Genomic DNA, 139430 nt, shown 5'->3' on the forward strand with positions numbered 1-139430 from the left:
CTCTCTCTCTCTCTCTCTCTCTCTCTCTCTCTCTCTCTCTCTCTCTCTCTCTCTCTCTCTCTCTCTCTCATACTTCTGTCAGGTGTTATTTATGAGCGCTGTAGTGAGTTCCTACATGCCTGCAGCACCTGCTCATGTTGGAGTGGGAGAACCCTGGCAGCTGCCAGAGAGATAGAAAGAAAGAGAAAGCGAGAGAGAGAAAGAAGGACAGAGAGAGAAAGAAGAGCGAGAGACACAGACAGACAGAGAGAGAGAGAGAGAGAGAGGGGTAGCGCACCACCAGTGCCAGGCTACAAAATAATGTGATGTTAGCTCAGTGGCGCGCGGCTAACAGATGAGACGCCTAATGATGCCTGGTCCTCTGTTTAGAACACACCACGAGCCGGCAGCAGGAAACAACAAACAAACACACAAACAACTACAAGCACTAATTAATGGTGTCATATGACTCTAAACATGATCAATTAAAACCCACGGTTCATTGGCTCTCCCTCTGTGTGAGCGGGACAGGAAGCTCGGTGCCTGAGTAATGAGCGGGCAAGGATGACGTCATTACGGCTAAGAGGAGGACAGATGTGGGACTGTCTGGCTATAGCGACCACGTTTGTACTCCTTCTCTCCCTTCCACCCCGACTCTGTGGATGAAGCGTGTGTAGCGAGGCTGAGGCCAAACACCTGAGCGATAACAGAGAGGCGGACAGGTCAAAAGGGTAGTCAGTGGTTCGATCAGGGTTCTCTGCTCCCAGAGTTGACAGAGAGCCCGAGGGGTGGAGCTTGGAGAGGTAGCTACAGTAGGTAGGTGTACTTTGCTCTAGTCTAGAGTCAATGACATCAGGTGAGTATTGGTAGGTAGCTAGACACACAGAAACCTGATCAAATGAGGACAGTAAGCAATGAAGAGCAAAAAAACACCAAAGAGATGTGCTTACAGCTCACCAACTCCCCAGAGACGTGTACTTAACACACAGAACAATGACATCAGGGGAAGCAGCATATGGGGTGGCGGTGTAACGGCTAGGGGAATAAACCGTTTATAAAGCTGTTTAACAGGCCAAACTCATTCATCACCCAGGGATGTGTCCCAAATGGCACCCTATTCCATATTAGGCCTAAGTACACCACTTTTGACCAGGGCCAGTAGGGGCTCATACCAGTGCACGTTATAGGGAAAATCTTGCCATTTGGGCGGAAGCCTCGATGACTAAATGTGAGAGCGCTCCTGTCTCAGACTGAGCTCTGCTGAAACAATACGATTCACTCACTGTATCTCTGTTGCACTAGCAGGGCCAGGCCAGCTCAGCTGCATATGCTCAGTGACGCTGGGTCCAGGGACGATGCTGTGGACAATACGCTTGTCTCAAGCCTCCAGCCTGTCCCATTCCCCTCCCTACCACGCTCTGTTTTCAGGCTACTACCTCTCTCGTTCTCTCTCTGTCTCGCTCTCTCATTACTCCTGTGTGTTGTGATGTCTACAGACTCTGACATTCAACGTTGCCTCCCTCCTCTCCTCTCTGCCTGACTAATAAACAAGGCGACTAGGGTTTCTGTTAAAGCAGTGTGCTAGCTAGCTACTTGACTGCGTGGCCCCTGTGTAAGTCACTAACTGTGGCCCGGGGATAGGGACATCACAGGAGCCGTTTTAGTCTCTGTCAACATTTTCAGATCATTAGGATGGCTCTTGGACACACACGTCCCTCTGGGCTGAGTCCCAAATAGCACGGTATTCTCTATACAGTGTACTACTTCTGACCCCGGCCAATGCCTGTCTTGCCTGATATCATCACAGCTATAGTACATGCAGGCCAGGGGGTAATAATGATAAGCAATGATAAGTGACTCAAAAAGACGCACCACAAGAAACGTTACGATCTGTCAGCATAAAGTCACCATATTGCTCCATTGGCTTTGTACTGTCATGCTTTTCAGGGAAACTGAGAATGAATTGTCAGGTTAAAGGTGAGGAACAAAGATTCCACTGATGAGTTTGTGGCCCAAACACAAACTGGCATGATCGGGGCTGGCGGCTCAGCGCCTGCTGCCTGTCTATTGTTAACACAGACCTTTCATTAACCGCTCCACTGAGAAACAGGGGAGGAGAGGAGGAGAGGGAGGAGAGAGGAGGCTGAGGCAATATGAGAGTAGGAGGGGGGGGGCAGGTGAAGGAGAGATGCGATCGCGTGAGAGGGGAGCGAGAAGGAGGGAGAGGGAAGAGAGGATGAAGCAGCAGACACAGAGGAACAGGGGGGATAAGAGGAGAAGACGGAGGAGAGGGGAGGCTGAGGCAACAGACAGTAGGGTCACTGTCAACTCTCAACATGACTAGTCCAGCCTAAAGAGCAGCCACAAAACACATTATTCAAAAAGACATGTCACCAACTGATCCTGGAGCTGCCATCTCCCCCGGCTATAAGCTATACACAACGGGACACTATCATTTCAGCTCCCACATGGCGGGGTCTATGGGACAGGTAGAGAAAGAGAGGGAGGAGTAGAAGCTTTATTTCGTTTCAGACTATCATTTCAACTCCCACCTGTTTCTATGTAATATGGTATCGGTAGGAGGAATGGAATAATGAGAGAGAGAGAGAGAGAGAGAGAGAGGGAGGAGTAGACACTATTTGTTTTTAGACTTATTTTTATCGCACCTGTCTCAATATCCATGTAAGAACAGAGAGCGAGGGAGGAGCGATAAGGAGAGAGCGAGATGAAGAGAGGAAGGCATTTCATTTCTTGCCCTCTCGAATCGACACAGAAATTGTGACGCTGTGGGCTGGGTGAGGTCATCTCACCAACACACCTGTCTGTCTATGACTCACTCTGGGGAGTCAGTAATGGGGAGAGGAAGAGGAGGAGAGTGTAGGTTGGAGGCACTTCCTGTATGGTCACAACAACACACTAAAGTGTTCTCTAGTCCCAGTGCTGGATACGGATACTGTAAGCCCATTGTATTGTAAACAGCTGAGCGCACACACTACATGCAGAAGTTCCATTGGTCAAATCAACAAGTTTTTTCCATTGCTTGAGGGACAATGGCGAAACCGCCACGTCCGTTTGCGATGTTACAACAACAAAGAAGTTACTGCCAACAACGAACACTGTTTTTTTCCCTCTGACATCATTGCACGTGCGATAGAACAGCAGCATATGCACTGCGATTGATTTGTTACCCTGATGTGCGACGCTCCCCCTACGCTCCCCACCTCTGCTACGTCAACGAAACAAAACCAAAACCAATAACAACAGCTGTTGGGCGGACAGAGGCGCTGTTTCCCCTGTACGGCAGATTCCATCTAGAAGTTTGTATACTCAGTCCCCTGGTTGGATCTGAGCCACTGAGGAAGGCTCCTGATCCAGCTAGAACGAGAGCCTATGCTGGGGCCCGCTCTTCCTCTTGCTCTTTCTGAGCGCCCCCACGTCATGATTTTGTTCAGTTCACTTGGGCCTGACGTGTATAGTCTCCCCCTCTACACACCCAACCTCCCCCCTCTTCCCCCGCCAACCCCCCAACTGAACAACTCCAGGATATTTCTGTCCTTTCAACAACATTATTGACACTCCATCCCTCATGCCTCCTCATTCATTATGTCAGCCTTGGCCCCCGCACGCCCCCCCCCCCCCCCCCCCCCCAGCACGTCCAACCCAGGCTGCCCAGTCACGCAGCTCCGTCGTGGGCCCTATCTGTATAGGGAGGAACTCCTGCTGGCTGCTGGAGCACGTTATGGGACGTAGCCTCAGTTTAACACTAAATACAGGGCTTAGACTACACACAGGAAAAACACAACACAAAATGATAGTCAGGAGGCATAGACAAACCTTCAGCAAAAAGTGAGCATGACACGGACAAAACACATTTCCGAAAATAAAAAAAAAAGAAAGGCTGGGGTATCCAACAACAAAAAAACGCAAACGCAAAAACCTGAGTGTCGTGTCGTGAGACTGAGGGAGATTGTGATGAATTCTCAGAGCTTTCCACGGATTCCTCTGTCAGTACTGGGGTCTCTGGGAAGAGAATGGGTCATATGCAAATAGCCATGCCCAGTATGGGGGAGAAGTTTCCCACAAGCAGAGTGTGAAAAGGCCTCTCCTTCCCCACGCCGGCCCCACTCAATGGGCCTTTTCTTCCTCCACTGACAGTGTATGTGGTAGAGCGAGCAGGCTGCAAAGGTAACTAGGCTCTTTCTCCTCAGGCTTTCCTCCAACCAAAGCTTTAACACACAATGGTTCATTTAAGCATTCATCCCACACACAACCCCAATAAAGGACATCCAAGCGTAGTTAAGGGGGTTAGTAAAACTGACTTGGGGTTTAAAACTGCTTTTCTAAGGAAAGAGAAAGCACATTTTTATAGGGTAATGCAATACCTCTATAGGAGCTTGCTAATCATTAAGCTGCCTCAACAACAGTGGGAAAGGGTTTGAGTAGCATCAGATTATGAGCACAAACAGAATTGTCTGCTGGGAAATCATTGAAATGTGTGACATGGTGCATTGAGCGGTGTAGAGATTAGAATTTCATATCAAACATTTTAAAACGTGTGGAGAAACATAAAAATGACAAAAGAAGAAAACACGATTGGGCCTATTCAAACCTCAAGAGGTCTGTAAAGACAGTTCCTCGACTAGAGATTTGTCGTTAACTTGTCATATCTTACTTCTTACTTTGCCTCACTACCCAAAATGAATCCTTTGCACTCCTTTCCATTGGAAACACTCAGACTATTCTCATGTAAAGGGAGCGATCAGTTGTGTTTGACAGAGTGAGTGAGTGTCCACCTTCCTTCCCACTGGCTCTCCTCTCCAGCAGCACCTCACTGTCATCCCTCCCTGCCAGCTCTCACGCCCGCCCCCCCCTTATCCCTCCCTCCTCCCTTTCCCTCCTCCCTCCCCTACCAAACTCAACAGGACAGAGGGGTTGTACTGGTCAGGGGGATGGAGGGAGGGAGGGGTCGAGGGAGCACGGGGAGGAGACTAAAGTCCAGAGCCAACCCCCATGCTTTTATACCCCTCGGGATCCTTTCATTGAAGGGACTTAAACACAAACACAATTGGACATGCTGGAAGGGACCCAACAATGGCACAGGGGGGGGGGAAGTGAAGTCATAGTGGAGGCACACATGGGTGCCTAGGTCAGGGGGTAAGCAAAAGCACCCCTGGATACTGTGTCTTCCCCCGGAATAAAGGACTGGGGGAGGTGAGGAGGGGTGAGGAGACGAGGGGGCGGGGGACGTTCCTCTGACTTGGCACTTTCATATGCAGCAGAGGAAGTTGTTCAAAAGTTAAAGAACTGATAAATGAAAATGTCCTCTTCTGCTAAACTCCACTCACCAGGGGTAGACCTTTTAAATGTTAACAGATGGCTTTTAAAACAGATGGCTTTTAAAACCCCTCTCCCCCTGAAGCCTTTGGAATGGCCAAAACATCTTATTTTCTTAAGAACTGTAGCTCAACCACAGTGTTTCTTTATTGTTCTCACACAACTTTACAGCGTGTGGTTCCATTCAATATTATTTAGGGGCAAAAATTAGTCCAGCGCACTAATTATAGTTTTACCAGCCAAATAAACATCCTGTACTACATCACACAGCTTTACGGAAGCCAAACATAGACCCACAGACCCATTCTTCCTCTTCTGTAGGATGATTAAGTGAGAGAGAGAGAGAGAGAGAGAGAGAGGGAGAGAGAGAGAGAGAGAGAGAGAGAGAGAGAGAGAGAGAGGGAGAGAGAGAGAGAGAGTGAACCCTTTGATCAATTCAAATAAATACCTATATGGAAAGTTCCTTTGAAATGAAGGCCCTATAACCTCCACTTTCACACGTTTACAAAGACAGGCCAAGAGTGACTGTTTATTTTTGCTAAGAATGTTAATACCGGGCCGCATTCCTCTATTCCCAAATTGCGGTGTTAAATGACCATTCCGGGGAATGGTTGCTGCTATTCCTGATGGGATCTGGACTAGTCCTGGTCAGGATAGAAGTGACCAAGGAAGCCAGTGGAGACAGTGTCCCACAGATTGCAAACACCTGTTGTCCTGCCTGCTTGGCCGGCTGTTAGCACCTCCATGTTTACAGCTGTGACGGGGCTCACCTTGATCTCAGCTTGCTCTGCTCTGTCAGGCCCAGCTCCAGGCCCAGTAAGACAAGCACCTTTTGGTTTCAGTAACTGCCAGATCGCCCCCCTGTCCTGTCCTGTCCTGTCCCAAAGCAATCAAATCACTACCCCTCTAAAAGGGGGTTTCTTTTTACCTGGGAACCCATTTTTAGGCTGAACACCCAGCATAACACAGTTGAGGTAAGCAGTGTGTATGCTAAATTAGATAACATAAGGAATAAAACATAGGCTAACTCAGTTTATTTTTTACATGAACATCAAATGGGCAACACTACAGTGACATGTAATTTACACAAAATGGAAAATAAGTGAAGAAATTAAAATAAAGTGTAAAAAGGAAAACAAATTATGCAAAAATGTCAATAAATAATACGTTTGAATTATTTTCTAGAATTGTATATAAATGACTCATATTAAACCGTGTACAAATTGTATCATCTGTCAGCACCTACCAGGTGCGTCTTTATTTCTCTGAGGTGACTCGAATGCAGTAAATATTCACCACGGACCATGAATGAGCCGCAAATACACGCTACAACAACTCCGCTATAAAGTGTGAAAGCACAAATTCACGGTTGTCAACCGAGCACTGGCATGATGGCATGCACGGATCTGTGATCAACACCGTGGCAAAGAGACAAGGCACACAAGAAATATCCTAGGTTTATATTATAAAATGACAAACAATGACAGTAAGCACAACAAGCGAGTCCTCCATGACAAAAAATCACAACAAATTGACACGATGACAGCATGCCGCGCCTACAGACACCCGTTGCCTTTTCTACCTGCACAAGTTGCCATTTGCTGCAGCGCACGGCACAGAGGCCGCTCTCCACTGCTTTGGAAGACAGATTCCAGTGAGACGATTCCTTCTCTAATTCAGCGTATTCAGTCACCAGCAATTAGATTTTAAGTTTGTTTTGACAGAGGGGTGTTTAGAAACACCAAAGCCCCGTTTTCCAGATCAAGTAAACATGTCCTTATATTCCCGCAGGCTCCGCTGGGTGGCTCGAACACTTGCGCTGCTGACTACTTGCATGAGGCTATAGGCTACGCATGTCGTCAGGATAAAATATCTTCTTTTTTTCAGAAAACCTATACTAACAGCCTACAAAACAAACATTATTCCTATGCGTAAAAAACGCCCACCTCTGATGGTGAAACAAAAGTCACTAAGTAATAACGAAATAACACGAGAACACATGATATGGGTTTACAAAAAAAGCATAACGGATTGACAAGCAACCCCGAATAGTATGATCTTTGCAAGTCGGTTTTAATATAATTTACAGATAAAGCACTTCACTATGACATGAATTAAATTACTGACGGAGAAAAAAAACGATTCGGAGAAAACGCACTGGCTACCCAGCCAATCCTACAGTGCAGCCTTTTTAACCGCAAACACAAACACAAACACAAACAAAAACAACAAAAAATGATGTATCTAATAAAAAAACAATGGATGAACAGGTTGGTTCCAACTGCAAGTTTCGCTCCCGCGGCACACAAACCTATAAAATCTGAATTCCCAGCGCGCGACTGTGGATGTAAACGCACATTCCTTATATAGGCTGTGCCTTGTTCACACGCACAGCGCGTGAGCTACCCTTCCCAGTCTCTAAAACATTACCCAACAATGCATGCTACAGAAACAACGTTTTTTTTTTTTAGCTCGACGGTCATTTGCATTTCTGTTGATTAATTATATAACAACCTTATCTTATTCGACATATTGTCTACTTATCGTAGCAATAACTTTTCGAATGTTCTTTTAATGCACACTTGCCATTGTCAATGGTGAGAAAGCGTGCATCTCCACTACACATGATTTACAACGAAAAATAAGACAGAAAGTAGCGTGTAGCCTACCTAACACAACGGCATGCATTTGAATAGATGATCAAGCAGCAGAACAGTACACTTTTCACATTAAAAACATTTCCTAATGCATGGATGGTGGGCCAGAGCCCACGATGTAGCAAGTGTCCTAATCAAGGCTCGCGCAACCTGCTACCGTGCGTGAAACGAATAGAAAAGCGACAGAAACAGTTCAGTTTCTCCAAAGTGCATTGAGGAAATAGAACTTTTACACATATTCACTCATTTCCGATTCAGAACATCAATCTATTTTCTATATTGATAAAGAAGGTGACAAACTACCGTGGTCCGCAAAAAACAACCAGGTAAGGTTATATTCCCAGACACCGGTTTTAGAAAGCTATCCAAATTGAAGGCGAGAGAAGGTGAAACAAGCTATCAAGTTGAAAACTCAAAAAAATACGAAAAGAGGATTTAAATCAAATCGAAAAGGGACTGAACGGGGAACAAAAGCGAGTGCAGGGACGAGATTAGGTGCGTATAACGGTCCAGGGTGGTGCACTCAACCGCTAGGCGGTGGGAGAGTCGCGAGCCAGGTATAACGGTACACCACAGAGGGCTATAATTGTGCGCTTACTTGCTACTTTCCAGCACTTTGACCCACTAAAAACGCAACTCCGGGGGTCCCAAAGTCTTCGGAGAATCGAGAATTCGATAGAACTCATTCTAGTCCACTTCACCACAGAAAAAGAAGGAAATTGGAGTAGTTTTACTTACCGTTATTCCTCCTCGGATTCGCCTGCTTTCTGCGCTTACACCTGGGGCCATCCGCCATGATCCTTTCGCTGTGTCTAAATGCTGTTGGAGAGTCACCTCCTCTTTCGCCCCCACTCCCCCTCCTCCCTCTGCTTCACCTCCCCTCCCTGCACCTGGTTTACGACACTCTGCTTTACGACATTACCTTCTACACCTCCTAAACCGTAGGACCCGCCAATCTTAAACTCCTACACTATGCGTTCTTTCTGATCATCGCACCATTTATACATGATTATATTTTGAAAAAAATATAAAGATTTTATTCTGAGTTTCTGGTATGGTTGGGGCCATATCATTACGGGAATCTACAGATAATTGATTAAGACCCTTATGGTTAAAACATACTCAACCTAGTAGAGCCTATACCGATGCATGATGACAGACATTGTCACAGCTCTAGAGCAGGGATCATCAACTAGATTTCTTGAGTGAATGGTCGGGGGGCCAGAACATATTTACAAATAATTTGTAGACTGCCCATTTGGCCGCAAGAAGCCCAAACACAATCATTTCAAACCTAGCTTACATTTGTATACGACCACATGTACACTATATATACAAAAGTATGTGGACACTCCTTCAAAATAGTGGATTTGGCTATTTCAGCTACACCCGTCGCTGACAGGTGTATAAAATCGAGCACACAGCAATGCAATCTCCATAGACAAACATTGGCAGTAGAATGGCCTTACTGAAGAGCTTAATGACTATCAACGTGGCACCATCATAGGACGTCATTTTTCCAACAAGTCAGTTTGTCAAATATCTGCCCTGCTAGAATTGCCCTGGTCAACTGTAAGTGCTGTTATTGTGAAGCGGAAACATCTAATAGCAACAACGGCTCAGCCACGAAGTGGTAGGCCACACAAGCTCACAAAACGGGACCACTAAGTGCTGAAGTGCGTAGCGCATAAAAAATTTTGTCCTTGGTTACAACACTCACTACCGAGTTCCAAACTGCCTCTGGAAGCAACGGCAGCACAAGAACTGTCTCTCGGGAGCTTCATAAAATGGGTTTCCATGGCCGAGCATGGAAACCCACGCTACCTGCCCCAATGTGTAGAGAAAACTGTAAAGTTTGGTGGAGCAGGCATAACTGTCTTGGGCTGTTTTTCATGGTTCGGGCTAGGCTCCTTAGGTCCAGTGAAGGGAAATCTCATTGCTTCAGCATATGACATTCTAGACGATTCTGGCAACAGTTTGGGGAAGGCCCTTTCCTGTTTCAGCATGACAATGACCCAGTGCATAAAGCGAGGTCCATACAGAAATGGTTGTTCGAGATCGGCGTGGAAGAACTTGACTGCCTTGCAAAGAGCCCTGACCTCAACCTCTTCAAACACCTTAGGGATGAATTGGAACGCCGACTGCGAGCCAGGCCTAATCGCCCAACATCAGTGCCCGACCTCACTAATGCTCTTGTGGCTGAATGGAAGAAAATCCCCGCAGCAACGTTCCAACATTAATGAAAGCCTTCCCAGAAGAGTGGAGGCTGTTATACCAGCAAAGGGGGGAGCAACTCCATATTCATGCCCATGATTTTGGAATGAGATGTTCGACAAGCTGGTGTCCACATACTTTTGTAGTGTATCTCTCTATTATAAGCGGGAATGCAGATTTCCAAAATTAAAATCAATTGGAGCTGATTTCCTAGTGTTTTTACAGTCTTTATGTCCAACAATGAGATATATATATATATATTTACAGTACCAGTCAAAAGTTTGGACATACCTACTCATTCAAGGGTTTTTCTTTATTTTTACTATTTTCTACATTGTAGAATAATAGTGAAGACATCACAACTATGAAATAACACATATGGAATCATGTAGTAACCAAAAAAGTGTTAAACAAATCAAAATCAATTTTATATATGAGATTCTTCAAAGTAGCAACCCTTTGCCTTGATGACAGCTTTGCACACTCTTGGCATTCTCTCCACCAGCTTCATGAGGTAGTCAATTGGAATGCATTTCAATTAACAGGTGTGCCTTGTTAAAAGTTAACTTGTGGGATTTCTTTCCTTCTTAATGCTTTTGAGCCAATCAGTTGTGTTGTGACAAGGTAGGGGTGGTATACAGAAGATGCCCTATTTGGTAAAAGACAAAGTCCATATTATGGCAATAACAGCTCAAATAAGCAAAGAGAAATGACAGTCCGTCATTACTTTAAGACATGAAGGTCAGTCAATTCGGAACATTTCAAGAACTTTGAAGGTTTCTTCAAGTGCAGTCGCAAAAACTATCAAGTGCTATGATGAAACTGGCTCTCATGAGGACTGCCACAGGAAAGGAAGATCCTCTGCTGCAGAGGATAAGTTCATTAGAGTTACCAGCCTCAGAAATTGCATCCCAAAGAAATGCTTCACATAGTTCAAGTAACAGACACATCTCAACATCAGCTGTTCAGAGGAGACTGCGTGAATCAGGCCTTCATGGTCGAATTGCTGCAAAGGAGCCACTACTACAGGACACCAATAATAAGAAGAGACTTGCTTGGGCCAAGAAACACGAGCAATGGACATTAGACCGGTGCAAATCTGTCTTTTGGTCTGATGAGTCCAAATTTGAGATTTGTCATCCAGGCAAAGGGTGGCTGCTCATGTAGTAACCAAACACTTTTTTGATTACTACATGATTCCATATGTGTTTTTTCATAGTTTCGATGTCTTCAATATTATTCTACAAAGTAGAAAATAGTAAAAATAAAGAAAAACCATTGTAGGTGTGTCCAAACTTTTGACTGGTACTGTATATGCAACATGTAAAGTGTTGATCCCATTTTTCATGAGCTAAAATAAAAGATTCCAGAAATGTTCCATACACACAAAAAAAGTATTTCTAACATCCCTGTTAGTGAGCATTTCTCATTTGCCAAGATAATCCATCCACCTGACTGGTGTGGCATATCAAGAAGCTGATTAAACAGCACAATCATTACACAGGTGCACATTGTGCTGGGGACAATAAAAGGCCCCTCTAAAATGTGAAGTTTTGTCACACAACACAATGCCACAGATGTATCAAGTTTTGAGGGAGCGTGCAATTGGCATGCTGGCTGAAGAAATGTCCAACAGAGCTGTTGCCAGAGAATTGAATGTTAATTTCTCTAACATAAGCTAATTCTAATGTCATTTTAAAGAATTTGGCAGTACATCCAACCGGCCTCAAAACCGCAGCCCACGTGTAACCACGCCAGCCCAGGACTTCCGCCACCAGCTTTTTAACTTGCGGGATCGTCTGAGGAGGGGGCGGGGTGGTGCTGAGGAGTATTTCTGTGACGCATGGAGGAGGCGTGATGGTGTGGGGGTGCTTTGCTGGTTACACTGTCTGTGATTTATTTCGAATTCAAGGCACACTTAACCAGCATGGCTATCACAGCATTCGTTTTTGTTTTTCAACAGGACAATAACCCAACACCTCCCGGCTGTGTAAGGGCTATTTGACCAAGAAGGAATCAAGGCACAAGGCAAGACCCAGATGCAGACACAGGAGGCAGATGGTTAGAGTCTTACAATGTTTATTAATCCAAAGGGGTAGGCAAGAGAATGGTCGTGGATAGGCAAAAAGGTCAAAACCAGATCCGAGTCCAGGAGGTACAGAGTGGCAGACAGGCTCGTGGTCCGGCAGGTGAGAACAAAGTCCAGAAACAGGTAAGGGTCAAAACTGGGAGGACTAGAAAAAGGAGAATGAAAAAAGCAGGAGAACAGGAAAACCGCTGGTTGACTTGGAAACATGCCAGATGAACTGGCACAAAGAGACAGGAAACACAGGGATAAATACACTGGGGAAAACAAACAACACCTGGAGGGGGTGGAGACAATAACGAGGACAGCTGAAACAGATCAGGGTGTGACAGAAGGAGAGTGATGGAGTGCTGCATCAGATGACCTGGCCTCCACAATCCCCCGACCTCAACCCAATTGAAATGGTTTGGGGATGAGTTGGACCGCAGAGTGAAGGAAAAGTGCTCAACAAGTGCTCAGCATATGTGGGAACTCCTTCAAGACTGTTCGAAAAGCATTCCTGATGCTTGTTGCCAAGAGTGTGCAAAGCTGTCATCAAGGCACAGGGTGGCTACTTTAAAGAATCTAAAATCTATTTTGATTTGTTTAACAATTTTTTTGGTTACTACATGATTCCATATGTGTTATTTCATAGTTGTGATGTCTTCACTATTATCCTACAATGTAGAAAATAGTAAAAATAAAGAAAAACCCTTGAATGAGTAGGTGTGTCCAAACCTTTGACTGGTACTGTATACATTTGTATTGTTTCGCAGAAAACTTGGGTGGCCAAATAAAACCACTGCCAGTTGGGGAAACCTGCTCTAAAGCTTGTACATGTAGTAGTGGATGGAGCTTAGATGGCTATTTGCACCTGTAGATCACCCCTCTGCGGGTGTTTTTGTTTATTGCATGGACTGAATTAGGCTATTACATGAAGGAAGATTTATCTACCCAAAAACATTGTGGTCATTTAAAAAAGCCCATTTCTACTTATAGAGAAAATGTATGTATATAGTATTAAATCATATCATTACGTATCATTCTAAAAAGAAAAATATAGAAAGTAATATCCATTTACAAGATTTAGAGGTTTTTCATCAAAATTGGGATACTTTTACCAGAAACGGTATGATGCATCTAAACAAGTTTTTCTCTCCACAAATCTTATGCCAACTCCGGGAGAGGAGAGAGTGCGTGTGGGATGGACGAAGGAATGCGATGTGACCAGACCGAGACAGCAGAGAGAGAAAAATAGTCATGAGACCATCAGCTAGCCAGCCCAGCGGTGATTCAAACCTCCTGCCTCTTACCTAAAGAAAGGCCTGGCTGTTCTCCTGTAGCACAAGCTTTACCGCAGCTCTAGGGAGGGCAGGGCCCACACCTGGGTTCAAATACTATTCCAAATCACTTCAACTGCTTTATCTGTGCTTGATTGAGCATGCCTGGCTTAATGGACCAATATTATAGTCCCAACACTTTAAATCCCACCCATCTTGCACTCCATGGGCAGGCTGGAATGAATGCTCAAAGTATTTTGAAAGATTTGGAATAGTGTTTGAACCCAGGTGTGGCATACGGAAGGAAGACAGGGGCATGCCAAAACAATCAGCAGGTCTGACTGCATCCAATCAGACCTGTCACACACCTCTTATCACCCACAGAATGCATCCCAAATGGCACCCTATACCCTATATAGAGCACTACTTTTGAGCTCTATGGGTCCTGGTCAAAAGTGGTGCACTATAAAGGGAAAAGGGTGATATTTAGGATGCATTGATTCTCTTCTGGATAAATGGAAAGAACTGATCACATGCTTAGTTGCTGGTGAGGTGAATTCCTGGCTTTCAGAAAAATATGGACCAGAAAAGAAAAAAAAAGTTGTATAATCTAGCTAGCTAAGGACAAAATGAAATGATTATTTTTCTTAAGATCCCATGATAGGCAGGCAATTATAGGTCACACACAGGAGCAACTGTTGCTGCTTGGCCAGGCTATTCTTGCACCTACAGACTGTTATAGGGGTTTTTGTGTACAAGCTTGAAGCATGTCTTTTGTGTGGAGAGCGAGAGCTTGTCATTATGTCTACTTTAAGTATATTTAAGCCAAGAGTTAAAATAAAAAAAAACACTCAGCTTTAAACGTAACACAGACTTGACTTGCAATTTTTTTTTTTTTACAGCAAGGAAACGTTACCTGCTCAGTTTGTGAGTCATTTATTACCATGTTAGCAAAAGTATATTGTTCTCTGTTTGGTCAAACGCTCGTAGAAGAGTCCCCTATCACCTACATACTGGAAGAAAAAAGATGGCTGTTTATGGTGTGGGTCTGCGGACTGCGGGCTGCATAATTCAGCAGAGGAGAGTGGTCAGTTGGTCAATCCACAGTGAATGGCCATGCGGTGCTGCCTGGGTTGGCCTGACAGAGAAAAATAGCTTTAGCATACCCAATGAGTCCCTCCCAACCTGTTTCAGCCAATAGCCAGCCAGGACCTGTTGGAAAGGGGGTGGGGGGAGGTGAGAAAGAGGAATGGTTTGACCCCCCCCCCCCCCCTCTCTCTCCTCTCTCCCACCCTCCTTGATGAAAAAAGGGACAGAAACAGTCTACATCAGCAAAGATCAATCATGAGACATTTAGCTAAACCACGTTCTGTTCCTGTTCATACCCTCCAACCGTACAGAGACGACTGGCTGGAAAAAGAGATGGTTGTTATCCAATGGAAACTCTCTGAAATCTTTCCCATTTTCCTTGGATCATGCCACTGTTAGCATGAAGTCATTTTTTCAAACAGAACGTCTGTGGAACACAAAGAATAATAATAATATGACTACCAATAATGAAACAGTCTGAAAAGAAAGAGAACTGAACTCTCTGGTGTGTTTAAAAGCAACTAGAATAAAACAGCACCATCTATTTTCTCTGGCAGCATAAGCATTAGGATTTCGAACAAGGGCAAATTCATACGCTGGCGGAATTGGATGGGAGCTGGTGGTTATTCTGTTCCATACATAAACCCTTCAAAGTGACCCTATAGGTAGAGTAATTGATTTCACGCATTGACGCATTGATTTCATTGATAACAATTGCTACAGAGGACTGAAACCAGTATTGTAGCTAGTAATACAGATAGTGATACAGTAATCCCATAAATCAAAATTCTCCCTACACGGCATAACACAATTGACTGAAGTAATGATATCAGCAACACAAAAGAACAATGTCTTTAACTAACTACCTAACTAACCCCGTCCCCAGGAGGTGAGAGAAATGAAAGCAGAGCTCTAGCTGCATGCGCTGGCTCCTGTAGAGAGACAGATGTGTGTGAGTGTGCGTGTGTGTGTGTGTGTGTGTGGGGGGGGGGGTAAAAAGCAATCCTCCTCCACTACATTAAGGGATCATGCTGCTCCCTGAAAATGAGTATTGATCCTCTTAGGGCTGGGATCGTTTAGGAGATGAACGCTAACAGCGATGCTGTGGTGCAGTGGAGCTCCAACTGCCCCAGCCAGAGAGGGAGGCCGGAGCCTGGCTAGCAGCCTGCCGGTGGGCCTGGGGACCATTTGTGGAGGGCTCTGCACCCTATTCTTTATATAGTGCACTACTGACCAGGGCCCTGGTCAAAAGTAGTGCACTATATAGACAATCTGGTGCCGTTTGGGACAGACCTGTAGTAGAGGGCTCTGGAGCAGGACAGGAGGCCTGATGAGGGGGTGGGTTGCAGAGAGGGGTCCAGTCTGGGCCTGAATACCACCAAGCCACCTGGGCTGTCAGCTAAGAGCATCTGCTGTGTGGGTGATTGACTGAGTTGTCTATTTCACTTGGTTTGGCAATGTAAACAATGTTTCCCATGCCAATAAAACCCTTTGAATTGAATTGAAAATTAGTGACAGAGAGGGGGGGGGGGGGATAAAGAGAGAAAGGGGGAGTGTTGGCACACTCCAAGACAACTAAAAGTGGGAGAGGTATGAGGGAGTAAAGGAGAAATAGCCACTGAAAGGAAAATAGAAACAGTTTAGGTAGACAGACAAATGGGGGTTAAAATAGGAAAGAAAGTGAGATTAGAGGAATATAGAGTAAAGGAGAGAGGAACAGAAAGTGCAAAAAAAGAGAGCGGAAGAGTGAGAGAAAGAGAGAATAGAATAACCATCCGTTGGTTCTAAACAAAGAAAGACCAGCATTGAGCAGTCAAGAGTGTGGCAGTGATAGAGAGAGAGAGAGAGAGAGAGAGAGAGAGAGACTCCAGAGCCTAAACTAGCTAATCTCTCCCAGGAGACCACAGCTAAATGTGAGGCCCAGGCCTTCCTCTTCACACACATCCCCCACAGAACAGCATCAACACAGCACTTAGCTCACCACGTCACACTCAGAGCTGAAGTGATAGCTGATAGATAACAAACTAAAAGAGAGTGCACTGCACACCCCCAGAAGCCCAGGTGGGGCACAGATGGTTATTGATCATAGAAAGATCCATTACTAATAAGCAATGATAGTTACTAGTACCAAAATACCAATGTAGACTTGAATCAATATACCATATCAATTACCAGATTGATTGTCATAAATAAACAATAAATCATACAAATAAACAAATCATATTGCCTGAAATTCTCTCATATTCTCGTACTCTGGGACCGAAATTCGGAGTCTCTCTCAGGAAGTCAAACCCTATCCTTGGAAAGGAACATTCCAGGACAAATACCAATTCATTTGATCACAACTCACACGGAGGCCCTGCAAAACCAACAATGTCCAATGTTTTGAGGACTAGATGTAAATCTCGGTCCGTTTCCCTCCTAAATGCCTGGTCATTCTGAACTCACTTCCTGTCTGTTATTACTTCACTTCCTCCCTGCTTTATGGATTTTTCTCCTCACCAGGAAGTAGCGGACTGACACACTTGTTCAGATCGAGCCACACCCCAAACATCTTAGTCAGGACAGGGGTCAGGAAAAGATTCGGGGCCTAACTAAAATACAAGAAACCCTGAAGCATTCACAAATTGTTCTGGAGTTCTGCAAAACAGTACTGGTCATCTGAGTGCACCACCTTCTATTCATTTGCAAATAGCATTCAAAAGCATATTTTTAAACTTAAACAAACAAATACAAAAACTCAGTCATATGAATCTACTGACTGTGTCATTAGCTGAGGGACTGAGGTGTTCTGACTTCAGGGTGAATATAGTACTGCCCGTCAACCCAACTATCCAAGATACATTCTTACCTTGGCCGCTCAGTACAACGCTCTGTGTACGTGTGCCTCACACGCTGAGCCCCAGACAACCTTCCCCCAGTCTTCCCCCAGTCTCCCCCCTGTTCTGATTGTCAAAAGAGACAGCCATCCCCTGGAGACCACCGTTTGAAATTTATACTGTGTTTATTGGGGCGCTTGTTGCATTTTACTGCTCATTTGTTGCTGTTGCTGGAACGGCCACCCATAGATATTGCACAGACGTCAAGCTCAGTATATCAAGGTGTTATTGTTGGAAGCATCTTCTCACAGTTTCAAATCTCTCTGGGATGAAATAATACCTGTGAAGGGAGATGTAGTCAGAACAAAATTATTACTCAGGTGTTACACGCAGAAGGATATTTTTACAGACCCCTCCTCTCTCTCCCTTCATCCTTATACTTTAACATTGGTCTAACATTGGTCTACCATCTAAAAGGACCCACGAGCACCAACTTGTGAAGTTTATAGGAGCATATCAAAGTTGGTGTCAAAGGAAAGCTAAGAGTCTATATTTTTGAGACTTTTCCATCCCAAAGATTTGGAATAAGCAACGGCTATGATTTCTGGTCACACAGATAGAACATGTTTCTTAAAAAACATCTATTAGGAAAAAGTCTTAAAAGCTATTAGAAATACATCAAAACACAATACTATTGAAGTAAAGGCCCCTGCCAACTAATATCAACGTTTGTATTTAGTTTTGCAGAAATGATTCACCTTCTGTTTAACACATTTTGCCACATATTGTGCCACAGGGTTCAATTCTCGGGCCGACTCTTTTCTCGGTATATATCAACAATGTCGCTCTTGCTGCTGGTGATTCTCTGATCCACCTCTATGCAGACAACACTATTCTGTATACATCAGGCCCTTCTTTGGGCACTGTGTTAACACACCTCCAAATGAGCTTCAATGCCATACAACACTCCTTCTGTAGCCTCCAACTGCTCTTAAATGATAGTGAAACTAAATGCATGCTCTTCAACCGATTGCTGCCCGCACCCGCCCGACTAGCATCACTACTTTGGACGGTTCTGAGGACAACTATAAATACCTAGGTGTCTGGTAAGACTGTGAACTCTCCTTCCAGACTCACATTATTAAGCATCTCCAATCCTAAATTAAATCTAGAATCGGCTTCCTATTTCGCAACAAAGCCTCCTTCACTCATGCTGCCAAACATACCCTTGTAAAACTGACTATCCTACCTATCCTTGACTTCGGCGATGTCATTTACAAAATAGCCTCCAACACTCTACTCAGCAAATTGGATGTAGTCTATCACAGTGCCATCCGTTTTGTCACCAAAGCCCCATATATTGCCCACCACTGCGACCTGTATCCTCTCGTTGGCTGGCCCTATACATGTATATTCGTCGCCAAACCCACTGGCTCCAGGTCATCTATATGTCTTTGCTAGGTAAAGCCCCACCTTATCTCAGCTCACTAACTTTAAGCATCAGCTGTCAGTGCAGCTTACCGATCACTGCACCGGTACACAGCCCATCTGTAAATAGCCCACCCAACTACCTCATCCCCATATTGTTTTTTTTGCTCTTTTGCACCCCAGTATCTCCACTTGCACATCATCATCTGCACATCTATCACTCCAGTGTTAATGCTAAATTGTAATTATTTTGCAACTATGGCCTATTTATTGCCTTACCTCCCCAATCGGGGCGGCAGGTAGCCTAATGGTTTGAGCGTTGGACTAGTAACCGATAGGTTACAAGATCGAATCCCTGAGCAGGCAAGGTAAAAATCTGTAATTCTGCCCCTGAACAAGGCAGTTAACCCACTGTTCCTAGGCCGTCATTGAAAAGAAGAACTTGTTCTTAACTGACTTGCCTAGATCAATAAATAATAAATCTTACTAAATTTGCATACACTGTACATAGATTTTTCTATTGTGTTATTGGCTGTACATTTGTTTATCCCATGTGTGACTATGTGTTGTTGTTTTTGTTGCACTGCTTTGCTTTCTCTTGGCCAGGTCACAGTTGTAAATGAGAACTTGTTCTCAACTGGCCTACCTGGTTAAATAAAGGTGAAATATAGATATTTTCTAATTTCTCTCCCTCATGAGGAGGGAGGATTATGAAAGTTTACAGAAGTAAAAAGAAAGTTTTAGTGCTTTTACTGATAACAATTTTGTTCATAAATTATAAAGGGATTAAAACGTGTCACTCTGTTACCAAATCGTTTACAGAGTGACTGAAAAATCCGTAACACAGAATGACTGCAATTGAATCGGCCACAATGGGAAAGCAGAGTAGTCACAAACCACAGTTGTATTAGAGTAAAGGAAAGAAATGTACATGGGGGGACTAGATACATAAAGTGCATTCATTTCTAAACTGCAAAACAGATATGTATGAAAATACCCTCAAATAAAAGGTGACATTCTGTCACCACACATAAAACAGTTGATCTCAAATTCAAAATGCTGTAGTATAGAGCCAAATTAAAAGTTTTAGCTTCACTGTCCAAGTAAATACAAAACGGCGGTAGTCTGCCTAGTCATAAAGTACTTGTTTATTTTAGTTGACATTAAGCATAAATGCATGTGAATATCTGCAGTTTCCCTCCATTCAACTTCCCCCTTATAAGTCCCAGTTGTCCAACTCCAGCAGACCTTATTTGGTCCTCTACTCTGCTTTGTAAAGTAGCTTAGGTTTCATTAAAGGAAGGATTGCCATTTGCCTCCCTGCCTCACCATTACGACTTTAGAATTGGCGACTTAATGCAATTTCACAGCTCAAAATCCACACGTCCACCACAGGGTCCAAACCCCTGACTAAGGCTGAGCCCGGCCACCCACAACTTTACTAGCACCGACTGGAGAGGTGCTGAAAGGGTTACGGGACTGCCGGAGAGTATGGGTAAAGAAACTCAGAAGCCACCGTTTAAATTTCAGAGCAGGAAAGGACTGTAATAACACAACATTGTCAAAGGGCTAGCTGGAAATAAACATGTTACAATTATGTTCTCGTTTATTATTCATAATAAAGACGGTAAACGGGGGGAAAATAGAAGTTCAGCAGTGCATGAGTTCTATAATTGGTGCCTAATCCTGCCTCTCCCAATAATTCATGGCTTCGCTGACAGAAAGTGGGACAGAAACCTTCTACAGCACTAAATGACTTTTGTGAGGATCCAAAAGGATAAATTGTGTGAAAGGAAGGAAGGAGAGGTGGGTTATCAACACAGACCTGCACTTCAATCAGTGTAGATGAAGGGGAGTAGACAGGTTAAAGAAGGATTTTTAAGCCTTGAGACAATTGAGGCATGGATTGGTATGTGTGCCATTCAGAGGGTGAATGGGCAAGACAAAAAATGTAAGTGCCTTTGAACGTGGTAGGTGCCAGGCCGCAGGCGCACCTGTTGGTGTCAAAGACTGCAAGGGGGGGTTGTTGTTTCTAATGTTTGATATACTCAGTGTACATATAATCCAGGCGTCTTCACAGACATGTTATGTTTACATTTTAGTCTTCAATCTCTCCTGTTATGTTTACATTTTAGTCTGTAATCCCAACATATTTCAAACTGACCACCATTGTCCCTTTTCCCAAGAACTCCAAGGTAACCAGATTAAATTACTATTGTCCCGTAGCACTCACATCTGTAATTATGAAGGACTTTGAAAGGCTGGTCGTGACACACATCAACACCATCATCCCAGACACCATGGACCCACTCTAATTTGCATACCGCCCAAACAGATCGACAGATTACGTAATCTCAATTGCACTTCACGCTGCTCTCTATCGCAACTGAAAAAGAGGAACACCTATGTGAGACTGGGATTCATTGACAACAGCTGAGCGTTCAACACCATAGTCCCCTCCAAGCTCATTACCAAGCTCGGGACCCTGGGACTGAACATCTTCCTCTGCAACTGGATCCTGGACTTCCTGATGGGCCGCTCCAAGGTGGTGAGGGTAGGCAACAACACCTCCACCACGCTGACCCTCAACATGGGGGCCCCTCAGGGGCGTATGCTTAGTCCCCTCCTGTACTCCCTGTTCACCCACGACTGCATGGCCACGCACGATTCCAACACCATCAATAAGTTTGCTGACAGCATGACAGTGGTAGACCTGATCACCGACGGCGATGAGACATCCTATAGGGAGGAGGTCAGAGAATTGGCAGTGTGGTGCCAGGACGACAGCCTCTCCATCAACGTCCATAAAACCAAGAAGCTGGTCGTGGACTATAGGAAAAAGGGGGAGAGCACACCATCATCCACATCGACAGGGCTGCAGTGGAGCGGGTCGAGAGCTTCAAGTTCCTCTGTGTCCAAATCACTAAAGATTTGAAATGGTACACACACACCCACACAGTCGTTAAGAGGACACGACAGCGCCTCTTCCCCTCGGATCCTCAAAAAGTTCTACAACTGCACCATCGAGAGCATCTTGACTAGCTGCACCACCACTTGATATGGCAACTGCTTGGCCGCAAAGCCCTACAGAGGGTTGTGCTGACGGCCCAGGGCTAAGTTCCCTGCCATCCAGGACCTCGATATCAGGCGGTGTCAGCGTAAAGCCCAAACAATTGCCAAAGACTTGAGCCACCCAAGCCATAGAATGTTCACTCTGCTACTGTCCGGCAGAGCATCGGCTCTCGGATCAACAGGTTCCTGAGATAGCTTCTACCTCCAAGCCATAAGACTGCTAAAATATCCATAAGACTGCTTAATAGTTCAATAAATGGTGACCCGGACAGTGTGCATTGACCCTATCCTGGTACTGTTATCTCTGTATATAGCTAAATGTTTGTGTATTTTATTCCTGTTGTGTTACTATTTTTAGTTGTGGAATTTTTTAAACTGCATCGTTGGGAAGGGCTCGTAAGTTAGCATTTCACTGTAAAGTCTACACCCTTTTTATTCAGCGATATTGAGGCACTTGACAGGTTGTTTACTGACCCCTTAGCATTTGGAACGCAAAAACAAAAATGTGACAAATATAATTGGATTTGAATAAAGCAAGCAACAAACCAAAACTCACACCATTACGACTGACTGAAAATGTCTTGCAGCCCAACCTCAACCTTGAAAATAAAAGTTGAGAAAAGTGTTTCATTGGAATGTTTTACAGCTCTGGAGAGTGCGGTTGAGAGAGGGCGTCTTGCCTTGCCTTGACTTCATCGTTGGGAGGAGAAAGAGAGGAGTAGAGAGACAGAAAAAAAGGAGAGAGTGAGAGAGAGAGAAAGGAGAGAAAGAGGAGAAAGAAAGAAAAAAAGAAAGACAGGTGTATACTTAAAAATTCAACCATCATCTCATTAATTGTTTCACCCATAATTCTAGAGTAAATTCGTTGTTTCACCCACCATACTAGAGTAAATGGCTGGTTCCACCTTGTTCCACCCATAATACTAGAGTAAATTATTTGTTCCACCCACCATACTAGAGTAAATGGCTTGTTCCACCCATGACATGAGAGTAAATGACTTGTTCCACCCATAATACTAGAGTAAATGGCTTGTTCCACCCATAATACTAGAGTAAATGTCTTGTTCCACCCATAATACTAGAGTCAATGGCCTGTTCCACCCATAATACTAGAGTAAATGGCTTGTTCCACCCACCATACTAGAGTAAATTACTTGTTCCACCCACCATACTAGAGTTAATGGCTTGTTCCACCCATAACACGAGAGTAAATGACTTGTTCCACCCATAATGCTTGAGTTAATTACTTGTTCCACCCACCATACTAGAGTAACTGACATGTTCCACCCATAATGCTAGAGTAAATGACTTGTTCCACCAACCATACTAGAGTAAATTACATGTTCCACCCATAATACTAGAGTAAATTACATGTTCCACCCATAATGCTAGAGTAAATGACTTGTTCCACCCATAATACTAGAGTAAATGTCATGTTCCACCCATAATGCTAGAGTAAATGACATGTTCCACCCATAATGCTAGAGTAAATGACTTGTTCCACCCATAATACTAGAGTAAATGGCTTGTTCCACCCACCATTCTAGAATAAATTACTTGTTCCACCCACCATACTAGAGTAAATGGCTTGTTCCACCCATAACACGAGAGTAAATGACTTGTTCCACCCATAATACTAGAGTAAATGACTTGTTCCACTCATAATACTAGAGTAAATGACATGTTCCACCCATAATGCTAGAGTAAATGACATGTTCCACCCATAATGCTAGAGTAAATGACTTGTTCCACCCATAATACTAGAGTAAATGTCATGTTCCACCCATAATACTAGAGTAAATGGCTTGTTCCACCCATAATACTAGAGTAAATGGCTTGTTCCACCCATAATACTAGAGTAAATGAATAATAATTGAGTGAATCACAGTATATTCCATGATGAATTATAAAAGAAGGGACAACATTTTGCCGGCCAACAATGACCTATTAGAATGTGCTCAATAAAGACCTAAACATTCACCTTAGAGGATGTTGTGCAGGATAATTTTATATTGATTTATTTCACCTTTATTTAACCAGGTAGGTCAGTTGAGAACATATTCTCATTTACAACTACGACCTGGCCAAGATAAAGCAAAGCAGTGCGACAAAAACAACAACACAGAGTTACACATAAACAAACGTACAGTCAATAACACAATAGAAAAATATATGTACAGTGTGTGCAAATGTAGAAGAGTAGGGAGCCAAGGCAATAAATAGGCCATAGAGGCAAAATAATTACACTCACAGAATGTGTCCAGTGAGGTGTGTTATGCACTCTCCTCATTTAATATTTCCATAAGGTTGCATACGAGTTTACCTCAGAAATCCTATAATAAGGGAGAAATGTATTCCGCAACATTGGCATAAACATACGCCTGAAACATCCCTCACTGGAGCATGAGTTTCAACTTGACAGTGGACACATAAATACATAATTAACCAATATATATATAAAAAAAATGAATATTTAATCTTAAAGCATTTCATCTCAAAACATCAAACCTCTTCACTACACTGACATAATGAGCATGGTTCTGGAGCCTAAATTATTTTGTATTTATGGTAAGAGAGAATTGGAATGGGAATCTTTGCCCTCTATCTCCATAAAGCTGCAAAAAAAAAAAAAAATGACTAAGAAATGTAACCCCTTGTTTTGGGTCAAATTAATTGACATGAATGGCTGATTGCATATAAGCTGTATTCAGGCATTCAGCATAAGTAGCGGGGCTGCAGTTGGGCTGAGATACAAGCTCCAGATTGGAGAGAGATATAGTGGTGAGATAAAGAGCAGAGAAAGGTACACTGTAAGATGGTGCACTATCAGTCAGCTATGTAGCCATGTATCTGACTCGTAAGGGGTAAGGATTACCTGACTAAATGGGCAAACCACATATCAGTCTGTCTCACTCCTCCTTCACCCTATCCCTCCATCCACAGAAGCTGCTTTGTGATTACCAGCCTGAAAGGGTTTCTGTGAGCCGATCAATACTGTCATTACTGCCACAGCCCAGCCCATTCTTAATTCTATTTAGTGAAGAAGGTAAATAGAATTACCTTCACCTACAGATTAAGAGCGTTGGGTCAATAATCGAAAGGTCGCTGGTTCAAATCCCACAGCCGACTAAGTGAGAAATCTGTCGATGTGTGCTTGAGCAAGGCACTTAACCCTAATTGCTCCTGTAAGTCGCTCTCGATAAGGTCTGCTAAATTACAAAAAATAAATAAATACAAATGAAGCAAAGATTAAGGTATTGAACCCCAAAATGAGTAAAGTGCCACCTACCTTTCAAATGTTTTAAGTCTATTGTTCATAGGCACAGGACCTCTAAGCCAGGTCCTGCTCAAATGGCAATAGTAACATATTAAAACATATTAGTAATTTAATAGGATCTCTGTGCATAGTTATCTGTTCTCGGTCAATAATACAGTATGTTTGAGGGAAACATTTATGCTTCCTCAGTATTTCATTAGAAGCTAGTCACCTATATTTTTCACTTCCTGCTCTGGGAGATGTGAAATATTGATAAGCTGCCTCTGGTCCGCAATCAGCATGAAATATAACAACACAGCACCACATCATTCATTATACACTACCTGTAACTGCGTTGCACCAACAGAAACAACATCCTATAGGAAGAAAACCATGCTTCAGCCAGTAATATGTGTATTCGATAATAACACCTGTAACACTATATTTTGCATGTGTGACTGAGCGAGAGAATGTGTGTGCGCATGCATGTGCATGCGTGTGTGTGAAGGCGATTCTTCAGACTGTGAAAAGCCTCTCTCGCTCTGCCTCACTACACCGCCACAGCAGTGAGCAACACCACCTGCCAGGGACCATACACTACAGGCTGTGACAGTGGTTAACTGAACAGGACATGTGTAGCCTGAAGTGACTCTGATCCCAGCAAAACTAATAACATCATGCTTGAATACATCCAGGGAGGCAGCAGCATATTGTTCTACACCATCGGGGAGTTGTTTGTTTGTGGAACAGAATAGCCTACACATTGCAGAAGCAACATGGTGTGCTTCTATAATGGAAACTGTCATCAGAATAGCCTACTAATATACTACTACTATTACTGCTGTAACACAAAATAAGGATTCTCCTAATTTGATATAACCTACTGTATTGTGTAATAGAAAAATATGAAAAAGAATGACTACGCCCAAACTGTTTGCGGTCCAACTACAGTAACACAACCCATGCCTATGTGAAACTCACATTTCATTCTAAGATAGGACAGCATAGGCTACTTATTATATTGTGTATGCGCAGATCTTGACCGGGAGCACAGAGCATTGCAGGGCTGTTCATCAAATACTGGTTGAAGATTAAATAAGTCTGCATTTTTTTTTAGCATCATACCTCTACTGTACTTTCAATCGTCAAGTCCTGTTTATATTGATAATTTGGAGGCTTACATTTCAACGTCGCTGATTGGCTACATTTGACGAGCTAACCCAGTATTCTAAGAGACATACCATTTCACTCAAAAAGGGGGGTTCGGGAACTATGCGCTTGCAACACATTCCATTCTTTACAAAATGCATGAAAAATATTGAAATAAATTCAAACTATGTTTTCAGTTTCTACTTGTCTGACTATTACCAACATAAATTTGAGTAAGATTTTGATTGAAAGAGCAGCGACTTACTACTCTCTCCCCCGTCATCCTTAGCTCGAGGTACAGCTCAAAATGGCTGTAGACAAACAGTTATGAAGATCTGCCGTTCTACAAGAAATGAATATGTCGCAATTGACAAATTAACGAAGAAGCCTCCAAAACAACTGGGGATACAGGTGAGATGTCTGAAAGTAACTCTACAATTTGTTCTAAGCCTTTCACCGTTGGCAATAGAAAATAAATCCCAATGGTAATGAGCTTGTTGGGCAATGATATTACGATGTTAATTTCAGCCAATAGGAAAGTAAGGATACAGAGGGAGCGATAGCAGGCTTCTTTGGCCTTTTCATAACATTGTATGTCAGGAAAAACACACGCTACCAGTGTACAACCTGTGTGTTTAGGTGTGCGAAATAGCTGTGAATGTGTGCTTTCCACTGATTTTCAAACATGAAAGTCGTGCATATTATTTTTGTGTCATGCATTTAGCTACAGTAGACTAGGTCATGTATCAACTCATGTCATAATGCATTGGGGTTTCCTCTAGTTACCACAGCCACAAAGTCATTTTGTTGTTGACTTTTGGTCTTAATTTTAGGTTAGGCATACAGGTTAACAGTGGGGTTAATGTTAGGTTTAAATCACATTTTAAGAAGACAAATTGTAGAAATTAGGCAGGGTTTGTGATTTTGGGGCTGTGGGAACTGTCATATAGGCCAGTATTTTGTCCACGGCACCTTCACGATCAGCCAACATTAGAAAACAGACTAGCTATATTTTGCTATTCGTATTTGGAATTGGAAAAGCAATATGGTAGGAATCATGTAACTGCATGGTTACATCTAACTGCGCAGGTGCCAGAGAGATACAGTGGAACTGATAGTGGCCTGTAGACTAATCCCCAGTGCCACGAGTGAATAGGCAAATTGAATAATTTGTAGAAAAATTCTAAATAGAAACGTTCACTACTTGTGCCATGAGTGGTTTTATAAGAAGAGAAAATAGGAAGGCCACCAAAAATTCTGAATCTCCATCCCCAACTACATAATTTTCCGTCAAGATAGAACTGCCAAAGGGGGTGGAGTTGCCTGCAGAGTTCTGTTTTGTTATCCAGGTCTGTGCCCAAACAGTTCAAGCTTCTACTTTTAAAAATCCACCTTTCCAGAAATAAGTCGCTCACTGTTGTCACTTGTTATAGACCCCCCTCAGCCCCCAGCTGTGTCCTGGACACCATATGTGAATTGATTGCCCCCCATCCATCTTCAGAGTTCTTACTTTTAGGTGACCTAAACTGGGATATGCTTAACACCCCGGCCCGTTCTACAATCTAAGCTAGATGCCCTCAATCTCACACAAATGATCAAGGAACCTACCATGTACAACCCTAAATCCGTAAACATGGGCACCCTCATCTTGACCAACTTGCCCTCCACATACACCTCTGCTGTCTTCAACCAGGATCTTAGCGATCACTGCCTCATTGCCTGTGTCCGTAATGGGTCCGCGGTCAAACGACCACCACTCATCACTCAAATGCTCCCTAAAATACTTCAGCAAGCAGGCCTTTCTGATCAATCCTGGCCCCGTTATCCTGGAAGGATATTGACCTCATCCCGTCAGTAGAGGATGCCTGGTTGTTCTTTAAATGAGCATGCCCCATTCAAAACATGTAGAACTAAGAACGGCCTCTGGTTCACTCCTGACTTGACTGCCAGCACAAAACATCCTGTGGCGTACTGCATTAGCATCGAATAGCCCCTGTGATATGCAACTTTTCAGGGAAGTCAGGAACCAATATACACAGTCCGTTAGGAAAGCAAAGGCTAGCTTTTTCACACAGAAATTTGCATCCTGTAGCACTAATTCCAATAAGTTTTGGGACACTGTAAAGTCCATGGAAAATAAGAGCACCTCCTCCCAGCTGCCCACTGCACTGAGGCTAGGAAACACTGTCACCACCGATAAATCTACGACAATTGAGAATTTCAATAAGCATTTTTCTACGGCCAGCCATTCTTTCCACCTGGCTACCCCTACCCCGGCCAACAGCTCTGAACTAGAGGTCGACCGATTAATCGGAATGGCCGATTAATTGGGGCCGATTTCAAGTTTTCATAACAATCTGAAATCGGTATTTTTGGGCACCGATTTGGCCGATTTTTATTTTGTATTTTTTTTATTTTTTATTTTTTTACACCTTTATTTAGTCTTTATTTAACTAGGCAAGTCAGTTAACACATTCTCATTTCCAATGACGGCCTAGGAACGGTGGGTTAACTGCCTCGTTCAGGGGCAGAACGACAGATTTTCACCATGTCAGCTCGGGGGATCCAATCTTGCAACCTTACAGTTAACTAGTCCAACGCTATAACGACCTGCCTCTCTCTCGTTGCACTCCACAAGAGAGACTGCCTGTTACGCGAATGCAGTAAGCCAAGGTAAGTTGCTAGCTAGCATTAAACTTATCTTATAAAACAATCAATCAATCATAATCACTAGTTAACTACACATGGTCGATGATATTATGTAGCGTGTTCTGTGTTGCATATAATCTGACTGAGCATACAAGTATCTAAGTATTTGACTGAGCGATGGTAGGCAGAAGCAGGTGCATAAACATTCATTCAAACAGAACTTTCTTTGCGTTTTGCCATCAGCTCTTCATTGTGCGTCAAGCATTGCGCTGTTTATGACTTCAAGCCTATCAACTCCCGAGATGAGGCTGGTATAACCGAAGTGAAATGGCTAGCTAGTTAGCACACGCTAATAGCGTTTCAAACGTCACTCGCTCTGAGTCTTGGAGTGGCTGTTTCCCTTGCTCTGCATGGGTAACGCTGCTTCGAGGGTGGCTGTTGTCGTTGTGTTCCTGGTTTGAGCCCAGGGAGGAGCGAGGAGAGGGACGGAAGCTATACTGTTACACTGGCAATACTAAAGTGCCTATAAGAACATCCAATAGTCAAAGGTTAATGAAATACAAATGGTATAGAGGGAAATAGTCCTATAATAACTACAACCTAAATCTTCTTACCTGGGAATATTGAAGACTCATGTTAAAAGGAACCACCAGCTTTCATATGTTCTCATGTTCTGAGCAAGGAATTTAAACGTTAGCTTTCTTACATGGCACATATTGCACTTTTACTTTCTTCTCCATCACTTTGTTTTTGCATTATTTAAACCAAATAGAACATGTTTCATTATTTATTTGAGGCTAAATTGATTTTATTGATGTATTATATTAAGTTAAAATAAGTGTTAATTCAGTATTGTTGTAATTGTCATTATTACACTTTTTTTAAAATCGGACGATTTAATCGGTATCAGCTTTTTTGGTCCTCCAATAATCGGTATCAGTGTTGAAAAATCCTTATCGGTCGACCTCTAATCTGAACCCCCCTCAGCAACCTGCCCAAACCCCCCCCCCCCCCCCCCCCCCCCCCCCTGCTTCTCCTTCACCCAAATCCAGACAGCTGATGTTCTGAAGCAGCTGCAAAATCTGGACCCCAACAAATCAGCTGGGCTAGACAATCTGGACCCTCTCTTTCTAAAATTATCCACCACAATTGTTGCAACCCCTATTACTAGCCTGTTCAACCTCTCTTTCGTCTCGTCTGAGATCCCTAAAGATTGGGAAGCTGCCGCGGTCATCTCCCTCTTCAAAGGGGGAGACACTCTAGATCCAAACGGTTCCAGACCTATATCCATCCAGCCCTGCCTTTCTAAAATCTTCGAAAGCCAAGTTAACAAACAGATCGCCGATAATTTCCTGGCCAAGGTTTTCGACTGTCAATCACCGCATTCTTATTGGCAGACTCAATAGCATTGGTTTCTCAAATGACTGCCTCGCCTGGTTCAACAACTACTTCTCAGATAGAGTTTAGTTTGTCAGATTGGTGGGCCTGTTGTCCGGATCTCCGGCAGTCTCTATGGAGTTGCCACAGGGTTCAATTCTCGGGCCGACTCTCTTCTCTGTATATATCAATGATGTCGCTCTTGCTGCTGGTGATTCTCTGATCCACCTCTACGCAGATGACACCATTCTGTATACATCTGGCCCTTCTTTGGACACTGTGTTAACACACCTCCAAATGAGCTTCAATGCCATACAACACTCCTTCCATTGCATCCAACTGCTAGTAAAACTAAATGCATGCTCTTCAACCGATCGCTGCCTGCACCGGCCCTCCCGTCAAGCATCACTACTCTGGACGGTTCTGACTTAGAATATGTGGACAACTACAAATACCTAGGTGTCTGGTTAGATTTTAAACTCTCCTTCCAGACTCACATTAAGCATGTCCAATCCAAAATTAAATGTAGAATTGGCTTCCTATTTCGCAACAAAGCCTCCTTCACTCATGCTGCCAAACATACCCTCGTAAAACTCACCATCTTACCAATCCTTGACTTCGGTGATGTTATTTACAAAATAGCCTCTAACACTACTCAGCAAATAGGATGTAGTCTATCACAGTGCCATCCGTTTTGTCACCAAAGGCCCATATACTACCCACCACTGCAACCTGTATGCTCTCATTGGCTGGCCCTCGCTACAAATCACCTGGCTCCAGGTCATCTATAAGTCTTTGCTAGGTAAAGCCCTGCCTTATCTCAGCTCACTGGTCACCATAACAACACCCACCCATAGCATGCGCTCCAGCAGGTATATTTCACTGGTCATCCCCAAAGCCAACAGCTCCTTTGGCCGCCTTTCCTTCCAGTTCTCTGCTGCCAATGATTGGAACGAACTGCAAAAATCACTGAAGCTGGAGACTTATCTCCCTCACTAACTAGAAACATCAGCAGTCAGAGTAGCTTACCGATCACTGCACCTGTACACAGCCCATCTGTCAATAGCCCGCCCAACTACCTCATCCCCATATTGTTTTTTTTGCTCTTTTGCACCCCAGTATCTCCACTTGCACATCATCATCTGCACATCTATCACTCCAGTGTTAATGCTAAATTGTAATTATTTTGCCACTATGGCCTATTTATTGCCTTACCGCCCTACTCTTACTACATTTGCACAAACTGTACATAGATTTGTCTATTGTGTTATTGACTGTATGTTTGGTTATCCCATGTGTAAATCTGTTTTTGTCGCACTGCTTTCCTTTATCTTGGCCAGGTCACAGTTGTAAATGAGAACTTGTTTTCAACTGGCCTACCTGGTTAAATAAAGGTGAAATAGGATGCACATCTGTAGTATGGCCTTTCTCATGTGATGATTTCACTTTCTCCCTTCTGCTCAGGAAGGTATAATGCTATTTGTTAGTGCAATTTTATAATGATGCACTAGCGCAGGGGTGGGCAAACTTTTTGGCTCGGGATTTTGAAATTCAACTGAGAGCTGCATTTTTGGGGCGGGGGGCTCCTGGGTGGCGCAGCGGTCTAAGGCACTGCATCGCAGTGCTTGAAGCGTCACTGCAGACCCGGGTTTGATCCCAGGCTGTGTCACAGCTGGCTGTGACTAGGAGACCTATGAGGCGGTGCACAATTGGTCCAGCGTCGTCTGGAGTAGGAGAGGGTTTGTCAGGCCAAAGATTTCCTTGTTCCCATCGCGTACTAGCGACTCCTGCGGCGGGCCGGGCGCAGTGCACGCTGACACGGTGTTTCCTCCGACAGATTGGTGCGGCTGGCTTCCGGGTTAAGCAGGCATTGTATCAAGAAGCAGTGCGGATTGGCTGGATCGTGTTTTGGAGGAGGCACGGCTCTCGACCTTTGCCTCTCCCGAGTCCCATCGCTGCTGCTTCCGTATGGACAAGGTTGTAACTACCAATTGCGGAGAAAAAAGTACTTTGCCCACCCCTTGCACTAGCGGCAACCCGCCTTGTGGGTGGTAGATCATTGGATCTGGTTAATTAGGTTGTATTGAATTAAATATTGTTGTATCTTGCTGTTCTAGACCTCCATCTGCTACTGTTGGCTCTGGATTGTATTTTCAAATTGTTATCACAGAATGTCAATTCTGAGTTTGTCCTGATGGGTGATCTGAATCAGGACTGGCTAACATCGAGCTCTGATCAATTTAAAATTCTGTGCAATACCTACAATCTCACTCAGATTGTCAACAGTGTAACTCGGTTGAATATAAAATTTCCTCTGAAATCCTCTTTGATTGATTTGATTTTAACCAATACTACTCATCGTTTTAATGCTTCTGGTATTTTTGCAAATGACAAGTGATCACTGTACTATTGCCTGTGAGAGATGGTAAAATTCCTAAGAAATATCCTTGTGTTATTATGAAAAGAAACTGGAAGTGTATTGATATTCAAGGTTTTTTACATGATGTATCTAGCATTGAATAGAATAGAATGGAATTAATCCCTGATGTTGAACTAGCCTTTTCTTACTTCCACAACACATTCCAGGATGTATGCAATAGGCATGCCCCTTTTAAAAAAAATCAGGATTAAAGGCAGAGAGAACCCTTGGTTTACTAAGGAACTTACAAAAGTCATAAGGGAACGAAATGCTATGTGGACTAAAGCAAGAGGGACTGGTTTGGCAGATGATTGGATGGCTTTTAAACGTCTTCGAAATATGGGTGTGGCTATGATCCGTAAATTGAAAGCGGACAAATACCTGAAATCTACTTCACAAAATGTTAATAATCCATCAAAATTTTGGCAAGTAGTGAAAGGTTTGGAGTGCAGAAAAGATACACAGCTTCCTAAACAATTGTTGGTCGACACACAGATTGTAACTAGGAGAACCTCTGTTCTGAAAGCCTTGAACCAGCATTTTTTTAGACGCAGGCAGTTTATTTGAAAAGGTCAAAGGTATAATTGAGCCCCCTATAAATTTACCTGACATCCCTGTGCACTCCTTCACCAGGTTCTCCTTTTCATTCTTCTCTGTTTCAGAAGTGTGTAAAGCCCTGAAAGAAATTGATTTAAAAAAAAAAAATCCCCTGGCCCTGATCAACTAGACCCCCGCCTCCTACACCTAGCCGCAGACATCATTGCTCCCCCGTAACATGTATTTTTATCCTCACGCTTGATGTTAAGGAAATCTGTTATGGAAGTTAGACTAATAATTTTGCACGCCCAATTTTTCAGTTTTTGATTTGTTAAAAAAGTTTTAAATATCCAATAAATGTCGTTCCACTTCATGATTGTGTCCCACTTGTTGATTCTTCACAAAAAAATACAGTTTTATATCTTTATGTTTGAAGCCTGAAATGTGGCAAAAGGTCGCAAAGTTCAAGGGGGCCGAATACTTTCGCAAGGCACTGTATATATCATAGAAGAGTGTAATTGTTTTTAGGCCAGCTGTTTTTAGTCAAGATGTTTGTGTTTTGAATGTAATATGTAATTGTTGTACTGTATGTGTGTTTATGGTTTTGTTTAATGTTGTGTTCGTGTATGTAGTTTGTTTTGTCTGAAACGTTGTTCACCCTGCTGCTATTGGAGCAGGTCTCTCTTGGAAAAGAGATATTATCTCAATGAGCAAAAACCTGTATAAATAAAGGTAACATTTAAAAAAATGAATTTGAGGACTGCAAATAGAAATAGTTTATTTATGCTTATTAATAATAAGCCATTGTCAACTTCCCGTCCGTGGTTATTTTGCTCACTGTCACCCTATGTTTACATAAGATTGATTTCGTACAGAAAAATACTGTTGTTTAAAAATGCAACTGTGGCCATGTAAATAACTGTTAGGCTACTCGTTTTGAATCCACCAGTGGCACCTTGTGTGACCATAAAAGTCTGTGTGCAACCGGACAGGCACAATAAAATAATTTTGTTACAAAAGTTACTAACCTGCCGTCAGCTAAAATGGCAAGGGAACTCCTCACTCTGTGCAAAGCGTCGATTTAATATCTCTCGAGTTTTCACTGTTTTTTTTGTAGAACCACCTGCAACTGGGCACAGACATTTCTAAGATGCCTTTTTTCAGAGATTCGAGAATGAAGAAAGTATCGCCATTAACAAGTTAATTGAAAAATTCCATGCAAGGCTTTCCATTAGTGAACCTGTAACGGGTATGGAGAATCACGTACAGTTGAAGTCGGAAGTTTACATACACTTAGGTTGGAGTCATTAAAACTCGTTTTTCAACCACTCCACACATTTCTTGTTAACAAACTATAGTTTTGGCAAATCGGTTAGGACATTTACTTTGTGCATGACACAACTAACTTTTCCAACAATTGTTTACAAACAGATGATTTCACTTATAATTCACTGTATCACATTTCCAGTGGGTCAGAAGTTTACATACATTAAGTTGACTGTGCCTTTAGCTTGACATCATAGGAAAATCAAAATAAATCACTCAAGACCTCAGAATCAAATTGCAGACCTCCACAAGTCTGGTTCATCCTTGGGAGCAATTTTCAAACGCCTGAAGGTACCACGTTCATCTGTACAAACAATAGTACGCAAGTATAAACACCATGGGACCACGCAGCCGTCATACCGCTCAGGAAGGAGACGTGTTCTGTCTCCTAGAGATGAACGTACTTTGGTGCAAAAAGTGCAAATCAATTACAGAACAACAGCAAATGACCTTGTGAAGATACTTTTGTACATGTTTCCTCCAGCATCTATCTCCACAGTAAAACGAGTCCTAAATGGACATAACCTGAAAGGCCGCTCAGCAAGGAAGAAGCCACTGCTCCAAAACCGCCATACAAAAGCCAGACTACGGTTTGCAACTGCACATGGGGACAAAGATCATACTTTTTGGAGAAATGTCCTCTGGTCTGTTGAAAATTAAATAGAACTGTTTGGCCGTAATGACCATCGTTATGTTTGGAGGAAAAAGGGGGTGGCTTGCAAGCTGAAGAACACAACCCCAACCGTGAAGCACGGTGGTGGGGGTGCTTTGCTGCAGGAGGGACTGGTGCACTTCACAAAATAGATGGCATCATGAGAGAGGAAAATTAAGTGGATATATTGAAGCAACATCTCAAGACATCAGTCAGGAAGGACAACAAAGTCAAGGTATTGGAGTGGCCATCACAAAGCCCTGACCTCAATCCAATACAAAATTTGTTGGCAGAACTGAAAAAGCGTGTGTGAGCAAGGAGGTCTACACACCTTACTCCATTACACCAGCTCTGTTAGGAGGAATGGGCCAAAATTCACCCAAATTATTGTGGGAAGGTTGTTAAAACAGTTAATCAATTTAACGGCAATGCTACCAAATACTAATTGAGTGTATGTAAACTTCTGACCCACTGGGAATGTGATGAAAGAAATCAAAGCTGAAATAAATCACTCTCTACACTATTATTCTGACATGTCACATTCTTAAATAAAGTGGTGATCCTAACTGTCCTAAGACAGGGAATTTTTACTAGGATTAAATGTCAGGAATTGTGAAGAACTGAGTTTAAATGTATTTGGCTAAGGTGTATGTAAGCTTCTGACTTCAACTGTATCCTGTTAACAATTCTGTAGCAAGGCTAAATTAGCCATCATTCAACAGATTCAAAATTGGCCTACAAACGCTTATCAGTTGCGGTATGACCGTTGAATCTCCAATAATAACCATGCCATTCCAAACACCGAAACCATAAAAAAAACACAATAATTCATAACCCAGCCCATTATAAAGTTGCCAGTGGAATGTAAGAGGACAGCACGCTTCTTTTGATTCTAAAATGAAGGAAATCGGTAAAAAATTGTAGATCCTCCCGCAGCTTAGAATGAGCAGCATATTATAATATAGATGTTGTAAACATGTTCCCCTTAAAACATAGCATTTCCTATTTCATGATGACCGAGAAAATAACTGAATTCAGTCAGATGAATGGCAGTTGGACTAGGAATAAATGTGAGTAGAAACATTGAATATGCACACTCAGTGTTTCTGAGGACACGCCAAGAGAGGGAGGCCTATAGTGTGATTCACTGAGGTGGATTTATGATGGCAGGATGGAAAAGGGGGGAACTTTCCACTAAGGAACAGCCATTTAAAATCTTAGCCCAAGACCAAACGATGAAGATGTCAGCTTCCGTGTTTGTGTTGTGTTCCAGGGTGATATCCTTACCATATCGCTTTTATTTTGCTTTCCATGAAGCGGCATGTGGACACAAAGGCCTACTCTGATCTCTCTATCGACTGGACCACAGCCTGTATGTTTCATAGCTACGAATAGCATGTGTTGCTAATGATACCCTATACATTCATATATACAGTGGGGCAAAAAAGTATTATATATATATATTATAAATCCACCAGCGTTCTACAATTACACTATTAGTTTGTGTTTCTTACATCTGCAAAGAGCTAGTCCTGTTGGGCCGCTACCTGGGGAGGCAGGTAGCCTAGTGGTTAGAGCTTTGGGCCAGTAACCGAAAAGTTGCTAAATCGAATTCCTGAGGTAAAAATCTGTCGTTCTACCCCTGAACAAGGCAGTTAACCCACAGTTCCTAGGCCAACATTGTAAATATGAATTTGTTAACTGACTTGCCTAGTTTAATAAAGGTAAAATAAATGTAAAAAATGCTAATCGCTAGTTAGCTGGCTAGCTAATAAAATGTACTGAGTCACATTAAATGTAGCTAGTTATACAGCCTGGTACCAGTGATGGTGTAGCCCTAAATCAGCAGGTTGTTTGTGCAACAGTATCTTTTAAATCAAAAGAGGAATAGGCGAAGTAGCTAAGATTAAACATTTAATGTAGCCAAAGATAATAGGGTCCCCTAGGAGTTTGTTTTATACTGTTCAGTGAAAAAGATCAGAATGGAGAGAGACCCATTGAAATCACTTAGAATGTGTTTTCACCCTGGGGTCACACACTACTCATAAAGCAAATTTAGAACTTGTATTATTCAACAACATAAAAGACAGTCCAAAATGTGAAAACATATTGTGATATTATAGAGTTGGGCAAAAAAGTATTTAGTCAGCCACCAATTGTGCAAGTTCTCCCACTTAAAAAGATGAGAGAGGTCTGTAATTGTCATCATAGCTACACTACAACTATGACAGACAAAATGAGAAATAAAAATCCAGAAAATCACATTGTAGGATTTTTTATGAATTTGCAAATTATGGTGGAAAATAAGTATTTGGTCACCTACAAACAAGCAAGATTTCTGGCTTTCACAGACCTGTAACTTCTTCTTTAAGAGGCTCCTCTGTCCTCCACTCGTTACCTGTATTAATGGCACCTGTTTGAACTTGTTATCAGTATAAAAGACACCTGTCCAGAACCTCAAACAGTCACACTCCAAACTCCACTATGGCCAAGACCAAAGAGCTGTCTGTCAAAGGACACCAGAAACAAAATTGTAGACCTGCACCAGGCTGGGAAGACTGAATCTACAATAGGTAAGCTGCTTGGTTTGAAGAAATCAACTGTGGGAGCAATTATTAAGAAATGGAAGACATACAAGACCACTGAATCTCCCTCGATCTGGGGCTCCACGCAAGATCTCACCCCGTGGGGTCAAAATGATCACAAGAACGGTGAGCAAAAATCCCAGAACCACACGGGGAGACCTAGTGAATGACCTGCAGAGAGCTGGGACCAAAGTAACAAAGCCTACCATCAGTAACACACTACGCCGCCAGGGACTCAAATCCTGCAGTGCCAGACGTGTCCCCCTTCTTAAGCCAGTACATGTCCGGGCCCGTCTGAAGTTTGCTAGAGAGCATTTGGATGATCCAGAAGAAGATTGGGAGAATGTCATATGGTCAGATGAAACCAAAATATAACTTTTTGGTAAAAACTCAACTCGTTTTGTTTGGAGGACAAAGAATGCTGAGTTGCATCCAAAGAACACCATACCTACTGTGAAGCAAGGGGGTGGAAACATCATGCTTTGGGGCTGTTTTTCTGCAAAGGGACCAGGACGGACGACTGATCCGTGTAAAGGAAAGAATGAATGGGGCCATGTATCGTGAGATTTTGAGTGAAAACCTCCTTCCATCAGCAAGGGCATTGAAGATGAAACGTGGCTGGGTCTTTCAGCATGACAATGATCCCAAACACACTGCACGGGCAACGAAGGAGTGGCTTCGTAAGAAGCATTTTAAGGTCCTGGAGTGGCCTAGCCAGTCTCCAGATCTCAACCCCATAGAAAATCTTTGGAGGGAGTTGAAAATCCATGTTGCCCAGCAACAGCCCCAAAACATCTCTGCTCTAGAGGAGATCTGCATGGAGGAATCAACCAAAATACCAGCAACAGTGTGTGAAAACCTTGTGAAGACTTACAGAAAACGTTTGACCTCTGTCATTGCCAACAAAGGGTATATAACAAAGTATTGAGAAACTTTTGTTATTGACCAAATACTTATTGTCCACCATAATTTGCAAATAAATTCATAAAAAATGCTACAATGTGATTTTCTAGATTTTTTTTGTTTTCTCATTTTGTCTGTCATAGTTGAAGTGTACCTATGATGATAATTACAGGCCTCTCATCTTTTTAAGTGGAAGAACTTGCACAATTGGTGGCTGACTAAATACTTTTTTGCCCCACTGTGTGTATGTGTGTGTGTGTGTATATGTGGACACCCCTTCAAATTAGTGGATTCGGTTATTTCAGCCACACCTATTGCTGACAGGTGTATAAAATTGAGCACACAGCCATGCATTCACCATAGACAAAAATTGACTGTACAATGGCCTTACTGAATAGCTCAGTGACTTTCATCGTGGCACCGTTATTGGATTCTACCTTTCGAACAAGTCCGTTTGTCAAATATCTGCCCTGCTAGTGCTGCCCTGGTCAGTTGAGAGTGGTGTTATTGTGAAGTGGAGACGTCTAGGGGCACCAACGGCTCAGCGGAGAAGTGGTAGGCCACACAAGCTCACAGAACGGGACTGCCGAGTGCTGAAGTGCGTAGCGTGTAAAAATCATCGGTCCTCAGATGCAACACTCACTAGAGCGTTCCAAACTGCATCTTGAAGAAACGTGGGCACGAGCTGTTCGTCCGTAGCTTCATGAAATGGGTTTCCATGGCCGAGTAGCCGCACACAAGCCTAAGATCATGCGCACTGCCAAGCGTCGGCGGCTGGAGTGATGTTAAGGTCGCCGCCGTTGGACTCTGGAGCAGTGGAAATGGTTTCTCTGGAGTGATGAATCAGGCTTCACCATCTGGCAGTCCGATGGATGAATCTGGGTTTGGCGGATGCCAGGGCAACGCTACCTGCCCCAATACATAGTGCCAACTGTAATGTTTGGTGGAGGAGGAATAATGATCTGGGAGTGTTTTTCATGGTTTGGTCCCCTTAGTTCGAGTGAAGGAAAATCGTAATGCTATAGCATACAATTTACATTCTTGATGATTCTGTCCTTCCAACTTTGTAGCAACAGTTTGGGGAAGGCACTTAAATGTGGGGGGCATGACAATGCCCCTGTGCACAAAGCGAGGTCCATACAGAAATGGTTTCTCGAGATCGGTGTGGAAGAACTTAACTGGCCTGCACAGAACCCTGACCTCAACCCCTTTTAAACACCTTTGGGATGAATTGTAACACCGACTGCAAGCCAGGCCTAATCACCCAACACCAGTGCCCGACTTCAATAATTTTCTTGTCTGAATGGAAGCAAGTCCCCACAGCAATGTTCCAACATCTAGTGGAAAGCCTTCCCTTAAGACATAAGAGCGGAGGCTGTTATTGCAGTAAATGGTGGACCGACTCTATATTAATGCCCGTGATTTTGGAATTAGTTGTTTGACGAGTAGGTGTCCACATACTTTTGGTCATGCATTTCTTGTGTATCATGTTACATTAAAAAAGGGATTCCCTCTGTTTTATTTTATTAATAAAGTCCAATAGAGTACAGTGGAAGTGTGGAACTCTGATCTATTGTAAACACACTCTGTTTGAAAGATGTGGAGCGCTTACTTTGGCATGTTAGGAGCTACAGTGTGGTTTCACATGTGGTGAGAGGAGAAGACAGGAGAGGGGTGAGTGAGGGGAGAGGGGTGAGTGAGGGGAGAGGGCTGAGTGAGGGGAACGGGAGGGGGAGGGGGTGAGGGTTGAAAGAAACTTGTCTGTTTTATTTAATAATTCCAGTGAATTATGTCGGTATCGCCTATTTGTTGCAAGAACGAAGAGTGAATTTATGCTTAGCTCTGCTCATCTCAACTCTGTAGACATTTTAAATGATAAAGCTCACCCTTGTGTTTTATTGTTGAAAGAACACGAAGGCATGTTAGACGCGTGCCAAGTCTTTATGATAGAAGACGGGAGGTCGGTTCTGGAGAATAGTTAGGCTGTATGGGAGAAGTATCATATCATGGTATGAACTGAGAGCTGCTATGCAAGGTGAGACTATACCTACATGCCAAAGTATACACATCCATATACAGTACATTCTGTATTTTATGTGTAATGTATTCTCAATATTATGGTCATTGAGGTTGTAATCTTGCTGTCAAATGGGACATCAAGTTTTTCTTAGAAATGCACATTTTACTAAATGGTAAATCCAATCCATTATTAACATTTTGCCAAAATTATATAGCCTACAATTTCTTTGCTGGATTTCCCTCAAGTCTCTTTTGCTTATCAGCTTGAACGATGAAAACATCTGTAAAATAACTTGACCAACCTGACCTACCTCAAGATGTTTTCTACCTGGAAGATGTTTTCACTCAGCCCTACCTTAACCAGAAGGCCTTAATATCTATTCAGGCCTGCATAAGAACAGCTTGTCAGAGGAAAAGGAAAGTGCATATAAGTCTGAATAATGAATAAGGTCCATGTTGTGGATGGCTGGATGTGGTACAGGTACAGAAATAGTCTAGTGAATGTTTCAGTCAGTCACTAGTTAGGCCTAAATTGTGCTTCCTAGAAAATAGGGAATGACATTTTAAATTCAAGATGCTTCCTGACTTCGTAATAAAGGAATGGACGTTGCTTGGACGTGTATTTATGGTGACAGTTGACATTGTGTGACGTGAACGTGGGTCAACCTTCTGACAAGAACGTGTCAGTTTCTGATGTGCACTTTTAATGGAGTTGCTTTATACACTGAGTATACAAAACATTATAAACATCTGCTCTTTCCATGACAGACCAGGTGAAAGCTATGATCCCTTATTGATGTCGCTTGTTAAATCCGTGTCGACGAAGGGGAGGAGACCGGTTAAAGAATAATTTTTAAGCCTTGAGACAGTTGAGAGATGGATTGTGTATGTGTGCCATTCAGAGGGTGAATGAGCAAGACCGTATTTAAGTGCTTTTTGAACTGTAGTAGCGGGTTTCTGTTAGGAAAATGTGGCGCCGGACATTTGACCCGGCAACATTTTAATTTACCAGAAATTTGAGAAATCTGCCGGACCCATATGCATTAGGTGCATAACCTGGTTAGGGCGTCCAACCACAGTGCTCAGAATGACAGAAATCCTATTTTTAGATTATCGTCATTCATATTAACAGAACATGCAAGTCGAGGATGCAACGATGTCCAGTCCTTCTTACCCAATTCTAACGTGCACTTTGACGATGTTAGAATACCTGTCCATATCTAATTTTCCTCATTCAACAAGATGAGTAATCCATCAATCTACTATCCCCCATAGTAGAAAAGTTAACCTATTCTATTGGTCAGCTTATCGAGAAAGAAATGGCCTATTCCAAACAGACTCTGGGACAGTTGTGGGGGGAGAGATCCCAAATTCATACAACCAGTAGGCCTAGGATACATGTTAAAGTATTTGGTTTGAAATATACGTAGCTATCAAAAGTAAAAGTATAAATCATTTCAAGTTTCTTATATTAAGCAAACCAGACGGCATCATATTTTTGTTTATTTAAATTTACAGATAGCCAGGTGCACGCTCCAACAGTCCGATATCATTTATAAACAAGGCATGTGTTTAGTGAGTCTGCCAGATCAGAGGCAGCAGGGATGACCAGGGATGTTCTCTTCATAAGTGGGTGAATTTTAGAATTTCTGTCCTTCTAAGCATTCAACATGTATTTTGAGTACTTCTGGGTGTCAGGGAAAATGTATGAAGTAAAAAGTATATTATTTTCTTTAGGAATGTAGTAAAGTAAAAGTTGTCATATAAATAGTAATGTACAGATACTAAAGTAGTACTTTCAAGTATTTTTACTTAAGTACTTTACACCACTGGGTAGTACGTGCCATGCATACCGATTTGTGTCAAGAACTGCAACGCTGCTGGGTTTTTCCACGCTCAACAGTATCCCGTGTGTATCAAGAATGGTCCACCACCCAAAGGACATCCAGCAAACTTGACAGAACTATGGGAAGCATTGGAGTCAACATCAGCCAGCATCCCTGTGGAATGCTTTCGACATCTTGTAGAGTCCATGCCCCGACGACTTGAGGCTGTTCTGAGGGCAAAAGGGGTTGCAACTCAATATTAAGAAGGTGTTCCTAATGTTTGGTATAGTCAGTGTATGTGACGCGTTATGCTTAGTAAGCCACTTCAGTATTTCAGTGGTTCATTGTCCAGTAATAGGTTGAGCATACTGTATTTCCATGTAATAATCACGTTCTCTGGCGCCAGTTCTGAGCCACCATCAGTTGATAAGAGGAAGCCGTGTGTCCGGTGTTCAATAATGAAGTTGTAATAACAACATGAGAAAGCTGAAAGGACGCAGGCTCACAACCTCGCAACGTCCTGTTTCAGTCATAAAGGCACCTAGCTGGACTGCGAGCACGTGAAATGAAACCGTTTCTCATAATGTAAACTCAAAGCTCTGTTTAGTAAGGAAGGAGTCAAGGGAAAGGCTGTAATGATGACTGGGTCACCGGTGAGGAGAAGCAGAGAAGAGAATACCTTGATAGTTAGGATATGACAAGAAAGCCGCTGTGGTAGAGATTAGAGGTCGACCGATTTTTTTTTTTAATTTTTTTTTTTTACAATTTATTTATTTTATTTATTTGTAATAATGACAACTACAACAATACTGAATGTACACTTTAGCCTCGAGTAAATAATGAAACATGTTCAATTTGGTTAAAATAATGCAAAAACAAAGTGTTGGAGAAGAAAGTAAAAGTGCAATATGTGCCATGTAAGAAAGCTAATGTTTCAGTTCCTTGCTCAGAACATGAGAACATATGAAAGCTGGTGGTTCCTTTTAACATGAGTCTTCAATATTCCCAGGTAAGAAGTTTTAGGTTGTAGTTATTATAGGACTATTTCCCTCTATACCATTTGTATTTCATTAACATTTGACTATTAGATGTTCTTATAGGCACTTTAGTATTGCCAGTGTAACAGTATAGCTTCCGTCCCTCTCCTTGCTCCTCCCTGGGCTCGAACCAGCAACACAACGACAACAGCCACCATCGAAGCAGAGTTACCCATGCAGAGCAAGGGGAACAACTACTAGAAGGCTCAGAGTGAGTGACGTTTTGAAATGCTATTAGTGCGCGCTAACTAGCTAGCCATTTCACTTTGGTTACACCAGTCTCATCTCGGGAGTTGATAGGCTTGAAGTCATAAACAGCGCAATGCTTGACGCACAACGAAGAGCTGCTGGCAAAACGCACAAAAGTGCTGTTTGAATGAATGTTTACGCGCCTGCTTCTGCCTACCACCGCTCAGTCAGATGCTTAGATGCTTGTACGCTAAGTCAGATTATATGCAACGCAGGACGCGCTAGACAATATCTAGTAATATCATCAACCATGTGTAATTTACTAGTGATTATGATTGATTGTTTTTTATAAGACCAGTTTAATGCTAGCTAGCAACTTACCTTGGCTTTCATATTTTTCTAATCCATGCCTGCTAAGTCATTTAATAGCGCAAGCATTGGAGAACTTACATCGAGTTCGTTTCATGTAGGCATTTTGTATTGAAATATGTCAGTGACATGATGTGACATTGCATGCAGTAAGGTTGAATTCCATGCCCACTCCCTTTCATCTCTGTGTAACTCCCTAGCCCAGCAGTGGGTGTGGCACGTACGTGTGCTCAGAGGCAGGAGGGAGAAGTTTAGTTTACTTTCATCCTCCTGTCTCCAGGCCTCCTCCCATTCTTTCTCTCTCTCGTTACCTCTCTCCCTCCATCCTCCTGCTATGATTTAGGCGTCAGATTAGCTCACTCCCCCTCCCTACCACCTCCTCCTCTGGCTGGATCAGGTTACCCTGCCATTACTCAGACGTTCCCCAGCGCGGGTACTCTGCGTCAGGGGCGGGGAGGCTGCCCTGCCGCAGTGCCTCACCGGTCCACTACCAGACCAGGCCGACTGCCTGGCGCACAGGGCAGACCACAGACGCCTCTGGTCAGTGGAGCCGCTCCAGCAATGGCACAGGCTACGAGGAAAATGACACAGTCGGGTGAATGGTGGCTCAGCTGGCTCTCTATAAACCCCAGCGCTGTATTTCATGCTCTGTTACAGAGTAGGATGTGGACCTAGGAGCTAGCTAGGTTATTTCATCATCCTGCAGTTTTGAGAGATGATGATCATAGATCTCTTAGATTTTAAAGACCTTATATGTTTTTATTTTAAATATACTTTTTGTGCTTGAATATAATTCTTCTGGGTACATTGTTAAAACTCCTAAAAAAAACTATTTTCTTATTTTGCAAGATATTTTGCAGCTCATGTAGGCAAGGCAACCCAGAATCTTGACCCCACTATTCTATTTAGAGGCAACGCCGTCCATCGAAGACCGACCGCACAACAAGGCCTGCTCACAAAGTCAGACAGAGATTTGTGGACCTCATCGTTTTATGGTTGTGTAATGTCGGGTCTCTTGACGAGTAAAATGTCTTGTTAAACCTTACACCACCCTACTCCCATAAAAGTGAGTGATGTAGGCCATAGATGCGGGCCTTCCTGCCACTCTGTTAAGGATGTCCCTGCTGTAGTGCTGCTGCTGGTGGGGATGTGGGAACTGGGAAGGGATGGGATGTGAGTGGTCGGTCTGGACAGAGGCTTCTTGGTCAATGCATGACGCTGTAGGATTTTCACTGGCTGATCTTTATTGGCTAAATGGATGCTGAATGAAACCAAATATCTGAGAAGCTGTCTGAGATATTGTAGTGTGTGGGATCTCTGCTGTGTGCGATCGTGTGTGTTCCTAACAAGACTTCCAGGTCAGACTAGACCTGGGCCGTTCCGTTCCTCCATTCCTTAATTCTAGTCTATGATCGACAAATGCCTATGCATAATAGTTTCCCTAGGCAGACAGTTACCTAGGGTCGGGTTCCCCAGACTATATGCATTATGTCAACAGCCAAGTTGAGCCAACAGCATCACAAGACACAGTAGCTTTAGCATTATCTGATGATACAGGTCAGCCAGCCTATCGAAGGTAATCCAGTGTAATTGAGAAGGGAAGCCATGTCGTCGGGGAGGCGGAGGGCTCGGGGCGGTGATCTGTTCATTCCTCATCTCTATAGTTGTTTTTATAGTAATTAGACATCTGTGCTTGGGAATAATTGTCTAGTAGCAAGGGAGCAAGAGACGGGTCCTGTGCCTGAGGGGTTGTTGGTTCTGTCACAGACAAAACAACAGGGCTGCAGACAGACTCTCTTGTTTATTGCAGCCTGTTTCGTTGACTTCCACTCTGTCCTCCCTCCCCTGTGCAGTGTGTGCGTGCATTCGTGCGTCATAATGTATGGCACAGCAGCATTATTTGCACAGGAGAGATGTTTTTTATGTGATTTTTGTCATGTAGAATTATAGATGGGGTTTGGAATATTTAGGACAACCTAGATCCAGGGCGTCTTTTTGCCCTGAAGAGTTCAATTATACAGCAGGAAGATTGTTCTCTCTCTCAGATCTTAGAATTCATAGGCAGAACGGAGATCTTCGGTTTCTGTGATCTTATTCCAGAAAGTCTTTCTGATTGCGGTGCATCGTTCTGCTGATGTTTTGAAATCAGGCTGTTAATGTCACTAGGAATGAAGCGGACCGTTTAATAGATACAAGTTTGAAATATCAGTATGAACGTTTGCTTGAGAGTGCACGTAAATGTACGCACAGCCATGGCCATGAGTAGTACAGTGCCAAGTGGTGGAATAAGGGAACTGCTTGTCAAGCATAGAACGGGGAAATGATATGTTGAAATTGTGAGAGTAATAATTAAATCATTTTTTGATTTCATCTTATTTCCATTGTGAATTCAACATACTGTAACTTGACATGCTTTATAATTTGACCACATCAGTACAGTAATTTGTTAAATGAGAGGTACGTGTGAAAGTGAAACCATTGTTGACATACTATAAAAGACTGAGGTAATGGGAACTAGACGGAGAGATGCCTGATCTTGCTCTGTTTAAAGCTTTGTCCAACGCTGCATTTTGCAGAGAGCATGTTTTTAGAGACTGGTGGGGGACATTTTCTGCAGAAAGTACAGATTTGCTCTTCAGCTATCATTTCCAAAAACCAACTTTATAGGATTTTTGCGAGGATTTAAGAAATACCCTGTTTAAAAAGGCGAACAAATGCCATTCCGGTGCACATCCAAATGTTATCCACCCTCAGGTATTTGGCAACAGGCACTTTTTTCAGCAGGAGCTCGTTGACCGTCATCTCTCAGCCCTCGATAAGCCAATGTTTTTGATGCAATCATCAGCAAAACAAACAGTAACACATACAATTTCCATACACCATCCCCACAACAGGTTGAAGTCGAGACGTATTTCTTTGCCAGGATGCCATCAATGGGTTCTCAAATACAAACGGAGCAATAGACGGCACCCACATCTCCATAAAATCACATCACAAAACAATTTAAATGATGTGAACAGAAAAGGCTTCCACTCTTTCTGTGCAGGTGATGCGCAAAAGACGCGGATGAATTCGGTGGCCAGGTGGAACGTAATGATTCCTTCATTGTGCAGAACAGCACTGTTGGCCTATACTCTTACAGGAGGGAGCTGTTGAGAATGGATGGCCTATTGATGAGTGTTGTCTACTTGTTTGAAGTATAATTCCTGTTGCTAAAGCAACTTGATTGAATTGGTCCTCTTTGTAGTTATGTGTTTTATTTTTACTGGTCACGCCACAACTGATCGAGCCAAATATTTTTGGGGGTTGTACTCAATCTCTGACACTAGTACCTCTATTCAGTGGTGGAAAAAGTACTCAATTGTCATACTTGAGTAAAATACTACTTGAGTAAAGGTCTAAGTATTTGGTTTTAAATATACCTAAGTATCAAAAGTAAAAGTATAAATAATTTAAACTTCCTTATTTTAAGCAAACCAGACGGCACAATTATTCAGTTTTTTATTATTATTGACGGCCATGGGCATGCGCCAACACTCAGACATAATTTACAAACGAAGTGTTTGTGTTTAGTGAGTCCGGCAGATAGGAGGCAGTAGGGATGACCGGGGATGTTCTCTTGATATGTGTGTGAATTGGACCATTTTCCTGTCAAAATGTAACGAGTACTTTTGGGTGTCATGGAAAATGTAAGAAGCACATTATTTTCTTTAGGAATGTAGTGAAGTATAAGTTGGCAAAAATATAAATAGTAAAGTACAGATACTTTTTAAAATACTAAAGTAGTTTTTTGGGGTATTTTTACTTTACACCACTGCCTCTTTCAGCTTTGGAATTTCAACATTTTCTTCGCTTTCTTTCAATGCACAGTTGTATTTCATGGTACGGCATTGTATATTCCCAACGGGTTAAAGGAATCATTCTGACCATATATGGTTACGGTCATGCATGAGCACTGAGGCGGAGAACAATTGTTATTTACCAATGGTTATCTCCTTTTCAGATGCTCGTAGGATTTTTTTGATAAATCATACTTTTTCTATGGATACATTTTAGATTAGTTTCTACGCAATATTTTTTATGTGAGGCCCTTGGCCTCTTGTTGTGATGAAGTATGATCACTCCCTGGTTGTGATACGACTCATTCACCCAGCACTGTGGAGAGAGCGACTGAATAGTCCCTCAGATCCAGTACCTGGAATGATGGCTCAGCCTCTCCCTCCTTAAGAGTGAGAGACCTGGCAGTGCATTAAGGCAGGCTTTCAGCTACACCCCAGTTCAAGTTGGACACGCTAAGCCTTCTACAGCTCACACGAGACCTCTAAATTACTGCTTTTCATGACCAGAAAAGTGATTCAGATGTTTTAGGAGTTTTTGTCTGTTGTGTTTTTCCTGTCTTAGAGGCAACAGACCCTTGTAGCGTGCGTGTGCGCGCACACACACACATACATGCACACACACACACTGTAAGGGTTTGAGACCAACCTTGAAAAAGGTACAGCGAGCCTTAGGGTTAATGTTAAACTGCTGGAATACATTATTTGGTATGTTTTAGAGCAGAGATGGCGAGGCTCAGCATGTACCTGTCAGTGTTAAATGATTGCTCATTTCCTGCGGAGGGAGAATGGAGTAATAGCATGCAGCTGGCTCAGCTGGACCTTACCTTGCTCTCTATCGCTCTCTCTCACAATGCATTTCCACATAACATGTTGGGGGCAATGAAACAACGGAGCCCCATTTCATTTTCAATGGAGGGAAGTGAAGTGGGCGGGGGGGGCTTATGCGAGCATGGGCGAGGGAGCATGAACAGGGCAGGACCAAAGTAGGGGAAAGCTGAACTGTATGCAAATACTCAGTGATATCGTGACACTTTTGACCAATTAAAGCTCATTATAACTTCCAGACGCTACTGGATTGGCTGTTGACACTAGCACGACCTAGCCTGCTTGCTAGCACCCACATGAAGTGGCTAGGGTGGCTATGCGAATGATCACGTTATGTGGAAATCCCCTCTTACTACTCCTTCTCATTCTCTTGATCTCGTCTTTCTCAGTCTTTCCAGTTGTTGCTAGCTCTCACCATAGCAGTCCATATGACCAAGCGTGACACACCTCTTGGGCAGGTTTTTATTAGAAAAGGGAATGAAGGTAATAAACACCTCTCTCATGCTATGGTGTATGCTGCTGTGACCAACAGACATGGTCAATTTACTGAGACATGTAACGTTGTGATGGCCTGAGAAAGGTAACTCAACCTATCCATCTGGTCCATTTATCCAATGAATAATAAACCATTTGGATTTACTTAACACCGATTGCTCCATGGTCTCTTACGTCTATCCTTATTCTTCCTACGGCCGCTTTCCTCTTGATTAGCTAAATGTTTCATTGATCCGCCAGGTGAGAAGCTTCACGGAGGAACCATATTTATCACAAACTTTCCTGAGAATTTTTACATTTATATTATTTAAACTTGATTTAACTAGCCAAGTCAGTTAAATAACAAATTCTTATTTACAATGACGGCCAAACCCGGAACACGCTGGGCCAATTGTGTGCTGCCCTATGAGACTCCCAATCACGGCCGGTTGTGATACAGCCTGGAACCTAACCAGGGTCTGTAGTGATGCCTCTAGCATTGAGATGCAGTGCCTTAGACCACCGCGCCACTAGGGAGCATCATACAGGAAGGATGTTGTCTGCCTCTCTCTGCCACAAGACGGCCCTTTTTCATCAGAAAACGGTCAACGTAAATCCAGGGAATGTGACCGTCGTATATAAGTCTGCAATACTAAACAAGTAAAAGCTGATCAGTTCAGGTTTCTACCCACTGTAATTAGAGATGGGCTATTATTACAGAGCTTGTATGTGCTGAAGGTGGGCTTTTTCCTCCAAATGTCAGCAAAAGACAGACTTGATAAACAGTGTGAGGATGTAGAACTAGGCTACATTTTCAATGTCCTGAGATTGTGTAAAAGCGACATGACTCACGCATTCCCTGAGAATCACAGCTAATTAAGAAAGTAATTAAGATTGTAATCTTTGCAGAGACAGAGAGCAAAAGCCCCAAATTGTCTATATTCAAATCAACCTTCAAAAGGAAATCCCGGCTCCATTCATGAAAGGGGGCAGAATTAAACCGTAACAATCACATTTTCTCTTCTTGTATTCTGCCCTTCCCTGCGTCACCCGGGATCTGTTGAAGAGCGCAATGTTACGCTAAGTAAAAAATCCCCTCTATGCACTCTGAATGACTGTTCATTATCCATTCGCCATACATATTTCGACTGCATTTATTTCAATAAATGATGTCACTCCAAGGACACACTTTCAATATGTACTGAACAAAAATATAAACGCAACATGTAAACTAAGTCTACGCAGCGCTATGTGTTTGGCACGATGGCATCAATGATGCAAAAGGTGATGATGCAAATCATCTTTGTTGTGATGTTGTCTAACGCAATGCGATTTAGAAAACCTGCAACATCTTTGTTCTGGCGTAGCAAGCAGAATTCCTCATATTTAGTCTATACTATTGACGGAAACCGTAAATGCTCCCTTACAAAGTAAATACTTTCTGGCTTCTTTTTGGAGCATCCAGTGTGTTTTGCTTAGAAATGTGCCATGTACACTCAGTTAGGCTGTTTTATATTTGACATCACAGTTAGTGAGTGGTTTGACCTTCTCATAGTTCAACTTTATCCTATAGTTCATTTGTCTTTATTTTGAAGTCTGTTGAAATCATCTAGACTGGAGCATTCATCATGGTGACCACCAATTTCTATATATGATTCTGTTTTGGTTTTCTTGTCTGTTCTTGTCTGTTGTAGGCTCCCCCTTACAGTAAGCACAGTCACGTGACTTCCATAGCATAGGGCTACTTAAAACAAGCTTTACTGGTGATAAGTGTTCTCTGCCTGGGTTACAAAGAAAACCTCTGTTTCCTGAAACGCTTTATGTATCCTGAAGAAAAATATAAATGCAACATGTGAAGTGTTGGTACCATGTTTCATGAGCTGAAATAAAAGAGCCCAGAAATGTTCCATACACACAAATTTGTTTACATCCCTGTTAGTGAGCATTTCTCCTTTGCCAAGATATGCCACACCTGTCAGGTGGATGGATTATCAAGAAGCTGATTAAACAGCATTGTCATTACACAGGTGCCCCTTGTGCTTGGGGCAATAAATGGCCCCTCTAAAATGTGCATTTTTGTTACACAACACAATGCTGCAGATGTCTCAAGGTTTGAGGGGGTGTGCAATTGGCATGCTGACTGCAGGAATGTCCACCAGAGCTGTGGCCAGAGAATTTAATGTTAATTTCTAATACTTTTTAATATCTCTACCATAAGCCGCCTCCGTTGTTTTTAAAGAATTTGGCAGTACGTCCAATCGGCCTCACAACTGTAGACCACATGTATGGTGTTGTGTGGGTGATCGGTTTGCTCGCCCTGCCACATTGTGGCAGTGGGGTTATGGTATGGGCAGGCATACGCTACGGACAATGAACACAATTGCATTTTATCAATGGCAATTTGAATGCACAGAGATACTGTGAAGAGATCCTGAGTCTCATTCATGTGCCATTGTTGTGCCTTTTTTAAGGTATCTGTGACCAACAGATGCATATCTGTATTCCCAGACATGTGAAACCCATAGATTAGGATCTAGTACATTTATTTCAATTGACTGATTTCCTTATATGAACTGTAACTCAGTAAAATACTTGAAAATGTTGCATGTTGCGTTTTATATTTTTGTTCAGTATACATAAAAAAATAAAATGGCATCTGCAAATGTTAAGACATCCTCTGATGTAGGTAGAGGTCTGTTTAATGTATAAGTCTAACTTAAAGTGCTTAAAGTTTTTTTCTCTACAATTCGTACCTATAAATGCAGACAATGCTTTCACTCACATTAGTTTGGATCAGGAATAAGTCAAATTCCCAATAGTCTTCCTCCTGGTTTTCCGTTCTTTCCTCTGGCAGACAGGAAAGGGTTACTCTCCATGTTTCCTGCGGTATTCCCAGTGCTCTTGCTATGTTCTGATTGCCTTCTTGATGTTAAACATTCCCAGGCTTCTATAACCTTCTAGTTAGCCTGCACCGGCCAAGAGTTATCCCAGGTGAACAAGTGGGCGAACCTCCTGTTTTTTAAGGATAAAATCTCTTCAGTTTAAAAAATATATATTTTGGTAGGGGGTGGGAAAGCATTCTCTCTTTTTGCATGAATTCCTGAGCACCACGCCATGGGAAAGCATGTTTCCTGAACCATGTTTGTTGAATTGGCTAAGATATAAAAAAAACATTCTGTATGTATGCAACCCTTACATTTTAGTGGAAACAAGCAATGCCAAATTTCACTTGTAGCCTACACTGTGCCTGATACAGTAACCCAGGGTTCCCCAACTGCCTGCCCGCGGGCCAAATTTGGTTTTGCCCACCGAGTTTTCTGAGCAAATTTTTTTTTAAATACGTTTTTAATTTTTTATGCATTTTATTGTTCTTCATAAAAGACTGTAAAAAAAAAAACAGCAAATTACAGTGGGGCAAAAAAGTACTTAGTCAGACACCAATTGTGCAAGTTCTCCCACTTAAAAAGATGAGAGGCCTGTAATTTTCATCATAGGTACACTTCAACTATGACAGACAAAATGAGAAAAAAAATCCAGAAAATCACATTGTAGGATTTTTTATGAATTTATTTGCAAATTATGGAACTAAAAATCATATCATCCTTGAGAATTTACAAGCTGAGATTCCTTCTCTGCAATTTGAGACAGTTATTGTTTGCCAAACAAAAACAATTCTGCATCCCAAAATGTCCTGCAGTCTCATTCCCACGTTTCTTTTTTTCTTTCTCCCACCACATTTTTTACCCACACCGGTCCGTCTACCAGGTGTCGAGAGAGAGAGACAGACGGACCGGTGTGGGTAAAAAACTGACATGTTTGGGCTGCGTTCACGTTGTCTTGTCCGACTGAATGGAACGTCTAGTGATTCATGTGATTTGTATAAAATAATATCAAGCCCAGACTAGATAAACAACAGGAGGGACTTCTTGTCATGGACCTGACCCAGGATCAGACCTGCCAAGAAAGCCCTATATTTAGCCCAGTGATGCTCCAGCTAATTGTCCATGAGGCCTAATCATTTCCAGGCTCCCAGAGCAGCAAGCAAATGATTGCAGAAGCCAGAACACTGACTGCTACCCTGAAGTTAAGTTCCCAAATTCAACCGTGATCTCAGGGCTCTGCAAACATGAGGCAAATTATGGTGGTCTTTAGCCCATCTTCCATCTTGGATCTGAGTCTAGCTGCAAAACTCCTACTTTACATACGTCCCAATGTTGTTGTCCAGTGTTTCCCATTTATTCATATGTCAACGGCACCCGTGTCGCCGCCACTCAAAAAAAACATTTACAAAAATATATATATTTCTGCTGAGACGTGGTTTTAAAAGGATAGTCTAAGAGTTTGGCAATTAATCCCTTTTTCTACTTACCCAGAGTCAGATGAACTCATGGATACCATTTTATGTCTCTCCGTCCAGTTTGAAGGAAGTTGCAAACTAGCGTTAGAGCAAATGCTAGCTATGGTTAGCGCAAAGACTTAGCAATGGCTCGCGAAACTGCCTTCAACTTCCTTCAAACTGTATGCAGATACAATTTGTATCTATTAGTTCATCTGAATCTGGGTAAGTAGAAAAGGGGCTTAATTGAGAAAATGGCACACTATCGCTTTAAGATCAGAGTGACTAGTTACAAAGAATATTTGTAGCAGAGCGAGCAGCGAGAGCCACGAGCATACAGCCACCGCTTACTCCTTATCATATATCCCTACAGTGCAGTGACGTTATATTTCAGATGGTGTCAACATAATTCAGTTTTCATTCATTTTGGAGTAGAATGTCCTTTTAAAAAAGTCACCAGCTGTGACCTTGCAGTGGGTGTCCGAGAGCAAAAAAAAATCAGCTGATTGTGATTGTTATCGTGATACTAGTGCTGAGCGATTAACTGAAGTTTAACTTTTTTATTTGGTTATTTAACAACTACACTAAACAAAAATATCAATAAAGTACTAGAGGTCGACCGATTTAATCGGAATGGCCGATTTTAATTAGGACCGATTTCAAGTTTTCAATCGGATATCGGTATTTTTGGACACCGATTTGTCTGATTTAAAAAAAGATATATACAGTGGGGCAAAAAAGTATTTAGTCAGCCACCAATTGTGCAAGTTCACCCACTTAAAAAGATGAGAGAGGCCTGTAATTTTCATCATAGGTACACTTCAACTATGACAGACAAAATGAGAAAAAAAATCCAGAAAATCACATTTGTAGGATTTTTAATGAATTTATTTGCAAATTATGGTGGAAAATAAGTATTTGGTCAATAACAAAAGTTTATCTCAATACTTTGTTATATACCCTTTGTTGGCAATGACAGAGGTCAAACGTTTTCTGTAAGTCTTCACAAGGTTTTCACACACTGTTGCTGGTATTTTGGCCCATTCCTCCATGCAGATCTCCACTAGAGCAGAGATGTTTTGGGGCTGTTGCTGGGCAACACAGACTTTCAACTCGCTCCAAAGATTTTCTACGGGGTTGAGATCTGGAGAATAGCTAGGCCATTCCAGGGCCTTGAAATGCTTCTTACGAAGCCACTCCTTCTTTGCCCGGGCGGTGTGTTTGGGATCATTGTCATGCTGAAAGACCGAGCCACGTTTCATTCTTTCCTTTACACGGATCAGTCGTCCTGGTCCCTTTGCAGAAAAACAGCCCCAAAGCATGATGTTTCCACCCCCATGCTTCACAGTAGGTATGGTGTTCTTTGGATGCAACTCAGCATTCTTTGTCCTCCAAATACGACGGGTTGAGTTTTTACCAAAAAGTTATATTTTGGTTTCATCTGACCATATGACATTCTCCCAATCTTCTTCTGGATCATCCAAATGCTCTCTAGCAAACTTCAGATGGGCCTGGACATGTACTGGCTTAAGCAGGAGGACACGTCTGGCACTGCAGGATTTGAGTCCCTGGCGGCGTAGTGTGTTACTGATGGTAGGCTTTGTTACTTTGGTCCCAGCTCTCTGCAGGTCATTCACTAGGTCCCCCCCGTGTGGTTCTGGGATTTTTGCTCACCGTTATTGTGATCATTTTGACCCCACGGGGTGAGATCTTGCGTGGAGCCCCAGGGAGATTATTAGTGGTCTTGTATGTCTTCCATTTCCTAATAATTGCTCCCACCGTTGATTTCTTCAAACCAAGCTGCTTACCTATTGCAGATTCAGTCTTCCCAGCCTGGTGCAGGTCTACAATTTTGTTTCTGGTGTCCTTTTGACAGCTCTTTGGTCTTGGCCATAGTGGAGTTTGGAGTGTGACTGTTTGAGGTTGTGGACAGGTGTCTTTCATACTAATAACAAGTTCAAATAGGTGCCATTAATACAGGTAACAAGTGGAGGACAGAGGAGCCTCTTAAAGAAGAAGTTACAGGTCCGTGAGAGCCAAAAATCTTGCTTGTTTGTAGGTGACCAAATACTTATTTTCCACCATAATTTGCAAATAAATTCATTAAAAATCCTAAGATGTGATTTTCTAGAGTTTTTTTCTCATTTTGTCTGTCATAGTTGAAGTGTACCTATGATGAAAATTACAGGCCTCTCATCTTTTTAAGTGGGAGAACCTGCACAATTGGTGGCTGACTAAATACTTTTTTGCCCCACTGTATATATATATATATTTTATTATTATTATTTTTACACCTTTATTTAACTAGGCAAGTCAGTTAAGAACACATTATTATTTTCAATGATGGCCTAGGAACGGTGGGTTAACTGCCTTGTTCAGGGGCAGAACAACAGATTTTTACCATGTCAGCTCCGGGATTCAATCTTGCAACCTTACGGTTAACTAGTCCAACGCTCTAACCACCTGCCTCTAATTGCACTCCACGAGGAGCCTGCCTGTTACGCGAATGCAGTAGAAGCCAAGGTAAGTTGCTAGCTAGCATGAAACTTATCTTATAAAACACAATCAATCATAATCACTGAGACTTGGAGTGGTTGTTCCCCTTTTGTGGAGCAATGGGCAACGCTGCTTCAAGGGTGGCTGTTGTCGATGTGTTCCTGGTTCGAGCCCAGGTAGGGGCGAGGAGAGGGATGGAAGCTATACTGTTACACTGGCAATACTAAAGTGCCAAAAGAACATCCAATAGTCAAAGGTTAATGAAATACAAATGGTATAGAGAGAGAGAGTCCTATAAATACTATATTAACTACAACCTACAATTGAAGTCTCATGTTAAAAGGAACCACCAACTTTCATATGGTCTCATGTTCTAATCAAGGAACTTAAACGTTAGCTTTTTTACATGGCACATATTGCGCTTTTATTATCTTCAACACTTTTGTTTTTGCATTATTTAAACCAAATTAAACATGTTTCAATATTTGAGGCTAAATTGATTTTTATTGATGTATTATATTCAGTTAAAATAAGCGTTCTTTCAGTATTGTTTTAATTGTCATTATTACAAATACATTTTAAAAAATCGTCCGATTTAATCGGTATCGGCTCTTTTTGGTCCTCCAATAATCAGTATCGGCGTTGAAAAATCATAATCGGTCGACTTCTATAAAGTACCACTCTACAATGTGCAGTTTTTTGTCACACAACACAATGTCACAGATGTCTCAAGTTTTGAGGCAGCGTGCAATTGGCATGCTGACTGCTGTAATGTCCACCAGAGTTGTTGCCAAATAATTGAATGTTAATTTCTCTACCATAAGCCACCTCCAACATTGTTTTAGAGAATTTGGCAGCTACGGACAACAAACACAATTGCATTTTATCGGCAATTTGAATGCACAGCGATACTGTGGTGAGATCCCATTGATGTGCCATTGTCGTGCCTTTTTTGTAAGGTGTCTGTGACCAACAGATGCGTATCTGTATTCCGAGTCATGTGAAATCCATAGATTAGGGCCTAATTAATTAATTTAAATTGACTTATTTCCTTCTATAAACTAACTCAGTAAATTCTTTGAAATTGTTTTATATTTTTGTTCAGTATAAGTAACATTGTAAAAAAAATCCCATCAAAACCCATCAGTTTAAGAGAGATCTGCATCTCAATCCACCGCATCTGCCTATGTCGGCCTTCCGCACCTGCGGTGGACGATGACCGAGCTACAGTGGTGTTATCAGACCATTAGACATCCCGTCTTCTCACGAAAACATCTGTAGCGTCCGAACTGTTTGCGCTACAAACGAATATGACCACACTGGAAATGGGAGTCTCTCGAACCTGATGGTGTTCTCCGTTTTGATCTACGACCCCACAAGTGTGACGGGACTCGTTTTGAAGGTAACCCATACAAATGAATGGAAGTATGGAGGTAATTTTGTGCCAAATAAAAAATAAGGGGTTAAATATGTGTCCAGAAAAGCAAAAATATTACCTGAGCTTTCTTCTATCTCCTAGATATAGGACAGACACTTCAAAACATTATTCCTTATGACACATTTTTGTTGTCTTTTTTGCCCCCCCCCCCCCCCCCCCCCCCCCCCTCAAAGTTAACTAAGTAATATACCCAACTGAAATATTTTATTATTTCATTGTATTTTCCAATTTTTCTATGTTGACCTGGCAATTGAATGTTCACTATTTTTGGCTTTGGAGTTTCCATAAAAAAGCTCTAATCATTCATGTTGAAACAAATGATCAAAACCGAAAATGGTGATCCTTTTATAGAACCGAAACCACACCAACCTCTAAAAGCATTATCGCTCAGCACTACAGACTATAGGTATACTTCAACAGACCAGTCCAGTGAAACACACTGTAACTGTACCAACACCTGCCAGCAGCACTAACCCACAAAGCTCTATCACAGCTTTCACACAGGAAGCATCTCCTGCACCACATGGGCTCCATTAGGACTGATGCCAGGCCAGGCAGTATGGGGCTGTCCTACCATTGCTTGCTGAGCTTGTTGCCGACATACAATGTGGTGGTGTGCTGGTTCTGGTTGTAAAGTCTACTTACCGCTCCAGGTCTGTCCCCCCCCGTGTGTTGGGTTACAGCTCTGTTTCCTGTGTGGTTCCTGTCCCCGCTCTCGCCCTGGTGAAGCTGCGGACACATGATCGTCAGGGTCAGGGGGTGAGGAGTTGTGGTAGGAAGAGCGGATAGGCAGAATTGTGAGCGGCCCTGCCTTGAGCCTTCTAAAGCCCCAGGAAAGAGTCTTTCCTTCCTGGTTGTTCTCTCACAGGAACTCTGGGGAAACCTGCGGCCTCCCAGGCCTTTCCATGGACATTTCCATTACTATTGGACACCTAAAATGAAATAAAACTTTGTCAAATGCTTCGTAAACAACCGGTGTAAACTAACAGTGAAAGGCTTACTTTACGACAATGCAGAGAGAGAGATTGAAAAATAATAACATAAAGCATAAATACACAGAGTAACGATAACTTGGCTGTATATACAGGGTACCAGTACCTAGTCTATGTGCTGGGTTACTAGGTAATTGAAGTAGACATGTACGTATGGGTATCGGGTAGAATGACTAGGCAACCGGATAGATAATAAACAGTAGCAGCAGCGTATGTGATGATTCAAAAGAGTTGGTGCAAAAAGGGCCAATGCAGATAGTCCGGGTACCTATTTGGTTGACTATTTACAGTAGCAGTCTTATGGCTTTAGGGTAGAAGCTGTTCAGGGTCCTGTTGGTTCCAGAGTTGGTGCATTGGTACCGCTTACCATGTGGTAGCAGAGAGAACAGTCTATGACTTGGGTGGCAGGAGTCTTTGACAACTTTTAGGGCCTTCTTCTGACACAGCCTGCTGTAGTGGTCCTGGATTTCAGGGAGCTCGGCCCCAGTGATTGTACTGGGCCGTACACACTACCCTCTGGAGCGCCTTGCGGTCGGATGCCAAGCAGTTGCCATACCAAGCGGTGAGGCAGCCAGTCAAGATGCTCTCAATGGTGCAGCTGTAAAAAAATGATTGAGGATCCTAGGGCCCATGCAAAATCTTTTCAGCCTCCTGAGCGGGAAGAGGCATTGTCATGCCTTCACGATTGTGTTGGTGTGTGTGAACCATGTTAATTCCTTAGTGATGTGGACATCGAGTAACTTGAAACACTCCAACCCGTTCCACTACAGCCCTGTTGATGTGGATGGGGGCGTGCTCGGTCCTCTGTTTCTGGTAGTCCACGATCAGCTCCTTTGTCTTGCTAACGTTGAGGAAGAGGAGGTTGTCATTTTTTTGTAGGGGGTAGGTCTGCTTTAATATTTCATATTGTGGCTTCCATCAACATAATTTTCTGCATCATTTCCAATCCCCCATTTATTTATTTTTTTAAATATATATATATTTTTTTTTCCCTAACCCCTCCCCTAGTTGGAGTAAACTAATGGCTAACAACTCTTAGGCTTCTACTTCCAGCTTATACAGTTGAAGTCAGAAGTTTACATACACCTTAGCCAAATACATTTAAACTCAGTTTTCACAATTTCTGACATTTAATCCTAGTAAAAATTCCCTGTCTTAGGTCAGTTAGGATCACCACTTTATTTTAAGAATGTGAAATGTCAGAATAATAGTGTAGAGAGTGATTTATTTCAGCTTTGATTTCTTCCATCACATTCCCAGTGGGTCAGAAGTTTACATACACTCAATTAGTATTTGGTAGCATTGCCTTTAAATTGTTGAACTTGGGTCAAAAGATGAGAGCCCTGTAATTTTCATCATAGGTACACTTCAACTATGACAGACAAAATGAGAAAAAAAATCCAGAAAATCACATTGTAGGATTTTTAATGAATTGATTTACAAATTATGGTGGAAAATAAGTATTTGGTCACCTACAAACAAGCAAGATTTCTGGCTCTCACGGACCTGTAACTTCTTCTTTAAGAGGCTCCTCTGTCCTCCACTCGTTACCTGTATTAATGGCACCTGTTTGAACTTGTTATCAGTATAAAAGACACCTGTCCACAACCTCAAACAGTCACACTCCAAACTCCACTATGGCCAAGACCAAAGAGCTGTCAAAGGACACCAGAAACAAAATTGTAGATCTACACCAGGCTGGGAAGACTGAATCTGCAATAGGTAAGCAGTTTGGTTTGAAGAAATCAACTGTGGGAGCAATTATTAGGAAATGGAAGACATACAAGACCACTGATAATCTCCCTCGATCTGGGGCTCCACGCAAGATCTCACCCCGTGGGGTCAAAATGATCACAAGAACGGTGTGCAAAAATCCCAGAACCACACGGGGGGACCTAGTGAATGACCTGCAGAGAGCTGGGACCAAAGTAACAAAGCCTACCATCAGTAACACACTACGCCGCCAGGGATTCAAATCCTGCAGTGCCAGACGTGTCCCCCTGCTTAAGCCAGTACATGTCCAGGCCCGTCTGAAGTTTGCTAGAGAGCATTTGGATGATCCAGAAGAAGATTGGGAGAATGTCATATGGTCAGATGAAACCAAAATATAACTTTTTGGTAAAAACTCAACTTGTCGTATTTGGAGGACAAAGAATGCTGAGTTGCATCCAAAGAACACCATACCTACTGTGAAGCATGGGGGTGGAAACATCATGCTTTGGGGCTGTTTTTCTGCAAAGTGACCAGGACGACTGATCCGTGTAAAGGAAAGAATGAATGGGGCCATGTATCGTGAGATTTTGAGTGAAAACCTGCTTCCATCAGCATGGGCATTGAAGATGAAACGTGGCTGGGTCTTTCAGCATGACAATGATCCCAAACACACCGCCCGGGCAATGAAGGAGTGACTTCGTAAGAAGCATTTCAAGGTCCGGGAGTGGCCTAGCCAATCTCCAGATCTCAACCCCATAGAAATCTTTGGAGGGAGTTGAAAGTCCGTGTTGCCCAGCAACAGACCCAAAACATCACTGCTCTAGAGGAGATCTGCATGGAGGAATGGGCCAAAATACCAGCAACGGTGTGCGAAAATCTTGTGAAGACTTACAGAAAATGTTTGACCTCTGTCATTGCCAACAAAGGGTATATAACAAAGTATTGAGAAACTTTTGTTATTGACCAAATACTTATTTTCCACCATAATTTGCAAATAAATTCATAAAAAATCCTACAATGTGATTTTCTGGATGTTTTTCCCTCATTTTGTCTGTCATAGTGTACCTATGATGAAAATTACAGGGCTCTCATCTTTTTAAGTGGGAGAACTTGCACAATTGGTGGCTGACTAAATACTTTTTTCGATTCTTGGTTCCAACTACCGTGTCTTTGTGAGACGCTGAGTAGGTGAACGGATGATCACCGCATGTGTGGTTCCCAACGCGAAGCATGGAGGAGGATGTGTGATGGTGTGGGGTGCTTTGCTGGTGACACTGTCAGTGCTTTATTTTGAATTCGAGGCACACTTTACCAGCATGGCTACCACAGTATTCTGCAGCGATATGCCTTCCCATCTGGTTTGCACTTAGTCCCACAATGCTTTGTTTTTCAACAGGACAATTACCCACACACCTCCAGGCTGTGTAAGGGCTATTTGACCAAGAAGGAGAGTGATGGAGTGCTGCATCAGATGACCTGGCCTCCACAGTCACCAGACCTCAACCCAATTGAGATGGTTTGGGATGAGTTGGACCGCAGATTTAAGGAAAAGCAGCCAACAAGTGCTCCGCATATGTGGGAACTCCTTCAAGACTGTTGGAAAAGCATTCCAGGTGACTACCTCGTGAAGCTGGTTGAGAGGATGCCAAGAGTGTGCAAAGCTGTCATCAAGGCAAAGGGTGGCTAGTTTGAAGAATCTAGAATCTAAAATATATTTTGATTTGTTTAACACTGGTTACTAACATGATTCCATATGTGTTATTTCATAGTTTTGATGTCTTCACTATTATTCTACAATGTAGAATATTCTACAACTATTCTACAAATAGTAAAAAGAAAGAAAAACCCTTGAATGATTTGTGTCCAAATTGAATAATTTGTGTCCAAATGTTTGACTGGTACTGTATATTGAAAAATCTTGCATATCTTAATCTTGCATATCTTAATGAATAATATGTGTAATAATGTTGGCAGTTCATTTGAATGACTGTTACCTATAACCAGGATTGGCATTACAAAAATTACATTTATGGAAAGCAATCATTATTTTGGCAAACCAATTATTGTAATTAATCCTGTATTGTCCCTAATTTCATTTCCCCATAGCAACAGATGTGGGATACACACACACACAAACACACACACAACCCACAATTACCACAAGCTCAGATGTTCAACAGTTGTTCTATCCCGAGCCCAACTCAAGAGAAGACTTGATGTGCGAATTTATATGCAGTTATAGCTGTTTGAGAAGGCATGCAAGATTGGGGAGATTTGATTAACCAATGTCAAGTTTTAGCTGATGGCGCTCAGATACACCCCCTACCCTGAAACACACACACAGGGCTCCCCCGTTCTGACCATTTTCCCAAGCATCTCTGTGTAGTCAAATATTTTTAATATTTTGTGCCACCAGGGCCACAAACATTTTCCCCCTCTATGATTGACCGAGCGTGACCCTCCCCATGGGTTACTGCAGCTAGTGTTGCCAGCACTGCCACTGCCACAAAATCATCAAGGTTCTCATTAGCAGCTTTCAGAAATTCCTTGTATATTATGCTCACCCATCTGGGGGCTTTGACTTTGTTGGGCCAGCCCTGCCAGGCAGACTCAGACTTTTGAGTGGGTAGTGCTGCTTTAGTGGGTCACTGACCGCGTTTATCTTTCTGTCTTGGCTGCATTTAGGCCACTTGCAGTAGTCCTATAAAACATAAGGATTTCTCCTTAGTGTGTATGTGGCTCAGGTGGGTGTCTAGTGGAGTGTACAGGGTTGGGGACCGCTCCATCATAAGACTATAGATTATAAATATTGTACTGTATTTTTTTATTATTACTTATTTATTATAAATTATTACTTATTTATTATTACTTATTTATTTTAAAATGTATATCCTGTATCTGCACAAAATTGAAAGCTCTCTCGGTCACAACTCTAGCTCTTAGACACGCAAATGCCAGAGCCCATGTAACCATTTTCCTTTTTCACTCACTTAACACAAAAACACACACCCCACCTTCTATCACAATACACCCACACATACCCACATACTTTGCCTTCTATGGCCTCTGTTTGCTGTGTTTTTATCCCTACCATGTTGATTCCTACCCAATTTTTGTATTTTAAGTACTTTTTGTGGCACCACACTGCAAGGTCACTGACCTCCTTCCAATAGGCTGTCTCATCGTCGTCGGTCATCAGGCCTACCACCGTTGTGTCAGCAGCAAACTTGATGTTTGAAGTTGTGCACAGCCACACAGTTGTGGGTGAAAAGGGAGTACAGGAGGGGACTAAGAACGCACCCCTGACAGTCTCACGTGTTGAGGGTCAGTGTGGCGGATGTGTTGTTGCCTACCGTCGCCACCTAGGGGTGGCCAGTCAAGAAGTCCATGATCCTGTTGCAGAGGGAGGTGTTCAGTCCCAGGGTCCTGAGCTAAGTGATGAGCTTGGAGGGCACTATGGTGTTGAACGCTGAGCTGTAGTCAATGAACAGCATTCTCATGTAGGTGTTCCTCTAGTCCAGATGGGAGAGGGCAGTGTGGAGTGCAATAGATATTGAGTCATCTGTGGATCTGTTGGGGAGTTATGCGAATTGTAGTGGGGTCCATGGTGTCTGGGATGATGGTGCTGTGAGCATTTCATGGCTACAGATGTAAGTGCTACTGTGCGATAGTAATTTAGGCATGTTACCTTGGTGTTCCTGCTCAGAAGGACTATGGTGGTCTGCTTGAAACACTGACTGGATCATAGAGGTTGAACATGTCAGTGAAGACACTTGCCAGCTGGTCAGCACATGCTCTGTGTACACGTCCTGCTAATCCTCATGGCCTTGTGAATGTTAGCCTGTTTTAAAGGTCTTCCTCACATAAGCTACAGAGCGTGAGATCACACAGCTGGTGCTCTCATGCATGGTTCAGTGTTACTTGTTTCGAAGCGAACATAAAAGCATTTCGCTCGTCTGGTAGACTCACGTCACTGGGCAGCTCGCTGCTAGGTTTATCTTTGTAATCTCTGATAGTTTGCAAGCCCTGCAACATCCAACGAGTGTCAGAGTAGTAGTACTCGATCTTAGTCCTATATTGACGCTTTGCCTGTTTGATGGCTCATGGGAGGTTGTAGCGGGATCTCTTTTAATCGTTTGGATTAATGACCCGCTCCTTGAAAGCTGCAGCTCTGTCCTTTAGCTCTGTACGGATGTTGCTTGTAATCCATGGCTTCTGGTTGGGATATGTACGGACGGTCACTGTGGGGAAAATGTCGTCAATGCACTTTTTTTTAATGAAGCCGGTGACTGACGTGGTAAACTCCTGAATGTTATCGGATGAATCTGGAACATATATTTCAGTCTGTTCTAGCAAAGTAGTCCTGTAATTTAGCATCCGCTGCATCGGCCCACTTCCGTATTCACTGGTACTTCCAGTTTAGATTTTTTGCTTGTAAGCCGGAATCAGGAAAATAGTTATGGTCAGATTTGCCAAAGGGAAGGCAAGGGAGAGCCTTGTATGCGTTTCTGTGTGTGGAGTAAAGGTGATCTAGAGTTGTCTCCTTTAGTTGCACAGGTGACATGCTGGTAAAAATTTGGTAAAACGGATTTCAGTTACCCTGCATTCAAATCACTGGCCATGAGAACCGCTGCCTGAGCCAGGTGGGTGGAAAATGTGGTAATAGGACTGAGTTTTTCCTGATCAGGTCACGTGGTTGGGAAACATTCCTCGCCGTATTTTTACAATAGGCCATTATGTGATACATACAGTATCATACCTGGCTTCTCCACCTCCCCTCATTCTGTACTCTGTGGTACTTTGGGGATGTCAAGAAGAGGCGTGCTTGCAACCGAGGGAGGAAGGGAGATAGTAAACTGTGTTTGTCAGCTTTTTAAACCCCAATGTTTTCTACTCTCCTCCGCTCCTCATCCTAATGACAGACTAATCCCCCTCTCCTGTTCCTTCTCTCCTCCACCGATTTATAAATAGGTCTCTTTTTTTTTCTCCCCTGCTCTGCCTGCTTCGCACAGAAAATTAGCCGAGATGATGAGTCTGCTCTTGCAAGCAATCAATTCTCTGTGCTAAGTCCCTCAAAAGAAGGTTACCTGTGGCAATAGAGACCCAGGCAGCCTCGAAACCCCAATCCTGCCTCTCCTGCCAATTTTCTATTCAACTAATTAAAAAAATTGCATCGGCCTGGAGAGTGAGCTGAATGAAATGTCAAAATATTGATGTGATTTTTGCACGTTTGTTATGGGGAGCGACAGGTAGGGAGGCAGTCAGGCCATAGCTGTGTGGAGGAATTAGGAGTGGCTGTGCCAACCAGGGGGTACTTTAATGATATTAGTAGTGATCTAGTTATTTATGAGGCTGTAAGTTATTCATGCCGCGGGCAGGCTATCTGTCACAGCTTGAGCTGAGTGCTTTGACTGGAGCCAATTATAGTCTGGCTAAATACTGGCGGCCGCAACACTACGGTACTTGAAAGTCTTTCAAATTATTTACTGTCTTGAGTGTCTTCTTCACCCCTCTGCCCATGGTGATGGCCTTAAGTACTACAAGCAGGGTGGTGTTCAGTAGGGAGGAAGTGTTTGGAAACATATATTACCTGATATTGTCCAATTAGAGATGCTCCATTGGACTCCGTATTTGTACAAGTGCAGAGTTCGATACTGCAACCAAAAGTGTCGCATTTGCAACCATTTGACTTGGCAGTGAGACACACTTTAAAAAAAATGTTTTTACCTGGTCACGTTAGTTTCACAATTAGCTGTTTTTATTATCATGATTAATTCAAAGTGTAATTTGACCAAAAATATACCAACTTTCTGAGGAGGAAACAACGGCACGGGAATGCCCCCATCTGTGTGTGTGCAGTGTACGTAGGGCCAAATGTCTACCACTTTGTATAGCTGTACCGTCGATGGAAATGGAAATTCACAGGTAACTACAAAGTAGCCTCTGCATACCTGGCAGAATCATTATGATTTGCATCAATCCAGTGGCCATTTGTTTTGATAACTCCATCACAAGTACACTACAGACCATGGGGGCGTGTCCATAAACTAATCTTGGAAAGATTATGTAACCTAATTAGCCTACTCCTGTCTATACAGGGATTAATAAAATCATTCAAAATAGGCTACTACACCAGAAAGCATGATTTGGCCACGGAGGATGATTAGCTTATTTAAAATGTAAAAAAATAAGTTGTGGATTTTTAAAAATCACATTACATTGCCTACAGTCGGAAGGGCCTGCTATTTGGGCAACTCGTTGCAAATACCACAGATTGTTGAGTTGCGACTGTCGGTGAAAAGTGGAGTTTAGAAAGCAAATGGCTATTGCTGTAAAGAGAAGACCGACTAATAGACTCATCTTTATTTTATAGTTATACAAATTGTAATCTTAATTGATTGAACAGTATTGCAAGCCTATCTTGTTGGTACCAGTGGAGAACATCAGCCATATCCCAATCTAGATACCATAATGACGAAGCAAAAACAGGTTTTTAGAAATTTTTGCAAATGTATTAAAAATACAAGAACATACCTTATTTACGTAAGTATTCAGACACTTTGCTATGAGACTCAAAATGACTTCAGGTGCATCCTGGTTCCATCGATCATCAAATCAAATTTATTTATATAGTCCTTCGTACATCAGCTGATATCTCAAAGTGCTGTACAGAAACCTAGCCTAAAACCCCAAACAGCAAGCAATGCAGGTGTAGAAGCACGGTGGCTAGGAAAAACTCCCTAGAAAGGCCAAAACCTAGGAAGAAACCTAGAGAGGAACCAGGCTATGTGGGGTGGCCAGTCCTCTTCTGGCTGTGCCGGGTGGAGATTATAACAGAACATGGCCAAGATGTTCAAATGTTCATAAATGACCAGCATGGTCGAATAATAATAAGGCAGAACAATTGAAACTGGAGCAGCAGCACGGCCAGCAAGGAGTCATCATGTCAGGTAGTCCTGAGGCATGGTCTTCCGAGAGAGAGAAAGAGAATTAGAGAGAGCACACTTAAATTCACACAGGACACCGAATAGGACAGGAGAAGTACTCCAGATATAACAAACTGACCCTAGCCCCCGACACACAAACTACTGCACCATAAATACTGGAGGCTGAGACAGGAGGGGTCAGGAGACACTGATGTATCATCCTTGATATGTTTCTACATATTGATTGGCGTTTACCTGTGGTAAATTTAATTGACTGGACATGATTTGGAAAGGCACACACCTGTCTATATAAGGTCCCACAGTTGAAAGTGCATGTAAGAGCAAAAACCAAGCCATGAGGTCGAAGGAATTGTCCGTCGAACTCCGAGACAGGATTGTGTCGGCCTCTATCATTCTTAAATGGAAGAAGTTTGGAACCACCAATACTCTTCCTAGAGCTGGCCACCCAGCCAAACTGAGCATTCGGGGCAGAAGGGCCTTGGTCAAGGAGGTTACCAAGAACACAATGGTCACTCTGGCAGAGCTCCAGAGTTCCTCTGTGGAGATGGGAGAACCTTTCAGAAGGACAACCATCTCTGCAGCACTCCACCAATCAGGTCTTTATGGTGGAGGGGCCAGACGGAATCCACTCCTCAGTAAAGGCACATGACAGCCTGCTTAGATTTAGTCAAAAGGCACCTGAAGGACTCAGACCATGAGAAACAAGATTCTCTGGTCTGATGAAACCAAGATTGAACTTTTTGGTCTGAATGCTTTCCGAATGAGCTATAGCCTTGGCCCAATCTATGCAACTACACTCACAGCCATGCAGTGAATGGTATTTTTTGCCAACAGTGATTTGTTATAGTATTAGCCTAAATTATGACTATCCAATCTACATTATGAATAGTAGGCTATTTTACATAATTTTGTAAATGTGATGATGCATGGAATTATTTATTATAACAGTGCATTTTTATGGTGAATATTAGAAACTCTTGCGCCTCATATGGCTACAGAAACACGGCTAGCCAAACACAACAGTCTGGCTGATGTGCACCTGAATTAAAGGGTAACTACACAAAATAAATCACATTTCTCAAATTGTCACCTGATGTTGTTTAAGCATGGTTGTGGACTTAGAAAATCCAATGTTGTTTGAGTAAAGTATAATTTTTTTCCCTCAAATTCTCTGTAGGATTTAGCAGAAGAGAACACATGGCACTTTGTAAACGGCAATAAATACATTTTAAGTCTCTTTGCTGTTAGAGTAAATCTATCCAAATAAACGTAAGAACACAAGAGCATTCTAATTTAAAAGATGGCTAGTCATTATTAGCCTGGTTCTGTATATAATGTAGGCACATTATATATATATATATATATAAATTGGTGTGACCAAATCATGTGCAGATGCCGATTAATCGGCTGATTTTGATATATATTTCTCACTATACCATTTGTATTTCATATAACTTTGATTGGATTTTGGATGTTCCTATAGGCACTTTAGTATTGCCAGCCTAATCTCGGGAGTTGATAGGCTTGAAGTCATAAACAGTGCTTTGCTTCAAGCATTGCTAAGAGCTGCTCGCAAACGCAGTAAAGTGCTGTTTTGAATGAATTCTTACGAGCCTGCTGCTGCCTACCACTTCTCAGTCAAACTGCTCTATCAAATATCAAATCATAGACTTAATTATAATAAACACACAGAAATACGAGCCTTTGGTCATTAATATGATCAAATCAGGAAACTATTATTTCAAAAACAAAACGTTTATTCTTTCTGCGAAATACGGAACCATTCCATATTTTGTTGAACGGGTGGCAACCCTAAATCCTAAATATTGCTGTTACATTGCACAACCTTCAATGTTATGTCATAATTATGTAAAATTCAGGCAAATTTATTACGGTCTTTGTTAGGAAGAAACACAGTTTGCAACGAGCCAGGCGGCCCAAACTGTTGCATATACCCTGACTCTGCTTCCAAGAGAAGTGACACAATTTCCCTAGTTAATATTGCCTGCTAATATGCATTTATTTTAATGAAATATGCAGGGTTAAAAAATATACTTCTATGTATTGATTTGAAGAAAGGCATTGATGTTTATGGTTAGGTACATTTTGTGCAACGAATGTGCTTTTTTTCACATGCGCTTTTTGTTAAATCATCACCCGTTTGGTTGAATTAGGCTGTGATTCGATGATAAATGAACAGGCACCGCATTGATTATATGCAACGCAGGACAAGCTAGTTAACCTAGTTATATCATCAACCATGTGTAGTTAACTAGTGATTATGTGAAGATTGATTGTTTTTTACAAGATAAGTTTAATGCTAGCTAGAAATGTACCATGGCTCATTGCAGCCACAAGGTTCTTTTGATGCGGCACTTGTGTAACAGGTGGTCAGCCTGCCACGCAGTTTCCTCATGGATTGCAATATAATCGGACATAATCGGCCATCGGTGTCCAAAATTTTTTTGAAAACTTGAAATCGGCCCTAATTAATCGCCCATTTTTTTTTACATCACAGAGTCACCTCTAAGGCCTGTGGAGAGGGCATGTAAACCCTTTACAGTGTCTTCAGGATCTATTCACACCCCTTGACTTTTTCCAAATTGTTCTGGTTTACGAGGTGGGATTACAATAAATCCTAACATTTGGAAAAAATGATAAAATAAAACACTAGTTTACTGTATCTTGATTACATAAGTACTCAACCCCCTGAGTCAATACATGTTAGTCTTTCTGGGTAAGTTTCTAATAGCTTTGCACACCTGGATTGTACGATATCTTCACACTATTATTAAAAACAAATTCAAGCTCTGTCAAGTTGGTTGTTAATCATTGCTGGACAGCCATTTTCAAGACTTGCCATATATTTTCAAGACAATTTAAGTCAAAACTAACTAGGCCACATCTTCAGTGTAGATTTGGCCTTGTGTTTTAGGTTATTGTCTTGCTAAAAGGTGAATTTGTCTCCGTGTCTGTTGGAAGCAGATTGAACCAGGTTTTCCTCTAGAATTTGACCTGTGCTTAGCTCTGTTCTTTTTATCATAAACTCCCTAGTCCTTGCCACTGACAAGCATACCCATAACATGATGCAGCCACTCCCATGCTTCAAAATATGAAGAGTGGCACTCAGTGATGTTTTGTGTTTGATTAGCCCCAAACGTGACGCTTTGTGTTCACAACATAAGTATTTAATTTCTTTGCCAAATCTTTTCAGTTTTACTTTACTGCCTTGTTGCAAGCAGGATACATGTTTTGGAATATGTTTTATTCTGCACAGGCTTCTTTCTTTTTAGTATGTCATTTAGGTTAGTATTATGGAGTAACTACAATGTTAAACTCTGCAACTGTATCTTTGTGTTAACTCCTGAACTTATTTGGCATGTAATAACAAAGGAGTTGAATACTTATTGACTCAACACATTTCAGCTTTTCATTTTTCATTCATTTGTGCAACTTTCTAAGAACATAATTCCGCTTTGACATTTTGGCGTATTGTGTGTAGGCTAGTGTCAAAAAAAAAATCCTACATTTATTCCATTTTAAATTCAAGCTGAAACAACAACTTGTGGAAAAAGTCAAGTGGTGTGAATACTTTCTGAAGGCACTGTACGTATAAAGGGCCCCCACCAAGATGTAACTACAACACATACTAGCTTTTTACCCTTCACCTCTCTGAAAGGTAGGCTTCATGTGTCTACAGAGAGAGAGAAAACGAGGGAGGGAGAGCGAGAAGATCTTTATAGCGAGCAGCTAGAGAGATCAACTGAGTACTGAATCACCTTTATTAATACAATAAAGGCATAAGACTAGCGAAAAGGGATAGGACACACACACAGCAAAGTGTGTCTGAGCTGATGTGTTGGTCACTGGGCAGGCTGTGTGTTGTCTGGCAGCATGTTGGGTCTCTGGGCTGAAGTGATACCATTGTTCCCTCGAGCTCCATGCTCAGGGGGATTAAACAGACTGGTGTGGTCTAGAGTCTAATCTCAGACCTTAATGAGCCAAGGCTTAATCTGCCAGAACAGGACAGAGTAAATAGACACTGCTGCTAAAGTACATCATCAGGACATGTAACATCGGTTAGTTTTGATAGTTGATACTCCAGAATCCATGTCTGTATGTTGGCATCAGATGCTTGGATCAGATGCTGTCTGGATACACATTGACTGCCCCAGACATTCACTGACTGCCCCAGAGACTGAGATCAGCTCTTTGTTCTATTCTCCGTCCCCACCCTGCTCTCTATCCTAGCCTCAACTCTGTCTCCTCTCGCTATTATTTTCTCTCTCTCTCTCTCTCTCTCTCTCTCTCTCTCTCTCTCTCTCTCTCTCTCTCTCTCTCTCTCTCTCTCTCTCTCTCTCTCTCTCTCTCTCTCTCTCTCTCTCTCTCTCTCTCTCTCTCTCTCTCTCTCTCTCTCTCTCTCTCTCTCTCTCTCTCTCCGGTTTCTCTACACCGAGTCTCCTCAGATCCGTGGGGCTTGGAGAGTTGTTATCTCTCCTGAGTCAAGGGTAACCACCACCAGGGTCTCTGTGGGATCAATTTAAAAGGGAAGCGCTTGTCTCTCCTCTCATCCTCCTCTCCTGGCCGGGCCCTCCTGGCTGATTGGTTCCGCTCGCCAGGAACACACAGGCTTTTGATCTCTCCCTCGTTAAGTTTTGGGAGCTTGGCGCTCAAAGTCTTGTCTTCATAATCCAACAGGGTTTCTGTTCCACTTTACAGAGTATCTGTGTCTCTGGGTTTGCACCTGTGTGAGATGTTGTTTCAATCTTTTCAAAAAAATGTTGTACCATCTTTAGTGAATCTACTGCAGTTTCTCAAAGTAAAAATAAAATGCCTCCCCCTGGTTGACTTCTGTAGGCACTGAGCAGCTTGCTTCTTTACACACAGTAATGTTACTCTGGTTAGAAGTGTCTCGCAGCGGCAATGTATTCACTCACAGTGGATCTACTTTTCTCCCGTCGGGTCACAAAGAGAAGGAAAGGAACGCTGCTGGCACTTGTGAGCAGTCTCTGTTGTTGAACTGTGTCTCTTTTGTAAGACATGAATTACCAGTGTGACCCTAATGTACGAACAAGTAGAGCGACCAGGGACAGACAGGCTTGTAGGGGGAGAATGCTGCATGCTTCGCCTGCCCCATCTCACAGGGAATTGGGATGGTGAGTGACTAGTCTGCGTGGTTTCACGGTATTGTGCCTAGCTCAACTATGGCAGGAGGACCCTATGAGCTCTGGTCAAATGTAGTGAACCATAGGGACAGGTCTGGGATCTGCCAGGGACCTCACAGTACGATATTATCTCGACACTTAGGTGCCGATACGTATTGCGATTCTCTCAATTCTGTATGTATTGCGATTTGATGTTCCAAATATATTGCTCACTATATGTCTGCTGCAGAGAGACAAGGGAGTCATGAGAAAACGAGCTTTGATCTGTCATGGAAATAAAAGTTCTGAAAACAAATTGGCTCTCTATTTTTAAAAAAAGATTGAGAACAAGCTTCAGGACCAAAACTATTGGAGTTTTGGCTCCGGCACAGTCGGCTAGCACTACCAATTTTATAAATCGATATACAAAAATAATATTGCGACATGTAACTATCGTTTTTTTCTTTTCTTCTTCCCATCACTAATTGATAGGTTGCCAATTGTGACGCAGACATGCACTATTCAGTGAGTATGATACGATATAGGGCCACCCTGCCTTCTTTTCTCATATAGCTCTCACACATATGGGACGGGATATGTTATGGGGTGAGTTCTGCTCGCTTTTAGAGAGCCAAGCTATGCTGGAAAATGCAATGTGAAAATAAAAATATCTGAAAGCCCAGCACGGTACAGCACGGTAGACAGTGCGAGAGGCCTTACTAATATAGGGCCTGTGTGTGTGTATTCTAATAGTTGTTAATATAGGGTTAGAATGGGGGCAGAAGTAGAGAGGAGAGACAATCAATGTTTGGACAGGAGCCAGCCAGGAACCTCCCACTCGTCTTCAGAGCTGGTCAAATGGTGTGTGTGCACGCGTACGGAAAGTATTAATTATTAAAGTATTCATTTCAGGCCCTTGAGTTTCTATTTTCTTTTTGTTAGGTTACAGCCTTATTCTAAAATCGATTATATGTTGTTTTTTCCCTCATCTCATTATGGGGTATTGTGTATAAATTGAAGGCAAAAATAGTGTTTAGAGATTTTTGCTAATTTATTAAAAATACAAATATGAAATATCACATTTACAGTTGAAGTCGGAAGTTTACATGCACTTAGGTTGGAGTCATTAGAACTCGTTTTTCACCCACTCCACAAATTTACTGTCAACAAACTATAGTTTTGTCAAGTCGGTTAGGACATCTACTTTGTGCATGACACAAGTAATTTTTCCAACAATTGTTTACAGACAGATTATTTGACTTATAATTCACTGTATCACAATTCCAGTGGGTCAGAAGTTTACATTCACTAAGTTAACTGTGCCTTTAAACAGCTTGGAAAATTCCAGAAAATTATGTCATGGCTTTAGAAGCTTCTGATAGGCTAATTGACATAATTTGAGTCAATTGTAGGTGTACCTGTGGATGTATTTCAAGGCCTACCTTTAAACTCAGTGCCTCTTTGCTTGACATCATGGGAAAATCAAAAGAAATCAGCCAAAAAAATGCAGACCTCCACAAGTCTGGTTCTTCCTTGGGAGCAATTTCCAAATGCCTGAAGGTACCACGTTCATCTGTACAAACAATAGTACGCAAGTATTAACACCATGGGAACACGCAGCCATCGTACCGCTCAGGAAGGAGGCGAGTTCTGTCTCCTAGAGATGAATGTACTTTGGTGCGAAAAGTGCAAATCAATCCCAGAACAACAGCAAAGGACCTTGTGAAGATGCTGGAGGAAACGTGTACAAAAGTATCTATATCCACAGTAAAACGAGTCCTATATCAACATAACCTGAAAGGCCGCTCAGCAAGGAAGAAGCCACTGCTCCAAAACCGCCATAAACAAGCCAGACTACGGTTTGCAACTGCACATGGGGACAAAGATCATACTTTTTGGAGAAATGGCCTCTGGTTTGATGAAAATTAAATAGAACTGTTTGGCCACAATGTCCATTGTTATGTTTGGGGGGAAAAGGGGGATGCTTGCAAGCTTGAAGAACACCATCCCAACGGTGAAGCACGGGGGTGGCAGCATCATGTTGTGGGGGTGCTTTGCTGTAGGAGGGACTGGTGCACTTCACTAAATAGATGGCATCATGAGGTAGAAAATTAGGTAGATGTATTGAAGCAACATCTCAAGACATCAGTCAGTAAGTTGAAGCTTGGTCGCAAATGGATCTTCCAAATGGTAAAATGGCTCAAGGACAACAAAGTCAAGGTATTGGAGTGGCCATCACAAATCCCTGACCTCAAACCTATAGAACATTTGTGGCCAGAACTGAAAAAGAATGTCCTAGAGTGGTCCAGACTCTGGCTGGACCACTCTAGGACATTCAGAAACTTGTCTCGAAGCCACTCCTGCGTTGTCTTGTCTGTGTGCTTAGGGTCATTGTCCCGTTGGAAGGTGAATTTGTCACCCCAGTCTGAGGTCCAGAGACCTCTGGAGTCGGGCTGGGCGATATGGCCAAAATATTATATCACTGTATTTAAAAAAATAATTTGACTATTTTATGTTTTTTTTAAATGAGTTCTAAATTTGCTTTATAAGTAGTGCATGCCCCTAGGTTGGCAACACATACATTCTAAGTGATTTCAATGGGTCTTTCTCCATCTGATTGTTTTATACTGTTCAATAAAACTTAAACCCCAAAAAATGCACAATTTTCATCAATTTCTGCATTTGAGATCATTTCCACACTGCCACGTAGGGCTGCACGATGTGGGCAAGCAATCTGGGCCATATTTTTAACCAAATGTTGCAATTTGACTTAACCCAAGTGTTTTGCTCTAAATCTTAACTGTTGGATCATGGAAATAGAATGTATATTGTAATTCTATAGTTAGAATATAATAGTGGGCACTTTTAATACAGTGTTGTTTGACATGAGAACGAATGAAAATGGCATGGAGGAGTTATTGTGACAGGCTAAAGTGTTGATAGGTGTTTCATAGGGGACCTTATAATCTTTGGCTACATTGAATGTATACTCTTAGCTACTTCATGTAGCTAATGTATTCATGCTTTGCGTATTCCTCTTTGATTTTAGAAGAGACTGTTGCACAAACAACATGCTGATTTAGGTCTATACCATCACTGGTATTATCAGGCTGTATAAGCTAATTACGCTTGCTCTTACTCAGTACATGTATTAGCTAGCTAGTGATTAGCATTAGCGGCTAACAAGATTTAGGAACAACTTGCTAAGAAAAGACAAAACGATCTGTTTGCAGATGTAAGAAACACAAGCTACAGTGCCTTGCGAAAGTATTCGGCCCCCTTGAACTTTGCGACCTTTTGCCACATTTCAGGCTTCAAACATAAAGATATAAAACTGTATTTTTTTGTGAAGAATCAACAACAAGTGGGACACAATCATGAAGTGGAACGACATTTATTGGATATTTAAAACTTTTTTAACAAATCAAAAACTGAAAAATTGGGCGTGCAAAATTATTCAGCCCCTTTACTTTCAGTGCAGCAAACGCTCTCCAGAAGTTCAGTGAGGATCTCTGAATGATCCAATGTTGACCTAAATGACTAATGATGATAAATACAATCCACCTGTGTGTAATCAAGTCTCCGTATAAATGCACCTGCACTGTGATAGCCTCAGAGGTCCGTCAAAAGCGCAGAGAGCATCATGAAGAACAAGGAACACACCAGGCAGGTCCGAGATACTGTTGTGAAGAAGTTTAAAGCCGGATTTGGATACAAAAAGATTTCCCAAGCTTTACACATTCCAAGGAGCACTGTGCAAGCGATAATATTGAAATGGAAGGAGTATCAGACCACTGCAAATCTACCAAGACCTGGCCGTCCCTCTAAACTTTCAGCTCATACAAGGAGAAGACTGATCAGAGATGCAGCCAAGAGGCCCATGATCACTCTGGATGAACTGCAGAGATCTACAGCTGAGGTGGGAGACTCTGTCCATAGGACAACAATCAGTCGTATATTGCACAAATCTGGCCTTTATGGAAGAGTGGCAAGAAGAAAGCCATTTCTTAAAGATATCCATAAAAAGTGTCGTTTAAAGTTTGCCACAAGCCACCTGGGAGACACACCAAACATGTGGAAGAAGGTACTCTGGTCAGATGAAATTAAAATTGAACTTTTTGGCAACAATGCAAAACGTTATGTTTGGCGTAAAAGCAACACAGCTCATCACCCTGAACACACCATCCCCACTGTCAAACATGGTGGTGGCAGCATCATGGTTTGGGCCTGCTTTTCTTCAGCAGGGACAGGGAAGATGGTTAAAATTGATGGGAAGATGGATGGAGCCAAATACAGGACCATTCTGGAAGAAAACCTGATGGAGTCTGCAAAAGACCTGAGACTGGGACGGAGATTTGTCTTCCAACAAGACAATGATCCAAAACATAAAGCAAAATCTACAATGGAATGGTTCAAAAATAAACATATCCAGGTGTTAGAATGGCCAAGTCAAAGTCCAGACCTGAATCCAATCGAGAATCTGTGGAAAGAACTGAAAACTGCTGTTCACAAATGCTCTCCATCCAACCTCACTGAGCTCGAGCTGTTTTGCAAGGAGGAATGGGAAAAAAATTCAGTCTCTCGATGTGCAAAACTGATAGAGACATACCCCAAGCGACTTACAGCTGTAATCGCAGCAAAAGGTGGCGCTACAAAGTATTAACTTAAGGGAGCTGAATAATTTTGCACGCCCAATTTTTCAGTTTTTGATTTGTTAAAAAAGTCTGAAATATCCAATAAATGTCGTTCCACTTCATGATTGTGTCCCACTTGTTGTTGATTCTTCACAAAAAAATACAGTTTTATATCTTTATGTTTGAAGCCTGAAATGTGGCAAAAGGTCACAAAGTTCAAGGGGGCCGAATACTTTCGCAAGGCACTGTAATAGTGTAATTATACAATGCTAGTAAATTTATATTATGAAGCAAAGTGACAACTGCATGCAGGCTGAACACAAGTGTCTCGTGGTCGAGGAACAACAAATGCGCTCCTTGAGTGACGGGAGCAGGGACTAGGTCTGTGTGGAAAGCGGTATGGCGAGAGAGAGCGGAGAGGGAGGACTCAAGTAGCGAAGTAAACTGTAAAAATGGGCGCTACACACTGCGTATCACATTTAACAAACCAAACATTAAAATACCGTTATAGTAAAAACCCAAACCGGTCCGTGCATCAATACCGGTATATCGCAAAAACAGTATACCGCCCTGCCCTACTCTGGATCAGGTTTTCATCAAGGATCTCTCTGTACTTTGCTCCGTTCATCTTTACCTCAATCCTGACTAGTCTCCCAGTCCCTACCGCTGAAAAGCATCCCCACAGCATGATTCTGCCACCACCATTCTTCACCGTAGGGATGGTGCCAGGTTTCCTCCAGATGTGACGCTTGGCATTCAGGCCAATGAGTTCAATCTTGGTTTCATCAGACCAGAGAATCTCATGGTCTGAGACTCTTTAGGTGCCTTTTGGCAAACACCAAGCGGGATTTCATGTGCCTTTTACATGAGGAGTGGCTTCCATCTGGCGACTGCCATAAAGGCCAGATTGGTGGAGTTCTGCAGAGATGGTTGTCCTTCTGGATGATTCTCCCATCTCCACAGAAGAACTCTAGAGCTCTGTCAGAGTGAGCATCGGGTTCTTGGTCACCTCCCTGACCAAGGCCCTTCTCCCCCTGATTGCTCAGTTTGGCCGGGCGGCCAACTTCAAATCAAACTTTATTGGTCACATACACATGGTTAACAGATGTTAATGTGAGTGTAGTCAAATGCTTGTGCTTTTAGTTCCAACGCTGCAGTAATATCTAACAAGTAATCTAACAAATCAAAAAAACAAATTACTGCATAGTTTCCTAAGAACGTGAAGCGAGGCGACCATCTCTGTCGGCATCATCTTGCTATAACTTTAGGAAGAGTCTTGGTGGTTCCAAACTTCTTCCATTTAAGAATGATGCAGCCCACTGTGTTCTTGGGGACCTGCAATGCTGCAGACATGTGTTGTACCCTTCTCCAGATCTGTGCCTTGACACAATCCTGTCTCGGCGCTCTATGGACAATTCCTTCGATCTCATGGCTTGGTTTTTTGCTTTGGCATGCACTGTCAACTGTGAGACCTTTATATAGACAGGTGTGTGCCTTTCTAAATCATGTCCAATCAATTGAATTTACCACAAGTTGTCTCCAATCAAGTTCTAGAAACATCTCAAGGATGATCAATGGAAATAGGATGCATCAGAGCTCAATTTCGAGTCTCATAGCAAAAGGTCTGAATACTTATGTAAATAAGGTATTTCTATTTTTTATAAATTAGCTAAACTTTCCAAAAACCTGTTTTTGCTTTGTCATTGTGGGGTATTGTGTTTAGATTGCTGAGGAATTTGTTTCATTTTATCAATTTTAGAATAAGGCTGTAACGTAACAAAATGTGGAAAAAGTCCAGGGCTCTGAGTACATTCTGAAGGCACTGTATATCATACCAAGTTTTCTTTTCTTCTTTTTTTTATATACACAGGGCTAAACTTGTAGTCTATGTCCTGTAGTACGATTCCAAATGGTGATGATTGAATGATTGACTACATTTGAACTGTACATTGTGCCACCATGTGAGGCAGCATGACTGCCCCGTACTTTCCAGTTGGATGGGATGAACAACTTTCTTTGTACGACCCATAAGCCAAGGCTTGGCCTACCCTAGCCCTCTCCACACAAAGTTAACAAACTGACTTTTGAGGTGTTTTTAGATGTTTTTAGAGTCTATTTCATGAAGCACCCTGCCTTGGCAACAAAGGAACCCCTTTTTCTCTCACTGGTGACATCACTGCTGTCCTCTAATTAAGCAATACGCCCGAGGGGGTGTGGTATATGGCCAATATTATAAACTGGGTGGTTTGCCCCCGCACATCGACTCTGTACCGGTACCCCCCCTGTATATCAATTCAAATGTATTTATATAGCCCTTCTTAAATCAGCTGTACAGAAACCCAGCCTAAAACCCCAAACAGCAAGCAATGCAGGTGTAGAAGCATGGTGGCTAGGAAAAACAAACTTAGAAAGGCCAAAACCTAGGAAGAAACCTAGAGGAACCAGGCTATGAGGGGTGGCCAGTCCTCTTCTGGCTGTGCCGGGTGGAGATTATAACAGAACATGGCCAAGATGTTCAAATGTTCATAAATGACCAGCATGGTCAAATAATAGTAATCACAGTGGTTGTCGAGGGTGCAACAGGTCAGCACGGCCAGGTGGACTCAACCCACTCAAGTGACGCACCCCTCCTAGGGACGGCATGGAAGAACACCTGTAGGCCAGTGACTCAGCCCCTGTAATAGGGTTATAGGCAGAGAATCCCAGTGGAGAGAGGGGAACCGGCCAGGCAAAGACAGCAAGGACGGTTCGTTGCTCCAGTGCCTTTCCGTTCACCTTCACACTCCTGGGCCAGATTACACTCAATCATAGGACCTACTGAAGAGATGAGTCTTCAGTAAAGACTTAAAGGTTGAGACCGAGTCTGCGTCTCTCACATGGGTAGGCAGACCATTCCATAAAAATGGAGCTCTATAGGAGAAAGCCCTGCCTCCAGCTGTTTGCTTAGAAATTCTAGGGACACCGTAGCGTACGTGTAGGTATGTACGGCAGGACCAAATTGGAAAGATAGATAGGAGCAAGCCCATGTAATGCTTTGTAGGTTAGCAGTAAAACCTTGAAAGCAGCCCTTGCCTTAACAGGAAGCCAGTGTAGAGAGGCTAGCACTGGAGTAATATATGATACAAATAAATTGGTTCTAGTCAGGATTCTAGCAGCCGTATTTAGCACTAACTGAAGTTTATTTAGTGCTTTATCCGGGTAGCCGGAAAGTAGAGCATTGCAGTAGTCTAACCTAGAAGTGACAAAAGCATGGATACATTTTTCTGCGTAATTTATGGACAGAAAATTTCTGATTTTTGCAATGTTACGTAGATGGAAAAAAGCTGTCCTTGAAACAGTCTTGATATGTTCGTCAAAAGAGAGATCAGGGTCCAGAGTAACGCCGAGGTCCTTCACAGTTTTATTTGAGACGACTGTACAACCATCAAGATTAATTGTCAGATTCAACAGAAGATCTCTTTGTTTCTTGGGACCTAGAACAAGCATCTCTGTTTTGTCCGAGTTTAAAAGTAGAACGTTTGCAGCCATCCACTTCCTTATGTCTGAAACACAGGCTTCCAGTGAGGGCAATTTTGGGGCTTCACCATGTTTCATCAAAATGTACAGCTGTGTATATAGCCTCGTTTGTTATTTTTCTGCTGCTGTTTAATTATTTGTTAGAAAATAAAACAATGTTTTACTTATTGTTGATTATAGGCTTGTAAGTAAGCATTTCACTGTTGTATTCGGCGCATTTGACAAATAAACATTTGATTTGAATATACCACGGCTAAGGGCTGTTCTTATGCATGACACAACGCAGAGTGACTGGATACAGACCTTAGCCATGGTATATTGGCCATAAACCACAAACCCCAGAGATGCCTTATTGCTATTATAAACTGGTTACCAATGTAATTAGAGCAGTAAAAATTCATATTTTGTCATACCCGTGGTATACGGTCTGATATACCACGGCTGTCAGCCAATCAGCATTCAGGGCTCCAACCACCCAGTTTGTAATTGAGGTTTAATACCAAGCCATGGAGTGGAGGGGTGTAATTTTCCTGTCCTACCCGGAATGGAGACAGCAGGTTTTCATGTGGTCAAGGTTAATTTTGGGATTCAGTGGTACGGTGGAGCTGTATGTGATTTTACAAAAATACACCTTGCTCTTTGTTTTTGTCTCCAAGTTTAAGACTTTAGCATGACAGGTGAGGGAAGGGAACTTGGACCACCTGCTGATCGACCATTTTGTTTTATAGTGAAAACAATGACAAGATGTTAGTTTTATGCTATAGCACAGAACATTTCATCAGGGGACTAAGGTCGGACCAAGTTATTTTTTAATAGCCAGAGATTGTGTGCCAAATGGCACCCCATTCCCTATATTGTACACTTATTTTGACCAAGGGCTAGGTATAGGGTTCCGTTTGGGATGCAGTCAGAGATGGTGAACCAAACAGTTAACCAATATACATTTGTGAGTAAAATGGAACTGAAGTGAAAATGATTTCAGGAGCTTTTAGATTAATTTTATCTATAAAACAAAAGGCAACCTGTTTCCTCTGTCACCTCCATCTAAAGGAACATAATATTTAGAATCCATCGCCATTCCCCTGCCCTGCAGCTGAGTTGATGTTGAGTTTATTAAGTAGCAGAACGAGAGGCATAGCCACGTAGTATGTAGATAGAATGCCATTATGAATAACATACACACACACAAAGCCTCAGCGTAGGCTAATGACATTCAACACCCCCAGGAAAACACACTTGCTCTTTATCTCCCTCTATATCAGGGCCTATATAAACAGCCTGTTTGAGGTGGAAAGCTTGATTCACAAATGTAATAATTTACATTGCAAGGTGGTTACTGGTTACAGCCCTGGCCTGGACGGTGATGGCGGAGGGAGGGAGAGGCTAATGTAAATGCCAGCCCAGCCCCAGCCTTATGGAGGGAATATGAACCTGATAGCTGCGTGGGAGGAAAAACAGAATGGAAGTTTGAACTGAAGGTTTATTTGAACATCTTGGTACATAAAATGTAATGTCATAGAATATATAAACCACCAGTAGCATAACCTTTTACCTCCTTTTGCACATACTGTAGCAACCTTATGTCACTAACCAATAGCAAAATACACACAGCAGTAGTTTAGTGTGTGAAAATTAGATTAGCTACTTGGGTAGTAGCTATCAGAAGAATGCTCCGGTCATCCTACAAAGCCTGTGAGGTTATTTGGAAAGGATTGTGGTTTAGGAACTGACCCCTTTCACTGCTCCTCAGCACAATGTCTTTCTCACACACACACACACACACACACACACACACACACACACAGAGAGTCTCATGGGCCTGTCTGCCGGGGCCAAAGCCTGTTAGCTCCAATTCGTACTGTGTGAGTTGATAATGAGGAGTGTCGGTCAGTTGACTTAAAGCCTCACGGCCCTGGGACTGGCTCTCTCTCTCTCCTTTCTTTCTCTCTTCCTTCCTCGCTCTTTTTTCTCTCTCTTTCTCTCTCTCTCGCTGTGGAAAGAACATGCATATTACTCTGCGTTTTTCAAGCACTTTCTGTTATTATTTATTAAAACTAGAGGTCGACCGACTATGATTTTTCAACGCCGATACGATTATTGGAGGACCAAAAAAGCCGATTCCGATTATTTATTTATTTGTAATAATGACAATTACATCAATACTGAATTGAACACTTATTTTAACTTAATAGAATACATCAATAAAATCAATTTAGCCTCAAGTAAATAATGAAACGTGTTCAATTTGGTTTAAATAATGCAAAAACAAAGTGTTGGAGAAGAAAGTAAAAGTGCAATATGTGCTATGTAAGAAAGCTAACGTTTCAGTTCCTTGCTCAGAACATGAGAACATATGAAAGCTGGTGGTTCCTTTAAACATGAGACTTCAATATTCCAAGGTAAGAGGTTTTAGGTTGTAGTTAATATAGTATTTATAGGACTATTTCTCTCTATACCATTTGTATTTCATATACCTTTGTCTATTGGATGTTCTTATAGGCACTTTAGTATTGCCAGTGTAACAGTATAGCTTCTGTTCCTCTAGTTAGCGCGCGCTAACTAGCTAGCCATTTCACTTCGGTTACACCAGCCTCATCTCGGGAGTTGATAGGCTTGAAGTCATAAACAGCGCAATGCTTGACGCACAACGAAGAGCTGCTGGCAAAACGCACGAAAGTGCTGTTTGAATGAATGTTTACACGCCAGCTTCTGCCTACCACCGCTCAGTCAGATACTTGTATGCTCAGTCAGATTCTATGCAATGCAGGAAACGCTAAATAATATCTAATAAAATCATCAACCATGTGTAGTTAACTAGTGATTATGATTGTTTTTTATAAGATAAGTTAAATGCTAGCTAGCAACTAAAATGGGTTACTGCATTCGCGTAACAGGCAGTCTCCTTGTGGAGTGTAACAAGAGAGAGGCAGTTAGAGGCAGTTAACCCACCGTTCCTAGGCCGTCATTGAAAATAAGAATGTGTTCTTAATTGACTTGCCCAGTTAAATAAAGGTATAAAAATTAAACAATTGGAAAAAATTATTTACATTTTTTTCAAATTGGTGCCCAAAAATACTGATTTCCGATTATTATGAAAACTTGAAATGGGCCTTAATTAATCGGCCATTCCGATTAATCGGTCAACCTCTAATTAAAACGCACTGTTTTGCAATGAAGGTGTACAGTAGCCTCAACAGCACTCTGTAGGGTAGCACTATGGGGTAGCACTATGGTGTAGCCGGAGGACAGCTAGCTTCCGTCCAAATGCAGCTAGCTAGTTTAGCCCCTGCTCAAACAGAGGGATGCTGTGTTAGCTATGACTATCCAACACAACACTAGAACTCTTCTAAGTCAATGTAAGCTTTTGGTTTTACAAATATATTGCCAGCAGGGCCCGCTGGTGTAAGTGCTAAACTGCTTACTGACTGTACACTGTAATGTTACTGAATGATTGTAGTGAGTTTACTAATGCTTTAGTTCTATTAGCTATGTTGACTGACATTACTTTAGCTAATATGGGGACATCGACGTAGGCTTTGTGTAGTGGTTATGATATAGTTTGGCTTGGAATCTTTTTTTTGCCTGGTTACATACAGCTGATGTGTTTTGCATTGAAGTCCACAAGTGAAGGGGAAAGGTGAGAGAAGGAGTGTGCATAGATGCTAGAAGGAATACAACGTGGCTGCTCTGAAAGGGAACTGTGTTTACTCGTGATCGGGGGTGTATTCATTCCACCGATTCTGTTGAAAAATAGACGCAAACGAAATGGGAATAAACATACAATGGACAAACAGTTGTTTGCAACTGTTGGACTAATGATTACACCCCAGATCAGCAAGATGCAAGGTGGTATTGAATGTGTCAGTGTCTGTCACCTCAAATTTTTATCTCGACCTGTGTGCACCTACGTTGTTAACTTTCATTAATAGGCTAGATTGTAGCAACCTCATGTGTTTAGGGGAAATTTGAGGAACATGTAATAGCCTAAACCTATCGCGGTTACATTGAACTGGGTGAATGGAATATGAATGACAGTCATCCAATATGCTTGAATAGAAATAAGTTCGGGAGTCAACTTGTGCAATACTTCAGGAGATAAAGAACAATGTGTTCTTTATTTCTCCTGTCACATTATTATGTAGCTTACGGCAGTCCCCAGTCATGTGGTGTTTGTTTACAAGCACACAACGACGAGAGACCGAGGCCTTGTGAGTCACTCACTGTCATGCAGCATGCACCAGGTGATCTACAGTATGGAATTCGCAACTAAATGTTTGCCAGCTAGATATCTTACAACGATTAAGTTAACTGTCTTAAAATGCGCTAAATTCTCTGCAGTTGTGCAATTGGTTTGCTAATTTAGTAGTTAAACTCAAAAAAAGAAACGTCCTCTCACTGTCAACTGCGTTTATTTTCAGCAAACTTAACATGTGTAAATATTTGTATGAACAAGATTCAACAACTGAGACATAAACTGAACAAGTCCCACAGACATGTGACTAACATAAATGGAATAAGGTGTCCCTGAACTAAGGGGGGACAAATTCAAAAGTAGCAGTCAGTATCTGGTGTGGCCACCAGCTGCATTAAGTACTGCAGTGCCTCTCCTCCTCATGGACTGCACCAGATTTGCCAGTTACTGCTGTGAGATGTTACCTCACTCTCCAACCAAGGCACCTGCTAGCACCTGGACATTTCTGGGGGGGAATTGCCCTAGCCCTCACCCTCCGATCCAACAGGTCCCAAACATGCTCAATGGGATTGAGATCCGGGCTCTTCACTGGCCATGGCAGAACACTGACATTCCTGTCTTGCAGGAAATCACGCACAGAACAAGCAGTATGGCTGGTGGCATTGTCATGCTGGAGGGTCATGTCAGGATGAGCCTGCAGGAAGGGTACCACATGAGGGAGGAGGATGTCTTCCCTGTAACGCACAGCGTTGAGATTGCCTGCATTGATAACAAGCTCAGTCCAATGATGCTGTGACACACCGCCCCAGACCATGACGGACCCTGCCCCTTCAAATCGATCCCGCTCCAGAGTACAGGCCTTGGTGTAACGCTCGTTCCTTCGACAATAAACGCGAATCCGACCATCAACCCTTGTGAGACAAAACCGTAACTCATCAGTGAAGAGCACTTTTTGCCAGTCCTGTCTGGTCAAGCGACGGTGGGTTTGTGCCCATAGGCAACGTTGTTGCCGGTGATGTCTGGTGAGGACCTGCCTTACAACAGGTCTACATGCCCTCAGTCCAGCCTCTCTCAGCCTATGGCGGACAGTCCGAGCACTGATGGAGAGATTGTGCGTTCCTGGTGTAACCCGGGCAGTTGTTGTTGCCATCCTGTACCTGTCCCGCAGGTGTGATGTTCCGACGTACTGATCCTGTGCAGGTGATCAAGTGGTCTGCCACTGCGAGGACGATCAGCTGTCTGTCCTGTCTCCCAGTAGCTCTGTCTTAGTCATCTCACAGTATGGCCACATCTGCAGTCCTCATGCCTCCTTGCAGCATGCCTAAGGCACGTTCACGCAGATGAACAGGGTCCTTTCTGTTGGTGTTTTTCAGAGTCAGTAGAAAGGCCTCTAGTGTCCTAAGTTTTCATAACTGTGACCTTGCCTACTGTCTGTGAGCTGTTCGTGTCTTAACGACCGTTCCACAGGTGCTTGTTCATTAATTGTTTATGGTTCATTGAACAAGCATGGGAAACAATGTTTAAACCCTTTATAATGAATATCTATGAAGTTATTTGGATTTTTAGGAATTATCTTTGAAAGACAGGGTCCTGAAAAAGTGACTTTTTTTGTTGTTATTTTGCAGAGTTTAGTAAGCTAAGTGGTTAGCTAGCTTCTTCCAATATCAAGCATTTGCTTGGTAACAGCAGATAATCCCCTGCTGGATCAAGGGCCTTGCTGGCTAATATTAGTTTTTTGTGTGTGCAGCAAACTGAGTAACATGTTTGAGTTACTTTTGTAGTTTAGGTCAGAAACTGTACAAAATGTTCTCAATGCGTCAGCATTCTCTATGAGGATTCTAGTTATTGGCTTGTTAGCTTTTTATTATCATTCTGATGTGACGTTTTTTGGCTTGGAATGTTAGGCTTTTTTTAACCCCTTTTTCTACCCAATTTAGTGGTATCCAATTGGTTGTTAGTCTTGTCTCGTCGCTGCAACTCCCGTACGGACTTGAGAGGCGAATGTCGAGAGCCGTGCGTCCTCCAAACCACGACCCAACCAAGCCGCACTGCTTCTTGACACAGTGCCCGCTTAACCTAGAAGCCAGCCACACCAATGTGTCGGAGGATACACCGTACACCTGGCGACTGTGTCAGCGTGCATGCGCCCGGCCCGCCAAAGGAGTCGCTAGAGCGCGATGGGACAAGGACATCCCTGCCGGCCAAACCCTCCCCTAACCCGGACAACGCTGGGCCAATTGTGCGTCCTCCCATGGGTCTCCCGGTCGCGGCCGGCTGCGACAGAGACTGGACTCGTACCAGAATCTCTCGTGTCACAGCTAGCACTATAATGTAGTGTCTTAGACCACTGCGCCACTCGGGAGGCCCTGAAAATGTGTTATTTTTAAAATAAATACCTGCAGTCAGCTTGTGCACTAGGTAATAGATACAGCAGATTGTGGTCATAATTTTGCCCGTTAGATAATTGTTCATTATAAAGTTTACCAGTACTATTTTCCCAAAATAGAGGTTTGAACCAGCTACATGTGTTTGTTTACAAAGAAGCGTAACATGCAAAATGGGAGCTTCGTGAGGTGAGTCACTCCTGCAGCGCAATTTAAGTGCGGTGAAATTATGAAATTTACAACAGTTTGCCAGCTATATATCAACTATTAAGTTAACTATCTAAATAAGTTCTCTCCAGCTGGAGTTTTGCTAATGTTAACTAAGTGGCCGATGTTAGTTTGCAAGATCAAGCTTCTTGGTAATAGCAGCAGAGACAATCCCCTCATGAATTAAGATCCCAGCTGCCTATTATTTGTTTTGTGCGTGCTGCAAACTGCTTTTTGAGATACTTTATGAGCTGGGTTAATGTAATGTTTGTATACGCTCGTTAGCATTTACGTAGCATCCACTTTGAGAATTCCTTAGTACTTGTTAGAATTTTGTTAGCATTCTTGTAAGTGATGTTTTTAGGGATTTTGTTTCCCCGCACCCTTGTGTGCACTACCGGTAATAGTATAACCCTGGATGGCAGAGGCACGGTATGGAAATAGGTATACTGCCCAATCCTAAACCGTAGTCTTGGACTAAGAAGCATTTTTAATTGATATTCTCCATAGATCTTCCTTTTGAATCCAGGACAAGGCTCAATCTGTATCTGGGAAACTGTCCCTGTATGTTTAGTGTTCCTTTCCTATATACTGTGCGTATGTTGCATATGGTTTGACTTAAGCATATTTCTTTATGTGTTTGAAACCGAGGCATCATTCCCTTTTGTAGGCCCGCGGACCAATAAAAAGTGTATGGATGTGGGTACACAGACCCACGAGCCACTGCGGGCCCTCATGAGTTCAATTGTTTTGTGGCCCACATCAAACTTGCCCATCCCTGATCTTGAGCCATTTTTCTATAAATATGTACTGAAAACACTGTTCTGTGTGTGTGTGTGTGTGTGTGTTACCATTACTCTGAAACAATGGAGGTGTCAGGGTGAATTATCTCTCTTCTCTGGCTGAGTGCTTAGAGATGTACCCAGAGTTTTGCTGAGTTGCAGGTGAATGAGTTGTTTTTCTTCTTTTCCTTCCCTTGTCTTTTTCCCCCTCCCTTTCTTTTGCTTTTCACTCTTGAGGTTCTCTAACAAGGTTGTTGGAAGAGGATAAGGTGTGTTAACTGAATCATTTACACAGTAGAATGCTCTTGATTTATTTAATATACAGCCTGACCGAGTGGCCAGGGGTCCCCAACCACCCACCTGGCTGGTAGCCTGGTGTGTTGAACGTTTCGTTTCTTTGTCTAATGTTGGGGCAGAGCAGCAGGCGCTTGGCCGCGCGTCACCACAATCTGTGTGTCTAATGGATGCCTTAAAAATACTATCAGAAATAATGTGATTTTACAGTAGTATATTTTGTTAATTCAGCCTATATGTACTGTTTGTGTTCCAGGGGCCCGTGGAGAGGTTCAGGGAGAGGAGCAGACCTCTGGCACCGACCCTGGAAGAGAGGAGGGACCACCTCATAGAGAGAAGGGGCCACAACAGAAGGAAGACGGAACAATGCCATTGGTAATACATTTTTTTTAAACATTTTTCATTTATGCTGTGTGTTTGAGATAGGGCTGGGCAATATAACACACAAATACAGTGGGGCAAAAAAGTAGTCAGACACCAATTGTGCAAGTTCTCCCACCTAAAAAGATGTGAGGCCTGTAATTTTCATCATAGGTACACTTCAACTATGACAGACAAAAGGAGAAAAAAATTCAGAAATTCACAGTGTAGGATTTTTTATGAATTTATTTGCAAATTATGGTGGAAAATAAGTATTTGGTCAATAACAAAAGTTTATCTCAATGCTTTGTTACAGTGCCTTGCGAAAGTATTCGGCCCCCTTGAACTTTGCGACCTTTTGACACATTTCAGGCTTCAAACATAAAGATATAAAACTGTATTTTTTTTGTGAAGAATCAACAACAAGTGAGACACAATCATGAAGTGGAACGACATTTATTGGATATTTCAAACTTTTTTAACAAATCAAAAACTGAAAAATTGGGCGTGCAAAATTATTCAGCCCCCTTAAGTTAATACTTTGTAGCGCCACCTTTTGCTGCGATTACAGCTGTAAGTCGCTTGGGGTATGTCTCTATCAGTTTTGCACATCGAGAGACTGAATTTTTTTCCCATTCCTCCTTGCAAAACAGCTCGAGCTCAGTGAGGTTGGATGGAGAGCATTTGTGAACAGCAGTTTTCAGTTCTTTCCACAGATTCTCGATTGGATTCAGGTCTGGACTTTGACTTGGCCATTCTAACACCTGGATATGTTTATTTTTGAACCATTCCATTGTAGATTTTGCTTTATGTTTTGAATCATTGTCTTGTTGGAAGACAAATCTCCGTCCCAGTCTCAGGTCTTTTGCAGACTCCATCAGGTTTTCTTCCAGAATGGTCCTGTATTTGGCTCCATCCATCTTCCCATCAATTTTAACCATCTTCCCTGTCCCTGCTGAAGAAAAGCAGGCCCAAACCATGATGCTGCCACCACCATGTTTGACAGTGGGGATGGTGTGTTCATGGTGATGAGCTGTGTTGCTTTTACGCCAAACATAACGTTTTGCATTGTTGCCAAAAAGTTCAATTTTGGTTTCATCTGACCAGAGCACCTTCTTCCACATGTTTGGTGTGTCTCCCAGGTGGCTTGTGGCAAACTTTAAACTACACTTTTTATGGATATCTTTAAGAAATGGCTTTCTTCTTGCCACTCTTCCATAAAGGCCAGATTTGTGCAATATACGACTGATTGTGCTCCTATGGACAGAATCTCCCACCTCAGCTGTAGATCTCTGCAGTTCATCCAGAGTGATCATGGGCCTCTTGGCTGCATCTCTGATCAGTCTTCTCCTTGTATGAGCTGAAAGTTTAGAGGGACGGCCAGGTCTTGGTAGATTTGCAGTGGTCTGATACTCCTTCCATTTCAATATTATCGCTTGCACAGTGCTCCTTGGGATGTTTAAAGCTTGGGAAATCTTTTTGTATTCAAATCCGGCTTTAAACTTCTTCACAACAGTATCTCGGACCTGCCTGGTGTGTTCCTTGTTCTTCATGATGCTCTCTGCGCTTTTAACGGACCTCTGAGACTATCACATTGCAGGTGCATTTATACAGAGACTTGATTACACACAGGTGGATTGTATTTATCATCATTAGTCATTTAGGTCAACATTGGATCATTCAGAGATCCTCACTGAACTTCTGGAGAGAGTTTGCTGCACTGAAAGTAAAGGGGCTGAATAATTTTGCACGCCCAATTTTTCAGTTTTTGAATTGTTAAAAAAGTTTGAAATATCGTTCCACTTCATGATTGTGTCCCACTTGTTGTTGATTCTTCACAAAAAAATACAGTTTTATATCTTTGTTTGAAGCCTGAAATGTGTCAAAAGGTCGCAAAGTTCAAAGGGGCCGAATACTTTCGCAAGGCACTGTATATACCCTTTGTTGGCAATGACAGAGTTCAAACGTTTTCTGTAATTCTTCACAAGGTTTTCACACACTGTTGCTGGTATTTTGGTCGATTCCTCCATGCAGATCTCCTCTAGAGCAGTGATGTTTTGGGGCTGTTGCTGCGCAACACGGACTTTCAACCCTCCAAAGATTTTCTATGGGGTTGAGATCTGGAGACTGGCTAGGCCACTCCAGGACCTTGAAATGCTTCTTACAAAGCCACTCCTTCGTTGCCCGGGCGGTGTGTTTGGGATCATTGTCATGCTGAAAGACCCAGCCACGTTTCATCTTCAATGCCCTTGCTGATGGAAGGACGTTTTCACTCAAAATCTCACGATACATGGCCCCATTCATTCTTTCCTTTACACGGATCAGTCGTCCTGGTCCCTTTGCAGAAAAACAGCCCCAAAGCATGATGTTTCCACCCCCATGCTTCACAGTAGGTATGGTGTTCTTTGGATGCAACTCAGCATTCTTTGTCCTCCAAACACAACGAGTTGAGTTTTTACCAAAAAGTTATATTTTGGTTTCATCTGACCATAGGACATTCTTCCAATCTTCTTCTGGATCATCCAAATGCTCTCTAGCAAACTTCAGACAGGCCTGGACATGTACTGGCTTAAGCAGGGGGACACATCTGGCACTGCAGGATTTGAGTCCCTGGCGGCGTAGTGTGTTACTAATGGTAGTCTTTGTTACTTTGGTCCCAGCTCTCTGCAGGTCATTCACTAGGTCCCCCCGTGTGGTTCTGGGATTTTTGCTCACCGTTCTTGTGATCATTTTGACCCCACGGGGTGAGATCTTGCGTGGAGCCCCAGATCGAGGGAGATTATCAGTGGTCTTTATATGTCTTCCATTTCCTAATAATTGCTCCCACAGTTGATTTCTTCAAACCAAGCTGCTTACCTATTGCAGATTCAGTCTTCCCAGCCTGGTGCAGGTCTACAATTTTGTTTCTGGTGTCCTTTGACAGCTCTTTGGTCTTGGCCATAGTGTAGTTTGGAGTGTGACTGTTTGAGGTTGTGGACAGGTGTCTTTTATACTGATAACAAGTTCAAACAGGTGCCATTAATACAGGTAACGAGTGGAGGACAGAGGAGCCTCTTAAAGAAGAAGTTACAGGTCTGTGAGAGCCAGAAATCTTGCTTGTTTGTAGGTGACCAAATACTTATTTTCCAACATAATTTGCAAATTCATTAAATCCTACAATGTGATTTTCTGGATTTTTATTTCTTATTTTGTCTGTCATAGTTGAAGTGTACCTATGATGACAATTACAGGCCTCTCTCATATTTTTAAGTGGGAGAACTTGCACAATTGGTGACTAAATACCTTTTTGCCCCACTCTATAATATCACAATATGTTTTCACATTTTGGACTGTCTTTTATGTTGTTGAATAATACAAGTTCTAAATTTGCTTTATGAGTAGTGTGTGACCCCAGGGTGAAAACACATTCTAAGTGATTTCAATGGGTCTCTCTCCATTCTGATCTTTTTAACTGAACAGTATAAAACAAACTCTTAGGGGACCCTATAATCTTTGGCTACATTAAATGTTTTCTCTTAGCTACTTCGCCTATTCCTCTTTGATTTAAAAGATACTGTTGCACAAACAACCTGCCGATTTAGGGCTACACCATCACTGGTACCAGGCTGTATAACTAGCTACATTTAATATGACTCAGTACATTTTATTAGCTAGCCAGCTAACTAGCGATTAGCATTTTTGACATTTATTTTACCTTTATTTAGCTAGGCATTTATTTAACAAATGGATTTATATTAGGAAGCAAAGTCGAAACTGCATCGTAGTCATCAACATTGTTGCATGTGCTGCGTTGACCATGCAGAGACAACGCAAGTGTCTCATGGTCGAGCAACAATGAATGCGCTCCTTGAGTGACCGGGGCGGGGCTAGGTCTGTGTGGAAAGCAGCATGTGGCGAGAGAGCGGAGAGAGATGACTCAAGTGGCAGAGTAAACTATATTTAACAAACCAAACATTAAAATACCGTTATAGAAGGTAAAGTAAAAACCCAAACCAGTCCGTGCATCAATACCGGTATATCGCAAAAAACGGTATACCACCCAGCCCTAGTTTGAGATAGACCTGCGCAGACTTGCACAGAATATTGTTATGTCATAGGAAATTGAAAGATTAAAAGCTTCTCCGTAAAGGGGGAGAAACTCCCAAAAGCCTGCCATACCTCAAATATCCAGGAATCAGAGATGACCGTTTCCTCTCCTCGCTTCTTATCGTGTCCTGTTTACACAGACCGCCAAAGCAAAAGAGCGCCAAGCAAAGGTATCCACATCTCATCTCCTGTGTGTGATCCTCCTCTCCTCCTCCCAGGAGAGTCAAATCCCTCAACTATCATTGACCTTGTTATAAAAATAGATAATCTAACTCCGCCATCACATCTTTTACCATCTCTCCCTTTTCCTCCATTTTCTCTTTTCATCAACTCTGTACTATAATGGCTGACAGGACTGAATGAGTTGATCCTGAATGGCCTCCTGTCCTGGCCATGACAGGTTGGGGGTCATGGAGGAAAGGACACAAGGAAAGGAAGCTATCTGCCTCGATTGAGACACTGCCACTGTGTTCCCTCTGCTTTATGCCTCCTCTTTCGAGGCCCATTAAAACTAGCTAGTGAGGGTAAGGTTGTGTGTGTCTGTGTGTGTGTGGTTAATTTAACAGCATCACTGAAGGTAACTACAGTAATTACCCATGGTTCCCTTTGATCCTGCCAGACAATGTTTCCCAGGTTCTAATGCCTGTCAAAGACTCTGGAGCAGCTGCTCAATTTGTGCAGTAACCTTTTCTAACTCTGCTGAGACAAGAGAGAGACAGGCAGGCTTTCACCTTTCCCTCTCTATACCTCAGGAATGACCACTGCATTTTTCAGTTCGGTGCTAACTAACCAGACCTGGGTTCAAGTGGTATTTGATTCATTTTCAAATACTTTTCTGCATTTGATTTGAGTGCCTAGACGTGTGGGTTTTGCAGTTTTTGGACTATTCCATGGGTTCCATTGTGCCAGGCTAGCTCAAACAAGCACAGTTAGTCATTGAAGGTGTGAAAATACATTTTGAACCCAGTGTGTGTGCTTAGTCCCCTCCTGTACTCCCTGTTCACCAATGACAGTGTGTCCATGCATGACTCCAACACCACCAGCTGATGACACGACGGTGGTAGGCCTGATCACCGACGAGACAGCCTACAGGGAGGAGGTCAGAGACCTGGCTGTGTGGTGCCGGCACAACAAGGCTCGGAAAATTGCCAAAGAACCCAGCCACCCAAGCCATAGACTGTTCACTCTTGATACCGCATGGCAAGAGGTACCAATGCACCAAGGCTGGGACCAAAAGGCACTGGAACAGCTTCTATCCCCAAGCCATAAGACTGCTAAACAGTTCATCAAATGGCCACCCAGACTATTGCTTTGACCCTTTTTTGCATAGACTCTACCCACACACTCACACACACTGACACGCCAACACACACATACACACACACACTACATACGCTCACACACACATGCATATTGATGCCACACACAAACACACACGTACTTTCACACCACTTACATTGCTGTTTATTATCTATCCTGATTGGCTAGTTGCTTTTACCCCTACCTACATGTACACATTACCTCAACTACCTCGTACCTCTGCACATTGACTCGGTACTGGTACGCTTAATTATTTTTTTTTAAATGTCATTTGACAAACTTCACAAATTTTACAGTAATTTCCTTTTCGGAATAATGAACAAATTCTAGTAAAATTACAGTAATCATCTCTAGTTCAAAAATCTTCCTGTAATTTTACAGGTAACCTTTTCATAGGTGAGTTCCAAATATATCTAACGGTCACCCCAGTGTGAGTTGTTTTATGTACGCTATGTCAGAATGCACTGTTTGCGACAGGACAGTAAACGCAACAGGACAGTAAACACGCGCTGCCTGCTAATTACAGTTGAAGTCGGAAGTTTACATACACTTAGGTTGGAGTCATTAAAACTCGTTTTTCAACCACTCCACAAATTTCTTGTTAACAAACTAGTCCTATATAAAAGGCCGTTCAGCAAGGAAGAAACCGTTGCTCCAAAACCTCCGTAAAAATGCCAGACTACAGTTTGCAACTGCATATGGGGACAAATAACGTACTTTTTGGAGAAATGTCCTCTGGTCTGATGAAACAAAATAGAACTGTTTGGCCATAATGTCGAATCGTTATGTTTGGAGGAAAAGGGGGAGGCTTGCAGGCCGATGAACACCATCCCAACCGTGAAGCACAATGATGGCAGCATCATGTTGTGGGGGTGCTTTGCTGCAGGAGGGACTGGTGCACTTCACAAAATAGATGGCTTCATGAGGAGGAAAAGTGTGTGGATATATTGAAGCAACATCTCAAGACATCAGTCAGGAAGTTAAAGGTTGGTCGCAAATGGATCTTCCAAATGGACAATGACCCCAAGCATACTTCCGAAGTTGTGGCAAAATGGCTTGGACAACAAAGTCAAGGTATTGGAGTGGCCATCACAAAGCCCTGACCTCACCTCTGTTGGCAGAACTGAAAAAGCATGTGCGATCAAGGAGGCCTTACAAACCTGACTCCGTTACACCAGCTCTGTCAGCAGGATTGGGCCAAAATTCACCCAGATTATTGTGGGAAGCTTGTGGAAGGCTACCCAAAACGTTTGACCCAAGTTCAACAATTTAAAGGCAATGCTACCAAATATTAATTGAGTGCATGTAAACTTCTGATCCAATGGGAATGTGATGAAAGTTTTTCTGCATTGACTCCTTTTTGCATTAACTCTTTTGAGTCATCACATATGTTTCTGTTACTGTTTATTATCTATCGTGTTGCCTAGTCACTTTATCCCTACTTAGATGTACATACAGTGCCTTTGGAAAGTACCCCTTGACTTTTTCTACATTTTGTTACTTTGCAGCCTTATTGTAAATTTGATTTTTTTTTTAAATTCTCATCAATCTACACACAATACTCCATAATGACAAAGCGAAAACAGGTTTTTAGAAATGTTTGCTAAAAATAAATTGAAAACAATATCTTACTTACATAAATATTCAGATCCTTTGCTATGCGACTTGAAATTGTGCTCAGGTGCATCCTGTTTCCATTGCTCATCCTTGATGTTTCTGCAGCTTGATTAGAGTCCATCTGTGGTAAATTAAATTGATTGGACATGATTTGGAAGGCACACACCTGTCTATATAAGGTCCCACAGTTCACATTGCATGTCAGAGCAAAAAACAAACAGTGAGGTCGAAGAAATTGTCCGTAGAGCTCCGAGACAGGATTGTATTCGAGGCAGAGATCTTGGGAAGGGTACCAAACAAATTCTTCAGCATTGAAGGTCCCCAAGAACAGTGTCCTCCATAATTCTTAAATGTAAGAAATTTGGAACCACCAAGACTCTTCCTAGAGCTGGCCGCCCGGCAATCAGGGGAGAAGAGCCTTGATCAGGGAGGTCACCGATATCCTATTTTTATTCATTTGCAAAAATTTCGAAAATAACTTTTTGCTTTGTCATTATGGGGTATCAATTTCATCAATTTTAGATTTAGGCTGTAATGTAACACTTTTTTGTGGAAAAAGTCAAGGGGTCTGAATACTTTACGAAAGCACTATATACATATAGATATAGCCCTTGGTTCTCCCCAGACCTGACTGCCCTTAACCAACAAAAAAACATCCTATGGCGTTCTGCATTAGCATCGAACAGCCCCCGTGATATGCAGCTGTTCAGGGAAGCTAGAAACCATTATACACAGGCTGTTAGAAAAGCCAAGGCTAGCTTTTTCAAGCAGAAATTTGCTTCCTGCAACACTAACTCAAAAAAGTTCTGGGACACTGTAAAGTCCATGGAGAATAAGAACCCCTCCTCCCAGCTGCCCACTGCACTGAAGATAGGAAACACTGTCACCACTGATAAATCCACCATAATTGAGAATTTCAATAAGCATTTTTCTACGGCTGACCATGCTTTCCACCTGGCTACTCCTACCCCGGTCAACAGCACTGCACCCCCCACAACAACTCGCCCAAGCTTTCCCCATTTCTCCTTCTCCCAAATCTGCTCAGCTGATGTTCTGAATGAGCTGCAAAATCTGGACCCCTACAAATCAGCCGGGCTAGACAATCTGGACCCTTTCTTAATTAAAATTATCTGCCAAAATTGTTGCCACCCCTATTACTAGCCTGTTCAACCTCTCTTTCGTGTCGTCTGAGATTCCCAAAGATTGAAAAGCAGCTGCGGTCATCCCCCTCTTCAAAGGGGGTGACACTCTTGACCCAAACTGCTACAGACCTATATCTATCCTACCATGCCTTTCTAAGGTCTTCGTAAGCCAAGTCAACAAACAGATTACCGACCATTTTGAATCTCACCATACCTTCTCTGCTATGCAATCTGGTTTCAGAGCTGGTCATGGGTGCACCTCAGCCACGCTCAAGGTCCTAAATGATATCTTAACCGCCATCGATAAGAAACATTACTGTGCAGCCGTATTCATTGATCTGGCCAAGGCTTTCGACTCTGTCAATCACCACATCCTCATCGGCAGACTCGACAGCCTTGGTTTCTCAAATGATTGCCTCGCCTGGTTCACCAACTACTTCTCTGATAGAGTTCAGTGTGTCAAATCGGAGGGTCTGCTGTCCGGACCTCTGGCAGTCTCTATGGGGGTGCCACAGGGTTCAATTCTCGGACCGACTCTCTTCTCTGTATACATCAATGAGGTCGCTCTTGCTGCTGGTGAGTCTCTGATCCACCTCTACGCAGACGACACCATTCTGTATACTTCTGGCCCTTCTTTGGACACTGTGTTAACAACCCTCCAGGCAAGCTTCAAATCCATACAACTCTCCTTCCGTGGCCTCCAATTGCTCTTAAATACAAGTAAAACTAAATGCATGCTCTTCAACCGATCGCTACCTGTACCTACCCGCCTGTCCAACATTACTACTCTGGACGGCTCCGACTTAGAATACGTGGACAACTACAAATAATTAGGTGTCTGGTTAGACAGTAAACTCTCCTTCCAGACCCATATCAAACATCTCCAATCCAAAGTTAAATCTAGAATTGGCTTCCTATTTCGCAACAAAGCATCCTTCACTCATGCTGCCAAACATACCCTTGTAAAACTGACCATCCTACCAATCCTCGACTTTGGCGATGTCATTTACAAAATAGCCTCCAATACCCTACTCAACAAATTGGATGCAGTCTATCACAGTGCAATCCGTTTTGTCACCAAAGCCCCATATACTACCCACCATTGCGACCTGTACGCTCTCGTTGGCTGGCCCTCGCTTCATACTCGTCGCCAAACCCACTGGCTCCATGTCATCTACAAGACCCTGCTAGGTAAAGTCCCCCCTTATCTCAGCTCGCTGGTCACCATTGCATCTCCCACCTGTAGCACACGCTCCAGCAGGTATATCTCTCTAGTCACCCCCAAAACCAATTCTTTCTTTGGCCGCCTCTCCTTCCACTTCTCTGCTGCCAATGACTGGAACGAACTACAAAAATCTCTGAAACTGGAAACACTTATCTCCCTCACTAGCTTTAAGCACCAACTGTCAGAGCAGCTCAGATTACTGCACCTGTACATAGCCCACCTATAATTTAGCCCAAACAACTACCTCTTCCCCTACTGTATTTAATTAATTTATTTATTTTGCTCCTTTGCACCCCCATTATTTGTATTTCTACTTTGCACATTCTCCCATTGCAAATCTACCATTCCAGTGTTTTACTTGCTATATTGTATCTACTTTGCCACCATGGCCTTTTTGCCTTTACCTCCCTTATCTCACCTCATTTGCTCACATCGTATATAGACTTGTTTATACTGTATTATTGACTGTATGTTTGTTTTACTCCATGTGTAACTCTGTGTCGTTGTATGTGTCGAACTGCTTTGCTTTATCTTGACCAGGTCGCAATTGTAAATGAGAACTTGTTCTCAACTTGCCTACCTGGTTAAATAAAGATGAAATAAAATAAAATAAATAAAAATACCTCAATTACCTCGTACCCCAGCACATCGTCTAGGTACTGGTACTCCGTGTTTATAGCCAAGTTATCGTTACTCATTACTCAACTCATTCCTTGTTTATTATTTTTCTTTTCTGCATTATTTGGAAGGGCATTTCACTCTTAATCCACACTTGTTGTTTACGAACCATGTGACAAATATTTACTTTTTTTTTTTTGCCACAAGACCCATTTTTATACTAGCATCAGGCTCTAAGTACTAATACTCCAGGCTACAGTACTTTTATGTAAATTAAGAGGGTGTTGCCTTGACCTGCTTTTAGAAACTTCATATCACCTCTTAGAGGAGGAGAACCTGTGGGACGATCTGCATATTCCTTTGATCTCCATCAACCAGGTCTTAGGGAGCAGTCATCATTAAAGAAAAAGAGGATGGCGAGACAGACTGGGGGCCTCTTACTCTAGCCCTTCTGCTACCTATACCTGACGCTGCTAACACTACCACTCCCCCACCGTAAGATCGTCCTTCTCTGAAGCATGAAGCTGCCCTTCGCTTCAAACAGCTCCTTGAGGTGCGGTCAAAGCCACTCTGTCCTTCACCACCCAGTCCAGTGATCGAGGTGCACTGCCCTTGGATAGAGGGATTGTTTTCCTCCTCTCTTTCTTTCCTTTCTCCTCTGTTTATCTGTCTCTCCGTTCGTCACGTCCCTGAACCGGCTCACACAGACAGAGCTGTGTTTTATACACACACCGACAGAAAGAGAATTTCCCCACCTCTCTGACTACCGTTCTACCGTTTCGTCTGCTCTGTGTATACAGTACATAGTGCCTAAAATTAGAAAGCCACCAGATCCTTTCCTTCCTAGCGGAGGAGCCCCATTAAACGAGTTCTCCCATAGCACTGCGATGTGCTGTGTTGTCGTTTAGGTGGGACTAGAGAAGCAGGTGTTTTCTTAGACCCTATTCCCACTACGAGACATGAAGGAGAGTCTGAGGAGCGGGGTGGTGAAAGAGAATTCTCCTTTTCAATTACAGTACATCCTTGCCTTGTCTTTTATGGTGGCTGGCAACGTGCCATTCTTAGTCAGCAGCTCAAATTGACCGTAGCCAGGAAGCACAAACAATTCAACAATGACAGAAACTTTTATTTTAAAACGTATTACACAATTTAATAATGCAACCAAACCATATTACACACTTGAATAATGCAACAATTCACAAGCATGTACTGTATGTGCTGACAATTAAAGGGTTTATTTTGTCATCTGTAGGCTACATTCATTATATTTTAGCTTCAGTACAAAGCACAGAGTTGCTATATCAGCATTGTCTTCTTCATTAGCCTATCAAAAATGAACAATTAACCCTCTCATATGAATAGAAAAGTACAGTAGGCCTACCTTACAACATTACAACAAACCAGGCTTTATTTTTTATCAATATCATGCGAGTTCACTGTGATTAACCGTTTTATATGGAAACCCACCCCCTCCAAACAAAAATGCCTCATGATTTGTCAAAGTGGACAATTAGTCTGTTCTCAGTCTGATTACCACAGCTGCCGGTAGCCTAGAGAAGCCTATGCGCTCTGATCCCATCTGGACTAGGGGAAACGTCATGTTTTTATAGCCTCAGCTATGTAGTTGTAGCCTAAAATAGGCCAATTTATTTGTGTTCTGAGAAAATGTGATTGTGATCAAATGTGGTTTATATTCACACTTCGGTTGCCTAGGCTACCTAGGCCTTTTTAATACAAAATTATTGACTGGAATTAATCAATACAATCAACACAATAGTGATGACATACTGTATGAGTATCTTTTTAATGACTTTTAATTACAGATTCGAAGAAGATTTGGAAAATGGGATTCACTAGAGACTTACTCATACCAAGTGGATTCAGATTCAGATCAACTTTATTATCCCACCAGGGGGACATTAATTTGGTCATGTGCTTACAAAGACAGTACATAAAACATGACACAGAAACTACACGTATGACATGTTTCGACTAACTTTACCGATACTATTAGGATGTATTCATTCGTCTGCATGTTTTGACCGCCCTGGAGCCAGTGGATTACTGAACAAAACGCACCAACAAAACAGGGTTTTTGGGACATAAAGAGGGACTTTATAGAACAAAACAAAAATGTATTGTGTAACAGGGCGTCTTGTTATTGCAACCATATGAAGAAGATCATCAAAGGTAAGTGATTCATTTTATCACTATTTCTGACTTTTGTGACTCTTCTACTTGGCTGGAAAATGTTTGTATGCTTTTGTAAGCGGGGCGCTGTCCTCAGATAATCGCATGGCGTGCTTTCGCCGTAAAGCCTTTTTGAAATCTGACAAAGCGGCTGGATTAACAAGAAGTTAATCTTTAAATCGATGTATGACACTTGTATATTTTATTTTGAATTTGGCACTCTGCAATTTCACCGGACGCTACCGTCCCACCTGCCCAGAAGATAATACTCGCGCTGGTAAAACATTGGACCATAGACCATAACTCAACTTTTTGAAATGCCTACAAGGCCATCCCTTTGGCAAATCTGATCACAACTCTGTTTTTCTCTACCCTTCCTATAGGCAGAAATTCAAATAGGAAGTACCCGTGCTAAGGTCTATTCAACACTGGTCTGACCATTCGGAATCCGTGCTTCCAGATTATTTTGATCACGCGGACTGAAATATGTTCCGGGTAGCCTCTGATAATAACATAGACGAATACACGGATACGGTGACTGAGTTCATCAGGAAGTGTATAGGGGATGTTGTTCCCACTGTGACTATTAAAACCTACCCAAACCAGAAACCGTGGATGGATGGCAGCATTCGTCAAAACTGAATGTGCGAACCACCGCATTTAACCATCGCAAGGTGACTGGGAAAATGGCTGAATACAAAACAGTGTAGTTATTCCCTCCATATGGCAATCAAACAGGCAAAACGTCAGTACTAAGTGGAGTCACAATTCAACGGCTCAGACACAAGACGTATGTGGTAGGGTCTACAGACAATCAGACAAAGTGAAAACCAGCCATGTCGCGGACACCGACGTCTTGTTTCCGAACAAGCTAAACACCTTCGCCCACTTTGAGGATAACACAGTGCCACCGACACGGCCCGCTACCAAAGACTGTGGGCTCTCCTCTGTGGCTGACGTGAGTAAGAGAATTGAGCGTGTTAACCCTCGCAAAGCTGCCGGCCCAGCGGCATCCCTAGCCACGTCCTCAGAGCATGTGCAGACCAGCTGGCTGGAGTGTTTACGGACGTATTCAATCTTTCTCTATCCCAGTCTGCTGTCCCCACTTGCTTCAAGATGTCCACCATTGTTCCTGTACCCAAGAAAGCAAAGGTAACTGAACTAAATTACTATCGCCCCGTAGCACTTCTGTCATCATGAAGTGCTTTGAGAGACTAGTTAAGGATCATATCACCTCTCCTTACCTGACACCCTAGACCCACTTCAATTTGCTTACCGCCCCAATATATCCACAGACGAGAAGGTAGAGAAGGTGGAAAGCTTCAAGTTCCTCAGCCTACACATCACTGACGATTTTGATATGCTCTACCCACACAGACAGTGTGGTGAAGAAGGCGCAACAGCGCCTCTTCAACCTCAGGAGGCTGAAGAAATTTGTCTTGGCCCCTAAAACCCTCAAACTTTTACAGATGCACCTGTCAGGCTGTATCACCGCCTGGTATGGCAACTGCACCACCTGCAACTGCAGGGCTCTCCAGAGGTTGGTGCAGTCTGCCCAACGCATGACTGGGGGCAAGCTACCTGCCCTCCAGGACACCTACAGCGCCAAATGTCACAGGAAGGCCAAAAATATCATTGAGGACATCAACCACCCGAGCCACGGCCTGTTCACCTCGCTATCATCCAGAAGGCGAGGTCAGTACAGGTGCATCAAAGCTGGGACCAACAGTCTGAAAAACAACTTCTATCTTAAGGCCATCAGACTGTTAAATAGCCATCACTAGCCGGCTTCCATCCGGTTACGCAACCCTGCACCTTAGAGGCTTTGTGCCCTAGATACATAGACTTGGAATCACTGGCCACTTTAATAATGTTTAAATAATGTTTACATACTGCTTTACTCATCTCATATGTATATACTGTATTCTGCTGTATTTTTGTCAATCTAATATTTATATATTTCTTAATTCCATTATTTTACTTTTAGACTTGAGTGTATTGTTGTGAATTGTTAGATATTACTGCACTGTTGGAGCTAGGACACAAGCATTTTGCTACACCTGCAATAACATCTGCTAAAAATATGATTTGATTTGAAATGGCACCCTATTCCCTAGTGCACTACTTTTGACCAGAGCTCTATAGCGAAAAGAAAGGGAACAGGTAAAGATTTAGTGTGGAACACAGTAAGATGACGAACACACACTTCCTTCTCCGTAACCCTCTGGGAATGTCTCATCCAAAAGGGTGTGTCCCAAAATAGCACCCTATTTCCTTTACAGTGCACTACATTTGACCAGGGACCATAGGGCTCTGCTAAAAACTAGTGCCCTATACAGAATGGAAATAGGGTGCCATTTGGGACACATCCAAGAGAGCTGAGACAGGAGCGCTTGTGACCGTGTAGAGTTCCTATCTGACCTCTAACCCAGAGGTGACAGTGACATCACCTAGGCCCGGTGACAGACGGGCCAAATATGTCTATAGACTTCCGTAGAGTGATCATGCTGAAGGAGCCACCGTGGACAGAGAGGTATTCATTTCCTGTGTTGAAGAGAAAGGCAGGATGCTGTAAACCAGCCAATCACCTTTGACCTGGCGTAGCTGTTGACGAGGCTGTGAGTGTGTGTCATTTCCATAACACTACCAGGGTTCTGTCACAGCTACACACGCGCTCGCTCCCACACACACGGCTTTGTGTGTGTATAGCTGTGACAGGACCCTGGTAGTGTTATGGACATGACATACACACTCACAGTCTCGTCAACAGCTACGCCAGGTCAAAGGTGATTGGCTGGTTTACAGCATTGTACCTTTCTCCTCCACTCTGTTCAACACAGGAAAGCTCTGTCCACGGTGGCTCCTTCCGACAGAATTATCACTCTACGGAAGTCTACAGACATATTTGTCCTGAGAATGTTGTAAAAAAAATCGCATACAGAGGTCGGCATACACTGATCTGATTTTTTAGCACAAAGTAGCCAGAATATCCCGTCTTTACTACAGTAACAATTAAAGGTAGGCTCAGCGATATGACTTAGATGCAGAAAGGAAACAGCATAGAGGGTCAATTTCTGCAACAACTAAGTGCGTTAAAGCAGAAGGCTCAACTTCTCAGCTGTTTTGGTCCCTTGGCTGCCATGCTGTAACAGAGTGACGCAAACCAATGCACATGCACAGATACTGTGTGTGACTGTGTGAGAGCCAAGTGTTGCATCTCTCTCATACCAATATCTGCGGTACTTCTCATGGTAATGTCATTTAGGTGAATCTACATTTAAGCAAGATTTTGCTTCATTAACAAATTAGCTGAATGGCATCCTTGCTAGTTTTTTGGGGGAAATCTGAACGCTGACAAACACACAAACAAACACTATTTTTTTTGTTCCCTTTGAGATGGATATTGATTGATCCACATCCCTATTTAGAGCCAAGCGGCTAGATCGTAATTGGAATTGATTTCTTTCATTGATCTGTTCAGGACAGGTGCCAGCTAACGTCATACGGTGTTGTGCTTCTGTTCCTGTGTGTCCACTCTGCGTGGCGCTGAATACCATGGGCTTGAGTCCCAAATGGCACCCTATTGCATATGTGGCGCACTACTTTTGATGCACAGTATATTGAAAGCAGCTGCTTCCACACAGGTGTGGTTCCTGAGTTAAGGAAGAAATGAACATCCCATCCCATGGGTAGCGTCGTGTATAAAAAGGCCCAGTTGCCCGTTATTTTTGGTTACCATGTCTAGAAGAAATCATCAAATACGACACTTTATGTTGGTGTTTCCTTTATTTGGGCAGTTACCTGTATGTGTACTGTATATAGGGAATAGGGTGCCATTTGGGACACTCAGTATGTTCTGCCCTCCCCCACTGCACTACACCTCTGTGGTCTGTCTTGTAAGAGTTAAAGCTGAAGAACTCCGTCCTCCTTTCTTCCTCCCCATGCAGTCGCTACCTCCTTGTTCCCTCCCTCCCTCTATCTGCTCTGGGATAAAACAAGTAGTTCTGCAAACACTGATTTTAATTTCCCCCCTGACCGACCCTGCGCTCCTCAGAGAGACGGCAGAGATCCTGCTCTACACACACACACAGACACACCTCAATGTCCTGGACGAATCCCTAACCTCCACAGGAGAAATTAGTGTTTAGTACGCATGTAGGAAAAAGAAATTGAGCACAGATGCATCTTTTTGAGTACACTCACGACACAAACAAATATGGAATTATCTGATTCCTTCCCACTTGGTGGATACGTAGAATGCAGCTCTGTGTTTTTGATATTGAAATGGCATGTGCAGTCAGATTGGTTTTAGTGTAGATAATTCCTGATACCTAGTGTACACACTCATACTAAATACCACACAGGTCCTAATATAATTGAGGGTCTGGTACCACAGACACTCAGAGAGCTTTTGTAGAGGAGAGTACCGTGATTATGGAAAGGTGGCTGGGAACATGCTCGCTGGACATGGCCCCCCCCCGCATCCTGCCCTTATCTAGCAGAGATCCAGAGCTTTCATCCTGGCTAAGACCTGGGGGAGGTTGGCCTGGCCTCCACTGGGCCGGCTGCTGCTGTTGTCCCCCCCTTCCCTCTCCCCCTGACCCTCCATTCCAGACCCCCCTCCGTCCTCCACCCGTCCTCCTCCAGCCTGTGTCTACATCCCAACTGGCATCCTATTCAATATATAGTGCACTACTTTTGACCAGACAATAGTAGTGCACTATGTATGGAATAAGGTGGCACTTGGGATGCAGCTCTTATCTTTCAGCCCCAGATGAGCACTCTCACCTACAGGCGGGATTACATGTCTCTCACCAGGCCTGTCTCTTTGTGTGGTTGCTGTACGGCTCTCTCCCTGTAAGTCCTCCTGCTGTTTGAAGGTTCTGTTTGTTCTAGCTCTGCTTGAAGCCCCAGGTTTTCTTGATAGATTTTTTTTTTTTACTACTAAAAGAAGCAGAGAATCAAGAGAAGCCTCCTCTCTCTTTATTCCACTGACTGAGACAAGACCAGCACTGCTCCATCTGCTTCATCTAATCTTATTCATTGTGATCTAATAGGAAAAGCTGATCCTAAGTCAGCACTCCTATTCTGAGACGCTCCATACACACTACCCCTATTTATCGGTTGCCTTGTGGATGAAGATAGAATTAACACAATTCAGTTAATTTCATTCTCTGTAATTTCTTGTACTGTTTGTTCTTGTTTATTCAGGACATCTGCCTTGGGACAGAGCCATGACCAGTCTGGAGCCAGACAGAAGACTGGACTCCACACTCTGACTGAAACCTTCAAGCACAAAGTAAGTCGGGCCAAAACCATAACACGATCAAGGGCCAAAACAGTGGAGAGAGCGAGAGGAAATGCATAATCCTAGACCACAACATTGTGCTTGATATGCCCGTTCTTAACTGGGTCGTCATTACAACAAATTATAGGCCTATGTTCCCACATGTCAACCAATCAGGAAGACATCAGATCAGCGGCCGGTCTGTGTATTGTTTGGGCGACTGGCTGCTGTCCCTGTCTGGTTGTGTCTCAAACGACACCCTATTCCCTATATATTGCAATACTTTTGACCAGGGCTCATTTGGAGCTCATTGGGGATTCAGCCTCTGTCTATCTGTCTGCAGCACAACCATGCTTACATGACCCATTGACCGCTGGGCCTTATCCATCCACCATCCATCTGATCCATCCGGGCCTCCTCAGCACATTCCATTCCACGCGGATGGATACGTCAAGTGAACCGGTCCGACTAGAGCACTGCCATGGCCCTACCGTAACCCTGGCGACCTGGCTGTTAACGTAAACACCAGGCCTGACCTTTCACCTCTCGGCCTTACCTACTTATCTGGGTAACCCTGGGAAGGTCTGGCCCAGGCGACATAGCCACGGTTTCCTGGTATTTCTGTCTCGCTTTCTGTTTATCTGTCTGTCTCTCTCACTCTCTATATATTCTTCTACTGCCAGGGAAGCCCTGTCCATCTGTCCTCAGCCCATCCCTGACCCCTGAACCCTGTTAGATTTTGAAGCCTTGCACTAGATTAAGTGTCTCCGTTTGTGACCTCATGTTCCCCTTGAGACTTTGGAAGCGACGTCTCTACGGGGAAAGACGAGGAATATGATGCTGATGTAGAAAGCTTGTTAAATACAAAAGTAGTATATTGAGGTTAATTCATACAGTATAAACACATTATCAGATACAAATAAATGGATTACTGGCAAATGTGTTTTATGTCAAGAGTCACTGCTCATACTCATGTTGCTAACCTGCCCTGTATTATCATTGATCTCATCCTTGTATGTGTGCTCACTTAATCAAAATGCCCTCCAAAGGAATGACAACCGCAGAAACAACAACCACAAAGCTGTCATATGAGCCCATGTTGGGAGGAGCAGTCAGAAATCTGTGGGGTGGGATTCATGTTGGTATAACTCCTCCTGCTTTCTCGCTCCAGTTAACCCCACCAGCTTGCCTCTGGGCCGACCCCATGTTTGTCTGCTGCTGCTCAATGCGGTGCTCATGTCATTATCATCCGACGCAGGTGTGCAGGGGAGACCCACCTAATGCACTACTATATCACCACCCCCTAATTCACAATACACTACCCCCTGATTCACCACTACACCACCCCCTGATTCACAATACACTACCCCCAATTCACCACTACACCACCATACTAATACCCCCTACCATGAACTGAGAGAGTGGACGATTTGTTACAGGGATTTACTGCCTATTCACTATCTTTCTCTCTCTCTCTCCCTCTGTTTTTCTCTACATTTTTCCATTTTTTTCTTGCTTGCTCTCTTTCTTTCTCATCATCTGCGTAGCAATAATGTGATTGACACTGGGGACCTCAACAGTGAGGCCCATCCCCCCAGGGTAGGTCGACATGTGGCTAATGGGGGGAGGAGGGAGGGTTTTTGGCATCCTCATTCTGCAGATAGGGAAGGGACGCACACAGGAGAATCCCTATACGAGAGAGAGAGAGGGAAACCAGAGAGAGAGAGGGGCCTGAAGAAAGGCAGAAGAGGAGAAGAAATTAGGTAGTTATTGAGGGGGGGCGAGGAACAGGGTGCAAAGCAAGACATGGAAGGTAGAGAGGAGAGATGGAAGGAGGCAGTTCTTGTATTTAGATTTGGATCTTGAATTTGTGGTTTAAACACACACTGACTGGACAACAGGATGTAGCTAGCCTGAGGCTATAGTCTTCATCAACACCACTCCAGTCCTCCTGTCTGTCTGTACCACCAGTGTACTTCCTGTGGCAGCCCTGGGCCTGGTCTGGAAGGTCATCTGATGGGTTTTCTTAAAGCAGCACACACATCCTCTGGAACTAGGGCTGTGTCTCAAATGACACCCTATTCCTTATATAGTGCACTACTTTTACTCCATAGCACTGACGACTGCGTCCAAGATGTCCGACCGTTGTTTTCAACGTAATCTACTTGCGTTTGCATATGCCGATTTTCATGCACCGTCTATAATACGGGTTGCATCCGGTTTACAGGGCCCGGCTTCACTTGCGCACCAGCACTCAGTGCTCACAGGGAGCAGCGACGACGTCGTCACGCCATCCAAGAACATGGTAGACATTGGATGCATTTAAAATGTTATCTTCGGCTGTGAGGGATGGGGGAACAAAATTGTCCTCCGCGACAATTCTTTGAATAATTCAATGGATGTTTTGTGCACTAAGATGATGACTAAAGTGTCTTATTAGGAATTTTCTAATTTGACTTATCTATGTGGCCATCTATGGAAATTGTCTTTCTGGACCGGACATCAGTTAAACTGCAGTACCGAAGCAAGACTTTAGAAACGGTCGAAACTGTGCTTCTAGACCAGAACCCTGGCCCCTTGGTCCATGGGACTCTGGTCAAAAGTAGTGCACTATATAGGGTGTCATTTGGCACGCACTTTAGGAGCGTAGCTGCAGCTACTCCTCAGTTATAACACAGCAGCTGAAGTGGTGTAACACTGCTATCAATTCTGATCAACTCAGAACACTGAACAGTTAGTATCTACTAATTTTATTCTCCCTCATTCTCCATTCCATCTCGTCGTTGTCTTTGGTTCGCAAGACTGAGTGAGAACAACCTTTCCTGTGAGAAGTCATCAATCTGATTCAAGCAGACAGCAGGCCCACACGCTGCCTGTGGTTGGTTGCTCGGCTTCGTCTCGGCAGCATAGCTTTCATAGTTCTATAAGGAGTTTTCGGGAGGGAAGGTGTGAGGCCCCACTCTCCTTTCTGTGGGTGGTAGGCTTGGTGTCAACAGACATCTTTGCTTTGTGCCAAACTGGGGGAGAGGGAATGGGGGAGAGTAAAGGAGTGAGTCTATATCGTGCCCCCCTTTATAAACTCCCTCCCTTTATTCCCTCCCTTTCTCTTGGGATTCAACTGTAAACTCAGAGTTGATGGGAGGAAGGTTAGCCTGCCACTGTCAAAATCACTCTCACACGAACACACACACACACACACACACACACACACACACACACACACACACACACACACACACCATTTGAACCCCCTTCATGTCCTGGGAGCATCCTTGATATCCCACCTCACTACTCTACTGAACGCCTGGCCAAACAGCCAAACTCACAGTTGAATTGGAATCGACTATCCAAACAGAGGGGGAATATTTTCAGTTGCATGGAGTTAAGATGCTGTGTGGACACTGTATACATATTCTGCTCTCACTCAGAAATACTTCCAGGTGTTGAACAATGTGCCTTTGACTCTTTTTTTTCTTTTTTTTTCTTGTTTCCCTCTTTTGAAATGAAAGCAACCTTTGGTTCAGCCCATGTCCTTTGAAAGTCGATAGAATGGTTGGGTGTAGGTTACGTGGGAGAAATGATACTGTGAAATGTTTCCCTTTTTATTGAAATCTCGAGCCTGGTGGTTATTCTGAATGTGGCTGGTATCTTGCACCGAACTTGGACACATTAACCCACGGTAAGGCTGGTATTGAAAGTTGGATACATTTTGGGGGGAAAATTCAAAATCATTAGTTTACAACCACGTCCAGTCGAAACATTCCGCTGTAATTCTTTTTAAGCAGGTATGTGGATATTTGTTATACTGAAATGGAACTACAGTACAGATGTCAAAAACCTCCAGATCAAGTTCATTCACCTTTTTATTAAATAGTATTAACCATTTACTTGGACACCACTTAGTTTGTTCAACCCTTTCTTGGGATTTTTATCTTCGATGTCCAGAATTACAAAGCCTACTTTAAAATCATAATCCCTGGTGTTGTACTGTGAAATATCATTACTCAGTATGGGACATTCGGGTCTGAGAATGGGGGGGCTTTGTTAGTGAGGCTGTTTTAGCCCCACAGCCAGGGCCTTACTAATGCTGGTCAGGAGAGAATGAGGAGTGAATATCACACACACACACACACACACACACACACACACACACACACACACACACACACACAGAGAGAGAGTAACCCCTCTTAATGTGGTGGTAAAGCTCCTGCCGGTCTTGCCCTAGGGCAGCTTTCACACTCTACTGACTGATCCGTCCAGGAAGTATGGGGGGCTACAGAGAGGGTGGTGGGAGGTACAGGGTGCACCCCGCCGAGCCACAATGGTAACCAGGCTGCACGCTGGGCCCAAATCAAAGGGGGCACTCCATCTGTTCCTGGGGGTAGATTGTGTGTGTGTGTGTGGGGGGGGGGGGGGTTCAGTGTGCAGGTGAAACCACATGATACTAGTTATTGTGGAAGCCTTAGACATGTTTGTGTTAGTGACAACGTCTGCCTACCTCTGTCTGTTTCTCAACTCAGGATTTATCCCAATGGCACCCTATTCCCTAAATAGTGCACTACTTTTGACCAGAGCCCTATGGAACCTGGTCAAAAGTAGTGGGCCATATAGGGAATAGGGTGCCATTTGGGATTGCAGCTTGTGTCTCATCTAGACTATGAACCGCTGTGTAACGACCCCATTAACAACACTAAGGTCAACCCTCCTGTTGAGAACATAATAATTGGGGACTGTGACCAAAAATGCTACGTTGGGGAATACTTCGCTAACTTGACTGTTGTTGTTGTATTGACAGACTGAGACAGGTCTAGGTCTAGACCTCCATGCCAGGCCAGATGATGAAGAGCCTCCAGTTCAGAAGCATCGCCCCCAAGGCCCCAGCAGCGGTGGTTCCCTCCCCAGCCGCCATCCTGTCCTGCCAGCACCCCTCTGCACTCCCGGAGGCCGCCTCCACAGCCGTCAGCCCCAAGTCTATCCTGGTCCCGGCCCAGAACTATGCCCTGATGCAGGTGGCAGGGCAGGAGGGTACCTTCTCTCTGGTGGCCCTGCCGCCCTCCGTATCCCCTCAGTCGCCGCAGCAACAACTGCAGCAGCAACAGCCAATCCAGAAGAACCTGAAGCTGCCCATCCCCAGGTACCAGCCAATGAGGACCAAGAACACCCCGGAGAAGGTCAAATCAGCCACGCCCACTGCCGGTGGCAGCACCAGGGGGGTGAGGACACCCACCAAGGTTGCATTGACAACCCGGGACCATCGGTCAATAGCAGCCATAAAGAAGAAGTTGTCATTGGCTGAGCCCAAGGAGGAGCCATCAGAACAGGTCATACTGATCGACAACTCAGCCTCCTCTGAGCTCTCCGCCCTCACAGCCCTGCTCCCAGACAACGCCATGCTTTACACTGGCTCTCCGCTGGAGCGAATAGCAGTGGTGGACACCACCCCCGACCACCGGTCCACTCCTGCCCACGCTCCCTGCCCTGTCACCAGCATGCTGCAGAACCTCCACTACCCATCTGGTGGCATTACTAAAAGTTCCCCGGTCGAACCATCACAGGATGAGAGCAGCGGTAAGGTTGCCATCAGGCCGTGCCAACCCAAGCCTGTAGCCCAACAGCCCCATCCACAGCCAGGTAGTAGCAGCATCACTGTCCTCTCTCCAGCCATCTTCAGCAAAGCTGTCCAGATCATTCCCTCCCCACCCAAGGGCAAGCTGCCCATCCTGCACTACTCCATGATGAAAAGCAACCTCATACCCGCCTCCAAACTCAACCTCAATGCCATGTCCCCCAAGAAGGCTTTCCCTAGCCAGCCCGACCTCTCCCCTTATCCCTCTGATCCCCAGTCCAAGACCCCGGAGACTGCTGAGGCCCTATGTCAGAACCACATGCCAAACTCCCTGCTGCAAAGCCAGCCTCAGGCCAAGACCACAGGCGCCCTGTCGCTGCTGGGAACACTACAGATCCAGAAACCATCAGGCAAGAAGAGGGGGAGGAAGAGGAAGACAATGGAGGACATTCTGGCCTTTGAGGCGAGGAAGAAGAGGTCCTTGTCATTCTTTCGGAGGAGGGTGCCAGAGAAGCCTTCTGTCTCAGCCGTCATCTCCTCCCCGCTGTCTAAACAGCAGAGGGAGGTGGACATCTCTAAGAAGTACCGCAGCATCAGACCCAAGCCTCACCACATGCTGCTGATGGAGACTGTACCCCAGCTGGTCAGTCTGCCCTCCCTCACCTCCTCTGACAGCCTGGATTCAGAGCTCCTCGTGGGGCATCAGCTCTCTGCCGAGGCCCTGGAGCCCGGTCCTCCCCAGCCCCAGCCAGCCTCTACCCCGCTATACCTGAAAGGGGGCCCTTCTCATAGGGTCTACCTGGGCAGTAGCCAGCCCCTCCACCGCTGCCCTACCTGCAGCCGCTGCTTCCAGTTCAAACACCACCTCCAGAGCCATATGAACAGCCACACCAACAGCAGGCCTTACCTGTGTCCTGTGTGTCGTAAGGCCTATGCTCACTCTGGCTCCCTCAGCACCCACATGAAGCTGCATCACTCTGACGGGAGACCGCGGCGGACACTTCGCTGTGACTTCTGTGAGAAGGCGTTTGGCTACGTGGGTGTGTACTTCGGCCATTTGAGGGAGGTGCATAAGGTCATCCTGACCGTGGAGCCGTCCGTCAGCCAGCATGAAGACGACGTGCCTGTGGAGGGGTGGGTACCTAAATATTCAGCATTATTAGCAGTACCTACATACTGTTAGGAATTGAAAACCAGTCAATGTGTCGAGAAATGCTAGATGCAAAAAATAAGGTGAACAATGTAATAGAACTTTAACAGATGTAGACAGACGTGTTCCTCTAAGAGGTTTGCAGAAAATCTCACCCCCTCCAGCGGAGAGAGCAAACCTAAATATTCCTTATCTGTTGGTTGTCTCATCCTTCCCTGTCCTGAGTCAAAACATTCAATCAAGGCTGAGACCTAGAGGTTGAATAGACTATACATTTGAAATGTCTTAATTGCTTAAGGACAAAAAAATTTTTATTTTGTGGCTCAAGGGCCCAGATCTCAGTTACTAAAACCTGCTTTGTGGTGACCTCTGGCCTTAGAGGGTACTTGGAGGCCAAATTCCGATAGGGAATAATCAGCAGAATATCTTAACAATACTGGTATATTTATCTCATCAATAGGACTCTTGAGTCTTGACGTTTGGTCACTGTGACCATTGAATGTCTTAGAACAGTGGTTCCCAAACTTTTTATAGTCTCTTCAAACATTCAACCTCCAGCTGGGTACCCCCTCTAGCACCAGGGTCAGCGCACTCTCAAATGTTGTTTATTGCCGTCATTGTAAGCCTGCCACACACACATACGATACATTTATTACATTTCTAACTTAAGAATGATTGATTGAGTTTTTGTCACAACCCGGCTAGTGGGAAGTGACAAAGAGCTCTTATAGGACCAGGGCACAAATAATAATATAATAATAATCAATAATTTTGCTCTTTATTTAGCCATCTTACATATAAACTTATTTGTTCATTGAAAATTGTGAATAACTCAGGTTAATGAGACGGGTGTGCTTGACAATATGCACATAACTCTGCAGTGTTGGGTTGTATTGGAGAGAGTCTCAGTCTTAAATTATTTTCCACACACAGTCTGTGCCTGTATTTTGTTTTCATGCTAGTGAGAATCCACTCTCACATACAGTTGAAGTCGGAAGTTTACATACACTTAGGTTGAAGTCATTAAAACTTGTTTTTCAACCACTCCACAGACTTCTTGTTAGCAAACTATAGTTTTGGCAAGTTGGTTAGGACATCTACTTTGTGCATGACACAAGTAATTTTTCCAACAATTGTTTACAGACAGATTATTTCACTTATAATTCACTGTATCACAATTCCAGTGGGTCAGAAGTTTACATACACTAAGTTGACTGTGCCTTTAAACAGCTTGGAAAAGTCCAGAAAATGTAATTGCTTTAGGCGCTTCTGATCTAAAGCAATGAGATAATTGACATAATTTGAGTCAATTGGATGTGTACCTGTGGATGTATTTCAAGGCCTACCTTCAAACTCAGTGCCTCTTTGCTTGACATCATGGGAAAATCAAAAGAAATCAGCCAAGACCTCAGAAAAAAAAATGTAGACCTCCACAAGTCTGGTTCTTACTTGGGAGCAATTTCCAAACGCCTCAAGGTACCACGTTCATCTGTACAAACAATAGTACGCAAGTATAAACAACATGGGACCACACAGCCATCATACTGCTCAGGAAAGAGACGTATTCTGATTCCTAGAGATGAACGTACTTTGGTGCGAAAAGTGCTAATCAATCCCAGAACAACAGCTTGGACCTTGTGAAGATGCTGGAGGAAACGGGTACAAAAGTATCTATATCCATAGTATAACGAGTCCTATATCGGCATAACCTGAAATGCCACTCCACAAGGAAGAAGGCACTGCTCCAAAACCGTCATAAAAAAGCCAGACTACGGTTTGCAACTGCACATAGATCATACTTTTTGGAGAACAATCCTCTGGTCTGATGAAACAAAAATATAACTGTTTGGCCATAATGACCATCGTTATGTTTGGAGGAAAAAGGGGGGAACTTGCAAGCCGAAGAACACCATCCCAACCGTGAAGCACGGGGGTGGCAGCATCATGTTGTGGGGGTGTTTTGCTGCAGGAGGGACTAGTGCACTTCACAAAATAGATGGCATCATGAGGTAGGACAATTATGTGGATATATTGAAGCAACATCTCAAGACATCAGTCAGGAAGTTAAAGCTTTTGTTGCAAATGGGTCTTCCAAATGGGCAATGACCCCAAGTTACTTTCAAAGTTGTGACAAAATGGCTAAAGGACAACAAAGTGTAGGTATTGGAGTGGCCATCACAAAGCTTTGACTTCAATCCTGTAGAAAATTTGTGGGCAGAACTGAAAAGGCGTGTGCTGTCAAGGAGGCCTACAAACCTCACTCGGTTACACCAGCTGTGTCAGGAGGAATGGGCCAAAATTCACTCAACTTATTGTGGGAAGGTTGTGGAAGGCTCCCCGAAATGTTTGACCCAAGTTAAACAATTTAAAGGCAATGCTACCAAATACTAATTGAGTGTATGTAAACTTCTGACCCACTGGGAATATGATGAAAGAAAGAAAAGTTGAAATAAATCATTCTCTACTATTATTCTGACATTTCACATTCTTAAAATAAAGTGGTGATCCTAACTGATCTAAGACAGGGTATTTTTACTAGGATTAAATGTCAGGAATTGTGAGAAACTGAGTTTAAATGTATTTGGCTAAGGTGTATGTAAACTTCCGACTTCAACTGTAGGTATGTGGTTGCAAAGGGCATCAGTGTCTTAACAGCATGATTTGCCAGGGCAGGATACTCTGAGCGCAGCCCAATCCATAAATCTGGCTGTGGATTCTGATTAAAATTACATTTTCACAGAACCGCTTGTTGCAATTTCGATGAGACTCTCTTGTTCTGATATCGGTAAGTGGACTGGAGGCAGGGCATGAAAGGGATAACAAATCCAGTTATTTGTGTCATCCATTTCAGGAAAGTACCTGCGTAATTGTGCACCAAACTCACTCAGGTGCTTCGCTATATCACATTTGACATTGTCCGTAAGCTTCTTCATTTGCACACAAAAAATCATACAATGATGGAAAGACCTGTGTCTTATTAATCATAACCTCAGTTTTGTCCCGCATATTGAATATAGTTGCGGAGAGTCCCTGTAATCCTACATTCAGATCATTCAGACGAGAAAAAACATCACCCAAATCGGTCAGTCGTGTGAGAAACTCGTCATCATGCAAGCGGTCAGACAAGTGAAAATTATAGTCCGTAAAGAAACTTTAAGCTTGTCTCTCAATTAACAAAAACATGTCAATACTTTGCCTCTTGATAACCAGCGCACTTCTGTATGTTGTAAAAGCGTTACATGGTTGCTGCCTATATTGCATTGTGCAGAAAATACACGAGAGTTCAGGGGCCTTGCTTTAACAAAGTTAACCATTTTCACTGTCGTGTCCAAAATGTCTTTCAAGCTGTCAGTCATTCCTTTGGCAGCAAGAGCCTCTCGGTGGATGCTGCAGTGTACCCAAGTAGCGTCGGGAGCAACTACTTGCACGCGCGTTACCAATCCACTATCTCTCCCTGTCATGGTTTTTGCATGATCAGTACATATACCAACACATCTTGACCACTAAAGTCCTTATGATGTCACAAAGCTGTCCAGTACGTTCAAAAGATCCTCTCCTGTTGTCCTGGTTTCCAGAAGAGGATGTCTTCCTTAATTGACCCCCCCATGAACGTAACGGATATAAACCAGGAGCTGTGCCAGGCCCGCCACGTCTGTTGACTCATCCAACTGTAACGCATAGAATTTACTGACTTTTATGCGAAGCAGTAATTGTTTCAAAACATCTCCTGCCATGTCACTGATGCATCGTGAAAGTGTTGTTTGATGAAGGCATTATCTGTATAGTCCCACCCATTTCCGCGGCAGCAGGAAGAATTAAGTCCTCCACAATAGTATGGGGCTTGTCTGTCCTAGCCACTCGGTAGCTAGCCCCTTCTTATTAATGCTATCTGTTGTTTTTATACATGTCTTACTACTCAAAAGTTGTCTTAATTCTCGCTCCAAAGACTCCCATGGCTTATTTTTCAAACGGTCATGTTTTGTTTCTAAATGCCTGCGCAGGAGTGACAGTTTCATCGAGTTGTGAGATAGTACTTTTGCACATATAACACACTGGCTGAGGAAAGGCACTACTTCCAATATAAGTGAATCCCAAGCCTTTCTTTATTTTTAACCATTTATCATTATCGAGCCAACGGCTACTCGGGTGAGGAAAATAAACTCACCCAAATGTATAGCCCTGTTGGAAAATATAAATGGACTGTTTGAAAAGAGAAATACCCCAGTTTTGGAATACCTGTCTTAGAATATTGTTAGCTTCTCAGCACATCAAAATAGAACATTCTGGCCCTTCACTTTTCATAAAACACCAGTTCTTCCTCCCATCATATGTCTCCATGTTGTTCGTGTCTCCAGGGCCATGTCTTCAGACCTGGGGGACGAGCAGGGCCAGGAGGAGCGCGAGGACCCGGTGGAGCTCCAGATCAAGTGTAGCCGCTGTCAGGCCATCACCCCCACTTTCGCCGACATGAAGCTACACCTGCTCTATGTGCATGGGGAGGAGGTCCAGGTGCGCCTGCGGGACGGGGCTGGGGGGGTGGGAAGGTCACTGCGGGGGGGCCGGGAGGCAGAGGATGAGCTGGTGAAACACACAGCCCACTACTGGCACCAGCTCAATGAGAAGAGGAACCTAGTCCGGTGTGGGAGCTGTGATGAAGAGTTCTTCTCCTTCTCCAAGCTGAAGCGTCATATCCTCTCCCACCACCAGGGGGGACCGGAGGATGATGGAGAGGGGGAGCCGACCGGCCCCTCAGCCCGGGGAGGGAGAGGGGTCCTGAGGCAGGGATTGGTGTTTAACTGTGTGCTGTGCAGCCAGGTCCTGGACAGTAAAGAGGAGGTGATGGAGCACTGGAGAAGCCACCACCACTGTGAGGAGACCCAGGTACTCTGGGAGGCCCTCGGCTCCTACTCGGGGGAAAGGGAGATAGACTCGCCCGACCACAGCACATGTTAACATGGGACTGGACACGTTCTAGGTCGTCTCTGTTGCAGTCACGCTGCACATCTCAGAATATTGACTTTACTTATTCCTTCTAGCCTCTAAGGAAGCAAATTGCCAGAACAGTGCATTTAAAAGATTGATATATCATATCAACGTGGTTTCTGAGATGTTAAAAAAACACTTCTCCAGGCATTGTGAGATCTTATAATCGGGGCGGGCGGACTACAATAGATATAACTTCGAACGTACCCACTATTTGTGTCTGTCTGAGCCGATCATGCGCTGTGTGCTACTCTCAAACACACCCAGTTAGTCCCTATGCACACTATCCAGCCGACCCCAACCATGCAGTACATTTCCAGCAACAATGGTGGCTGGGTAACCACTAACCAGGCAAGTTCAGCTCACCTCAGTATGGTGAAAGGGTATTAGTCCATACAGAGGTCAGTTATTGCACAGTTTAGTTTGTTAGAGAATCCACTTGATACATTACAAATGATTATTTTGATATTTTGTGGACTGCACTGTGTTTTGTTTCGTGTCAGTGTTGATTTTGTGTTTATTTTTTTAAATGTTTTAATATTTTTGTTGTATAAAATGGAAAGGATTGGGTTGTTTTGTATTGAATATGTACAGTATATACAGTACCAGTAAAACGTTTAGACACACCTACTCATTCAAGGGTTTTTATTTATTTTGACTATTTTATACATTGTAGAATAATAGTGAAGACATCAAAACTATGAAATAACGCATGGAATAAAGTAGTAACCAAAAAAAGTGTTAAACAAATCAAAATATATTTTAGATTCTTTAAAGTAGCTATCCTTTGCCTTGATGACAGCATTGCACTCTTGGCATTCTCACAACCAGCTTCATGAGGAATGCCTTTCCAACCTTCTTGAAAGAGTTCCCACATATGCTGAGCACTTGTTGGCTGCTTTTCCTTCACTCTGCAGTCCAACTCATCCCAAACCATCTCAATTTGGTTGAAGTCGGGTGATTGTGGAGGCCAGGTCATCTGACGCAGCACTCCATCACTCTCCTTGGTAAAATAGCCCTTACACAGCCTGAAGGTCTGTTGGGTCATTGTCCTGTTGAAAAACAGATTATAGTCACACTAAGCCCAAACCAGATGGGATGGTGTATCGCTGTAATGGCCATGCTGGTTAAGTGTACTTTGAATTCTAAAGAAATCACAGACAGTGTCACCAGTAAGGCACCCCCACACCACCACCTCCATGCTTCACGGTGGGAACCACACATTCGGAGATCATCTGTTCACCTACTCTGCGTCTCACAAAGACATGGCGGTTGGAACCAACAATCTAAAATCTGGATTTATCAGATTTCCACCGGTCTAATGTCTATTGCTCTGTTTTTGTTGGCCCAAGCAAGTCTCTTCTTATTGGTGTCCTTTAGTAGTGGTTTCTTTGCAGCAATTCGACCATGAAGGCCTGATTTACGCAGTCTCTTCTGAACAGTTGATGTTGAGATGTGTCTGTTACTTGAACTCTGAACCATTTATTTGGGCTGTAATCCGAGGTGCAGTTAACTGTAATGACCTTATCCTCTGCAGCAGAGGTAACTCTGGGTCTTCCTTTCCTGTGGCGGTCCTCATGAGAGCCAATTTCATCATAGTGCTTGATGGTTTTGCGACTGCACTTGAAGAAACTTTCAAAGTTCTTGAAATTTTCAGAATTGTCTGGCCTTCATGTCTTGATGAACTGTCATTGCTCTTGGCTTATTTGAGGTGTTCTTGCCATAATATGGACTTGGTCTTTTACCAAATAGGGCAATCTGCTGTATACCACCCCTACCTTGTCACAACACAACTGATTGGCTCAAACGCATTAAGGAAAGAAAGATATTTCACTTGACTTCCTCCATGAAGCTGGTTGAGAGAATGCCAAGAGTGTGCAAAGCTGCCAAAAGCAAAGGGTGGCTACTTTGAAGAATCTCAAATAAAACATATTTTGATTAGTTTAACACTTTTTTTGGTTACTACATGATTCCATGTGTTATTTAATAGTGTTGATGTCTTCACTATTATTTCTACAATGTAGAAAATAGTCTAAATAAAGAAAAACCCTTGAATGAGTAGATGTGTTCACACTTGACTGTGTGTGTGTGTGTGTGTGTGTGTGTATCTGTTTGTTAAAACTATGTAAATTAACATAATACTGGTAGAAACACAGGCATATTGTACCTAAAATCTATTGGCCTTGAAAACAGTCATCCCATCTATGGTAAATGATTGACTAAAGTCTAGGTTGTGGCTTTAGGGACAAAACTTTCCAATTCAACTGTGTGTTACAGTAGCAGGATCCTCTCTAGCTATTTTGACCTAAAGAGGATAACCTTCTCAGTACACCAACACCTGACAGAAACGTCTGAGGCCTTCTGAAAAATTCTAGTCTCGAGATCTACCCATACATCTGGCTCATAACCAACATCGACATTTAAACAGATTATATATTATTATATACACTGAGTGTACAAACATTAAGGACGCCTTCTTAACATTGAGCCCTCAGAACAGCCTTGATTCGTCGGGGCATGGACTCTACAAGATGTCAAAAGCGTTCCACAGGGATGCTGGCTCATGTTGACTCCAATGCTTCCCAAAGTTGTCAAGTTGGCTGGATGTCCTTTGGGTGGTGGACCATTCTTGATACACACGGGAAACTGTTGAGCGTGGAAAAACCCAGAGGCATTGCAGTTCTTCACACGCTCAAACCGGTGCGCCTGGCACCTGCTATCATACCCCGTTTAAAGGTACTTAAATATTTTGTCTTGCTCATTCACCCTCTTAATGGCACACAACACACAATCCATGTCTCACTTGTCTCGAGGCTTGAAGTGGATTTAACATCCATAAGGGATCATAGCTTTCATCCGGATTCACCTGGTGAGTCTTATCTATATTTCTGCTTGTGTACTCTGTGGTAATGGAAAGGGTGAATGATTGATAACCACTGACAAAACTAGATCTATTTGTTACTATTATATTATGAAGAAGTTATGAAAGCATTGAACAAATGCTGCTAGCTTTTATTCAGTTTAAACCTGTGGAATTGGGGCACCTGAGGTCTGATGTTATAGAGACTGAAGTAATGCATGTTTTATGCCTATTTGTGATTGGAACCCCAGCAGAAAAGGCTGTTTTCTCTTCTGTTTGCTTCTTACAAATGGGGAATGTTCAGTGTTGTTTCCTGGTTGGGATAGTGAATTGTAAAGGGGTCGTAGATGTGGTTTAAACATTTGTCAGACTGTGTAACCTTTTCATACAACAACAAAAAAATCACAGGGTAAAGTTAAGTGAATGTACCTTGAATGTTTCAAAACCCTACCAAATTCTCTCTCTATATATATATATATATATATATATATATATATATATATATATACATATATATTAAATATAGATTAGATTATATATAGCCATGTATAAATACAGTATATTGAGAATATATATTTGCATAGAATATATAGTGAATATTCTGCTTTGTTCCAATGGAGGAAACAAACTAGATGGGATTTTGTCATCATCAAACCGGCAACTTAAGCTGAGTATAGCTCTCCTTGCTTGTCTGACACAAACCAGGGTGCGTTCCAAATGACACTGTATTCCCTATATACTGAAGTGCACTACTTTTAATCATGGCCCCTAGTGCTCTCTTCAAAATAATGTAGGGAATGGGGTGCCACTTGGGACACATGTCAGGAAGAAGAAACAATGAGAAAGAACTCGCCTCCCTTAGTGAGGCTAGACTTGCAGCACATACAAATCAATGGTGTGAAAAGTAATCACATAGCTAATATGTCTTTCACAAAATGGTGACTGTTGACTGGCTGAAAGTGTTTGATTGTGGCTGTTTGTGAACCTAAAAACCTTACCTTTCCCGGAATAAAACAAACCTATGCTCGATTGAATATGACAAGGACTGTGTGACTTATCTAACAAGATAACAAATAAATGCATATTTATTTCCAGTGACAGTATGTTTTCCCTGCTCAGGTAACTGTAAAACCAACCCTGTTGTACGTAACAATGAAGTTGGAGGATGAATCCATGCTCATGTTGTTCCCTATTTATTTTCCTTCATACGTCTCGTTGTGTCCCTATTCTCCACACACACCGCACTGGCGCTCCATTCTAGCAGATAACCCCATCATAGACCGGGAGAAGGTGTGTGCGTGCGTGTCCGTCAAAAGATGCTTGGAATGGGATTAATTGAGCGACTGCCGTGAGGGGTCTAGTGGTGGGAGGAGTGTTTGTGTCTGGACCACGTTAAGTGGAGTTGCCAGGGGGTTATATCAAGTGCCTACATATGCCTTACCTCAATACCTTCACGGTGAAGTACCCTCCCCCTCCCATCTGTCTGACAGAGGGCATCTTCCTACCGTAACTTCCAATCTCCCCATGATTGAATGAGTGTGTGTCGGGGAGGGGAATATGTTGGAATGGTTGTATTATTAATCTGAGAAAGGTATGGTCCCACAAACATGTAACCTTGGTAATCTCTTTGAATTTATCTTGCCCACTTCCCACACAGACAGACACAATCATCTAACGACTAAGAATAACATGGCTTCTTGCAACATCAAACCATCACCTATTGGAGCCATTTTCCAGGAGGCTTCCAATTGAGGTTTAGCAGAGATGTGTGCATGAATGAGATGTCAATCAACATAATCACATACCTCATGACGGATTCATATTTAATGGATCGGAATGATAATTCAACCGTGGAGTTTATCTCCTCTGCTTTGCCTCTCCCTCTCTCTTTTACTCTCTGTACCGCTCCCCCTCTCCTGTTCTGTCATACGGCCTTTCTCCGCTAGGATGCCGAACCAGGTGAAACTTCTGGAAATTCCTGGTTCCTGTTGTGTTTCCATTGCAATAGATCGCTTAGTTCTTGAAATCATAAATTGACTTACTCCAGAGCTGGTTCCGCTTCCTCGTGGTTCTTCCGATGAAGAAAAGGTCATTACTCGCTCTCTAAACTCAAGCATGATACCCTCCTGTAGTGCTTTCATCACTGCCTTGTGGAATGCGGGCCCTCTGCTCTAATTGTGCTGGGGGAACATGACCTCAGGTTAAAGGGTCAGAGGTGAACTCTGGTGTGATTTCAGGTGCTCGCGGAGAAACTTGACAACATTAATTACACCGAGAGTGCAATGTCTGTCACATACGCAATACAACACATCCACGTTCACATCAAGTGCAACCCATGTTTTAAACAGCATTGCAGCTTTACTGTGTAACACCTCAGTCAGTGTTACGACTTAAAATGCTATCATACCCCAATCTACATACTGTCGTCATGGTGAGAGGAGCAGATAAAAAGGAAAGCTCTATAACGCTGTGTGATGCATATTTCTCTTTAATCAGAGTGAACATGTACCACAGCCGTCACTCTGACAACCTCCTGCCTCCCACCTCTACAGGAGAGCAGCCTCTCCACAGGGGAGAGATCAAAGATTCAACCCCCCCCCCCCCCCCCCCCCCCCCACTTCTAACAGGATCAGTCAGATAGATAGAGGTACCACACACACCACTAGAGGTATCGGGGGACTTGCCTGTTCCTGCTACATCACCTCAACATCTGTAGGCACCTCTATCAGAAAAGAGAACATGGACTCAAAGGTGTTCAGAAATACATTTTGCTAACTGTGGTGCCCCATTTTTATGGCTCTCAAATGTAGGACCAACGGGTAAGGAGTTGGTCTCAATCCCTAGTAGTAAGCTTGGTTGAAAAGTGAGACTGACGTGACTGGGAGGAGCCAGTAGAGTAGTAATGTGAACCCTTAAACACCACCCAGGGGGTCCTGGGCTGGCTTATCGAAGCTGACCTCACCAGGGGAGCACAGGGACAGATTTATGGGCTAGTAAAATGTGACCTGTACTGACCACAGATGTCCTGGCCAACAAGGTAGGGGGGTGAAACCTGATGAAAACACCCAACCCTTGGACTGGACAGGCCTTCTGTCAAGTTTTCCTTTCATGCTCTCTCGCAAGATCTTGATATATACTGAACAGAAAATATAAAAGCAACATGCAACAATTTCAATGATTTGAATGAGTTAAAGTTCATACAGGAAAATCGGTCAATTTGAACACAATTAGGCCCTAATCTATGGCTTTCACAAGACTGGGCAGGGGCGCAGCCATGGGTGGGACTGGGAGGGCAAAAGCCCACCCACTTGAGAGCCAGGCCCAGCCAATCAGAATGAGTTTTTCCCTTTTTCTTGGAAAAGGAGAAATGATCACTAACAGGGATGTAAACAAATTTGTGACCAACATTTCTGAGAATTAAGCTTTTTGTTCATGTGGAAACTTTTTGGGATCTTTTACTTCAGCTCATGAAACATGGGGCCAACACTTTACATGTTGCGTTTATATTTTTGTTCAGTATATTTACTAGATTATGAGCCTCATATTTGTCTCGAAACTTAACATCTGTGACACACCAATGTGCACAAGCACAAGTTGGATCAAACAGTCTGTCATAATCAAAGCAGGTCTTTGGTTTCTCTGAAAGATTTTTCACAACTGGACGTATGGTGGCTTTGTAAAACTGCTCCAGTGTTTCACAGAGATCACACACACTTATGGAGCCCACGAAAGGGTCTAATTTTCCTTCTAGTCTGCTCTGCTCCCTCTTGGTCTTCTCATGTTTCAAAGCTGTTGGGCTCTCTGCTCTCCACACCCTCCCATATCATCCAGCTAATGAGCAGCAAGAGAGACCGGCGTAAATAATAGATGACGGACGGGGGACTGGAGAGAAAGATGGAGAGATGAGAGAGAGAAATGGAAAGGCTTGATGGAGAGAGAGAGAATGAGAGAGAGTTGGAGAGAGAAATGGAAAGGCTGGATGTAGAGAGAGAGAAAAGGAAAGGCTGAACAGAGAGGTTGAGAGAGAGAAATGGAAAGGCTGGATGTAGAGAGAGAAAGGGAAAGGCTGAACAGAGGGAGAGAGAGAGAGAGAAATGGAAAGGCTGGATGTAGAGAGAGAAAGGGAAAGGCTGAACAGAGAGGGAGAGAGAGAGAGAGAAATGGAAAGGCTGGATGTAGAGAGAGAGAAAGGGAAAGGCTGAACAGAGAGAGAGAGAGAAATGGAAAGGGTGGATGTAGAGAGAGAGAAAGGGAAAGGCTGAACAGAGAGAGAGAGAGAGAAATGGAAAGGGTGGATGAGAGAGAGAGAGAGGGATGGAGAGAGAGAGGCTGGTGAAAAAGAGATGAAGATAGAGAGGGACGGAGAGAGAGAAATCCTTCTACCCAGTGTCTAAATGAAGCTCAGTTAGATAAAGAGCGAGAGATGGACACTGGCAGTACAGGTAGACTACGGGCCAGTAGCTACAAGAGAATATCGTATTAGCACAGAGCTTTGGCCTGATAATGTATGTGTCTCAGTTAAGAGCAGTTACGGGAGACCGGAGAGACGGAAGCTGCAGGCTACTGTGTACTCAAATAAATGATACATTGATATTAACTCAAGAACCAAAGCAGAGCAGAAAAATCTTGATCATGACAGAATGGCGATGTGCTAGGTGGGCCAAAAATACATCATGTCTGATTCCAGCATGAACCAGGACTCAAATGCTGGTACCGTGCATACAGATAACTCAAAGTTATGTTAAAGTGAAATGAAACTATTACCCATGTGATACAAAATACTAATGACACTGTCCTGTATGTGGAACATTATATTCCCCTATGGATGGGTTAGATGTAACCAGTGAACAGTACTGTATGTTTCTTAGTGGGACTTCAACCATCTGCTCAGGGTCCTCAGAGTGAGACACATAACTCAATATCCCTGAGCCCTGATCTATAGGTCACTCACTTAACAAAGGGTGACACAAGGAGCTACACAGGGCTGCTATGGCTGTGTCTCAAGTCATGACAGCCCTGAAGGGTTCTGTTCTGTCCAGCCCCATCCCTCCCTCTCTAGCTACCCATCTCTTTTCTCAGGCCAGATAAACAGCTATTTGCAGCTATTTCAACCCCTCTGCCACCAATGCGTCCGGATGTAAAGAAAGCAGAGGAGACGTGGAGAATGTTTCCCTAGTCAGAGCGATGCGATGCTCCGCTCCAGGGAATCTACAGAGATAACAGGATTCTAATGTCTCTCTGCCTTTGGGGAATTATGTCTGCCTGAGTGGTAACCTACATTTACTGAGCAATCTTACAAATAAGGTTAATGAAACAGCCCTGCAGGATGGATGGATGGACGGATGGATGGACACACACACACACACACACACACACACACAAAGGGCCCTGTCTGCTGTGGCGCAAAACTAGCAAGGTTAGTGTGTAGCCAGGCATTGCTGCATCTCAATAGGTAATGTATTTATTAAGGTAGCTACTTTGTGGTTGCAGGCATGGCCCTCTGCCCAGCCTTATGTAAAGCATCGGTGTGTGAGTGTGTGCTCGTACGTGTGCTTGGGTGTGTGTGTGTGTATGTGTCTTTGATGGAGGAGCAGGGTAAACTCCGACTCACGCCCATCTCCCCCCTCATCCCTCAAAACCCCCACCTGCAATTACACAGACAAGCTGGGACATTCCCCTGGCTGATTTGATAGGTTAATTAGTTCCTGCATATAGTAGGACATGTGACGGTGTCATTGAATAACGATGATGATGGCAGGGATAAAAGAGGTGTTGAAGGAGGGGGAGGTGGCATTCAGGATCATCCATTTACACTCTCGTCGTTTCAATCTGTCATAATCCACTTGAATTCATTTCACTAAGACAAGTGTGTGTGTTAGACAAGATAATATAACCAGGTAGCTAGATATTAACCAATCAAACGCCACTTCACAAGTATGACTGTTCTTTTGTGCACTAGAGTGCACTACTGTGTGTGTTCATGCATGTATGACTAATAAGTAATCCTCCACACCTCCACCTCCACCCACCCCCCCAACCTAGCCCCATTCATCCCCAACGCGGGTGAGCTCTAACTGGGCTTCATGCACCGTCCATCCGACCAGAGTAGTCAGAATCAATTTTTCTCTGCAGCATTTAGATGAGTCACATTTTTTTCAGGCTCAGAGAGCCCTCTCTCTCCCTCCTTCCCTCCCCCTCTTCCTCACTCCCTCAATCCACACTCCCCTGACTGCACCCCCCCCCCCCAACACCCCTGGGGGCTTCCGTGCTCCTCCTGTCAGTGCCCAGGAATAATTCCCCTCCTTTTCACTGCTTTCGGGAGAGGGACGCAGAGAGGTGATGAATCTACAGTGATGTAGAGAAAATGAAATTGACGAGAAGGAGGGAGGGAGGGAGGAGAGGAAAGCTGAGGCTCGCTGCTGCTCATTTGCTCAGCACAGCAGAAACGTGCACAGCCCTTGAGGGAGGGACAGAGAGAGGGAGGGAGAGACAGTGAAAGAGGGTAGTCACTTTGGGCCCCTGGACAGACGATCCGGAAGGGGTTCTGTTGGATATATTCTCTCTCCTTCCAAACGGCACCCAATTCACAACCCCTTATGTGGACATACAGTGCCTTCGGGAAGTCTTCAAACCCCCTTTTTCCACATTTTGTTAGGTTACAGCCTTATAAAAACTATTAAACTGTTGTTTTTTTCCCTCTCATCAATCTATGCACAATAACCCATAACGACAAAGCAAAAACAGGTTTTTAAAATGTTTGCTAATTTATTTTAAAACTATCTCATTTACATAAGTATGGCACTCCAAGCTTGGCACACCTGTATTTGGGGAGTTTCTCCCATTCTTCTCTGCAGATCCTCTCAAGCTCTGTCAGGTTGGATGGGGAGCGCGGCTGCACAGTTATTTTCATGTCTCTCCAGAGATGTTCGATCAGGTTCAAGTCCGGGCTCTGGCTGGTCCACTCAAGGACATTCAGAGACTTGTCCTGAATCCACTCCTGTGCTGGCTTGGCTGTGTGCTCAGGGTCATTGTCCTGTTGGAAGGTGAACCGTCGCACCAGTACGAGGTCCTGAGCGGTCTGTAGCAGGTTTTCATCAAGGATCTTTCTGAACTTTGCTCAGTTCGTCTTCTCCTTGATCCTGACTAGTCTTCCAGTCTCTGCCGCTGAAAAACATCCCAACAACATGATGATGCCACCACCATGCTTCACCTCTGGACGTGATGCTTGGCATTCAGCCCAAAGAGTTCAATCTTGGTTTCATCAGACCTGAGAATCTTGTTTCTCATGGTCGGAGAGTCTTTAGGTGCCTTTTGGCAAACTCCAAGTAGGCTGTCATGTGCCTTTTACTGAGGAGTGGCTTCCGTCTGGCCACTCTACCATAAAGTGCTGATTGGTGGAGTGCTGCAGAGATGGTTGTCCTTCTGGAAGGTTCTCCCATATCCACAGCAAAACTCTAGAGCTCTGTCAGAGTGACCATCAGGTTCTTGGTCACCTTCCTGACCAAGGCCCTTCTCCCCCGATTGCTCAGTTTGGCCGGGCGGCAAGCTATAGGAAGAGTCTTGGTGGTTACAAACTTCTTACATTTAAGAATGATGGAGGCCACTGTGTTCTTAGGGACCTTCAATGGTGCACAAATTTTTTGGTACCCTTCCCCAGATCTGTCCCTCGACACAATCCTGTCTCGGAGCTCTACGGACAATTCCTTCGACCTCATGGCTTGGTTTTTGCTCTCTCATGCACTGCCAACTGTGGGACCTTGTATAGACAGGTGTGTGCCTTTCCAAATCATGTCCAATCAATTGAATTTACCACAAGTGGACTCCAATCAAGTTGTAGAAACATCTCAAGGATGATCAATGGAAACAGGATGCACCTGAGCTAAATTTTGTGTCTCAGCAAAGGCTCTGAATAGTTGTAAAGGTAAATAAACTATATCTGTTTTTTTATTTAAAATAAATTTGCAAACATTTCTAAAAACCCGTTTTCACTTTGTAATTATGGGGTATTGTGTGTAGGTTGCTGAGGATTTTTATTTATTTAATCAATTTTAGAATAAGGCTGCAACCTAACAAAATGTGGAAAAAGTCAAGGGGTCTGAATACTTTCCAAAGGCACTGTAGCAGTCACTCTCCAGTAATAATCCCCTCAACAGACAGTACCTTCCCCGTGTGGTGGCACGGATCCAAAACACCTCTATCTCCATCCTGCCTGCCTGGGTCCTACTGAATAGAAGATAATAGAACAGTCACCTACTACAGAGTGCTCATTCTTACACAGGCCTGACATGCAACACTTTTTCTGTCCATCAACATAATCAATACCATGTTATGCTGCAGAGTAGAGAGCAAGAGTGAGAGAGAGTGAGAGAATGAGACAGAGAGGGGAAGAGACCGAGAGAGAAAGGTAGAGGAGAGAGAGAGAGAGAGAGAGTGAGGAACTGCTGTTTAGAGCGCTCCTCATATTAAATGGCTGACTGGTTTTAACTGCTCTCTACCACGCCTCACTATAGCACGCCATTTATACACTCTGGGGGATGTTACACCATCTCACCAACCATGTGCCGAAGGAGAACGGGCGAGCGAGGGCCTCTAAAGCACATTGGAAGCTATAAACCTGGAGTGCTAGCTACCTGTTCGGATTAAATGAATACACACCAACAGTACATAAAACAGGAAGATGAAACAATAAGGCAGTCTGAGTATAATTGGTATCGATGCTGTTTAAATCTACAGACTGGGATCTGGGAATTTGTTCAATAGGCATTTCAATTATAGTGGTGCTTTGTTGCTGAATCCCAGACTGTGGCTTTAATAAGTATCTCCTCCTCCCAGTAAACACCTGTTAGCAGCTTTATGAAGCACAGCTAGTGAACCTCCCTAGAGAAACACACACACATACACAATAAGCTCCCAGGGGAAATCACACTAACATCTCAATGTTTCATTTGCCTGATAATCAGAGCCAAATGCTTCAATAATATAACACCGGAATCAAGCGTTGTTACGCAACACTGGGAGAGAGTCAGTCAGTCAGCCTGCCCACTCACTCACTTTACTGAGAGGTATTTCAAAAGCTTCTGCTGTGATTGTGAAACGTTAATTGGTACATTTGCCAAAATGGTTTTTGATCTCTGAAAGGGGTGAGATTGACTGTGAGGCTACCTCTCCTCATTTGACCTCCTCTAATATCCTTTGTGGTTACTGTGTTTTTAATATCCTGTGTTTAGTCAGTTGGTGTTGAGAAATCACTGAAACCACCATCAAAACTACCACCAACGCAGGCCGAAAAGCAACCAGGCAGCAACCTCAATGATTTAGTAATCAACTCACTGCCAATTCTGGCAGTGGTAGAGCGGCTGGCGGACAATAGCCAGTTATAGGGAAGGGTGAGGTTGGCATATTAGGACCGTAAATGTAGCTTCCTCTTTCCCAGAATAATAACCCAGTAATAATGAATCTCCTATGCTATGAAGCTTTACGACACTGTTATGAAGCTTCATAACACTGTTATGAAGGTGTTATAGAGATGGGTTCATGTAAAGCGTTACCGATCTTCTCTGGCTAATGTGCTTCAAGGCAGATCAGATGAAGTACTGTGTGAGAGACTTAATGGTGCCTGGATGGAAAAACTCTTCTTGCCATACCAATCCATCACCTCAACGCTAGGCCTCGCTGACGCCAATGTTTGTGTGTGCGTGCGTGTGTATGATTGTGTGACGCTAACGTCTCTTGCTACACTCTCTGCCTGATTCCTGGAGCTTGGCAAAACGTTCACTGCTTTGCAGGATCGAGCTCACAGGAAATTACCTATTGTTCTGAGATAATGTGAAAAATAAATGTTCTTGGAAGGAGGCACGCTGCCCACTGCCACCCCCCCGACCCTGACCTGAAAGTTCCTGAAAGTTCCATGACATCGCTGCGGGCAACAGGAGAAGCCAAGAACTAGGACCTGCCAAGTAGAGCCGGCCTGTCCGTCAGATCAGCAAAAGAGAGATGAAGCGAAGCATCGTGTTTCACTGCAGGCCAAAAGGGATGAATCCTCCAGGGAGCTGTGGGAAAAATGTTGAGTCTCCACCTTGGCGAAAGGAAAGCCCCTTCAGATTGCTGCAACGCACCCGAGGCAAACCAGTTTAAGCACCGCCTTCGCCCTGATACGTCCAAATAACCAGTGACGAAAACCCCAAAACGGGATCTACTACTACTCCTGATCTCATGCATCCCATTCAGTCCCGACAGATTCTTCGGTCTACATGCAGAATCTGCACACGAGCGATTATGGGAAACTAAGACTTACATTTTGGTCAAACAACAAGTGGAGAATGAAGTGAAGAAACTGTCAGATTGATTCCATTCATTATTCCCTCTGGATTTAAAAGCATTAGGATCAAACGTGAGTCTCTTTCTGATCTCATCCAACCGGTCAATCAACACTGAAGAGATAAGTGCTCCCATCCTCTGTATCAAAATGATGAAATGACACGAGATGTGTACCTGAGACATTGTTTCAGCTGCACTGGACTGATCTTGACTGAAACCCATTCTAACTGCAGGCACGTGTAACAAATTACACATTTCCCATATGGGATGAAATGAATGGTGTGTGTGTGTGTGTGTGTGTGTGTGTGTGTGTGTGTGTCTGTGTGTGACCGCACAGTCTTTTCCATGACAAGGCTAACTAGGTAGATAGTCAGAATGATGCTGAAAAGCTTACTTATCATTCCTTAACTGCAGAGGTATTGCTGTTGTGGTAACAGTCAGGGGATTGCTGAATCTAAAACGACACGTCACGGCACGAACATCCCTGGATTAGAAAGCAATGGAGTGAAATATGGAGCAACATTAGTGCCAAAAGAAATTCAATTACATTTAAATCGTGATTTATTTGGGCATTACTATAGAGTAGTCCCTATCATCAAACCCTGAGACATGTGCATCACTGTAATGTACATCCAAGTAAATAGCTTTGATGTACAGTATACAGTAACCTGTTTCTGACTTTGTTCCCTCCCATGTGGCACCCTATTCCCTATGTTGTGCACTACGTTTGACCACAGTCCCTGAAAATGCACTAAAACAAGCCCTCATTACATTTAACGGAGCCATTAACTTCTCAGCTCTCCTGTCTGTTTCTGTTCCCCAGCAGCGCCATGCAGAGTGAACAAACAGGTTATTACTGTCATCCACAAACTCTAAAAAATTATACCTTGCGAAAAAGGGGGTAATTGTGTGACTCTTTCCATTGATGTCTGGAGGGAGGAAGGATATTCTGAACCATTAATATATTCCATCAGAAAACCAAAGGCTTTATTCTGGGATTTAAACTCACTGGGTTTTATAGGAGTTTAAGCTCAGGCATATGCCATCCCTTAAGGTAGCATGTCACTTCTTTGTGCGCCTAAAGACGATGTGTTGTATTTGGTTACGTTGTAAGATAACCAGAGCCTCCGTAGGGAACGCGTCACATCACATTGAAACCAGAGCGAGAGCATTGTATAGTCGCCGTTATAGAAGGGGAATTCCTATAAAGGAGGTGACTTCAGGTAATGAAAGAGTTCATGTAAGTCTCAGAATAGCTACAAAAAATTAGGCTCTGTGGATTAGGAGCGGGGTAGAGGTATGACGAGGTCTTACAATTACCTTAGAGCTAGTCCCTTCACTTCCTACATCAATAATGACTAAATGGTGACTTGGAGAATCACCATAATAAAGTGCTAAGATTCCTTTGGCATTGTCACTAGAGTCTCAAACATACGGAGGTGCTTAGGAGTGCCTACTGTTCCTTTGTCTTCTCTGTCCCATTCTTACAGAGACAATATGTGTCATTGTACAGATGAAGGGCACTCTCTAACCCTTCTCAAACCAGAGACAACTATTTCACTTCACCCAATCTGAATCTATAAAATACAGAAAATAAAATGATTCCTCTCTCTCCGTTATGATGCTGCTGCTAACAAAGGCCTCAAAAGGCCAAGCAGTACATTTGAGGAGAATACAGAGAAACACAGCAGTGCTGGAATGCAGGGTTGGTATGGAAGAGATCTGTGTGTGTGTGTGTGTGTGTGTGTGTGTGTGTGTGTGTGTGTGTGTGTGTGTGTGTGTGTGTGTGTGTGTGTGTGTGTGTGTGTGTGTGTGTGTGTGTGTGTGTGTGTGTGTGTGTGTGTGTGCGTGCGCGTGCGCGAGAGAGAGAGAAGAACAACAGAGGTGGGTGGCTCTTAGTGTTGCGACCCCTTTCTCTTTCAGACAGTTAACTCCGGTGTAATTACTGCTCTCCACAGTGCAGCTCAGCTATCTAAGATTGTAGGAGTGTTTTACACCTGATGCCAGAGAATGTACTCCATACCTTCAATATTTAATCAGCCCCTTCACCATGAAGCAAATGAGGTGTACCTCGGAGGGGGGGGGGGGGGGACTGCAGATCACAAGGAGAGCAAGGAGCTGACTTGGCTGCATTTGTGCACACACACGTCTATATGAGTACGTGCGTATATGTTTGTGCGTGTGCATACTTGTGTTTGTGCGTGTGTATGAGTGTGAGTGAGTGTGTGTGTGTCATGGGGTGGGTTGCACACCTGCCCAGGGTCAAGGTGGCTAAGGAGTCCTAAAGGCTCAGCCATAACAACCAGCTAACCGTGAGGAAACAAAGAAGGAATTATCCTCCACACTAAACCTGTTAGTAACACAGTCTGCGTCCCAAATGGCTCCCTATTGCATATATAGTACATTACTTTCGATCAGAGCCCTATGGTTCCTGGTCAAAAGTAGTGCACTATATAGGGAGCAAGGTGCCTGTGTCGCTTCCCCCGCTCAACAAAAAACGGCACAATCAGCAGTCAGCTCCTACGTGTCCTGTGAGTTCAAGTGTCCATGAAGCAAACCATGCAGAGGCTGGGTTAAATTAAAGGGTTTACATGACAGCTTGAAGAAGATCTGTGTTACAGATCAGCCTTTTCTACTGAGGAGAAACGTGCATGAGGCCACCATGCGGCACGACAATGTGTGATGCCTGCAAAGTGTGAGGTGAGGTGTGGGTAATGGATACACCAAGTGATATCAGGTATTTTTTATGTCAGGCTTGTCACCCGAGTCGATTGTTGACTTCAGGAAGCAGAGGGTGGAACACGCCCCGATCCACATCAACGGACTGCAGTAGAGAGTCAGCAGTAAACGTTTTGTAAGCGTTTCGCTGGACGATGTACAGTATACCATGTGTATCCTGTAAGTACGACTAATAAAACTTGAAACTTGGTCATAACTCCCTGCTTCACAACACTTCTAATAGGGGAAATGACGGGTACCAGTGTGCCTTGTAATGCATGACTTATGATGGAACTCTTGGTGACATCACACACTGACATCACCCCTCATGTGTACTGGTACACCTCATAGAGCATGTGTACGTCAAACTGACACCATCACAGATGACATCGACATCATCATCACCACAGCTTCACTTCTCTCAAGAAGCCTTCTGTAGAGAACTCATGACAGAGCCGTAGATAGGAAGAAAGGTTGAGCAAGAGGGCGTTGCAGGGACTTAAAAGCTTAAAATAAAATCCTAAAGGTTGAATGAACAACAAAATAATTCTGAAATCGTGGACGCCTTGGTTGTACTGCATAGCTGTGAGCTTTAAAACAGATAATACCGAAGGGAAAGTAGGAACGATTAGCCAAAATATATGGTTGTCTGGTAAACCAGAAGATATTATTGGCTACGGTATGAGAGGCACCTTTTGACACTGAGTAAAAGGAAGGGAAAGCAATAGACATTTTCACCAATTAGCAATCTGGAGACTATTTCTCCTGGGGGAATATAGGCTAACCCTCTCGATCAGTTGCCTACTGCTGTAGCAGAGAAGCGACACCACTGATAGATGCTACTGACCACTGGGGAGGTGTAGAGTGAAGGAAGGAGAGAGGAGCGAGAAGAGGGAGAGAGAGAGAGGGGAGAGAGAGAGAGAGAAGAGCGAGGAGAGAGAGAGAGAGAGAGAGAGAGAGAGAGAGAGAGAGAGAGAGAGAGAGAGAGAGAGAGAGAGCTGTAGCAGAATGATAAGATGTCTCTCAGGAGTATCTACCGTCAGAGTCCTGTTAGCCCCAGCAATATTACCAGGACAGGCCCGTTAGAATGTGTACCCGTTCCCTTTCTAGTGGAATACTTTTGACCAGGACCGGTAGTAAACTTTATAGGAAAAAGCGTGTAATTTGGGACGCAACCTTGGAGTACTGCCTACACTGATACACTATCGCTCTCTGGTGAAGCGAGAAACACGGCAATGCAGTCCCTAATGATCTCATTGAGGCCTTGTTATGATCAAGAGTTTCAGCAGGATCTGTGAGCTCTCTGATACAAGCACCTTCACCGAGTTGCACTGTTTCCTTTTCTGTTTTCTTTGCGTTCTTGTTTGTGGCACTGTATGTCAGAGAGAGGGGAAAAAGCATCGTTTCTTCACAGAAATACTGTATGATTCATGTTTCTTCTGCTTTGATCTGGGAACTCTGTTTGAAAAGCCTGAGGATAAACCATTTCAGGTTGTCTAAACAATTTGCAATCATGGTTTCCATATTTAGGTTTTTGTACCGCGGTTGAGAGGAAAAAAGACTCACATGCAAGCGTGCTCATTTCAAAGGAGAAGCAGGGGGAGGAAAACCTGATCCCATCCATTAAGGGGGAAAGCCGACGTTGGTTTGTTCGGACGGAGATGCTCTGCCCCTGTTATTCTGTTTCTCCTGCAGAACCAGACTGGTCTCATAGACTTAAAATGCGGTATGGTTACATAAGGTAGAAGGTTACTTAAGGTGGGAGGGTGGGAGTATAACGCAAACGTCTAGCAACCCAAAGTTTGCCTGTTCGGATCTCTTCACGGACAACTTTAGCAACTTTGCAACTACAGTACATACTACTTTTTTTTAGATACTTTGCTTAGAATGTTAGCTAACCCTTCCCATAACCCTAACCTTAACCCTTTTAGCTAACCCTTCCCCTAACCTTAACCCCTAGAGCTAGCCAACATTAGTGGTTAACCACTAAGCCACCAAGATAATGTTAGCCACAATAAATTGGTATTCATACCATATCACACATTTTGCAAATTCGCAACATTTTGTACGAATTGTAATTCGTAACATGTCACACAAAATGGATGATAGCGATCCACAACTGAATACATACCATAAGAAATGGAACATATCATACTACATGGAGTGTCTCAGATTTACGTACAGAATAAAACGAAATGCTATGAGACCATGTTGGCATAAAACTCACACACAGAGGTGCAGGTTCATTGCTTCCTCCTGTATCCCCTCATACACACGCACCTACACACTCATACACACACGCACCAACACACTCAGAAACACACGCACCTACACACTCAGAAACACAGGCACCTACACACTCAGTCACACACGCACCTACAATATGTGCACGCACACATACCCCTGAACCACAGAGTCAGCTTACAGCCCGTGATGGACCCCTGGCCCATAAAGTTGGGTGTATTATGGCATTAGTTGATGAACCCAGGACAGCAGGAGTGGGAGGAAACACACCCCTCTTCTACCCTAATGGCTCTTGCTCCCCCCTTTCTTCTTCTCTCATCCCTCCATCTCTCATCTCGCCCTCCAAACTCCCCCAATCATGCCCTATCTTCTTTCACGTTCGCAACCCATCCTCTACGCTCCTTACATCTACCCCCAACCCAAATATCAAATGTCTCTCACTTTTGCACTCCAATAATATGTACACGTTTTAAGTGAATAATCCCATATATGTCATTTCTTGCACACTGTTCATCTCATCGTGTCGTACGACACCGGCGACACAGGTAACAACTGTTAGAAGTTTCTCAAGGCCATGCAGTGAGCCCCAACTGTAAGTGGACAGAAATCTCGCTGTACAGTATATTACATAGTTCAGTTATTTTTCTAGCAGTGTAACATAATGACATAAAGGAGGTAGTGAGGACCATAGTCCACCACCAATGAAATACTAATTCTTAAAAATCTAAGCTGTTGGGGGGAGGGGTGGGGGGTTCTGATATATGGAATTGTTTTAAGAAGGTCATACCATGAATCATTTAGCTTTTTGGGGGTATGCCCCAAAAAAATATGAAAATATAAAATATTGAATTTGGCCTTTACTACTATAGCCCATAGAAAGGCTTTGAATAACACATTTTTGGGATGTCTCCTGGTCTGACAAACAGCGCTGTAGTTCTGCCACTTTCCATCGCACATGCGGAAGGGCGACATAGGCGGATATGGTGCATTGAGACGCAGCCCATACAAAAAGAATATTGGCTATGTTACTTAGAACGACGAGTCAAAAGACTCTAAGCAATATTCGGCCACCACATCTGTCAACAAGCTCCTGCACGTCATCTCGAGCTGAAACCTTTGCCAAACAGGTATTGTGTCTATTTAAAACTTGCACACGACAGTTCACAGAATTGTCCATTTAAAGAACTTTTGCCACTTTATTCATTACGGCATTTAGCTAACATTAGATAGTTATTTGCCTCGATTCAGCAGGCTCGACCAGATTACCATGGTATTTATAGTTCTTTAAGATAGCCACATTAGCAGCTAATTAGGATTTTAAAAAATTGCGGGTGAATATATTGATAAAAGTCACCTTGTCCTAGAGATATTTACACGGTTATCAAAATGTCACACCAGGGTAAGCCTACACGAAACACAGAACTTATTTTAAGTGTTTCTAAAATCCCCTTAGAGAAAAATTGACAGTTGAAAAATGATTGGAATCATTTCCCTATTTGACTGCTAGGTTTTATAGGTATTATGACTTATACTGTGGTACTCTATGGAATACATTGTCTTACCTTTGCATCTATAAGAACGCTAAAGCTTCGTCTGAGATTGTGTAGAGGGAGAAGCAATCAGGGGAGAAGGGCCTTGGTCAAGGATGTGACCAAGAACCCGATGGTCACTCTGACCGAGCTCTAGGTTTCCTCTGTGGAGATTGGAGAACCTTCCAGAAGGTCGACCATCTCTGCGGCACCACCAATCAGGCCATTATGGCACAGTGGACAGACGGAAGCCACTCCTCAGTAAAAGGCAGATGACAGCTGCTTGGAGTTTTCCAAAAGGCACCTAAAGGACTCTCAGACCATGAGAAACAAGATTCTCTGGTCTGATGAAACCCAGATTGAACTTTTTGGCCTGAATTCCAAGCATCATGCCTGAAGGAAACCTAGCACCATCCCTACGGTGAAGCATTGTGGTGGCATCATCATGCTGTAGGGATGTTTTTCAGTGGCAGGGACTGGGAGACTAGTCAGGATCGAGGGAAAGATGAACGGAGCAATGTACAGAGAGATCCTTGATGAAAGACAGCTCCAGAGCTCTCAGGACCTCACAACGACCCTAAGCACACAGCCAAGATAAAATAGGAGTTGCTTCAGGATAAGTCTCTGAATGTCCTTGAGTGGCCCATCCAGAGCCCGGACTTGAACCCGATCGAACATCTCTGGAGAGACCTGAAAATAGCTGTGCAGTGACGCGCCCCATCCAACCTGGCAGAGCTTGAGACGATCTGCAGAGAAAAATGGGGGAAACTCCCCAAATACAGGTGTGACAAACTTATAGCGTCATACCCGAAAATAATTGAGGCTGTATTTGCTGCCAAAGGTGCTTCAAAGTACTGAGAAAAGGGTCTGACATTTTTTTGCTTTGTCATTATGAGGTATTGTGTGTAGATTGATGAGGGGAAAAAACAATTGAATACATTTTAGAATAAGGCTGTAACGTAACAACATTTGGAAAAAGTCAAGGGGTCTAGATACTTCCGAATGCACTGTAGATAGGTGTAATCTAGAGCCAAGCGTGTACATTTGTCATCCAAGGGTATCTGCTGTTGATACACTTGTTTAATTATGCAACAGAAAGTATGACAACAACAATTAATGCGGCAGTCTAGACAGCGCAGGTGAGTGCAGGTAGGCCCAGACAGAGCACGTTTTTGGTGCAAGTTTTTGGTGCAGCCCCGTTCCACCCCTTTATGGTTGCAAATACACCCACAAATTAGGCACATAATTGTCTTTCTTTTAGCACAAAATATTTAAAATACCAGATACCATTACAAAATGTATATATGAGTGCATTCTAAGAAAACAAAGCTCCATTGTACAATAAATGTAATACCTGAATTCCCACCAAAATCCTTAAACTCCGTTATGTGTCCATGCCAGTAAAATGTGTGTTCTAATCCAGTCAATATCTGATGGATTTTTTAAAAAGTTTGGAGTATCTTTATCCATTGTCCAAATTTTTTATTTATTAGAATTGTTTTTAAAAACGTTTAACAATTTTGATGACCGCCGCTACTCTGATCTTTTTTTGTGATCTTAGAAGGTATTGTCACCAAATGCCCTCTTGGTACCTGTTTAGACATTTTTCCTTCCATATGGTTTCAGCGATGAAGACGTCTATAAGTATGGACTCCACTGACCAGAAAAAGACTAGAGTGAAGCTGAAGAAGTTCCTGACCCGCCGACCCACCTACCAGGCCGTCAAGGACAAGGGATACATTAAAGGTATGGATGGAGATTTGGTTATGGGT

The 139430-nt window shown here is 43.2% G+C and overlaps 2 protein-coding genes across 4 annotated transcripts in view; one reads left to right on the forward strand and one right to left on the reverse strand.

Annotated features, from left to right (window-relative positions):
* The window catches only part of LOC139420423 (zinc finger E-box-binding homeobox 1-like), a 67702-nt gene extending 58920 nt beyond the window's left edge, over positions 1-8782 (reverse strand). The window contains exon 1 of the mRNA XM_071170534.1: positions 8709-8782. Coding sequence (XP_071026635.1) covers positions 8709-8766 — 58 coding nt within the window. The 5' untranslated portion in view covers positions 8767-8782. The remainder of the gene's footprint in view (positions 1-8708) is intronic.
* A 17872-nt stretch (positions 8783-26654) lies between these two features.
* Positions 26655-121333, forward strand: LOC139420424 (zinc finger protein 438-like). Of its 3 annotated transcripts, XM_071170536.1 has the most exons (6): positions 26667-26753; positions 61740-61956; positions 88700-88818; positions 106213-106300; positions 111087-112991; positions 117363-121333. In XM_071170536.1, the coding sequence occupies exons 5-6, from the start codon at positions 111115-111117 to the stop codon at positions 117958-117960; spliced, it is 2475 nt and encodes an 824-aa protein (XP_071026637.1). In that variant the 5' UTR covers positions 26667-26753; positions 61740-61956; positions 88700-88818; positions 106213-106300; positions 111087-111114; the 3' UTR covers positions 117961-121333. The 3 variants fall into 3 exon arrangements, with proteins under 3 accessions (XP_071026636.1, XP_071026637.1, XP_071026638.1); XM_071170535.1 differs by lacking the exon at positions 61740-61956 and having other exon boundaries at positions 26655-26753; XM_071170537.1 differs by lacking the exon at positions 61740-61956 and having other exon boundaries at positions 88675-88818.
* Positions 121334-139430: the final 18097 nt, after the last annotated feature.

Source organism: Oncorhynchus clarkii, chromosome 11 (assembly GCF_045791955.1).
Source record: "Oncorhynchus clarkii lewisi isolate Uvic-CL-2024 chromosome 11, UVic_Ocla_1.0, whole genome shotgun sequence".
In the NCBI taxonomy this organism is placed as follows: Eukaryota; Metazoa; Chordata; class Actinopteri; order Salmoniformes; family Salmonidae; genus Oncorhynchus; species Oncorhynchus clarkii.

Bases quoted from the DNA above. Each gene is read 5' to 3' on its own strand.
- LOC139420424 (XM_071170535.1), top strand. From the start codon at position 111,115: ATGCCAGGCCAGATGATGAAGAGCCTCCAGTTCAGAAGCATCGCCCCC. The intron at 112,992-117,362 runs GTGGGTACCTAA...TCGTGTCTCCAG, and splicing joins GACGACGTGCCTGTGGAGGG to GGCCATGTCTTCAGACCTGG.